Raw genomic sequence first — 144,179 nt, 5'->3', positions numbered from 1 at the left:
AATTTGACTGGTTCAATAAAGACTTACAATACCTTCTATCAGCTCAGTTCAGTTCAGTCACTCAACCATGTCCGATTCTTTGCGACCCCATGAACCACAGCACGCCAGGCCTCCCTGTCCATCACCAGCTCTCGGAGTCCACCCAAACCCATGTCCATTGAGTCGGTGATGCCATCGAACCATCTCATCCTCTGTCGTCCCCTTCTCCTCCTGCCCTCAATCTTTCCCAGCATCAGGGTCTTTTCCAATGAGTCAGCTCTTCGCATCAGGTGACCAAAGTATTGGAGTGTCAGCTTCAACATCAGTCCTTCCAGTGAACGCCTACGACTGATCTCCTTTAGGATAGACTGCATGGTGCTCCTCACAGTCCAAGAGACTCTCAAGAGTCTTCTCCAACACTACAGTTCAAAAGCTTTGGCACTCAGCTTTCTTTACAATCCAACTCTCACATCCATACATGACCACTGGAAAAACCGTAGCCTTGACTAGACGGACCTTTGTTGGGAAAGTAATGTCTCTGCATTTTAATATGCTGCCTAGGTTGGTCATAACTTTCCTTCCAAGGAGTAAACGTCTTTTAATTTCATGGCTGCAATCATCATCTGCAGTGGTTTTGGAGCCCAGAAACATAAAGTCAGCCACTGTTTCCACTGTTTCCCCATCTATTTGCCATAAAGAGATGGGACCAGAGGCCATGATCTTAGTTTTCTGAATGTTGAGCTTTAAGCCAACTTTTTCACTCTCCACTTTCACTTTCATCAAGAGGCTCTTTAGTTCTTCTTCACTTTCTGCCATAAGGGTGGTGTCATTTGCATATCTGAGGTTATTGATATTTCTCCTGGCAATCTTGATTCCAGCTTGTGCTTCTTCCAGTCCAACGTTTCTCATGATGTACTCTGCATAGAAGTTAAATAAGCAGGGTGACAATATACAGCCTTGACCTATTCCTGTTCCTGTTTGGAAGCAGTCTGTTGTTCCATGTCCAGTTCTAACTGTTGCTTCCTGACCTGTGTACAAATTTCTCAAGAGGCAGGTCAGGTGGTCTGATATAGATGACTATAGATGTCTTCAAAAGAATTGGAGATATCAAGAGAATATTTCATATAAGGATGGGCATGATAAAGAATAGAAATGGTGAAGACATAACAGAAACAGAAGAGGTTAAGAAGAAGTAGCAAGAATACACATAAGAACTACCAAAAAAAACAAAACGTGTCTTAATGACCCAGATAACCATGATGGTGTGGTCACTCATCTAGAGCCAGACATCCTGGAGTGTGAAGTCAAGTGGGCCTTATGAAGCATTACTAAGAACAAAGCTATTGGAGGTGATGGAATTGCAGCTGAGCTGTTTCAAATTCTAAAACATAATGCTGTTAAAGTGCTGCACTCAATATGCCAGCAAATTTGAGGAACTCAGCAGTGACCACACCACTGGGTAAGGTCAGTTTTCATTCCAATCCCAAATAAAGGAAATTCTAAAGAATGTTCAAATTACTACACAATTGCACTCATCTCACAGGCTAGCAAAGTAATGCTCAAAATTCTCCAAGCCAGGCTTCAACAGTACATGAACTGAGAACTTTCAGATGTTCAGGCTGGATTTCAAAAAGGCAGAGGAATCAGAAATCAAACTGTCAACCTCCACTGGATCATAGGCAAAGCAGTCTACTCTGCTTCATTGACTATGCTAAAGATTTTGACATTTTGTGTCACAACAAACTGGAAAATTCTTAAAGAGATGGGAATGCCAGACCACCTTACCTGCCTCCTGAGAAACCTGTTTGCAGGTCAGGAAGCAACAGGTAGAACCGTACATGGAACAACTAACTGGTTCCAAATTGGGAAAGGAGTACAACAAGCCTGTATGTTATCACCCTGCTTATTTAACTTATATGCAGAGTACATCATGCAAAATGCCAGGCTGGTTGAAGCACAAGATGGAATCAAGATTGCCAGGAGAAATATCAGCAAGCTGATATGCAAATGATACCACTCTAATGGCCGAAAGTGAAGAGGAACTAAAGGATCTATTGATGAGGGTGAAAGAGGAGAGTGAAAAGACTGGCTTGAAATTCAACACTCAAAAAAGTAAGATCTCGGCATCTGGTTCCATCAGTTCATGGCAACTAGAAGGGCAAAATCCGTGGAAGCAGTGACAAATTTTATTTTCTTTGGCTCCAAAATCATTGCAGACGTTGACCGCAGCCATGAAGTTAAAAAAACATTTGTTCCTTGGAAGGAAAGCTTTGTCACTACAATAAAAAAAAAAGAGAGACATCACTTTGCTGACAAAGGTCAGTATAGTCAAAACTATGATTTTTCCATTGTCATGTATAAATGTGACAGTTGGTCCATAAAGAAGTCTGAGTGCTGAAGAACTGATGCTTCTGATTCTGCTGAGAGGCCCTTGGACTGCAAGGAGATCAAAATGGTCAATCCTAAAGGAAATCAACTCTGACAGTTTATTGAATGGGTTGATACTGAAGCTGAAGCTCCATTATTTTGGCCACCTGATGAGAAGAGCTGATTCATTGGAAAGGCCCCGATACTAGAAAGATTGAAGGAAAAAGGAGAAGGAGGTAGCAGAGGATGAGATGGTTGGATAGCATCAAAGACTCAGTGGACATGAGTTTGAGCAAACTACAGGAGATAGTGAAGGACAGAAAAGCCTGGCATGCTACAGTTCATGGGGTCACAAAGAGACTGGCATAGTGACTAATAATAACAGCAATTGGACATTCCATCAAACCACCACAATATTGTAAAGTAATTAGCCTACAATTAAAACAAATAAATTAATTTTTAAAAATAAATAACAGTCTAAGTAAACAAGTAATAAATTTATATTATCTCAAATTTTACTTTACAATATTATATTGGTTTTGCTATACATCAACTGAATACACTTTATTCTAAGGTGCACATGGAATATTCTCCACTTATCAGGATAGATCACATCTTAGTCCACAAAGAAAGATTCAGTAAATGTAGGAAAATTGAAACCATATCAAGCATCTTTTCTGATGACAATGTTATAATGTTGAAAATCAATTACAGGGGGAAAAGTTTAAAAGCACAAGCATACAAATTGGGAAATTATTTGTTCTAGTTCTGTGAAAAATCCCATTGGTAATTTGATAGGGACTGCTTTGAATCTGTAGACTGCTTTGGGTAGTATAGTCATTTTCACAGTATTGATTTTCCAATTCAAAAACGTGATATATTTCTCCATCCGTTGGGGTTGCCTTTGCTTTGTTTCACGAAGGCCTTAACAATTTTTTACTTACAGGTCTTCTGTCCTCTTAGGTAGGTTTATTCCTAGGAATTTTATTCTTTTTCTTTCAATTGTGAATGGGATTGCTTTCTTAATTTCTCTAAAAGATTTTTTTGTTGTTAGTTTATAGGAATGCAAGGGATTTCTGTGTGTTAATTTTGTATCCCATGATTTTACTAAATTCATTGATTAGCTCTAGTAATTTTCTGGTGGCATTTTTAAGGTTTTCAACATGATACCTGCAAACAGTGAGAATCTTTACTTCTTTTCCAATCTGAATTCCTTTCGTTCTTTTCCTTCTCTGATTGTCATGGCAAAGAATTCCAAAACTATGTTGAATAATAGTGGAAAGAGAGGGCACCCTTGTCTTGATTCTGATTTTAGAGATAATACTTCCCATTTTTCACCAAGGAGAATAGTGTTTGCTGTGGGTTTGTTGTATATGAACTTTATTGTGTGAGGTAGGTTCCTTCTATGCCCATTTTTTACAGTTTTTATCATAAATAGATGTTGAACTTTGTCAAAAGTTTTTCTGCATCTTTTAAGATGATCACATGGTTTTTATCTTTCACTTTGTTGATATGGTGTATCACATTTATTGATTTGCATATATTGAAAAATCCATGATTTCCTGGGATAAATCCCACTTGATTAGAGTGTATGGGTCTTTTAATGTTGTGTTTGATTCTGTTTGCTAGTATTCTGTTTAAAATTTTTGTATCTATATTCATCAGTGATATTGGCATATAATTTTATTTTTTTGTGATATTGTCATCTGGTTGTGGTATCAGGGTGATGGTAGCCTGGTACAATGAGTTTGGAACTTCTTGGAAGAGTTTGAGAAAGACAGGTGTTAGCTCTTCTTTAAGTGTTTGATAGAATTCACCTGTGAAACCATCCGGCCCTGGGCTTCTGCTCGTTGGAATATTTTTTAATCTCAGTTTTGTTTTCTGTGCTTGTGATTGGTCTGCTCCAGCTTCCTATTTCTACATCACTCATTATTGGAATGTTGTACTTATCTAAGGATTTATCCATTTCTTCCAAGTTTTCCATTTTAGAGGCATATGGATTCTTGTAGTAGTCTCTTACGGTCTTTGTATTTTTCCATTATTCTATAATAACTTCTCCCTTTCCATTTCTAATTTTATTAATTTAAGTATTCTACCTTTTTTTTCTCATGAGTCTAGCTAATGGCTTTTGTTTATCTTCTGAAAGAACCAGCTTTTCCTTTTATTTACCTTTCCTACTACTTTCTTTTTTTTTTCATTTATTTATGCTCTGATGTTTATGATTTCCTTCCTTCTACTAAATGTATGGGGAGGGCTTTGTTCATCTTTTCCTAGTTGCTTGAGTTGTAAAGTTAGGTAGTTTATTTGATGTTTTTCTTATTTTGTGAGGTAGGATTGTATTGCTATAAACTTCCATTTTAGAATTGCTTTTGCTATATCCCATAGGTTTTAGGTCATCGTGTTTTCACAGAACTGGAATAAAAAATTTTACAATTTTTATGGAAACACAAAAGACCCCAGATAGCCAAAGCAATCATGAGAGAAAAAATAGAATCAACCTTCTTGGTGGCAGACTATACTAAAAGCCACAGTCATCAAGATAGTATGGTACTAGCACAAAAGCATAAATATAGATCAATGGAATGAGACAGAAAGCCCAGAGATATACCCACACACCTATGGGCACTTTGACAGAGGCAAGAATATACAATGGAGAAAAGAGAGCCTCAATAAGTGGTGCTAGGAAAACTGGACAACTACAGGTAAAGAAATGAAATGAGAACACTTCTGAACAAAACACACAAAAATAAGCTCAAAATGGATCAAAGACTTAAATGTAAGACAAGAAACTGTAAAACTCATAGAGATAAACATAGGCAGAATACTCTTTGACATGAACTGTAACAAGAGTCTCTTTGATCCACCTTATAGAGTCAGAGTAATAAAAGAAAATTTTTAAAATTAAAATTTTAAAACTTTTTTAAATAGCTAAACTTAAAAACCTTGAACAGGAAAGAAAAATATGGACAGGATGAAATGATAATCCTCAGAATGGAAGAAAATAATTGCAAATGGAGTGATTGACAAAGGATTAATCTCACGTAGTGCAACATCAGAAAAACAAACAACCCAATCAAAAAATTGGCCGAGGATCTAAACAGACATTTCTCCAAAGACATACAGATAGCCAATAAACACATGAAAAGATGCTCAACATCACTCATTATTGTGTTCTTCAGTTGCCCAGTTGTGTCCAACTCTTTGCCACCCCATGGACTGCAGCATGACAGGCCTCCCTGTCCCTCACTATCTCCCAAAGTTTGCCCAAGTTCATGCCCATTACATTAGTGATGCCATCCAGCCATCTCATTCTCTGACACTTTCTTCTCCTTCTGTCCTCAATCTTTCCCAGCATCAGGGACTTTTCCAATGAGTCATCTGTTCATGTCAGATGACCAAAATACTGGAGCTTCAGCTTCAGCATCAGCAACAGTCCTTCCAGGGAATATTCAGGGTTGATCTTCCTTAAGATTTGACTGGTTTGATCTCCTTGCTGTCCAAGGGACTCTCAGGTGTCTTCTCCAGCACCACAATTTGTAATAATCAATTCTTCAGTGTTCTGCCTTCTTTATGGTCTAGTTCACACAACCATACGTGACCACTGGGAAGACCATAACCTTGACTATACGGGCCTTTGTCAGCAGAGTAATGTTTCTGATTTTCAACACACTGTTTAGGTTTGTCATAGATTTCCTGCCAAGAAGCAATTGTATTCTGATTTCATGGTTGCACTCACCATCCACAGTGATTTTAGAGCCCAAGAGGAGGAAATTTGTCACTACTTTTCCCCTTCTATGTGCATGAGTAATGGGACTGGATGCCATTATCTTAGTTTTTTTTTTTTTAATATTTAGTTTTAAACTGGCTCTTTCACTCTCCTCCTTCACCCTCATCAAGAGGCTCTTTAGTTCCTCTTCACTTTCTGCCATTAGAGTAGTATCATCTGCATACCTGAGGTTGTTGATGTTCCTCCTGCCTATCTTGATTCCAGCTTGTAACTCATCCAACCCAGCATTTCTCATGATGTACTCAGCATATAGTTTAAACAAACAAGGTGACAGCAGACAGCCCTGTCGTACTCCTTTCTCAATCATGAACCAATCAGTTGTTTCTTACAAGGTTCTAACTGTTGCTTCTTGACCCGCATACAGGTTTCTCAGGAGACAGGTAAGATGACCTGGTATTCCCATCTCTTTAAGAGCTTTCCACAGTTTGTTATGATCCACACAGTCAAAGGCTTTAGTGTAGTCGATGAAACAGAAGTAGGTGTTTTTCTGGAATTCCCTAGCTTTCGCTATGATCCAGCAAATGTTGGCAATTTGATCTCTAGTTCCTCTTCCTTTTCTAAACCCATCTTGGACATCTGGACGTGCTTGGTTTGCATAATGCTGAAGCCTAGCATGCAAGATTGTAAGCATGTCTTTACTATCATGGGAGATGAGTGCAATTGTCTGATGGTTAGCACATTCTTTGGAAATTGGGATGAGGATTGACCTTTTCCAGTCCTGTGGCCACTGCTGGGTCTCCAGATTTGTTGACATATTGAATGCAGCACCTTGATGGCATCATCCTTTAGGGTTCTGAATAGTTATACTGGAATTCCATCACATCTACTAGCTTTATTAACAGCAGTGCTTCCTAAGGCCCACTTGACTTTGCTCTCCAGAATGTCTGGCTCTGGGTGACTGATCCACACCATCATAGTAATCTGGTTCATTAAGATCTTTTCTGTACCGTCCTTCCATGTATTCTTTCCATCCCTTCTTGATCTCTTTAGCGTCTACTAGGTCCCTACTGTTGCTGTACTTTATTATGTCCATCTTTGTGTGAAATGTTCCCTTGATATCTCCAATTTTTCTGAATAGATCTCTAGTCTTTCCCCTTCCATTGTTTTCTTCTAGTTTTATGCTCTATTCACTGAAGAAGGCCTTCTTGTCTCTCTTTGCTGTTTTTTGGAACTCTGCTTTTAGTTGGATGTAGCTTTCCCTTTCTCCCTTGCTTTTCATGTCTCTTCTTTCTTCAGCTATTTATGAAGTCTCCTCAGATAAACACTTTGCCTTCTTGCTTTTCTTTTTCATTGGGATGGTTTTGTTCACCATGTCCTGTACAGTATCATGGACCTCCATCCACAGTTTTTCAGGCACACTGTTAACTAGGTCTAATCCCTTGAATCTACTCATTATCTCCACTGCATATTTATAGGGGGTTTGATCTAAGTTGTACCTGGCTGGCTTAGTGGTTTTCCCAACTTTATTTAGTCTAAGCCTGAATTTTGCTATGAGACGCTGATGATCTGAGCCACAGTCAGCTCCAGGTCCTGTTCTGGCTGACTGTATACAGTTTCTCCATCTTCAGCTACAAAGAATGTAATCAATTTGATTTCGGTATTGACCACTTGGTGAAGTCCATGTGTAAAGTCATCTCTCGTGTTATTGAAAAAGGATATTTGCTAATACCAGTGCGTTCTCTTTGGAGAATTCAGTTAGCTTTTGCCATGCTTCATTTTGTTCTCCAAGGCCAATCTTGCCGATTACTCCAGGTATCTCTTGACTTCCTACTTTTGTATTCCAATCCCAAGTGATGAACATAACAGGTTTTTTTTGTTGTTTGTTTTTTGTTTTGGTGTTAGTTCTAGAAGGTCTTCTAGGACTTCATAGAACTGATCAACTTTAACTTCTTCAGCATCTGTGGTAGGGGCATAGACTGTGATGTTGAATGACTTGCCTTGGAAATGAACTGAGCTCATTCTGTATCTTTGAGGTTGCATCCAAGTGCTGCATTTCAGACTCTTTTGTTGATTATGAGGGCTACTACATTTCTTCCATGGAATTCTTGCCCACAATAGTAGATATAATGGTCATCTGAAATAAATTTGCCCATTCCCATCCATTTCAGTTCACTGATTCCTTAGATGTTGGTGTTTATTCTACCATTTCCTGCTTAACCAGTTCCGATTTACCTTGATACATGGACCTAACACTCCAGGTTCCTATGTAATACTGTTCTTTGAAGCCCTGGATTTTACTTTCATCACCAGACACATCTACAACTCAGTGTCATTTCTGCTTTAGCCCAGCTGCTTCATTCTTTCTGGGGCTATTAGTAGTTGTCCTCTGCTCTTCCCCAGTAGCATACTGGACAGCTTCAGATCTGGGGGACTCATTTTTCAGTGCCATATATTTTTCTCCTTGTATGCAGTTCATGAGGATCTCATGGCAAGTATACTAGGGTGGTTTCCCATTCCCTCCTGCAGTAGATCATGTTTTGTCAGAACTCTTTGCTATGACCCATCCATCTTGGGTGGCCCTACATGGCATGGCTCATAGCTTCATTGAGTTACACAAGCCCCTTCTCCCTGACAAGGCAGTGAACTGTGAAAGGGATCCTTGTAGCAAGATCCTCTTTGACCCACCTCATAGAGTAATGGTAATAAAAACAAAATTTAAAAAATGGGACCTAACTAAACTTAAAAGCTTAGAACAAGAAATAAAACTATGAACAAGATGAAAAGAAAATCCTCATAATGGAAGAAAATAATTACAAATGGAGCAATTGACAAAGGATTAATCTCCAAAATATACAAGCAGCTCATTCAGCACAATATCAGAAAAACAACCCAATCAAAAAATTGGGAGAGGATCTAAACAGACATTTCTCCAAAGAAGACATACAGATAGCAAATAAACACTTGAAAAGATGCTCAACACCATTCATTGTTAGAGAAATGCAAATTAAAACTATAATGAGGTATCACCTCACACAAGTCAGAATGGTCATCATCAAAAAACCTACAAACAATAAATTCTGGAGAGAATATGAAGAAAAGAGAATCCTCTTTCACTGTTTGGGATGTAAATTGATAAACCCATTATGGAAAACAGTATAAAGATTCCTTTAAAATCTAGAGATAAAACTACCACATAACCCAGAAATCCCACGACTGGGCATATGCCCTGAGAAAATCATAATTCAAAAAGACACATGTACCCCAATATCCATTGCTGCACAAACTACAATAGCCAGGACATGAAAGCAATCAAGAAGTCCACCAATACATGAATGGTTAAAGAAGTTGTGATACATGCATAGAATGGATATTCTGGCATGCTGCGATTCGTGGGGTTGCAAAGAGTTGAACACGACTGAATGGCTGATCTGATCTGATCTGATCTGATGGAAAGGAAAGAATTTGAATCAAGTTTAGAGAGGTGGATGAACCTAAAGCCTGTTATACAGAGTGAAGTAAGCCAGAAAGAGAAATCAAATATTATATATTAACACATATATATGGAATCTACAAAAATGTTACTGATGAACCTATTTGCAGAGGATAAACAGAGACACAGGTGTAGAAAACTGACTTGTGGACACAGTGGAAGAAGGAGAAGGTTGGACAAATTGAGAGAATAGCATTAACATATACACAATACCAAGTGTGAAACAGATTGCTAGTGGTAAGCGGCTGTATTACACAGGGAGATCATCCCAGTACTCTGTGTTGACCTAGAGAGGTGGGGGTGGGGGGGGGTGGGAGGGAGGTTCAAGAAGGAGAGCATATATATGTACTTATACTTAATTCACACAGTTCTACAGCAGAATCCAAAACAACATTGTAAAGCGATTATCTTCCAATTAAAAAAAAATTTAAGTGCACATACAAAAAGGCTAAACTATATGTAACAAAACATCCAATGAATCACTGAAGAAATCAAACAAGAATCAAAAAACACCTAGAGGAAAACAACAGTGAAAACACAACGATCCAAAACCTATCAAATAAAGCAAAAACAGTTCTAAGAGGAATCTTACGGCAATATAATCTTACATCAGGAAACAAGAAAAATCTCAAATAAACAAAGCTAATCTTATACCTAAAGCAACTAGACAAAGAAGCATAACTAAAACCCAAAGTTAGTAGAAGGAAAGCAATCATAAAGGTGAGAACAGAAATAAGTGAAATAGAGATAAGGAAAACAATAGCAAAGATCAATGAAACTAAAAGCTGGTCCTTTGAGAAGATAAGTAAAATTGACAAACCTTTAGTCAGACTCGTCAAGAGAACACATAGAGGGATAAATTCAATAAAATCAGAAAAGTAAAAGAAGTTACAGTGGACACCACAGGAATACAAAGGATGATAAAAGGCTACTAGAAGCAACTATATGCCAATAAAATGGACAGCATAGAAGAAATGGACAAATTCTTAGAAAGGCAAAACATTCTAAGACTGAAACAGGAATAAAGAGAAAACATGAACAGTTCAGTTCAGTTTAGCTGCCCAGTCATGTCCAACTCTTTGTGACCCCATGAACCGCAACACAACAGGCCTCCCTGTCCATCACCACTGCCAGAGTCTACCCAAACCCATGTCCATTGAGTCGGTGATGCCATCCAACCATCTTATCCTCTGTCATTCCCTTCTCCTGCCCTCAATCTTCCTAGCTTTCAGGGTCTTTTCAAATGAGTCAGCTTTTTGCTTCAGGTGGCCAAAGTATTGGAGTTTCAGCTTCAACATCAATCCTTCCAATGAACACCCAGGACTAATCTCCTTTAGGATGGACTGGTTGGATCTCCTTGCAGTCCAAGGGACTCTCAAGAGTCTTCTCCAACACCACAGTTCAAAAGCATCAATTAAATTCCTTTTAGAGTTTATAAAACCCCTTCTTTTTTTTTTTTTTACTTTTCCAATTTTATTGAGGTATAATTGACATATATCACTGTGTAGATTTAAGATGTACAGCAGAATGTTTTGACTCACATATATTGTGAAATGATTACCATAATAAGTTTAATCAGCATCCATTACCTCTGGGAGTGGAAATAAGGAGTAAGGAGATGCCTTAGGAAGAGAAAAGGCATGTGCCAGAATTCAGTTAAGCATGTTTGTTCAAGTAAAACGCGGGTATACCTGTGGCGGATTCATTTCAATATTTGGCAAAACTAATACAATATTGTAAAGTTTAAAAATAAAATAAAATTTTAAAAAAAGTAAAAAAAAAAACCGATACCATGTACAACATTTAATTACTTATGTACAAAGTTCCCCCAAATTAAATAAATCTAAGAAAACATCAAAAAAGAAAAAAAAAAGAAAATCCTGTTGCACACTACCTAAAATATCTCCAAATCAAATAAAGCCCATCATTGGAAATTTAAAAAAAAAAAAGCATCAATTATTCGGTGCTCAGCTTTCTTCACAGTCCAACTCTCACATCCATACATGACCACTGGAAAAACCATAGCCTTGACTAGACGGACTTTGTTGGCAAAATAATGTCTATGCTTTTCAATATGCTGTCTAGGTTGGTCATAACTTTCCTTCCAAGGAGTAAGCGTCTTTTAATTTCATGGCTGCAATCACCATCTGCAGTGATTTTAAACATAAAGTCAGCCACTGTTTCCACTGTTTCCCCATCTATTTCCCATGAAGTTATGGGACTGGATGCCATGATCTTAGTTTTCTGAATGTTGCGCTTTAAGCCAACCTTTCATTCCTCTCTTTCACTTTCATCAATAGGCTCTTTAGTTCCTCTTCACTTTCTGCCATAAGGGTGGTGACATCTGCATACCTGAGGTTATTGGTATTTCTCCTGGCAATCTTGATTTCAGCTTGTGCTTCCTCCATCCCAGCGTTTCTCATGATGTACTCTGCATAGAAGTTAAATAAGCAAGATGACAATATACAGCCTTGACGTACTCCTTTTCCTGTTTGGAACCAGTCTGTTGTTCCATGTCCAGTTCTAACTGTTGCTTCCTGACCTGCATATAGGTTTCTTAAGAGGCAGGTCAGGTGGTCTGGTATTCCCATCTCTTTCAGAATTTTCCATAGTTTATTGTGATCCATACAGTCAAAGGCTTTGGCGTAGTCAATAAAGCAGAAATAGATGTTTTTCTGGAACTCTCTTGCTTTTTAATGATCCAGCAGATGTTGGCAATTTGATCTTTGTTCCTCTGCCTTTTCTAAAACCAGCTTGAATATCTGGAAGTTCATGGTTCACGTATTGCTGAATCCTGGCTTGGAGAATTTTGAGCATTGCTTTGCTATTGTGTGAGATGAGTGCAATTGTGTGGTAGTCCAAGCATTCTTTGGCATTGCCTTTCTTTGAGATTGGAATGAAAATTGACCTTTTCCAGTCCTGTGGCCACTGCTGAGTTTTCCAAATTTGCTGACATATTGAGTGCATCCCTTTCACAGCATCATCTTTTAGGATTTGAAGTAGCTCAACTGGAATTCCATCACCTCCACTAGCTTTGATAGTAGTGATGCTTCCTAAGGACCACTTGATTTCACATTCCAGGATGTCTGGCTCTAGGTGAGTGTGAGTGATCACACCATCATGAATATCTGGGTCATGAAGATCTTTTTCGTATAGTTTTGTGTATTCTTGCCACCTCTTCTTAATATCTTCTGCTTTTGTTAGGTCCATAGCATTTATGTCCTTTATTTAGCCCATCTTTGCATGAAATGTTCCCTTGGTATCTCTTATTTTCTTGAAGAGATCTCTAGTCTTTCCCATTCTATTGTTTTCCTCTATTTCTTTGCATTGATCACTGAGTAAGGCTTTCTTATCTCTCCTTGCTATTCTTTGGGACTCTGTATTCAAATGGGTATATCTTTCCTTTTCCCCTTTGCTTTTCGCTTCTCTTCTTTTCTTGGCTATTTGTAAGGTCTCCTCAGACAGCCATTTTGCTTTTTTGCATTTCTTCTTCTTGGGGATGGTCTTCATTCCTTCTCCTGTACAATGTCACGAACCTCCATCCATAGTTAATCAAGCACTCTATCAGATCTCGTCCCTTAAATCTATTTGTCAATTCCACTGTATAGTCATAAAGAATTTGATTTAAGTCATACCTGAATGGTCTAGTGGTTTTCACCATTTTCTTCAATTTAAACATGTACAGACAAACAGCAAATACTGAAATTGAACCTGTAATTAATAAACTTCCAACAAACAAAAGTCCAGGACCTGATGGCTTCACAGCCAAATTCTATGAAACATTTAGAGAAGAGTTAACATCTATATATTTCTGAAATTTAAATTTCAGAGGAATAAACATCACAAGCTCATTCTCTGAGGCCACCATCACCCTGATACCAAAACCAGATGATGATATCACAGAAATTTATAAGCTAATATCGCTGATGAACATAGATGCAAAAATCCTCAACAAAATACTAGCAAACAGGATCCAACAACACATTAAAAGGATCATACACCGTGATCTAGTGGGATTTACCCCGGTGATGAAAGATTCTTCAGTATATGGAAATCAATTAATATGATATATTAAGAAATTGATGAGTAAAACCCATAGGATCATCTCAATAGATGCAGAGAAGGGTTTTTACAAAATTCAACACCCACCTATGATAAAAACTTTCTTGAAAGTGGCCATAAAGGGAACTCCAACATAATAAAGGCCATATGCAATAAACCCACAATAAAGATTATTCTCAGTGATGAAAACCTGAAAGCACTTCTTTAGTATCAAAAACAAGACAAGGATGTCCACTCTCATCACTATTATTCAACATAGTTTTGGAAGTCCTACTCATTCAATTAAAGAAGAAAAGAAACAAAAGGCATTCAAATTGGAAAAGAAGTACTACTCTCCCAGTTTGCAGATGACATGATACTATACATTGAAAATCCCAAAGATGCTACCAGAACACTACTAGATCATATCAAAAAATTTGGTAAAGGTGCACGATACAAAATTAATACACAGAAATCTAATCAATATAGGGGAAATGAGTATACTACCCAAAGAAATCTATAGATTCAATGCAATCCCTATCAAGCCACCAATGGTATTTTTCATAGGACTAGAACAAATAATTTCACAATATGCATGGAAATACAAAAAACTTCCAATAGGCAAAGCAATCTTGAGAAAGAAGAATGGAACTGGAGGAATCAACCTGCTTGACTTCAGGCTCTACTACAAAGACACAGTCATCAGGACAGTATGGTACTGGCACAAAGGCAGAAATATAGATCAATGGAACAAAATAGAAAGCCCAGAGATAAATCCACGCACCTATGGACACCTTATCTTTGAAAAAGGAGGCAAGAATATACAACACATGTATACCTGAGGCAGATTCATTTTGATATTTGGCAAGACTAATACAATTATGTAAAGTTTAAAAATAAAATAAAATTAGAAAAAAAAAAGAATTCTGGAAGAAAAAAAAAAGAATATACAATGGAGAAAAGACAATCTCATTAACAAGTGGTGCTAGGAATACTGGTCAACCACTTGTAAAAGAATGAAACTAGAACACTTTCTAACACCATACACAAAAGTAAGCTCAAAATGGATTAAAGATCTCAACGTAAGACCAGAAACTATAAAACTCCTCGAGGAGAACATAGGCAAAACACTCTCCGACATACATCACAGCAGGATCCTCTATGACCCACCTCCCAGAATATTGGAAATAAAAGCAAAATTAAACACATGAGACTTAATTAAAATTAAAAGCTTCTGTACAACAAAAGAAACTATAAGCAAGGTGAAAAGATAGCCTTCAGAATGGGAGAATATAATAGCAAACAAAGCAACTGACAAAGGATTAATCTCAAAAATATACAAGCAACTCCTGCAGCTTAATTCCAGAAAAATAAACGACCCAATCAAAAAATGGGCCAAAGAACTAGACAGACATTTCTCCAAAGAAGACATACAGATGGCTAACAAACACATGAAAAGATGCTCAACATCACTCATTATCACAGAAATGCAAATCAAAACCACAATGAGGTACCATTTCACGCCAGTCAGAATGGCTGCTATCCAAAAGTCTACAAGCAATAAATGCTGGAGAGGGTGTGGAGAAAAGGGAACCCTCTTATACCGTTGGTGGGAATGCAAAGCTAGTACAGCCAATGTGGAGAACAGTGTGGAGATTCCTTAAAAAAATGGAAATAGAACTGCCATACGACCCAACAATCCCACTGCTGGGCATACACACCGAGAAAAAAAACAGAATTGAAAGAGACACGTGTACCCCAATGTTCATCACAGCACTGTTTACAATAGCCAGGGCATGGAAGCAACCTAGATGTCCATCAGCAGATGAATGGATAAGAAAGCTGTGGTACATATACAGAATGGAATATTGCTCAGCTATTAAAAAGAATACGTTTTAATCAGTTCTAATGAGGTGGATAAAAGTGGAGCCTATTATACAGAATGAAGTAAACTAGAAAGAAAAACACCAATACAGTATACTAACACATATATATGGAATTTAGAAAGATGGTAACGATAACCCTGTATGTGAGACAGCAAAAGAGACATAGATGTATAGAACAGTCTTTTGGACTCTGTGGGAGAGGACGAGGGTGGGATGATATGGGAGAATGGCATTGACACATGTATAATATCATATATGAAATGAATTGCCAGTCCAGGTTTGATGCAGAATACAGGATGCTTGGGGCTGGTGCACCTGTGGCAGATTCATGTTGATGTATGGCAAAACCAATACAGTATTGTAAAGTAATTAGCCTCCAATTAAAATAAATAAATTTATATTTAAAAAAATTAATACACAGAAATCTATTGCATTCCTATACACTATCAATGAAAGAGGAGAGAGTAAGAAAATAATCCCATTCACCATTGCATCAAAAAAGCCAAATACCTAGGAATAAACCTCCCTAAGGAGACAAAATATCTGTGCTTCAAAAACTATAAGATGCTGGTGAAAGAAACTGAAGTAGACACAAATAGATGGAATGATATATCATGTTCATGAATTGGAAGAATCAATATTGTCAAAATGATCATACTATCCAAAGCAATTTACAGATTCAATGTCATCCCTATATGATTACCAATAGCATTTTTCACAGAACTGAAGCAAAAAAACCTGTACAGTTCGTATGAAAACACAAAAGATCCCAAATAGCCAAAGCATTATTAAGGAAAAAACCTGGAGTTGGATGTATTATGTGCTCTGGCTTCAGACTATATTAGAAAGCTACAGTTAGCAAAACAGAATGGTACTGGTACAAAAGAGAAATATAATTCAATGGAACAGATAGAATGTCCAGAGATAAACTGACAGACCTATGAACAACTCATCTATGACAAAGGAGGCAAGCATTAAAAATGGAGAAAATATAGTCTCTTCAATAAGTAGAGCTGGAAAAACTGGACAGCTACCTGCAAAATAATGAAATTAGAACACTCAAACTCAAAATAGATTAAAGACCTAAATATAAAGCCAGACACTATAAAACTCTTAGAGAAAAACATAGGCGGAACACTCTTTGACATAACTCTCAACATCTTTTCTGATCCACCTCCTTGAATAATGGAAATAATTTAAAAAATAAACAAATGAGATCTAATTACACTTAAAAGCTTTTGCACAGCAAATGAAACAATAAAAAAAGATAATAACCCTCAGAATGGAATAAAATATTTGCGAATGACAATGGATTAATCTCCAATATGCATAAACAGTTTGTGCAGCTCAATATCAAGAAAACAAACAACACAAATCAAAAACTGGACAGAAGATCTAAATGCACATTTCTCCAAAGAAGACATACAGATAGCCAAGAAGCACATGAAAAGATGCTCAACCTCACTAACTATTAGAGAAATACAAGTCAAAACTTCAGAGAAAATTCCAGGCCCAGATGGTTTCACTTGTGAATTCTACTGAACATCTAAGGAAGAAATAATACCAATTCTACACAAAACTTCCAGAAAATTTAAGAGAGGAAAGGACTCTTTCCAACTGATTTCATGAGTTTAGAATTACTCTAATAGGGAAACTAGACATAGATATTACAAAAAAGAAAACCATAGACCAGTATCTTTCATGAACATAGTCACAGAAACTTGTAATAAAATTTTAGCAAAGTGAATTTAGCAATATATAAAAATAATAATATATCATATATCATGTCTTATCAAGGCTTGTCATCTTGGGAATGTGAGACTTATTCAACATTTGAAAATCAATGTAATTCTCTATGCCAATAGACTAAAAAAGTTGTATTTATGATATTATCAAAGATGCATAAGAAGCATTTCACAAAATTCATCCACTCATAATTTTAAAATACCTCTTTCAAGAAAGCAGTTCAAGGAAACTTTCCTGTTCTGATAAAAGTGAAGTCATTCAGTCATGTCCAACTCTTTGTGACCCCATGGACTGTACACTACCAGGTTTCTCCAGCCATGGAATTTTCCATGCAAGAGTACTGGAGTGGGTTGCTATTTCCTTCTCCAGGGGATCACCATGAACCAGGGATCGATACCAGGTTTCCTGCATTACAAGCAAATGCTTTACCATCTGAGCCACCGGGGAAAGTATAAAGGACCTCTACAAAAAACATAAAGCCAGAATTACGTATTACTGTGGTAGACTTCTCCCTAAAACTGTAAACAAGGTAAAGATATCTGTTATTACCACTCCATTTAACATCTTACTGGAAGGCCTAGACAATACAATAAAGCAAAAGGAAATGAAATGATTTTCTATGAAGAAAATCTCAAGAAATCTACAGCTAAGTTGCTAGTGGAATTAATAACGCAGTTTAGCAAGATTTCAGGATGCAAGATCAATATACAAAAATCAATTGTATTTCCACACACTATCAATGAAAAGCATAATTTATTAAATTTTTATTGGAATATAGTTGATTTTCAGTGTTGTGTTAGTTTCTCCTGTATAGCAAAGTGAATCAGTTATACATTTACATATATTCACTATTTTTTAGTTTTTTCCAATACTGATCATTATAGAGTATTGAGAAGATATCCCTGTGCTATGCTTGTTCATGCATGCTTGACTCTCTGTGACCTCCATGAACTGTAGCCCACCAGGCTCCTCTGTCCATGGAATTTTTCAGGCAAGAATACTGAAGCAGGTTGCCATTTTCTACTGCAAGGGATCTTCCCAACCCAGGGATTGAACCCCTATTTCTTGCATCTCCTGTATTGGCAAGCAGATTCTTTACCAGTAGTGCCACAGGGAAACCCAGGTTCTAGCTTTGTACTACACACTAGGTACTTATTAATCACCTATTTCATACTATATAATGTGTACATGACAATCCTAATTGCCCAATTTATCCTTTACATTAAAAAAGTATAAATTTAAATGCTATCTATAACATGAAAATGTAGAATACTTAAGTGAAAATCTCACAGAATATATGCTGAATCTGTATGCTAAAAAAAGAAATACTTCTGACAGAGATAAGGCCAAATAAATGGAGGGGAAAGAAGTGTCAAAGGATTAGAAAACTACATTTTCAACACATCACATGTCCCCAAATCTGTCTATAATATTCAATATAAGATTAAATCAAAATCTCAGCAGGACTGTTTTGTTGTTGTTGTTGTTGTTGTTTTGGTAGCATTCAACAAACTGGTTTTAAAATTTATGTGTAATGGTGGTTTAGTCACTAAGTTATGTCTGACTTTTGCGAGCCCATGGAGTATAGCCTGCTAGGCTCCTCTGTCCATGAGATTTTCCAGGCAAGAATACTGGAGTGGATTGCCATTTCTTTCTCCAGGAATCTTCCCAATCTGGGAATCGAACCCAGGTCTCCTGTACTGCAGGCAGATTCTTTACCAACTGAGCTATGAGGGAAGCCAAAAAAATGTATGTGTAAAGGTAAAGAAATTAGAATACCAAATACAGTTTCAAAATAGAAAACAACAGCTGAGAGATTCACAATACTTGATTTCAAGATTTACAGTACAGCTATATTAATCATAACAGTGTTGTGTTAGATACAATTAGATCAGATTGTATTAGATACAATTAGATCAGATTGTATATTGATAAATAAAACAAAATAGAGTCCAGGAATACATCCACATATACAGTCACTTGAATTTTCGCAAAGGTTAAAGGCAATGAAATGGAGAAGGATAATCTTTCAATAATTGGTATTTGAATTATCAATGCATTCTTCACACCTTATTAAAAACTGAAAGTGGATTGTAGACCTAAATTTTAAACATAATCATCTAGAAGAAAACATAAGAGAAAATGTTATGACCTTTGTTAGGCAAAGATATTAGATGCAACACCAAAAGAATATTGTATTAAATTTTTTATATGTTGTTGCTATTGCTAAGTCACTTCAGTCATGTCCGACTCTGTGTGACCCCATAGACGGCAGCCCACCAGGCTCCCCCGTCCCTGGGATTCTCCAGGCAAGACCACTGGAGTAGACTGCCATTTCCTTCTCCAATGCATGAAAGTGAAAAGTGAAAGGGAAGTTGCTCAGTCGTGTCTGACTCTTCACAACCCCTTGGACTGCAGCCTACCAGGCTCCTCCATCCGTGGGATTTTCCAGGCAAGAGTACTGGAGTGGAGTGCCATCGCCTTCTCCGTTTTATATGTTGCTGCTGCTGCTAAGTCACTTCAGTCGTGTCCGACTCTGTGTGACCCCATAGACGGCAGCCCACCAGGCTCCCCCATCCCTAGGATTCTCCAGACAAGAACACTGTTTTATATGTTATATTTCATCAAATGTTAAAACTCCTGGTCTCTGAAAGTTACTACTTAGAAAATAAAAACACAATTTCTCAGAATAACATATTTACCAATTACTTATCTGACACCTTTCAGTATCATATCTTTTTGCTTTTTCATACTGTTCATGGGGTTCTCAAGGCAAGATTACTGAAGTAGTATGCCATTCCCTTCTCCAGTGTACCATGTTTTGTCAGAACTCTCTACCATAACCCATCCATCTTGGGTGGCCCTACAAGGCATGGCTCATAGTTTCATTGAGTTAGACAAGGCTGTGGTCCATGTGATCATTTTGATTAGTTTTCTGTGACTGTGGTTTTCATTCTGTCTGCCCTCTGACTGATAAGGATAACAGGCTTATGGAAGCTTCCTGTTGGGTGACACTGACTGTGGGGAGTGCATGTGCACTCATCTCACATGCTAGCAAAATAATGCACAACATTCTCCAAGCCAGGCTTCAACAGTACATGAACTGCAAACTTCCAGATGTTCAAGCTGGATTTAGAAAAGGCAGAGGAAACAGAGATCAAACTGCCAACATCTGTTGGATCATCAAAAAATCAAGAGAATACCAGAAAAACATCTGCTTCTGCTTTATTGATTATGTCAAAGACTTTGACTGTGTAGATCACAATAAACTGTGGAAAATTCTTCAAGAGAGTTGGGAATACCAGACCACCTTACCTGCTTCCTGAGAAATCTGTATGCAGGCAAAGAAGCAACAGTTAGAACCAGATATGGAAAAATAGACTGGTTCCAAATTGGGAAAGGAGTATGTATATTGTCACCCTGCTTATTTAACTTCTATGCAGAGTACATCATGCAAAAATGCCAGACTGGATGAAGCACAAGCTGGAATCAAGATTCCTGGGAGAAATATCAATAACCTCAGACATGCAGATGACACCATCCTTATAGCAGAAATCAAAGAAGAACTAAAGAGCCTCTTGATGAAAGTGAAAGAGGAGAGTGAAAAAGCTGGCTTAAAACTCAACATTCAAAAAAACAAAGATCATGCATCCAGTCCCATCACTTCATGGCAAATAGATGGGGAACAATGGAAACACAGTGAGAGACTTTATTTTCTTGGGCTCCAAAATCACTCCAGATGGTGACTGCAGCCATGAAACTACTTTGCTGACAAAGGTCCATCTAGTCAAAGCTATGATTTTTCCAGTAGTCATGTATGGATGTGAGAGTTGGACTATAAAGAAAGCTGAGCACCGAAGAATTGATGCTTTTGAACTGTGGTGTTGGAGAAAACTCTTGAGGGTCCCTTGGACTGCAAGGAGATCCAACCAGTCCATCCTAAAGGAAATCAGTCCTGAATATCCATTGGAAGGACTGGTGTTGAAGCTGAAACTCCAATACTTTGGTCACCTGATGCAAAGAATGGGCTCCTTGGAAAAGACTCTGATGCTGGGAAAGGTTGAAAGCAGGAGGAGAAGAGGACAACAGAGGATGAGATGGTTGCATGGCATCACCGACTCAATGGACATGAGTTTGAGCAAGCTGTGGGAAGTTGGTGATGGACAGGGAAGCCTGCCATGCTGCAGTCCAATGGGTAGCAAAGAGTCAGACACAACAGAGTGACTGAACTGAACTGAACTATCTGACACAGGACTTGTATCCTAGAAATAAAAGGAACTCTTAAAACTCAATAATGCTGACAAAGATACAGAGCTATAGGAAGTCTCATTCTTTTCTAGTAGGAATGCAAATGATACAACCACTTCAGAAGATAGTTTAGGAATCACTTACAAAATTATATGTACTCTTACCATACAATCCAACAATTATGCTCCTTGGTATTTATCCAAAGGAGTTGAAAACTTATGTCCATACAAAACCTCCACACCAATGTTTATAAGCAGCTTTACTCATCATTGCCCAAGCTTGTAAGCAACCAAGATGTCTTTCAAATAGGTAAATAAACTGATACATCCAGACAATGTACTATTATTCAGCACCAAAAAGAAATGAGCTTTGAAGAGCTATTAAAATGAGCATTAAAAGAAATGGAAGAACTGTAAATGAAAGAAGTGAAAAGACATGGAAAAACTTTAAGTGAAAAAAAAGCCAATCTGAAAAGTGTATAGACTGCATGATTTCAACTATAAGACATCTTAGAAAAGGCAAAACTATAGAAACAGTAAAAATATGAGTGGTTTCCAGCGATTAGGGAAGAGGAAGGGATGAATAGATGGAGTAGAGAGCATTTTTTTGAGCAGTGAAACTATTGTGTATGATACATAGTGGTATTCAAAAGTCATTATACTTTTCCCAAATCTATGGAATATACAAACCAAGAGTGAACTCTAAATGTAAACTATGGACTTTGCCTGATAATTACACACTAGTGTAAGTTTAAGAATTGCATTATTCTTGTGTAAAATGTTAATAATCAGAGATGTTATGCATATTTGCAGGCAAAGAGGTACATGGAAAATTTCTGTACCTCTTAATTTTTCTATGAACCTAAAACTGCTCTAAAAAAGTCTATTTTAAAAAACACATTAATATAAAAACAAACCAATTTGCATTGTCAGCAAAAAACTTGAACAGATACTTCATCAAAGACAACATATGGATGGCAAGTGAGATTATGAAAATATGCTCAAAATCATCAGTCACTGGGGAAATGCAGATTAAAATAATGAGATATACCACTACACATATTTTAGAATGGCCAAACTTGAAAAATCTGACAATACCAAATGATGGCAAAGACTGGAACAACTGAAATGATTATATATTGCTAATGAGAATGCAAAGTCTAGGGTCACTTTAGAAAACAGTTTAGCAGTTTCTTATAAAGCTAAACATACACAGACTCAATGACCTAGCCAACTTCCTCCTAGGTATTTACCCAAGAGAAATGAAAATACATATTTACACATAAAGTACATGAGCGTTAATAGTGGCTTTCTCCAAAGTCACACAAAAAAAGAAAACCGAAAAACTGGAAACCACTTAAATCTCTTTCACCTGATAAATGGGTGAACAAATGATAGCCACACAGTAAAATACTACAGGGATTTCCCTGATGGTTCAGTGGTAAAGAATCTGCCTGCAGTGCAGGAGACAGATGCATGTTCAGTTCCTGGCTGGGGAAGATTCCCTTGAGGAGGGCATGGCAACCCGCTCCAGTATTATTGCCTGGAGAATCCCAAGGACTGAGGAGCTTGGCAGGCTACAGTCCATAAAGTCGCAAAGGGTCGGACACGACTGAAGCAACTGAGCACGCATGCATACAAAATACTACAGAACAATAAAAAGTATGAACTATTGAACAACATGCAACAATATGGGTGAATCTCAAAATAGTTATGTAAGGTACAGCTGGAGAGGAGGCAATGAAGAAAGGAAGACGACCTCAACTGAGACAGGTTACCTTTATTCAGGCAAGGAGGGGCGACAGTCGGTCTAACCACCAGGCTGACCGCGAGCGGGATCAGGGAGGCTTCATATTTAAGGGGAGGTTTTTCAGAAGCTATATAGGAAGATTTAGTTAGGCGGGGCGTTCTGGGTAATCTTTAGCTGAGATGGCAGTTTGCGGATGAACGGAGACGGGTGGCGGGGTGAGGGAGGGGCGGGGAGTGGTCCCTAGCAGGGGATTGAAAGCTCGGGCTGATGCAATCTGCTCTGAGTATCCGGGTGGGACTTGAAGTTCAGTCTTGTTTTCCCCAAGTCAGGTGGTTCAACAAGGGCCTTTGAGGTGTTTATCTCCTTTATCTAGGCCTGAGGTCTTTGAGGGCATTACCTCCTTTTTCCAGGCCCGAGGACTCCTTCAAGTTATATTAAGTGAAAGAAGCCATGTTAAAAAGGGTATATACTCTATGTTTCTGTTTACATAACATTATGGAAAAGGAAATATTGACAATATTGACCAAAAAAATCAGTATTTGCCAGGAACTGCAAAGGAGGGCAGCACAAAGGAATTTGGGAAGGGAGTGTAGGATGGAACTGTTCTGAATCTCAAGTTTCATGTTTACATGATTGTATGACTTTTCAAAATGCACTCATAAAATTTTGCAGTATTTAATCTATGTAAATTATGCCTCAAATATTAAAAGTTTTAAATGTCAATTAGATTTTTTCAGTCTTAGGAAGTGCAGCCTAAATGCCAAAGTTAGATGTTTGGAATTTAAACATTACAAAAACAAAGGAATACAAAATCTAAGTTAAGGATCAGATCAGATCAGATCAGATCAGATCAGTCACTCAGTCGTGTCTGACTCTTTGCGACCCCATGAATCGCAGCACGCCAGGCCTCCCTGTCCATCACCAACTCCCGGAGTTCACTCAGACTCACGTCCATTGAGTTAGTGATGCCATCCAGCCATCTCATCCTCCGTCATCCCCTTCTCCTGCCCCCAGTCCCTCCCAGCATCAGAGTCTTTTCCAATGAGTCAACTCTTCACATGAGGTGGCCAAAGTACTGGAGTTTCAGCTTTAGTATCATTCCTTCCAAAGAAATCCCAGGGCTGATCTCCTTCAGAATGGACTGGTTGGATCTCCTTGCAGTCCAAGGGACTCTCAAGAGTCTTCTCCAACACCACAGTTCAAAAGCATCAATTCTTCGGCTCTCAGCCTTCTTCGCAGTCCAACTCTCACATCCATACATGACCACAGGAAAAACCATAGCTAAGGAGGTAAATCCTAAATAGAGAACTCCGTTTGATATCTATTTTCTTGTCCAAGTCCAGTCAATTCTCATACACAGGTATTTTTGCTTGTTTAGTTCCCCTTTATTCTCCCTTGATTCAAACTGAACTATCTCTGAATTCCTATAACCACCAAGGATACAGTGGATCTTTATCTTTTCCCTAAGTCAAACAGAGAGAAATAAATGCCTATATACGCAGACATAAGCACACACAAACGCTGAGCTTCAGACTCAGTATCTAGCATAGTATCTTGTTCCAGTAGATATTAATATTCTTGGTGATGTTTTGGGGCACCACCAGCTCTTCTATCCTTTCCTTACAAAAAAGTATGCTGTCTTCTGACTTTTCATTTTTGATCCTGTTTTAGCTAGTATATACACTCTACTTTCTCTCTGTCCAAACCTACTATGCTGCTGCTGCTGCTAAGTCACTTCAGTAGTGTCTGACCCTGTGCAACCCCATAAACAGCAGCCCACCAGGCTCCTCTGTCCCTGGGATTCTCCAGGCAAGATTACTGGAGTGGGTTGCCATTTCCTTCTCCAATGCATGAAAGTGAATAGTGAAAGTGAAGTCGCTCAGTCATATCCAACTCGTAGTGACCCCAAGGACTGCAGCATACCAGGCTCCTCTGTCAATGGGATTTTCCAGGCAAGAGTACTGGAGTGGAGTGCCATTGCCTTCTCCGAAACCTACTATACTTTGCTCTTAATATTTAAGACTAATCACGAACATGTGTAAACTCCAAAGCAGTATACTGCCAGCAAAGTTCACCAGAATACAACCTAGGAAAATATGAAAGAAAAAAGAAAGATTTTTTCCTGCTACAAAAAATGCGAGATTTAGTTGTCAGTGTTTGTTCACATTTTTGTTTTGTTTTCTTTTGCTTTGTTATATATACCTCTATGGCTTCCTGTGAACTAGATAGCAGCTGTGGGTACACATCAAAGATACCATCTGTCTTAATAAGGCAATTATCACTTGAATCACCCTGATGCCTTACTGCTAGTGAGCAATGCTGAAATGTCAAGAAAACTGAAAAACTGTCAAGCAAATGAGACATTTTTTACATGATATTTACATATCAGGAAGTGATAAGATCTCCCTTTTTAGCTACTATGACTTGCCAACAAACATGTTAAAGAGAATAAAGAAGATTTAGAAGAACGGCTTAATTTTTAAATTAAATTAGAATTTAAAATAATAGATTAACCTTGCATTTAAGCTACAATAACACATATTCTGATTTCAGTGCTCTCAGTGGAACAGGATCCAAAAATAATCAAATTAATCCAGAATATATATACCCCTCTGGAAAATCAAATTAAAAGAGGAGTAGCAACAAGGGCTAAGATAACGTCTTTTTATTTTTACTACTCTCTCCTGTACTGGAAGCATTTGTTTGCAAATCTGAGAAAAGAAAACAACAAAGAGAGAAATAACTGCAAAGAAGAGTTGTAAAACTATTTGTTAAAATGCAAATTGACAGAAAAAAGAAAATGAAGTTTAATCTTCACTCCATCCAAAATCTCTTGAGAGTGTTAGGTAATGAAAAACTGTAATACAAAACCAGCATAAGATAAAACAAAGAGGGAATAGAAATGCTGAAACTCAGCTTGCTTACTTGAACATGTGAGGGTCAGTACAGTCTACAGTAAAGACTGCATCTTGACAGTCAAGACAATGTGTGGTACTTATTAGTCCAAATTAAGAGTATTGTGAGCATCAAATGAGATACAAATATGAAAGAACTATAAACTTTAGAGTAGTATGTCAATAATATATCGAGGGTAATGATTATTATTAGTTTATACTGGAGTCCCAAAATTCTATTTCTCTAAAATTGCCAAACAAAATCAGAAATTATAATAAATACAAAAGAAAAAAAAAAAAAGAAACTAAGTACCCTTTAGAGTTACCTTTTTTTCTAGGTAACAGAGAATTCTTTATCTTATTTTCATTTCATTTTCATTTGTTCTATAAAATAGAGTAGGAGTTACCACTTATATTTTACTAGTACACTAGCATCTGTCATCTACTGGGTCAAGACCCTAGACTAATTTGTTATACTTTGTGATTCTAATACTCGGAATATTTTATCTCTGAGAACAATTTACAACTCTGTTTGAGGTGAGTAAATGTCTCTACCTTTTGATTAGTAGAGTGAGACCCAAGAGACCCAAGCAGTTCCCATACAGTGAATTCAGAGAAAAACTTAATGAAAAAATAACCCACAGTGGTAAAAGAAACTGAGACTCTTTGAGCCTTATCTATCTTTCATTAGTGGGTTTAGATTTCCATGAAGACCTGATAATGGCTCAGTTCAACACTTCAGACTCAATTGTCAAATTGGACATAGTCTAGAAAGGAGGCTGACCTGAAGAAAGTCCTAACCCTTACTCTACCCCTTACAAGCTGAGTTACTTTAGGGAAATCATATTTCCTTCTGGGTTTTTCTCCCTTTAATCTATAAACAAAGGGACACAAAGTCATTTTAAGCTCTAAAATTCTACCTTTTAACTGGATTGGTGAGTGTCCTTTTCCTTCTCCCACTCTGTGTGTCTTCTCCTGAAATAATGCTCTTAGCAAACATGTGTGACTTTTCCCTGACAGAGAAGGACTGCTTTTCTATTGTGAATATATAATTCCCATAAGAAAAGAGAAAGCCATGTAGAGAAAATGAAGTACCCTTGTGCATGTCTTAGATAAATAAACATTTGACTTACAAAAGAGTATTAGATACAAAACCTTGAAAAGCACACATAATATTTCTAGAAGACAGCAGTTCTTAGGAGAAAAAAAAAAAAACTAACAAACTTGCCTTCAGTTCAGTTCAGTCACTCAGTTGTGTCCGACTTTTTGTGACCCCATGGACTGCAGCACTGCCAGGCTTCCCTGTCCATCACCAACTCCCAGAGCTTGCTCAAACTCACGTCCATCAAGTTGGTGATGCCATCCAACCATCTCATCCTCTGTCGTCCCCTTCTCCTCCAGCCTTGAAACTTTCCCAGCATCAGGGTCTTTTCCAATGAGTCAGTTCTTCGCATCAGGTGGCCAAAGTATTGGAGTTTCAGCTTCAGCATCAGTCGTTCCAATGGATGTTCAGGACTGATTTCCTTTAGGATGGACTGGTTGGATCTCCTTGCAGTCCAAGGGACTCTCAAGAGTCTTTTCCAACACCACAATTCAAAAGCATCAATTCTTTGGTGCTCAGCTTTCTGTATGGTCCAGCTTTCACATCCATACATGGCTACGGTTTCCCAACTAACTGGTCTTGGGAAGCTGTAAAATTGATTTGGTTTTCTTGCATTGGTTTTTATATCACAAGAAGGTAACACAGTACTCCTGTAGCCAAAAAAGGATTACTGCAGTAGCAATAATGTCATTTTTCAATTTTTAAACTCAGTTACACCTCTTAAGAGAGCCAACCACCTACCTGATATATAGGTGACTATGTGCTGTGCGACTACAGTAACAATGGAAAGGGCACATACAAACTCTCATTCTCTCTCATCAAACTTCCTTATTGGTTTAATGCCCAAAAATGCCTGTATGCCGCAAGTGGTTCCAAAATTTTAACCTTCATTTGATCAGTAAAAGTTCCAGAGAAAAAATTTAGATGGAAGTAGGGTCTAATTATAGGCAGCCAGATTTTTATTTTACCAAGTAAACATAAAAATCAGCTGCCATTTACTGTTTGCCATCATTTCATTAAGATTAGCACCAAAAAGGTAAAGAGTACATTTTTATTTTATTTTTTTAGTTTACAATATTGTATTGGTTTTGCCATACATCAACATGCATCTGCCACAGGTGTACATGTGTTCCCCATCCTGAGCCCCCCTTCCACGACCCTCCCCATACCATCCCTCTGGGTCATCCCAGTGCACCAGCCCCAAGCTTCCTGTATCCCACATCGAACCTGGACTGGCGATTCATTTCTTATATGATATTATACATGTTTTAATGCCATTCTCCCAAATCATCCCCACCTCCCTCTCCCACAGAGTCCAAAAGACTGTTCTATACATCTATGTCTCTTTTGCTGTCTCGCGTACAGGGTTGTCATTACCATGTTTCTAAATTTCATATATTTTCTTTAGTAAACTGTATTGGTGATTTACTTTCTGGCTTACTTCACTCTGTATAATAGGCTCCAGTTTCATCTACCTCATTAGAACTGATTCAAATGTATTCTTTTCATCCACAACCACCTGTGGCAGCCCAAGCGGCCCTCGGCACCAAAGAAGACTCAGACTCGCAAATGACCCCGGCGTGGCAAAGTCTGCGGACGCGCTGGCTGGGTGGATATTTATTACTTTCTTCCTTTTGGGTACGAAGTATGCAGAATCACAGACCTTTTTCAAAGAGGCTTCTAGACAACAAGAGAAAACCCCTCCCTGAGCCCCCGGCACCAGGATGGGGGTGGAGCCGGGGCCCGATCGCTCCCAGCGGTCGCCCCGGCCCTGCTGCTCGGAGGCTCCCGGCCGGGGTGTGTCCCAGAACTGCCAGCAGTGGGGTCCTTTTACTTGAAGTTCTCCTTCAGTGTAAATTAAAGTGATCTCCTTTGCTTCCTTGCCTCCCACCTCACCCCTTTTTGCACATGACCTGACCCCCCGCTCTTGTGGCTGGCTGTGATCTCGGGGGATCACAGGACTGAGACTTGGTCTCGGGTCAGGGTGTTTGAATGTCTGTAGGAAAGGAGTTCATGGTGGGGAGTTGTTTTCATTTGAGAATTGTATAGTATTTATTGATTGTGTCTACTGCCAACGTTTATATCCAATTCTAAGATTTCTGGGAAAAAAAAAAAAAATTCTTGTTTCTTGCTGCTCAGAAAAAGTTTACTGAAAATAGCAGTTCCCTAAAAGCACTGAAATCTGCGGTCTGTCTTCTGCTGGAATAACGTTTACAAGTGCGGCGGGTTCCCCCGCCACGCAGTCACGAGGGAGGCACGGTACTCTGCTGGCGTCCGCCCGGCTGGAGGCAGGCGAGCCGTGCCAACACAGCCCTCGCCCGGTACGTTGGGGGTCACACGCCCATGATTGTTCACTTTAATAAAGACAGATTTTGGGGTAAAGTAGAAAAAAAAAAAATGTATTCTTTTTAACGGCTGAGTAATACTCCATTGTGTATATGTACCACAGCTTTCTTATCTACTCATCTGCTGATGGACATCTAGGTTGCTTCCATGTCCTGGCTATTATAAACAGTGCTGCGATGAACATTGGGGTACATGTGTCTCTTTCAATTCTGGTTTCCTCCGTGTGTATGCCCAGCAGCGCATTTTTAAATTAATTTCTTTAACTGGAGGTTAATTACTTTACAATATTGTGATGGTTTTGCCATACATCAACATGGGTATACATGTGTCTCCCCCCATCCTGAACCCCTCCTCCCACTTCCTTTCCCACCCTGAATTTTTAAAATAAATACATTTATCTGGGGACGCCCTCAGCCGCGCACCGCCACCGCCGGGCTCACGGAGCCGCCCCGGGAGGCTGGGTGGCGGGTTCGCGGCTGCCACCGGACTGAGGCCTACTCCGCCACCTCTCAGTGCCATTGTCCAGGGCCCGGCCCTGACCAGGCACACCGGAGAGGCGAGTGCACCAGCTCCACCGAAGATGCCAGACTAAGCCCTACAGCAGATGCTGGACAGAAGTTGCTGGGTGTGTTTTGCCACTGATGAAGATAATAAAACAGCTGAATGGGTGAGACCATGCAGATGCAAAGGATCTACAAAATGGGTTCACCAGGCTTGTCTACAGTGCTGGGTGGATGAAAAACAAAGAGGAAACAGTACAGCCAGAGTGGCATGTCCTCAGTGCAATGCTGAATACTTAATAGTTTTTCCAAAGTTGGGTCCAGTTGTTTACATCTTGGATCTTGCAGATAGACTGATCTCAAAAGCCTGTCCATTTGCTGCAGCAGGAATAATGGTTGGCTCCATCTATTGGACAGCTGTGACTTACGGACAGGTGACAGTGATGCAGTTTGTAGGCCATAAAGAAGGTCTGGATGTTATGGAGAGAGTTGATCCTTTATTCCTTTTAATTGGACTTCCTACTATTCCGGTCATGCTGATACTAGGCAAGATGATTCGCTGGGAGGACTATGTGCTTAGACTCTGGCGCAAATACTCAAATAAACCACAAATTTTGAACAGTATATTCCCAGGGATTGGTTGTCCTGTTCCTCGAATTCCAGCTGAGGCTAATCCTTTAGCAGATCATGTCTCTGCCACCCGAATTTTGTGTGGAGCCCTTGTTTTTCCTACTATTGTGACAATAGTTGGTAAACTAATGTTCAGTAGTGTTAACTCTAATTTACAAAGGACAATCTTGGGTGGAATTGCTTTTGTTGCCATTAAAGGAGCATTCAAGGTTTACTTCAAACAGCAGCAATATTTACGTCAGGCACATCGCAAAATCCTAAATTACCCAGAGCAAGAAGAAGCATAAAACTGCGACTTCTTGTTGTTCTGCAGTCCTCCCATTCTTAGGAGTCTGTTGTGTCGTTCTGATTCCATCATTGATGCACAGTAATGGAGACTTGTAATAAGCTGCTGCTCTCATATTTTTAAGAAATATAATAAAGCACTTAGGGCAGGGGAAACCCCCTCAGTAATCACGGAACCTAAGGATGTGATTTGTTTTCCTTGTTTTGTATGTACTTCTTTCATGGCGGTCATCTGAACCATTATCTTAGCATGGTGAACCTGAGTTTTGTTCATATTTTCCTCAAGACAGAAATGTAAAGATCAAACTGTGCAAATATTTAAAAATACACATGCTATTTTATTCAAATGCCTCTTTTGTACATGTTCATGTTCAGTGTTTTCTTAGAATTAGCAACTCAATGAAGGTACTGTGAGGATTTTTCTCACTGGCATAATTTGATTACAGGCTAAGCAGAAGTATATGTTAATATGAGGAAATGTAAATTAGTTATAAATAATTAACAAACCAAAAATGTATGTAAACATTCAAATGATTATCTGAACAAATGCAATTTTGTTGTGTTTTTCTTAACCCATGTGATGTCCTCCAAAATATGTAGGGTAAAAATTCACAGGGCTTCCAGATCACTTTTTCACTATTAAATTTTATTTATATAATGTTGACATCTCATAGTTCATGATGTAATTTTTTTAATTAATTTTATTTTATTTTTAAACCTTACATAATTGTATTAGTTTTGCCAAATAACAAAATGAATCCACCACAGGTATACATGTGTTCCCCATCCTGAACCCTCCTCCCTCCTCCCTCCCCATACCATCCCTCTGGGTTGTCCCAGTGCACTAGCCCCAAGCATCCAGCATCGTGCATTGAACCTGGACTGGCATCTCGTTTCATACATGACATTTCACATGTTTCAATGCCATTCTCCCAAATCTTCCCACCCTCTCCCTCTCCCACAGAGTCCATAAGACTGTTCTATACATCAGTGTCTCTTTTGCTGTCTCGTACACAGGGTTATCGTTACCATCTTTCTAAATTCCATATATATGCGTTAGTATACTGTAATGATGTTTTTCCTTCTGGCTTACTTCACTCTGTATAATAGGCTCCAGTTTCATCCACCTCATTAGAACTGATTCAAATGTATTCTTTTTAATGGCTGAGTAATACTCCATTGTGTATATGTACCACAGCTTTCTTATCCATTCATCTGCTGATGGACATCTAGGTTGCTTCCATGTCCTGGCATGATGTAATTGTGACTCATGCAGTCTTAATTACTGTGTGCGTGTGTGTGTATGTGTGTGTGAGAGAGAGAGATAGACAGACAAACTGACACAGAGACACAGACATCAGGTCCTTCCATCACTGGAGAAAGTTTTTTAATTCATATTTCTAGAAAATAGAACTGACAGTTTATAGTAGTTTGAGCACAGAGAACGATTTGCAGAAAATCAATAGTTATTTTACTCTCCTCTCTCATCGATTCAGTTATTCAGGTATTTGCTGGTCACCTCCTGCTTGCCCAGGCATTATGCAAAGTGCTGTGTGGGATACAGTGGTGAACACAACAGACTTGGTTCCTGCTTTTATGTAGTTTACAGTCTAATTTCAACAGACAGAAAACCAGCAGTGAGTAAACCAAGGTGAGGCCTTGAGCTCTTTGTTTTTATACCAGTCAGTGAGGAATAATTATGAAAATAAGAAGTCTTGAGCAAATATTAAGGTCATTGTTTTGTGAGATTATTATGAGGAAAAAAAAATACTAATGTTTTTAAGTTTAAATTGCTTGTCATATTGAGGAGGCTAGCACCTTAATAATCACTGTATAACTAGTTTTATATTCATTTTTCAAAAGCAGTTATTTAAGCTGTTCAGTAGTGGCCCTTTTAATGTTCAGCAATCTGAATGGTCTTGGAGTTATTTTCAGGAATTAATATTAAATTTTTTAAAGATAGTTCCAAAAACCCTATTTATTTTCTAATTCACAGTATCTAATGCATGACAATATGAATGTTCCCCCTTACTGATTAAGTGGCCACTTTTCTTTAGGATTGTAGCAAATATAGATTGAGCTTTGTTAGATTGCAATGATGTATGCTAATTTAGTAATTTAAGACTGGTACCTTTCTATAGTGTGAATGTCTTAATTTTGAGTAATAACATGAAATTTATGTGAATGACTATTGAACATTCAAAGTTGTATTTACTTAGTAAGGGGATATTTGAATGACAGCCTTTATTAAGAATCCTGCTATAGTTCTGAAGGGGAAATATAAAAATCTGTGATTATATATAAAAATAGCAGATTATTAGCTATAATTATAAAATATATTGGCTTTTCTTTAATTTTTGGTATGAAAAGACTGGATATTTCCTGCATAATTTTGTTATATAGAACAGCTTTTAGCAGACTTTACTAAAGTTATACAAGCACATAGTTCTCCATTTAATACTATATGCCCAAAATGGGGGAGTAACTGCTTGGGTTTGTTTGGCATCAGGGCTTGTGAGGCCAGAGGAGCAACTCTAATCCTTTGGGGGTAGGGAGAAGAAGTTTCTAGGGCTCTGGGGGGAATTGCAAGTGCCTGGGGACTGGAGGAGCCTCAGCCTCAGGATGGAAAATTTGGAAATCTAAAGAGCCTTAGCTCAAGAAGTACCATGTACCAGCCTCTTGAGAAAGTGGCCCACACCACCCTGAAGCAACAAAATCGTAGGCTAACTAAAGTTGGGTGGACCTGGGTGGAAATCCTAATTCTGCTTTTAATAATTATTGGTATGACTTTGATCAAGCAACTTACGTCTTAGCCACGGTGTTCTTCGTCTCTGAAATATGAGTAATACTTTATTTCAGAAGACTGTTTCTAGGATTAACTGAGAAATTAAAGGAACAGAGGCACTTTAAGCTCAGAATAGCCCCTGCAGAGTAGCAGTGTCTCAGTTGCTGAACTCTAGGAAGAGGGAATGAGGTGGTAAGAGAAACACCAGGGGACAGACTAAAGGAATGCTCTAGACTTTGGGGATGGGTGGGTATATTTGTGTTTTCCAATTTATTTTCACATTGCTTTACTGTGTTATTTCTATAAATGTTAATGTTTTAAACCTCTTTTATAAAATTCAGTGACAACTAGCAGAATTCTCTTGTTTGCAGAAATTAACTTATCTCAAAAGTGACAGAAAATATTGTTCATCATTACATGATTATCAAATGACTGTGAAGAATGTAAAATTAAACTGAGTGACTTAATTAGTCACTGCCTTGCTAAAATAAATAAATAAATAAATACATTTATCTGTATTGAAAAACTCAGAACAGTATCCTTAGTTTTCTCTATTAATGTATATTCATATTGAGGAATTTTTTTAGTAGGGAACAACATCTCTTATAACAAATATAGCATTCAGAATATGAATAGATACTTGGGAATAAACAAGATTAGGACTTCAGATCATACAGGGAGGTAAGGTTCTACCAGCAGAGCCTTTCTTGAAAGCAGATTTGGACAGGGAGGAAAACAAGCACCTGAAGGAAAAGGACAGAGGGACAAAGTGTCTCAGAGAGGTAGAGTTTCCATAAAATGAAAGCCACAGACCACAGAAGCAAACTTTAGCTTCTTCTCAGATTTGCAAAGTTGCAGAAAGTCTCTTTTACTTGGTCATAAGACACTCAGCAAGTGTAAGACACAGGAAGCTGACTCCAACAACGGGTTTCTAATGAAGCTATATTACAAAAAGAATAAGAAAAAGTTTTAAAAGATTATGAGTTCAAGATGCTCTAGTTTAATACTTTATATCAGGTATGGAAAGATGGGTAAGATATAAATGAAAAAAAAAAGTATATATATGGAATTTAGAAAGATGGTAATGATAACCCTATATGCAAGATGCAAAAGAGACACAGATGTAAAGAACAGACTTTTGGACTCTGTGGGAGAAGGCGAGGGTGGGGTGATTTGAGAGAATAACATTGAAACATGTATATTACCATATGTGAAATAGATTGCCAGTCCAGGTTCAATGCATGAGACAGGGTGCTCAGGGCCAGTGCACTGGGATGACCCTGAGGGATGGGATGGGGAGGGAGGTGGAAGGGGGGTTCAGGATTTGGAACACATATACACCCATGTCTGATTCATGTCAATGAATGGCAAAAATCACTACAATATTGTAAAGTAATTAGCCTCCAATTAAAATAAACTAAAAACAATCCTGAAGGCGTTAATAAAGACAACATAATCACTACTTCAACCTAAAAATAGCACTGTTTCTAATTAATTAAAATAGAGCATCCTGGGGGTCCAAAACGAAAAAGAAAAAAAGTACACACTGTGTCTGAAGTATGGTCTCATTTGTTAAAAACAGACACAGAGGTACACACGTGCTTACACGTGCTTCCATATGCATAGACTATTTCTGGAAGGACTCAAAAACTTAATAGCAGGGTTGAAGTGAGGAGAGATTTTGCTTTTCATTTAAGGCTCTTTTATGTAGTTTGAACTATTTGTCTAACATGTCCATCAACTACTTTTGTGACCATAGTGCCTAAGGAGTCTGCACTATGTATTATATATTAATTACACTATATATTAATTACACAAAAGTAGTTGCATTTCAATACCAGTAATTTATAACTAACACAAAACCATTTTGTTTGGCCTAACAAAAAAAACCATATGATTCTATATAGGTATGCATAGCATATTTGTTGCAAGCTCTGAAGACATACAGCCTGGCTTCAAATCCTGGCTACATCACTCACTCACTGTGTAAGCTTAATTAAGTTACTCAATTTCTCCATACTTCAGTTTCCTCAACTGTAAAATAAGGGTAATGATTGTACTTTAGATTGTTGTGAATATTGAATGAGTTAATACATGTAAACTACTTAGCATTCAGTTCAGTTCAGTTCAGTCGCTCAGTCGTGTCCAACTCTTTGCGACCCCATGAATCACAGCACGCCGGGCCTCCCTGTCCATCACCAACTCCCAGAGTTCACTCAAGTGCTAAGTATATATTAATTACTTACTAAGCATTAAGCTAGTGTAACAAGATGCTAAATATGATTTTGCTGTTGTTCCAGTTTAAGAAAAAGCCTCAACACCAAAAACAATGCAATAAGATCATCTAGAAAGTCTTGCATGTGGAGTGAGTGACCAAAGCTCAATTTTGCCAGTATTAGTCCTTCAGCAATGCCCAGGTTACATAAGAGAAGTCTAAGAATTCATTAAGAGTATAATAGCATAGCAGTCTAAAATTTTTATTGTTTGCCTTTTTCAAGATTTATTGAGGTATAACTGATATTTAGTACTATATAAGTTTAAGATGTACAGCATAATGATTTGACTTACATATACTGTGAAATTATTACCACAATAAGTTTAGTTAACGTTCATTATCTTATATGGATACAACAAAAAGAGAAAAAGTTTATTCTTTGTAATGAGAACTCTATTTTTAACTTTTTATTTTATATTGGAGTATAGCCGGTTAACAATGTTGTGATAGTTTCAGGGAGACAGCAGAAGGACTCAGAAATACATATACATGTATCCATTCTCCCCCAGAACTCTTTTAAGATTTACTCCTTTAACAACTTTCATATTATATAGCACTTTTAACTATGGTCCTCATATTTTACATTACATCACCCAGTACTTATCTTTTAACTGGAAATTTGTACCCTTTGATCACCTTCATCCAATTCCTTTACCACCACCTCCCCAACTCCCACCTCTGGTAATCCCAAATTTGATCTGTTTTTCTATAAGTTTGTTTTGTCTTATTTCAGATTCTGCATATGTTAGATCATACAGTATTTGTCTTTCTTACATATTTCCCTTGGGATAAGGCCCTCAAGATCCATCCAGATTGTCACAAATGGCAGAATTTCCTACATTTTTACAGTTAAATAGTATTCCTCTGTGTGTGTGTGCGTGTGTGTATCACAACTTCATTATTCATTCATCCATCAGTAGACACTTAGATTGTTTCCATGCCTTAACTATTGTAAATAATGCCACTGTGAACTCTTCAATGTAATGGTTTTGTTCTTTCAGATATACACTCCCAGAAGTAGAATTGTTAGATCATTTGAGAAACCACCATACTATTTTCCATAGCGGTTGTAACACCAACAATGCACAAGGGTTCCCTATTCTCCACATCCTCACTCAGTTCAGTTCAGTTCAGTTCAGTTGCTCAGTCATGTCCGACTCTTTGCGACCCCATGAATCGCAGCACGCCAGGCCTCCCTGTCCATCACCAACTCCCGGAGTTCACCCAGACTCATGTCCATCGAGTCAGTGATGCCATCCAGCCATCTCATCCTCCATCGTCCCCTTCTCCTGCCCCCAATCCCTCCCAGCATCAGAGTCTTTTCTAATGAGTCAACTCTTCACATGAGGTGGCCAAAGTACTGGAGTTTCAGCTTCAGCATCATTCCTTCCAAAGAAATCCCAGGGCTGATCTCCTTCAGAATGGACTGGTTGGATCTCCTTGCAGTCCAAGGGACTCTCAAGAGTCTTCTCCAACACCACAGTTCAAAAGCATCAATTCTTCGGCTCTCAGCCTTCTTCACAATCCAACTCTCACATGCATACATGACCACAGGAACAACCATATCCTTGACTAGACCGTCCTCACTAGCATTTGTTAAATCTTATTTTTTTGATGATAGTGATTCTAATAAGAGTGAGGTTTTGACTTGCATTTCCCCAATGATTAGTGGTTTTGATTTGCATTTCCCTAAAGGATTAGCTATGTTGAGCACTTTTTCATAGACCTGTTGGCCATTCATATATCTTCTTTGGAAAAATGTCTATTCAGGTTCTTTGCCCATTTTTAAAACTGGGTTATTTCAGGATTTTTGCAATTAAGCTCCATGAGTTCCCTGTGTATTTTTTATATTAACCTCCTATCAGATGTATCGCTTGCATTACATTCTTCCTATTTCATGGAATGTCTTTTCTCTTCGTTGATCATTTCTTTTGCTGTGCAGAAGCATTTTAGTTTGATGTAGTCCCACTCATTTCTTTTATTCTGTTACTTGTGCTTCAGCTGTCATATCCAAAAAGTCATTGCCAAGACCCATGTCAAAAAAGTCTATCCTAGTTATCTTCTAGGAGTTCCATGGTTTCTGGCCGTATATTTAAGTGTTTATTCCATTTTGAGTTAATTTTTGTGAAAGATATATGATAGGGGTCTAGTTTTATTCTTTCACATGTGAATATCCAATTATTCCAGCACTACTTATTGAAGAGACTTTATTTTCTCCATTGAGTATTTTTGGCTCATTTGTCAAATATCACCAACTCAATGGACATGAGTTTGAGTAAACTCTGGGAGTTGGCAATGGACAGGGAGGCCTGGCATGCTGCAGTCCATGAGGTCACAAGGAGTTGGACACTTGAGAGTCCCTTGGACTGCAAGGAGATCCAACCAGTCCATTCTTAAGATCAGCCCTGGGATTTCTTTGGAAGGAATGATGCTAAAGCTGAAACTCCAGTACTTTGGCCACCTCATGCGAAGAGTTGACTCATTAGAAAAGACTCTGATGCTGGGAGGGATTGGGGGCAAGAGGAGAAGGGGACGACAGAGAATAAGATGGCTGGATGGCATCACTGACTCGATGGACGTGAGTCTGAGTGAACTCCAGGAGTTGGTGATGGACAGGGAGGCCTGGCGTGCTGCAATTCATGGGGTCGCAGAGTCAGACACGACTGAGCGACTGATCTGATCTGATCTGAGTGACTGAACTGAACTGAACTATCAAATATTAGTTGACTGTATATGCATAGGTTTAACTTGAGGCTTTTGAGTCTATTCCATTGTGTCAATTTTTATACCAAGACTGTACTGTTCAGATTACAATACCTTTTTAGAAGTGTGGTGCCTCCTGCTTTGCTCTTTCTGCAGATTGCTTTCTGCAGATCTTTTGTTGCTTCACATAAATTTTAGGGCTGTTTTTTTTTACTTTTGAAAAAGATGTCATTATAATCTTGATAGGGATTTGATTGAATTCATAGATATCTTTGGGTAGTAAGGAAATGCTAACAATATTAAATCTTCCAATTCATGAACATGGGATATCTCTCCATTAATCCTTCCTTAAATATTTTATAAAATTCACCAATGAAGCTCTCTAGTCCTGAGCTTTTCTTCATTGAGATTGTATTTATTACTTATTCAATTTTCTTGCTAATAATTGGTCTGTTCATATTTCCTACTTCTTCCTTGATTCATTCCTGGTAGATTGTATGTTTCTATGAATTTTTCCAATTCTTCTAGGTTGTCCAGTTTGTTGGCATATGATTCTTAGTAGCTTCTCTCTCTCTCTCTCTCTCTTTTTTTTTTTTTCTTTTTTTTAGCTTCTCATGTGGTGCTAGAGGTAAAGAATCCACCTGTCCAATACAGGAGATTCTAGACACGTGGGTTCAATCTCTGGGTCAGGAAGATTCCCTGGAGTAGGAAATGACAACCCACTCCAATATTCCTAAATGGAAAAATTCCATGGACAGAGGAGCCTGGCGTGCTATAGTCCATGGGGTCACACAGAATCTAACATGACTGAGCACAACAAAGTAGTTTTTTATGATTCTATTTCTGTGGTACCAGTTGTAATATCTCCTCTTACATTTCTAATTTTGTTCATTTCAGCCCTCTCTTTTTTCCTTGCTTAGTTTGAAGTGTTAGTTGCTCAGTCGTGCCCGCTCTTGGTGACCCCATGGACTGCAGTCCACCAGGCTCCTCTGTCCATGGGATTTTCCAGGCAAGAATACTGAAGTGGGTTGCCATTTCCTTCTCCAGGGGATCTTCCCAACCCAGGAATCAAACTCGGGTCTCCTGCACTGCAGGCAAATTCTTTACTGACTAAGCTATGAAATGTCAGTTTTCTTTATCTTTTCAAGAAACAACACTGTTTTGTTTTCTTGCTATTTTATTTGTTTTTGCTCTAATATTTATTATTCCTTCTTTCTGAAAACTTTGGAATCAATTTTTATTCTTTTTCTAGTTATTTGAGGCACTGGGTTAGGTTGTTTATTTGAAATATTTTCTGTTTCATAATGTCGGTGTTATTGTTATGAACTTACCTCTTGGAACTGCTTTTTCTGCATCCCTAAATCTTGATATGTTGTGTTTCCATTTTCATTTGACTCAAGATACTTTTTTATTTTCCCTTTAATTTCTTCTCTCATCTGTGTTTCCATTTTCATTTGACCCAAAATACTTTTTTTATTCCCCCTTAATTTCTCCTCTCATAAATTTGTTGCTGAAGAGAGTGTTGATTTCCATGCATTCATGAGTTTTCCAATTTTCCTCCTGTTATTGATTTCTACTTTTATACTATTGTAGTCAGAGAAGATACTGGATATGATTTCAACTTCTTGGATTTGCTAAGTCTTGGTTTATGGTCCAACATATGATCTATCCCAGAAAATGTTCCATGTGTGCTTGAGAAAAAATGTGCATTCAATTGTTGTCAGATAAAATGTATATGTCTAATTAGAACTATTTGATCTATGTGTGTGCGTGCTATGTGGCTTCAGTCATGTCTGACTCTCTGTGACTCTATGGACTGTAGCCCACCAGCCTCCTCTAGTGTTGTTCAAATCCAATGTCTCCCTACTCATTCTCTGTCCGGATGACCTATCTATAATTGACAATGGGGTACTAAAGTCCTCAACTATTATTGCATTGCTGTTTATTTCTCAATTTAGCTCTGTTTATGTTTGCTTTACATAATTATGTGTTCTAATATTGGGTGTATAAATATTTTAAATTGTGTTATTTTCTTGATGTATAGACAACCTTACATTGTACAATGATACATTATTTGTCTCTTTTAACCATTTTTAGTTTAATCTATTTTAATCTACTAGTTTAATATATTTTCTCTGATATAAGTGAAGTTTACCCCTGCCCTTTTGTTTGTTTCTATGTTTATTATTTGGTTGAAACATATTTTTCCATCCCTTATTCTCAGACTGTGCCTTTAAGACTAAGGTGAGTCTCTCAGAGGCAGCATACTGTTTTTGTTTTGTTTTGTTTTTTCTACATTCAGCCATTCTATATCTTTTGATTGGAGAATTTAGTCTATTTATGTTTGAATTATTGGTAGGAAAGGACTAATTATTGTCACTTTATTGTTTTCTCGGAGATTTGTAGATCTATATTTCCTTGTTTCTTATCTTGCATTTTTTAGTGGTTTTGATATCTTTTTGTATTAGCAAGCTTTGACTTTTTCATTGTTTCCTTTTGTGTACTTGCTACAGCATTTTCCACTGTGATTAATATGAGGTTTACATAAAATATCTAAAATTATGATACTTATTTTATTTTTTAATATAAATTTATTTATTTTAATTGGAGGCTAATTACTTTACAATATTGTATTGGTTTTGCCATACATCAACATGAATCCTCCACGGGTGTACATGTGTTTCCCATCCGGAACCTCCCTCCCACCTCCCTCCCCATACCATCCCTCTGGGTCATCCTAGTGCACCAGCCCTGAGCAGTCTGTATCATGCATCAAACCTAGACTGGCAATTTGTTTCAGATATGATACTATACATGTTTCAATGCCATTCTACCAAATCATCCCACCCTCGCCCTGTCCCACAGAGTCCAAAAGACTGTTCTATACATTTATGTCTCTTTTGCTGTCTCGTATACAGGGTTATCATTACCATCATTCTAAATTTCATATATATGCATTAGTATACTGTATTGCTGTTTTTCTTTCTGGTTTACTTCACTCTGTATAATACTCTCGAGTTTCATTCACCTCATTAGAACTGATTCTAATGTATTCTTTTTGGGAGATGGGTCATAGAGGATCCTGCTGTGATGTATGTCGGAGAGTGTTTTGCCTATGTTCTCCTCTAGGAGTTTTATAGTTTCTGGTCTTATGTTGAGATCTTTAATCCATTTTGAGTTTATTTTTGTGTATGGTGTTAGAAAGTGTTCTTGTTTCATTCTTTTACAAGTGGTTGACCAGTTTTCCCAGCACCACTCGTTAAAGAGATTGTCTTTAATCCATTGTATATTCTTGCCTCCTTTGTCAAAGATAAGGTGTCCATAGGTGCGTGGATTTATCTCTGGGCTTTCTATTTTGTTCCATTGATCTATATTTCTGTCTTTGTGCCAGTACCATACTGTCCTGATGACTGTGGCTTTGTAGTAGAGCCTGAAGTCAGGAAGGTTGATTCCTCCAGTTCCATTTTTCTTTCTCAAGATTGCTTTGGCTATTCGAGATTTTTTGTATTTCCATACAAATTGTGAAATTATTTGTTCTAACTCTGTGAAGAATATCGTTGGTAGCTTGATAGGGGTTGCATTGAATCTATAAATTGCTTTGGGTAGTATACTCATTTTCACTATATTGATTCTTCCAATCCATAAACATGGTATATTTCTCCATCTATTAGTGTCCTTTTTAATTTCTTTCACCAGTGTTTTATAGTTTTCTATATATAGGTCTTTAGTTTCTTTAGGTATATATATTCCTAAGTATTTTATTCTTTCCATTGCAATGGTGAATGGAACTCTTCCTTAATTTCTCTTTCTATTTTCTCATTATTAGTGTATGGGAATGCAAGGGATTTCTGTGTGTTGATTTTATAGCCTGCCACTTTACTATAATCATTGATTAGCTCTAGTAATTTTCTTGTGGAGTCTTTAGGGTTTTCTATGTAGAGGATCATGTCATCTGCAAATAGTGAGAGATTTATTTCTTCTTTTCCAATCTGGATTCCTTTTATTTCCTTTTCTGCTCTGATTGCTGTGGCCAAAACTATGTTGAATAGTAGTGGTGAAAGTGGGCAGCCTTGTCCTGTTCCTGACTTTAGGGGAAATGCTTTCAATTTTTCACATTGAGGATAATGTTTGCTATGGGTTTGTCATATATAGCTTTTATTATGTGGAGGTATGTTCCTTCTATTCCTGCTTTCTAGAGGGTTTTTATCATAAATGGATGTTGAATTTTATCAAAGGCTTTCTCCTCATCTACTGAGATGATCATATCCCTTTGATTTTTCAATTTGTTAATGTGGTGTATTACATTGATTGATTTGCAGATATTGAAGAATCCTTGCATCCCTGGGATAAAGCCCACTTGGTCATGGTGTATGATCTTTTTAATGTGCTGTTGGATTCTGATGGCTAGAATTTTCGTAACAATTTTTTATCTATGTTCATCAATGATATTGGCCTGTAGTTTTCTTTTTTGTGGCATCTTTGTCGGGTTTTGGTATTAGGGTGATGGTGGCCTCATAGAATGAGTTTGGAAGTTTACCTTCCTCTGCAATTTCCTGGAAGAGTTTGAGTAGGATAGGTGTTAGCTCTTCTCTAAATTTTTGGTTGAATTCAGCTGTGAAGCCGTCTGGACCTGGGCGTTTATTTGCTGGAAGATTTCTGATTACAGTTTCGATTTCCTTGCTTGTGATGGGTCTGTTAAGATTTTCTATTTCTTCCTGGTTCAGTTTTGGAAAGTTGTGCTTTTCTAAGAATTTGTCCATTTCTTCCCCGTTGTCCATTTTATTGGCATATAATTGCTGATAGTAATCTCTTAAGATCCTTTGTATTTCTGTATTGTCTGTTGTGATCTCTCCATTTTCAATTCTAATTTTATTGATTTGATTTTTCTCCCTTTGATTCTTGATGAGTCTGGCTAATGGTTTGTCAATTTTTTTTATCCTCTCAAAAGAACCAGCTTTTGGCTTTGTTGATTTTTGATATGGTCTCTTTTGTTTCTTTTGCATTTATTTCTGCCCTAATTTTTATGATTTCTTCCCTTCTACTAACCCTGGGATTCTTCATTTCTTCCTTTTCTAGTTGCTTTGGGTGTAGAGTTAGGTTATTTATTTGACTTTTTTCTTGTTTCTTAAGATATGCCTGTATTGCTATGAACCTTCCCCTTAGCACTGCTTTTACAGTGTCCCACAGGTTTTGGGTTGTTGTGTTTTCACTTTCATTCCTTTCTATGCATATTTTGATTTCTTTTTTGATTTCTTCTGTGATTTGTTGGTTATTCAGCAGCGTGTTGTTCAGCCTCCATATGTTGGAATTTTTAATAGTTTTTCTCCCATAATTGAGATCTAATCCTACTTCATTGTGGTCAGAAAAGATGCTTGGAATGATTTCAATTTTTTTGAATTTACCAAGGCTGGATTTATGGCCCAGGATGTGATCTATCCTGGATAAGGTTCCATGTGCAGTTGAGAAAAAAGTGAAATTCATTGTTTGAGGGTGAAATGTCCTATAGATAACAATTAGGTCTAACTGGTCTATTGTATCATTTAAAGTTTGTGTTTCCTTGTTAATTTTCTGTTTAGTTGATCTATCCATAGGTGTGAGTGGGGTATTAAAGTCTCCCACTATTATTGTGTTAATGTTAATTTCCCTTTTCATTCTTGTTAGCATTTGTCTTCCATATTGCAGTGCTCCTATGTTGGGTGCATATATATTTATAATTGTTTTATCTTCTTCTTGGATTGATCATTTGATCATTATGTAGTGTCCTTCTTTGTCTCTTTTCACAGCCTTTGTTTTAAAACTTATTTTCTCTGATATGAGTATTGCTACTCCTGCTTTCTTTTGGTCTCTATTTGGGTGGAATATCTTTCGCCAGCCCTTCATTTTCAGACTGCATATGTCCCTTGTTTTGAGGTCAGTCTCTTGTAGACAACATGTATAGGGGTCTTGTTTTTGTATCCATTCAGCCAGTCTTTGTCTTTTGGTTGGGGTACTCAACAAATTTACATTTAAGGTAATTATTGATAAGTATGATCCCGTTGCCATTTACTTTATTGTTCTGGGTTCAAGTTTATACACCCTTTTTGTGTTTCCTGTCTAGAGAAGATCCTTTAGCATTTGTTGGCGAGCTGGTTTGGTGGTGCTGAATTCTCTTAGCTTTTTCTCATCTGTAAAGCTTTTTTTTTTTTTTAATTTAAATTTACTTATTTTAATTGGAGGCTAATTAACTTACAATATTTTATTGGTTTTGCCATACATCAATAGGAATCTGCCATGGGTGTACACGTGTTCCTCATCCTGAACCCCCTCCCACCTCCCTACTTGTACCATCCCTCTGGGTCATCCCAGTGCACCAGCCCCAAGCATCCTGTATCCTGCCTCGAACCTGGACTGGTGATTCGTTTCTTATATGATATTATACATGTTTCAATGCCATTCTCCCAAATCATCCCACCCTCTCCTTCTCCCATTCTCCTTCATATTTGAATGAGATCCTTGTGGTACAGTAATATGGGCTGTAAGTTATATTCTTCCATCATTTAAAGAATGCCCTGCCATTCCCTCCTGGCCTGAAGAGTTTCTATTGAAAGATCAGCTGTTATCCTTATGGGAATCCCCTTGTATGTTATTTGTTGTTTTTCCCTTGCTGATTTTAATATTTGTTCTTTGTGTTTGGTCTTCATTAATTTGATTAATATGTGTCTTGGGGTGTTTTGCCTTGGATTTATCCTGTTTGGGATTCTCTGGGTTTCTTGGACTTAAGTGATTATTTCCTTCCCCATTTCAGGGAAATTTTCAACTATTATCTCCTCAAGTATTTTCTCGTGGTCTTTCTTTTTGTCTTCTTCTTCTGGGACTCCAATGATTCAAATGTTGGGGCTTTTAACATTGTCCTGGAGGTCTCTGAGATTGTCTTCATTTCTTTTAATTCGTTTTTTCTTTTTCCTCTCTATTCATTTATTTCTACCATTCTATCTTCTACCTCACTAATCCTATCTTCTGCCTCTGTTATTCTACTATTTGGTCACTCCAGAGTGTTTTTGATCTCATTTATTACATTATTCGTTATATATTGACTCTTTTTTATTTCTTCTAGGTCCTTGCTAAACCTTTATTGTATCTTCTCATCCTTGTCTCCAGGCTATTTATCTGTGGTTCCATTTTGTTTTCAAGATTTTGTAGCATTTTCACTATCGTTAGTTGGAATTCTTTACCAGGTAGATTTCCTATCTTTTCCTCTTTTGTTTGGTTTAGTGGGCAATTATCCTGTTCCTTTACCTGCTAGTTATTCCTCAGTCTCTTCATCTTGTTTATATTGGTGTGTTTGGGGTGGCCTTTCTGTATTCTGGCAGTTTGTGGAGTTCTCTTTATTGTGGAGTTTCCTCAATGTGGGTGGGATTGGATTGGTGGCTTGTCAAGGTTTCCTGGTAAGGGAAGCTTGTGTAGGTGTTCTGGTGGGTGGAGCTGGATTTCTTCTCTCTGGAGTGCAATGAAGTGTCCAGTAATGAGTTATGAGATGTCAATGGGTTTGGAGTGACTTTGGGCAGCCTGTATTTTGAAGCTCAGGGCTGTGTTCCTGGAGAATTTGTGTGATATGTCTTGCTCTGGAACTTGTTGGCCCTTGGGTAATGCTTGGTTTCAGTGTAGGTATGGAGGCATTTGATGAGCTCCTGTTGATTAATGTTCCCTGGAGTCAGGAGTTCTCTGGTGTTCTCAGGATTTGGACTTAAGCCTCCTGCTTCTGGTTTTCAGTCTTATTTTTATGATAACCTCAAGACTTCTCCATCTATACACCACCATTGATAAAACATCTAGGTTGAAGATGAAAAGTTTCTCCACAGTGAGGGACACCCAGAGAGGTTCATAGAGTTACATGTAGGAGAGAAGAGGGAGGAGGGAGATAGAGATGATCCAAATGAGATGAGGTGGAATCAAAAGAGGAGAGAGCAAGCTAGCCAGTAATCACTTCCTTATGTGCACTCCACAGTGTGGACCACTCAGAGATGTTTACGGAGTTACACAGAGAAGAGAAGAGGGAGGAAGGAGACAGAGGTGGCCAGTAGAATAAAGGGGGTATCAAAAGGAGAGAGACAGATCCTGCCAGTAATCAGTTCCCTAAGTGTTCTCCACCATCCAGAACACACAAAGAGAGTCACAAAGTTGGGTAGAGAAGAGAAGGGGAAGGGAGGAGATAGAGGTGACCTGGTGGAGAAAAAAGAGAGTCCAAAGGGGGAGAGAGCACTCGAGCCAGTAATCTCGCTCCCAAGTAAAAATGGATACTGTAGATTGGGTTCTTAAAGTTACAAAATTTATAACAAATAGCAAAAAGCAAAGATTAAAAATCTGGAGGTTGGATTTTCAAAAATACAGTATTAAAGAAAAAAAGTCATAAAAATTATTATATATATATATATATATATATATGAAGTTTGCTTTAAAAAATAGGGTCTCTTTTTTTTTGCAAAGTAATCATAGGTTATAAAAATGAAAATTAAAGGAGTAATAGAATACTTAAAATTTTTAAAAATTTTTAAAAATTAAAGAATGATACTAAAAATATATCTAGGACTTTCTCTGGTGTTGTTGTGGGCAGTGTCGGGTCAGTTCATTTTCAGATACTTCCTTGATCCGGCTTATATTTCTCAATATCTATATGCTCCTTCCTATGTAGTCAGTACTAACTACAGGGTTTTAATCTATTGCACCTGTCACTTCCAAGGCGGTTCCCTCTGTTTTAGCTTCTTCTGTTTGCTGGTCTCTTCAGTGTCTAATTTCTGCCCTGACACAAGGGGGCCGTGGTGGACACTCTTTTAGGCTCACTTGTTCAGTTGTGCTGTGGGGAGGGAGGGACGCTGCAAACAAATAACACTGGCGTGTGCTCACAGTGTCTCAGCCACACTGGCTTTGCCCCTGCTCATGGCGTGTGCGCTTTCCCTGTCCACACTGCTTAGGCTCCAGGTTGCTCTACCGGGAACTGTCTGAGGCCAGCCCTGTGTTGTATGCACTTCCCAGGTCTAAGCTGCTCAGGTTCAGGTACTCAGGTAGTCCTCAGAGGCACAGATTCTGTTGGGCCTGTGTTTTATGCCCTTCCCAGGTCCGAGCAGCTCAGGTAGGTGATCAGATGTTTGGTGAGGGAGGTTGCTGTGACTTATTGCCTCCCCCATCCCTGCCGCTCGGTTTTCTGGGTGTACAACTGGTGCACCTTCTCAGGCGGATGTTGACCGTCCAGAATCCCAAGAAGTCTTAGCAACGAAGCCTGCTTGCAGTTTGGTAGATAATGCCTCTCTGAGGCCACGATTGCCCCCTTCCGGCTCTGTCTGCCTGTCACAGGAGGGGCATGGTCTGCAGCCAACAAGCTCTGTTCAGTCCTCTGTTCTGTGAGCAGGCCTGGCGGTGTCTTAGGTTAGGGTTTTTCGCATGGTAGCTATCCCACAGTCTGGTTTGCTAGCCCAAATTAGTTCCCTCAGATTGCCCTTGGGGCCTTCAGCCCCGGTCCTTACTCTAAGCAATGCAGCCCTCGCCTCCCTGCCCAACCCCTGCTTGCTAGTGGCAGATGCAGGCATCTGCACTGCTTCTCCACTGGGGGAGTTACCATTGGGCACATAATCTGTGGTGCTTAATTATTTATTTATTTTTCTTCCTGGTTATGTTGCCCTCTGTGGTTCCAAGGCTTGCCACAGACTCGGCAGTGAGAGTGTTTCCTGGTGTTTGGAAAGTTCTCTTTAAGACTCCCTTCCCAGGATGGAGCTCCGTCCCTACCTCTTTTGTTTCTCTTTTTGTCTTTTATACTTTTTCCTACCTCCTTTTGAAGACAATGGGCTGCTTTTCTGGGTGTCTGATGTCCTCTGATGGTATTCAGAAGTTGTTTTGTGGGATTTACTCAGCATTTAAATGTTCTTTTGATGAATTTGTGGGGGAGAAAGTGGTCTCCCCAACCTATTCCTCTGCCATCTTAAGACTGCCTCCTAAAATTTTGATATTTTATTTTAAACTGATACCAACTGAACTTTGATAGCATACCTAAATCTTACTTTTACTTCTTCTTCCCCTCACTTTTTAGGTTATTGATGTTACAGTTTGCACATTTCTTTTACTGTGTAACCAATAACAAATAATTGTGGCTATGGTTGTGTTTAATAAATTTGTTCTTTGATTTTTAAAATAGAATTGTTAGTAAATTACACATCACCATTACTATATTATAGAATCTAACTTTGATTATATATTTTCATTACCAGTGAGTTTTATGCAACTTTTTTTTTGCTGTTCATTAGTATCCTTTTATTTCAACTCAAAAAACTCCCTATATTTCTTGTTATAAGACAGATCTAATGGCATGAACACCCTAAGCTTATGTTTTAAGAAAGTTTTTATCCCTGCTTCATTTCTGAAGAATAGTTTTGCCATGTATAGAATTCTTAGTTGACAGGGATTTTTTTCTTTAAACGCTTTGAATATTTTATCCCACTCTCTCCTGAAAAGTTTTTATTAAGAAATACATCTCTAGTCTTTTGGGAGTTCCACTGAATGTAACGTCTCTCTTTTCTCTTACTGCTTTCAAAATTCTCTTTTTCTTTGATTTTTTTAATAAATTATAATATGAAGTTGTGTAGTCCAATTCAAGTTCAACTTATTTGGAGTCCTTTGGGCCTCAAGGATCTGGATCTCCTCTTCTTTCCCCAGGTTTGGGAAATTTTCATACATTACTGGTTTAAATATACTTTCTATCCCTTTCTCTTTCTGTCCTCCTTCTAGACTATCCATAAAAAAGGTATTTCTTTTGATTGTGTTCCATAGGTTCTATAGGTTGTCTTTTTTTCTCTAGGCTGTCTTCATTCTTTTTTTTTTTTTTTTTTTTTCATTTTGTTCCTCTGACTGGATGATTTCAAATGTCCTGTGTTCTAGGTCACTGATTGTTCTGCATAATTGAGTCTACTGTTGAAGCTTTCTGTTGAATTACTTAGCTAAGTCATTCTGTTTTTTAGCTCTAGGATTTTTTAACTTCTATTTCTTTGTTAAAGTTCTTGGTTTGTTCTTGCATTGTTTTCTTAATTTTATGTGTCTATCTGTGTGTTCTTGTAGTTCACTAAACATGTTTAAGGGGACTATTTTGATTACTTTGTCTGATAGTTCAAAGATCTGCATGTCTTTAGGGTCAGTTTTTGGAACTGTTTCCTTTGGTGGTGCCATGTTAACCTGATGTTTTATGATCTTTGATTCCTTATATTGGTATCTGCACATATGAGTAAGTGTTATTCTTTTTCAGACTTTCCAGGTTTGCTTTGGCAGAAACAGCTCTTCACCAGTCATCTCAATTTGGGCTCCTGTATGCATCTGCTTGTAACATCCTTGGGTAGGAGGGGCTTGCTATCAGGGTCTGCTTTGGGATGAGACCACTGCCTGAGCTCTGAAGTTAGGGAGAGGCCATTGGCTTAGAACAGTTAGATAGGACTGTTGGCTTGGTTCTCTGCCCAAGTGAAGCTGTAGTTTGGTTCCATAGTTGTCTGTATTTTCTGATCAGGTTTCTTAGGTGATTGTGGCTGGGTACTATACTCAGCAGTAGGTGAGGTTATGAATTATTTGCCTTGCCCAAGTAGAGCAGGTGGGCTAGCTCCTAGCAAGATGCCAGAAGTTCCAGGGTGCAGCCCCAGGAGCTACACTCAGCAGTGGGTGGGCTATAAATTTTTGCACTGCCTGGGCAGAACTGGCTCCCTCCTCCCCGCCTGCCACAATACTGTTTGTGATCCTGACTCAAGCCTATCTATACCCTAAGTTCCTTGACTGAACAGAGTCACTGGCTTTGCTCTGTGGACAGTTTGCTCTATCTGCTATATTCTCCATCCTGAGCATGTTGCAGCTTCCAGATGTCCCAGGCAGGCTTTCTGGTTGGGTGGGGCTTGGAGCTACACTCAGCAATCGGCAGGGCTATGGTTCAGCTGTCCTGCTGGATGAGTGGGGAGGTGGACCAATCTACAGGACTAGCAAGGCTCTTCATTTCAGGACTCAAATCAAGCAGAACTATGCCTTACCAACTTTCCTGACCAGACTGTGCCACTGCCATGGCTATGCAGATAAACAAAGCCACTGGTTTGGACTCTTACTTGGGAGCTGAAAGCAGGAATTCAGTAATGCTAGGATCCCAGTGCTGGTTGTTGCAAGCTCCTCTCCCTTTCATCATAATCATATTTCCAGTGGGCAAACCTTGTAGATTTTCCCACAATCTCCATTTGGCAAAACTGGAGTGGGGACTCCCAAGAAGCTACACACAGTTCTGGGAGAGCTCTTTGTCCACCCTGGACTCTCTTTCCACTGGAGGAGCTATGGACTCAAAGCAGACTGGTATGGTGCTGTGCTGATCTTGGGGAGGACAAGGCTGTCAATGTGTAGCTGTTCCTCCTACTCCTCTAATGTATTCTGTCTTGGTCTCTGTGATACAGAAGAATGATTCACCCTCACCCCCATATTATAGGATTTTCTCAGTAGTGTCTTATCAATAAATAGCTGTTAATTGTTTTTCTTGTGAAGGGAAGTAAAGCTGGGAACAATCTATGTTTCTATCTTGGTGACATCATTCTCCAGTAAAAATCTAGCTAGAGAAAGTTTTCAATGTACCTTGCATATTCCCCCTAAACCCAAAGAGAAGTGGGGAGTTTGTTTCCCCTTATTTCAAACTATGTTAGGGAAGCTTCAGTGGAATAATTTGGAAATTGTATATGTATCCCATTGAATGAGGTGGGGGGTGGTGGTAAAGATAGGCATCTGTCCCTTGCCTAGGAAACGTAAAGATAGGAATTTGTGGGGACTTGAGTTTCATCCCTTAGATAGCAGAAATGCTTTGCAGAATGGCTTAAACTTGTAGAATTTAGCAGATAAAGGTTCATGCTTGTTTCCTGAAGACCAGAACTGATATCAGGGAATGGATTTGGACTTGAGTTTTCTTTAATCAAAGAAAGGTCTACTTAGAATAGCAAGGTTACCTGAGTAGAGAAAAGAACTGCTAGTAACCATAGGACTAAAAGCAACATTATAAGTGGTCAAACAAAGGAAGAACTGCATGTATCAAGAGAACAGTAGATGAGACAGGCAGTGATGAATAACTTCTCAAGAATATTCAACATTTGAAATCTGCTCCAACACAAGCATAACATAATATCTACAACTGTATCAGTCAAGTAAGGCCCTCTTCTCTTTATCTCTTCCCTCTATTTCATACACACATTCCACCACAAACTTCAACCCTGAAGAAGGTAGATGCAGCTTAGAGATTATAGAAGAAGGAATAGTAGTACAGAAAACAGTAGTACAGAAAAATAAAGAAGCTGGCTGTGCCTTTCCAAGTACCATTTGGAATAGATCCATACTGGAGACAGGGAGAAGCTTTAAATTTTGTGAGAGTTTAGAGCTGAGTGGTTATTATATTAAATTTAACATTTAGGGACTGAACAACAACAATACACATGTAAGAGTATATCACATCCATTCAAGATTTCATCAAGGAGCAAAAGCTATTCCACAAAGAGAGTTTAATGAATAGTGAGAATGAATAAAATTGATTTCTCCTTAAGCCACAATTAACGCAGCTTTTAATTATATTGATTATACCATTATTTTTATAATAATTTTTATTATTAAGTAAAACAAAACTAGAAAGCTATATACCAAATTGTTAATCACAATTATTTTTGTGTGATAATTCTACAAGTGATTTTTGTGTTCTTCTTTTCACTTGTTGGTACATGTAAATTTTTCTATGTTATTTTTTATGTAACAAAAAAACAATGTTACTTTAAAGTCATTAAAAATGTCATAGAATAACTTTTTATGCCTTATAGTATCTATTTTATCCTTTGTTGCCTTTTTTGTCTCCAGCTTTCTTTTAAGTCTGTTTAGACTCCTAATTTATCTCCAGACTATGTTCATGAACATTTTTGTTCTCAAAGATCTAAAAGTTATTTAGAAGTTTAAATTTTACACATTTACTTAAGTACATGTATTTCATAATCATAAATAGTTATAAAATTCTTAACCGTTGTGAATGATTCAGGAAAACAACTCATAGTTACATAAAATTTTGGACAAACTCACTGTTATAATGTGACCAAAAGAAACTTTCTTCTGCATCTAACCTGGTTTTTAAAACAAAATTGAGCCATTCTTTATCCTTCTTATAGGCCTTTTTTCAGGCATATTATGCTGGGCAAATGACCTTTGATTAAGTATTAAACTATATTGTCTAGAGCATTCTATACTCACTATATATTAAACATTTTGGTAGCTTTGTTCACTTAAGCTACACATTGAGAACCCACTCTCTACCAAACACTGAATGCGGCAATGAGGATACAAAAATGAAGCCATAGCTCTTGCCCTGAAATTCACAACTACTTAGGAAGAAAGACAAAAATATTAGTAGTTTAAAACCCATGTAATAAATGTTGTAATGAATAATGCAAAGATTTCTTTGCCATGTCATGTGATTTTACTACATTTTAGTTGGAAGGGTAGACGTGTGGATATAAATTGTAAATGAACACAGATAGGACAACCAAAATGGAGAGGAGGCATTGAGAACCATTAAGGAGGTGAGCTCTTCCCAGATGAGCTAATTATTGAATATAAGCCCACCAGAACAATCCCACAGACTGAAATAGGCAAAGAACCACTGGCCTGATGAAAGGATACTATCTTAGGAGTCAACCTCCCCAGAGTTAAAATCAACTGTTCTCAAACCAGATAGTGTAGCAATCATCAAAAATCATAAATGGGTAAACAGTAAACATTGAGAAGATTAGAAGAGAAATGGGAGAGACACAGTATGTAGCTGAGATGAGTGTAATTGGATTCCACTGGTATAAAAAAACAAAAATGACTTCAGACTCTCAAAAATAAATACTTTTCTCTACACTTATCTCATCAGTCAGCAACACTTACAAGTGCTAAAACTTCCTCATCATTTTTCTAGGAAAGTAGCAGGGTTGTCTTCAGCCTTTTCATGGGACTGCTAGCTCAGGAGATGTATAATATGTGAAAGTGCTGGTACTCAGATCACCCTCTTGAGCCTACGTTCATGATTGTTAAAGAAATAAGTTTTTTTTTCATTTCTAGTGATCTAATAATGTTATCCTTTTACTGTACATCTAGTATGCATTAGAGTGTGGCTTTTCTCAGAATATTCAACAGTTGGGTTATACAATAATAACACTGGTAGAATATTAAATATTCCAATGGTGTGTGTTAAGTAGCTTCAGTCATGTATGACTCTTTGCAACCCCATAGCCCTCCAAGGCACCTCTGTCCATGGGATTCTCCAGGCAAGAATACTTGAATGGATTGCCGTGCCCTCCTCCAGGATCTTCCTGACCCTGGGATCGAACCCATATCTCTTACATCTCCTGCATTGGCGGATGGGTTCTTTACCATTAGCAGCACCACCTGGGAAGTGGAAGAATCCTACTTCATGCCTGACAGATATGTCGCTGAAACCTGTAATGGGAAATTCAATTCAGTAATCTTAAGGCAGCCAACTCCACTACTGGACATTTGTTGTTGTTCTTTTTCAGTCACTCAATCATGTCTGACTCTTTGCGACCCCATGGACTGCAGCAGCTCAGGCTTCCCTGTCCTTCACTGTCTCCCAGAGTTTGCTCAAACTCATGTCCATTGAGTCAGTGATGCCATCTAATCATTTCATCCTCTGTTTCCCCATTCTCCCCATTCTTCCCATGCTCTCAGTCGTTCCCAGCATCAAGGTATTTTCCAAAGACTCAACCGTTTGCATTAGGTGGCCAAAGTATTGGAGCTTTGGCTTCAGCGTCAGTCCTTCCAATGAATATTCAGGGTTGATTTCCTTTACGATTGACTGGTTTGATGTCCTTGCTGTCCAAGGGACTCTCAAGAGTCACCCCCAGCAAGACAGTTTGAAAACATCAATTCTTTGGTGCTCGTCTTTCTTTATGGTCCAACTATCATATCCATACATACTGGAAAAAACACAGCTTTGGCTATATGGGCCTTTGTCGGCAAAGTGATATCTCTGCATTTTAATATGCTGTCCTGGTTTGTGATAGCCTTTCTTCCATGGAGCAAGTATCTTTTAATTTCATGGTTGTGGTCACCATCTGTAGTGATTTGGGAGCCAAAGAAAATAAAGTCTGTCACCATATCCACTTTATCCCCATCTATTTGCCATGAAGTGATGGCACCAGATGACATAAGCTTCATTTTATGAATGTTGAATTTTAAGCCAGCTTTTTCACTCCTGTCTTTCACCTTCATCAAGAAGCACTTTTGATACATACAGGTGGCTAGGAAACACATGAAAAAACTCTCAACATCGTTCATTATTAGAGAAATGCAAATCAAAACTACAGTGTGATACCACCTCACAACAGTCAGAATGTCCATCATTAAAATGTCTACAAACAGGGATGGTGCGGGGAGGGGAGAGGGAGGAGGGTTCAGGATGGGGAACACGTGTGTACCTGTGGTGGATTCATGTTGATGTATGGCAAAACCAATTAAATATTTTTAAAAAAAGAAAAAAAAATGTCTACAAACAATAAATGATGGAGAGGATGTGGAGAAAAGGGGAACCCTCTTGCATTACTGGTGAGAATGTAAATTTATACACTTACTATGGAAAATAGTATTTCTTTTTAAAAAATGGGAATAAAACCACCATATGACCCAGCAATCCCACTCTTAGGCATACACCCTAGGGAAACCAAAATTGAAAAAAGATGCATGTACCCCAATATTAACAGATTAGCTCTGAGAGGCAGAGTGCCTGAAAAATTATGGGCAGAGGTGACATTGTACAGGAAGTGGTGATCAAAATGATCCCAAGAAGAAGAAATGCAAAAAGCCAAAATGGCTGCCTAAGGAGGCCTTACAAATAGCTGAGAAAAGAAGAGAAGCATAAGGCAAAGGAGAAAAGGAAAGAAATCCCTGTATGAATGCAGAGTCCCAAAGAATAGCAAGGAAATATAAGAAAGGCTTCCTAAGTGAACAATGCGAAGAGATAGATAAAAACAGTAGAATAGGAAAGACTAGAGATCTCTTCAAGAAAATTAGAGATACCAAGGGAACATTTCATGCAAAAATAGGCACAATAAATGACAGAAATGGGATGAACCTAACAGAAGCAGAAGATATTAAGAAGAGGTGGCAAGAATACACAGAAGAACTATACAAAAAAGATCTTAACGACCCAGATAATCATGATGGTGTGATCATTCACCTAGAGCCAGACATTCTGGAGTGTGAAGTCAAGTGGTCCTGAGGAAGCATAGCTACAAACAAAGCTAGTGGAAGTGATGGTATTGCAGCTGAGCTCTTTCAAATCCTGAAAGATGATGTTGTGAAAGTGCTGCACTCAATATGCAAGCAAATTTGGAAAACTCAGCAGTGGCCACAGGACTGGGAAAGATCAGTTTTCATTCCAGTGTCAAAGAAGAGAAATGCCAAAGAATGTTCAAACTATTGCACAATTGCACTCATTTCACATGCTCACAAAGTAATGCTCAAAATTCTCTAAGCCAGGCTTCAACAGTATGTGAACCAAGAACCTCCAGGTGTACAGGCTGCATTTAGAAAAGGCAGAGGAAACAGATCAAATTTCCAGCATCGTGTGGATCATAGAAAAAGAAAGAGAATTACAGAAAAACATCTACTTCTGCTTCATTGACTATGCTAAAACCTTTGATTGTGTGGATCACAACAAACTGTGGGAAATTCTTCAAGTGATGGGAATACCAGAATACCTTACCTGCCTCCTGAGAAATCTATATGCATATCAAGAAGCAATAGTTAAAACCAGACAGGAATATTGGACTGGTTCAAAATTGGGACAGGAGTACATCAATGCTGTATATTGTCACCCTGCTTATTTAACTTATATGCAGAGTACATCATGAGAAATGCCGAGCTGGATGAAGCACAAGCTGGCATCAAGATTGCTGGGGAAAATATCAATAACCTCAGATATGCAGATGACACCACCCTTATGACAGAAAGCTAAGAGGAGCTAAAGAGCCTCTTAATGAAAGTGAAAGAAGAGAGTGAAAACGCTGGCTTAAAACTCAACATTCAAAAAACAAGAATCACTCCCAGAATATTGGAAATAAAAGCAAAAATAAACAAATGGGACCTAATTAACCTTAAAAGCTTCTGCACATCAAAGGAAACTATTAGCAAGGTGAAAAGACAGCCTTCAGAATGGGAGAAAATAATAGCAAATGAAGCAACTGACAAACAACTAATCTCAAAAATATACAAGCAACTCCTACAGCTCAACTCCAGAAAAATAAATGACCCAATCAAAAAATGGGCCAAAGAACTAAATAGACATTTCTCCAAAGAAGACATACAGATGGCTAACAAACACATGAAAAGATGCTCAACATCACTCATTATCAGAGAAATGCAAATCAAAACCACTATGAGGTACCATTTCACACCAGTCAGAATGGCTGCGATCCAAAAGTCTACAAGTAATAAATGCTGCAGAGGGTGTGGAGAAAAGGGAACCCTCTTACACTGTTGGTGGGAATGCAAACTAGTACAGCCACTATGGAGAACAGTGTGGAGATTCCTTAAAAAACTGGAAATAGAACTGCCTTATGATCCAGCAATCCCACTGCTGGGCATACACACTGAGGAAACCAGAAGGGAAAGACACACGTGTACCCCAATGTTCATCGCAGCACTGTTTACAATAGCCAGGACATGGAAGCAACCTAGATGTCCATCAGCAGATGAATGGATAAGAAAGCTGTGGTACATATACACAATGGAGTATTACTCAGCCATTAAAAAGAATACATTTGAATCAGTTCTAATGAGGTGGATGAAACTGGAGCCTATTATACAGAGTGAAGTAAGCCAGAAGGAAAAACACCATTACAGTATACTAACCCATATATATGGAATTTAGAAAGATGGTAACAATAACCCTGTGTACGAGACAGCAAAAGAGACACTGATGTATAAAACAGTCTTATGGATTCTGTGGGAGAGGGAGAGGGTGGGAAGATTTGGGAGAATGGCATTGAAACATGTAAAATATCATGTATGAAATGAGATGCCAGTCCAGGTTCGATGCACAATACTGGGTGCTTGGGGCTAGAGCACTGGGACGACCCAGAGGGATGGTATGGGGAGGGAGGAGGGAGGAGGGTTCAGGATGGGGAGCACATGTATACCTGTGGCAGATTCATTTTGATATTTGGCAAAACTAATACAATTATGTAAAGTTTAAAAATAAAATAAAATTAAAAAAATAAATTAAAAAAAAAAAAAAAAACAAGGATCATGGCATCCAGTCCCACCACCTCATGACAAATAGATGGGGAAACAATGGAAATAGTGGTGGACTTTATTTTTGTGGGTTCCAAAATCACTGCAGATGGTGACTGCAGCCATGAAATTAAAAGACCCTTGCTCCTTGAAAGAAAAGTCATGACCAACCTAGACAGCATATTCAAAAGCAGAGACATTGTGGACAAAGGTCTGTCTAGTCAAACCTATGGTTTTTCCAGGAGTCATGTATGGATGTGAGAGTTTGACCATAGAGAATGCTGATGCTTTTGAACTGTGGTGTTGGAGAAGACTCTTGAGAGTCGCTTGGACTGCAAGGAGATCCAACCAGTCAATCCTAAAGGAAATAAGTTCTGAATATTCATTGGAAGGACTGATGTTGAAGCTGAAACTCCAGTACTTTGGCCACCTGATGCAAAGACCTGACTCAGTGGAAAAGATCCTGATGCTTGAAAAGATTGAAGGTGGGAGGAGAAGGGGTCAACAGAGGATAAGATGGTTGGATTGCATCACCAACTCGATGGACATGAGTTTGAGCAAGCTCCAAGAGTTGGTGTTTGACTGGGAAGCCTGGCATGCTGCAGTCCATGGGGTCATAAAGAGTCAGACACAACTGAATGACTGAACTGAACTGAAGTCTTATTCTATTATTTATATGGAGAGGCATGGGACCTGGAATAGTTAAGACAGTATGTAAAAAGAAGAATAGAAATGGAGTAATTACTCTATTCAATGTTAAGAATTACTATAGAGGGTGGCTGGGACAAGATGGCAGATTAGAAGGACCTTGAGTTGGTCTCCTGTCAATATCGCACCCAAATCACAACTAACTGCTGAACAAACATCAATAGAAACAATTTCAACATACCAAAAAACATTTATTCTACATCCAATGATATAAATAAGAAACCACAATGATATGGTAGAAGGGGCACACTCACAATATAATCAAATCTCATACTACCCACATGGGTGACCAACAAACTGCAGATTATCAAAGAAGTTCTTCAAATTTTAAGATCTTTTTCCTTCTACTAACCCTGGGGTTCTTCATTTCTTCCTTTTCTAGTTGCTTTAGGTGTAGAGTTAGATTATTTATTTGACTTTTTTCTTGTAAAACAAATAAATAAATTTTAAAAAAAGAAAAGAAAACAAACTTATGGTTACCAAAGGAGAAAAAAGAGGGAGGGATAAATTGGGAATTTAGGATTAACTGATACAGAACCTACTGAACCTACAGAACCAACAAGAACCTACTGTATAGCACAGGGAACTATACTCAATATTTTGTAATAAATCATAATGGAGAAGAATATGTGTGTGTGTATGTACAATTGTATCACTCTGCTGTACACCAGAAACTAACACTAAATTGTAAATCCACTATATTTCAATAAAGTTGTTTTGAATTTTTTATTAAAAAAAAGAATTTCTTTAGAAATAATGACTATGGAATTGGCATAGAAATAGAAACATAAATTAATGGAACAGAATAAATAACCTAGAAATAGACTAATATAAATATTCCCAACTATATTTGACAAAGATGCAAAAGCAATTCAGTGGAGGAAACCTCTTCAACAAATGGTGCTAGAACAATTGGATATCAATAGATTAAAAAATTAATCTCCACCAAAGTCTCACACTTTGCACAGAACTTAACTTTCAATGGATTACAGACTTAAATGTAAAACATACCTATGGCTGATTCGTGTTGCTGCTTGGCTGAAACCAATACAATACTATGAAGCAATTATCCTTCAATTAAAAATAAATAATTTTTTAAAAAACTGTAAAACTTTCAGAAAAATTAATAGGAAATTATCTTCAGAATCTTGGGAAAAGCAAAGAGTTTTGACATCAATAGCATGATCCATAAAGAGAAAAACTGACAAATTTGACCTCATTAAATTAAGAACTTTTGCTTTACAAAAAAGAAAAAAAAAAAACCTATTAAGAGGTTGAAAATGCAAGCTATAGATTCAGACAAAATTCTTTCAAAAGACATATCTGACAATGGAATAGTGTAAAGAATATGTAAATGAGTCTCCAAAAGCAAAAAAAAAAATTTTTTAATAATTAGAAAATGAGCATGAAAATTAGAAAAGGCATGAACAGACACTTCACTGAAGAATATGTACAAATGGTAAATAAATACTTTTAAGATATTCAATTTATTAGTTCTTAGAGAAATACAGATTTAAATAATGAAATATCTCTATGCACTATTAGAATGGATTTTTTTAAGTGACACCAATCCTGTGAGGTTGTAAGAAACATCATTCATGCATTGGTTTTGGAAAGTAAAATTGTTCAGCCACTCTGGAAAGCAATTTGTCACTTTCTTACTAAGCTAAACATGCAACTGCCATTCAGTCAAACAATTGGACTCTTAGGCATTTTCACCAGAAGTAAAAAATTTTGTACACACAGAAGCCTGTCCAGAAGTGTTCATAGAAGTTTTGTTCATAAGAACAAATAACTGGACACAACCAAAATGTCCCCCAATAAGCATGCAATTAAACAAACTGTGGCATATGCATACCATGGAATACTACACAGCAATAAAATATGATCAACCTATTGATACACACAAAAACTTAGGATGAAGTTCCAGAGAACTATGCTGAGTGCTAAAAAGCCAATCCTATAAAAGGGTGACATGAATCTTTGTTGTGATAGAAATGTTCTGTATTTGATTATATCAGTGTCAGCCTCCTGATTGTGATATTGTGCTATAGATTTTTTTTAAGAAGCTACCATTGGGGGAAATGGGTCCAAAAGTGCACAACGTCTCTCTGTTATTTCTTAGAACTGCATGTGAATATCCAGTTATCATAGCATAATATTTTAATTTAAAAAATTTAGCACCAGGTTCCCCACCAACTTGTGTTGCATGACTGGCAAGTGAATAGGCTTTCTTTCCAGGACATCACCATCTGTGACAGGTCTGGGTGCCAGACCCTGTCTTGGTACACAGTGGGAACATGTTGAGTGACATAAGGGGTAAGAGGATAGGCTATCTGATGCCAATCTAAGCTCTGTAGCACTGACACGTCATTCCTCCTGAGTAGGATTCTGACTCAGAAGCATTTAACTATAATTCCACAAATAGTAGCTTTACCCCCATTGGCTCCTCAGCCAATTACATGCACCGTTTTTTAAGTTGGTTTTTTTTTTTTTTAATTTCTTTTATGAGTGTGTGTTTCTACCTCATCTTTTTTTACAAACCCTGTGTTGAGGGCTGACTTTGTTTAAATAACAACAAAGAAACTGCTTTGTAAATGATCTATAAGCAGATTGCCTGTGAAGAGAGAGAATATGTTTAATATTATAGAAATAAATTCATAATATAATGCTAAGTAAAAATCACAAGTTGATAAGCAATATGTATAGTGTAAGGCTGCACTCGCCCTCTGTGATGGCCCATACTCTGTCTGTGGAGTGTGCTTCTCTCTGAATCTGAATAAATCCATTTCTTAGCTATCACTTTGTCTCTCACTGAATTCCTTCTGTGATGAGACATCTAGAACCTAACTTCATTAGGTCCTGAAATCAGGTAAAAAGGGTTTTAACTAGGTTTGAGTCCCAGCCATGTGGGTGCAAGTCCCAAGCAGAGTTTTGGCTGGGTTTGAGTCCCAAGCAAGCTTTTGGCTGGGTTTGAGTCCCAGCTAATTTGGAACCAGTCTGTTGTTCCATGTCTGGTTCTAGCTGTTGCTTCTTGACCTGCATACAGATTTCTCAGGAGGCAGGTAAGATGGTCTGGTATTCCCATCTCCTGAAGAATTTTCCACAGTTTATTGTGATCTACACAGTCAAAGGCTTTGGTGTAATCAATAAAGCAGGAGTAGGTGTTTTTCTGGAGAAGGCAATGGCAACCCACTCCAGTACTCTTGCCTGGAAAATCCCATGGACAGAGGAGCCTGGGAGGCTGCAGTCCATGGGGTCGCTGAGTTGGACATGACTGAGCAACTTCACTTTCACTTTTCACTTTCATGCACTGGAGAAGGAAATGGCAACCCACTCCAGTGTTCTTGCCTGGAGACTCCCAGGGACGGCGGAGCCTGGTAGGCTGCCTTCTATGGGGTCGCACAGAGTCGGACATGACTGATGCAACTTAGCAGCAGCAACATGTATAGTGTAATCCCATTTTGATGAATATATTTATATATATATATAGATAGATAGATAAATAAAAAGCAAAAAAGGCTATACATATAAATATTAAGAGTGGGTTACTTTAACATGATGGGATCATGTATGATTTTTTAATTGATTTTATTTCTGCTTAGTGATATTTTACACTTTTATATAACTAAAATAAAATGAAATCATTTCAGAAAAAAGAACAACTTAAATTTATTTACACTGAAATGTTAGAGATTTCACAGATCTACTTTCCTTCAAGCAGTTGGAACTCAGTCAGCATAAGAAGATATCTGGACCACACAAGAGATAAAAAAGAGAAAAGAGAGCTCCAGGAAGGGCTGAGTCCTAATTTATTCCCTAATTTATTTATTCCCTAATTTTTCTCAGGGCTGATCCAGCAAGACTGAGAAGTTTTGAGTTAATTTCATGTGTTTCACATGGTAGATAAGCCATGCCCCCAAGAAGACACATACACAGCGTGTAAGAGAGATTTCAAGATTTCTAGCTTCTTTTCTTCTGTGTTTAAAATGTTCATATGACTGGTTCTCTTAAGTATATACTAAGTACAACATGACTTTCTGACACTCTTAAAGCCTTAAAGGAGGCAACAGTTGTGCAACATGGGTGCTTATTTATATATAATACTATCAGCACTTCCTCCTTAAAACAGGAAGGAAGAGAAGGACTGACAGTTGTAAACCCAAAATTAGTGAAATGAGGAGGCCTCTTTATCTCAGGAACAAAAGACAGACCATTACACTTACCATTTTGAGTGCTTCTGATAATTGCTTGTTTGTTCATTTGTTTAAATGATATTGGACTCAAGACAGCCTGGAGATGGAATAGTCATGAGATTCAAGAATATATCTTATTTAGAAATCAAGTGGACATTAGAACTATTTCAGTGGAGTGAGGGTACCAATAATATTTTAATGCAAAAAAGAAAGTTCAACATTACCTAACAAATGCATTTCACAAGCAACACTAAGTTAATAACAAAAAATAATCTCAGAATTTTATAATGCATTCCAATTTTCAAAGTGCTTTAACAGACTTCATTTTATCAACAGTGAGAAACTGAAAAACGGTAGCTCTGGCTCTATCTTAAGAGATGTGACAAAAGCTACTGGTTTGAGTGCCTGAACACCAGATAAACCTTTACTCTTCATCCTAAAAGTGTATTTTCCTGCTATACAGAAAGTGTTCAACCAACCAGTAACCTCACATATGTCCCTTTCCCACAACTTTGTCCACTAATTTTCTCTATGTGTGAGAAATAAATGCAACTCTAAAATGCCAAGGGCAATCTATAAACTGACAAGTAAAATCGAGGTCGATCCATAAAAGTATGTTCCAAATTAAAAATCATGAAATTAAACTAAGCACTTTGTTCCATAGTCATATATATTACACTTTAAGGATTCAACTTAGCCCTGTGACACAGGAAAAAATCTTCTATTTTGTTATTTTTTTAGCCAAGGTCAAAACCTCAGCAAGCTAATCTAAGCACCAACTATCCAGTGGTGAGAGGCCTTTGGATAGAACAGGAAAGAACATAGTTAATAGGAGACAAATCAATGTCAAGTAAAGAACTTCTGATCATATGAAAGCAAAAGTAAAAAGAAAAGTCATCTAAAATGCAAATTGGAAAGTCTGTGAAAATGTTATTTTTTTTAAAAAACCAAGATTCTATTTTATATTCTGATTTGTGCCCCATATTGCCTGAGAATTCACTTATACAAACCACAAAACCAGCAAAGCTAAGATATGGGAAAGTTTTTAATGCTCCAAACCAGAAATCATTCTTTGAAACAGTGTTACATTCCTGGCTGGTAACTTTAAATAACTCTGAGTGAGTAAAACCATAATGTTAATAAAAATAAATCTATATGTATTAGAAGCATAATTTGTGCCAGACACTATGCACTTAAGTCCCATAATAACTGCATAAGGTAGTGTAATTATTGGCCCCATATTACAGACCAGGAATCTAAGGATACAAGAGTTTGGATAACTTGCCTAAGATCACAATTAGTAAATGGTGGAACCAAAATTCATCCCAGATCTGTCCACCTCCAGAGTTTATATTATTAAACCCTAGTGCTACAACCTCTCAGAATGTAGTTTCTTCCACTACCTTCTACTCCCTCGGGGGCGGGGGGGAGGGGTACTGAAAGGAAAAATGAAAAAAGAAAGTAATTGAAAACGTGCTTTATTTGCTTCAAAATGTTTGTTCAAGTCTAGTCTTGCTTGTATTTTTTGAAAGGGAAGTTATCTTGGTAAGAGAGGCGAAGCTAGTTAAGAGCTAGGCCCCAAAATCAAATATTTAAGTCAATTTCCCTTCTTGGCTTAGACAGTTGTTTGGTCCCTGGTGAGATAAAGGAAACATGCCAAACATAGCTTCTGAGCACATCCCTGGGGAACTTCCCCCAATACTAGGAAATAACTAAGAGGTTGTTTATATAGCTATTTACAGTTCACAAGCACTTTCACATGTGTTACCTCACTCTGATTCCCAGTAAAGTGACAGAGTGGTGGTTATTAACCCTTTACCATTATTAATTACAAGTGGGAAAAACTGAAGCTCAGAAAATTCAAGTGACTTGCTCCCTCTCAGGTCACACCAAAAGTGATGAAGCCCCAATAAACCCAGGCCATGGAATTCCATTTTCAAGTTAAACTAATGTTTTCCCTTCAGGGGCTAAGGCAGTTTTACAAATAGTACTTTATTAACCCATACACACAGTAAAACACATACAAATACTCCTGAGAGATGAAGCGATTTAGCAGCAGCAGCAGCTCCAAATATAAAAATAAACCTTTGCCCTTTCATGGCTCTCCTTTTCTGTGAAATAAATGCTGTGAAACAAGCAGAGCTGATATTATCATCACTTTTCTAATAAGAACACTTAGACTCCCCATTTATAATGGGTGACCTCTCCTATAAAAGTCAGTTCTTGAGCGACTTCTTAATTTAGAGAAATCTAATAGACGATATTCACTCAACTATACTTAAAGGTATTTCCGGCTAGGCTAGCAAGTTTGGAGTAGCAGGAGCTTTGAGGATCTTCGGACTTCTTGCTGCTGCTGCTGCTGCTGCTGCTGCTAAGTCGCTTCAGTCGTGTCCGACTCTGTGCGACCCCATAGACGGCAGCCCACCAGGCTCCTCTGTCCCTGGGATTCTCCAGGCAAGAACACTGGAGTGGGTTGCCACTTCCTTCTCCAATGCATGAAAGTGAAAAGTGAAAGTGAAGTCGCTCAGTCGCGTCCAACTCTTAGCGACCCCATGGACTGCAGGCTACCAGACTCCTCCATCCATGTGATTTTCCAGGCAAGAGTACTGGAGTGGGGTGCCATTGCCTTCTCCTTGTGGACTTCTTAGACACTCCTAAAATAATTCTTAGTACACTAGTCTCTACACTGATGCTGAAGTTGAAACTCAGGTATTTTGGTCATCTGATGTGAACAGCTGACTCATTAGAAAAGTCCCTGATGCTGGGAAAGATTGAGGGCAGAAGGAGAAGAGGGCATCAGAGAATGACATGGTTTGATGGCATCACCAAAGCAATGGACATGAAATTGAGCAAACTTCAGGAGATGATGAGAGACAGGGAGGCCTGGCTTGCTACAGTTCATGGGATCACAAAGAATCGGACACCACTGGGCAACTGAACAACAACAGCACTAGTCTCTAGATACAGCAACACTTTCACCAGGAATTTACAGTACAATGATTACTCAGAAAGTTTTCTTTCATTTTCTTAGAAAAAACTAAACTTGACACACTTTTCAGTAGTTGCACAATCCCTTCAATTAACAGAAGGTCTAGTTCTCACTGAAAGTTTTTGTCTAATTCTCCCATTACTGATCTTCTTTAGAAGTAAAGTCTGAGGTAGGGGCAAATCCAACCAGCCCCAGTTCCTAGGTTTGCAGGCTATATACCAGGTTCCCTGATCACATGCACACAGCAGACTGTCTCTCACATCAGTTGCCAAAATGACTCACCAATACAGCCCATTTTCCTACTCACACCCATCTACAGCTGGACTCAGGGGCACATACTAAGTAGGAAAAAATAAAGTTGGAGTTTATCATCATTACTACAACTTCCATTTGTATAACTTTTTTTTTTTTTTCCTTTTCATAGCACCTTTCTATATATTCTCTTTTTTGGTCCTGTCAGGGAGAAAGGCAGGAACTCTACAAATCCATGCAAATGAACTTTCTCATCCATGCTAACCAGATGGCATCCTCCTCAAACTTGAAAGCCCATACATGAAATTACACACACTAGTGTGCCTCAACTATGCCCATAGACCCACACTGAGATATAAATAAATACAAAGGAGTGGAAATAAATCTACTTACTCTTAATTAGGAATCCAGAAACTTGGCTTCTTTCCCAACTTTGGCACTTAATTATATGACCTTGTACTGATGATATGCTTTACTCCAAACTAAGTATTAATTTTAAAATCTATTCTAAATCTGTGCAGTTCAAAGCAGTAGCCACTGTCTATATGTTGGCTATCGAGCATCTGAAATGTGACTAGTGTAATTGAAGGACAGAATTTTCTATTTAATTTAATATAATTTAATGTATTTACATTTAAGTTTAAATAAGCACATAGTACTAGTGACTATGGCATTGGGCAGCACAGAATAATGTAGGGATTTGGGGCTTAAATAATCTGTACCAGCTCTCCTTAAGTGGTCTATACCATTCTGTCCTACAGGGTTTATTCAAACTTATTCAAATTTTTCATTTATTGTGTCATGGCCTCACCAGAAATGACAACTCAAAATTGATTTATATCATGAGGTAAGCCCTGGGGCAGAAATAGGGAGAGTGATGAGAGTCATATTTCCACAACTAGATTGATACTTTTCATTGTCTCTGATTTTCTTTAAGCTGGAACTAAAGCATGAATCATGGTATCCAAGGTTCTTTGAGTGAATGTATGTCTGTATAGAACTGGGCTGTAAGTATAGTAACACTCTTTATCTACCTTTTCAAAGTGTTGTGAGTATTAATTGTGGAACAGTTTCAGTTCTGAAAGAAAATAAGTGATGTTTCTTGATTTTTGTGGTAAAATAAACATCTTTAGAAAATCTCTTTCTCTTATGGCCTCAGTTACCTTATCTATAATATAAGAGAGTTGAACTAGATTTATTTAACAAACCAAACTAGGCAATCAGCTAACATCTAGGAACACAATGATTAACCAGATGTGTCATACCCTCAGGAACTCAATTTTTTAAAAAGTCTAAACAAAATGATTTTTCAAGGCCTTTTCAGCTCTATGAGTAAGCTATGAATCCTGCAGCACAAAGTTAATATATGAATGCTGTCTTACTGAAAATCTTATAACCTTCTACCCAAGTTTTACTCCATTAAGACAGAGTCCCCATCCAACTACACATTATTCACCTTCTTCCTCACCATTCCCTTCTTGGTCCTCTCCACCTCAATAAAAAATTAAGAACTGAAAGAGTCTGGGGAAAATGAGAAAGAATAGAGAGATGACAGCAAAGAGATAACAGTGTGATACTTCATCATTTCCTAAAATAATAGAAAATGTAAGGACAAGTAGGTAATGAAGACAGAATTGAAAAGAAAGGATAGAGAGATGAGGAAAGGAGATTAGGAATCTGCTGTCAGTTATAACAAACATGGCATAAATTGATATAGCTAAAGAAGGCAAAAACACAATTGGGGATGAGTGGAGCACTGCTTTTTTCCATCCCAGAGGCAGAGAAACAGCTAAGGACAGACAACTGGGGGAGTACACAGAGGCACCACAGGACATCCTGTCTCTGCCACAGTTATTGTGATGTCCTCTTGAAAGATTTTGCCTCTTTCTTTTTCCTTCCTTTCCTGAGTATGTACTACGCTTCCACCATAGTTGAAAATGGCTGTAACAGTCCAGATCAGAGGCAAAGTGGTAATTTATCCTCTGTCTCTCCTACAAACTTTCCCCTAGATCTCTGAGGATCCAAATTCAGTTGAAGAAATTCTATTTCTAATATCACTTCAGTTAGTAAAACTTTCCAGGAAAGGATTAGAGTATGATCTTGAATCCAAATGTTATCTCCTTCTTTAATTTGGTTGAATGACTTTTCCCCCCAACTAATAGCACAACCAAGAATACTATGAAAGGAGATGAATATTTAAGAAACCTTAGAGCCCTGACCCCAGGTTGGCTATGAGATAATTCTGTTACCTACAGATGCAAAGTTCAAGCCTTTGTTTCTGCAGCAGGTAGCATGCCAGAGGGCTGTTGCTAGTTTCCTGATTTACTGAGTACACAAATTCATTATTAGTTATAGGGCTATGTTTTAAAAGTGTTAATATGAACATATTTATGCCATCCCAAGATGAAATATCTTAATATATAACTCAGTATAATTGCAGTAACCAATTCACATTTGGGTATTATTATCCATTTGGTTTATAACATCAAGGTGCTGCCCCAAGTTCCAGTCAACACATAACAGACTGTTATATCCCTTTATCCAGAAACAGACAGAGCATCCCAAAGCTCCAATATCCCAGAGCCTAGCCAAAGACAAATTCCTAGCCAAAGACAAATTCTTTCTAAATTCCCATAACAGGCCCACAGACAGAAAACCCAGTCATTCCAGACCACTCTTAGTGTGAGAGAAAGAAAAAAAATCATTTTTAATTCAACGGAGATAATGTATTGCTGTGGGGATTTTGAGAAACCAAATTCAACCTAAGACATTTATTTTTCAGGGCATAAGTCACCAGAAAGGAGGAGTCTTAGAATGCAGATAGAGCCATAATTGTCAGTGAGAGAGAGATGTAAAATTTATCTTGCCTAAGATCAGGTTTCACATGTTGACAGTTATATTAGCATATACTGGTATATATTTCTCCACCTACAAATAGTCTAACCACTCCCCCAAATCATAAAAATCAGAGAGAACTAAACTGGACAGAGTATACTCCTTCCTGCTTCCAATCTCAAAACAGTTGTGTGATTTCCTGAGGATTCCGTTACTGGAGCTAGGGATAAAAGTTCATTTATACACACAACAACCTGTAAGTCCAGTTTCTGTTCTTCTCTCCTTCTGCCTTCCCCTTCCCCCACTTTGAACCAGGGTAGCCAAATTGAGGCGTGCTTTAAACAGCTTGAGGACTGATCTGAAAGAGGAAGAAGAATTTGTATACATTGGCTAGCATATTTCCCCTGCCCTCCTCTCCTCTTGAAAATAGCAACAACTCATCTTTTCAAAGAAGTTTGCCTAAAAGAGCAGGCATAGTGTGAATGGTGTTTACTTTCAGGACCTCCGGGGTATTCAAATTTACTGTACAGCTGACCAGCAATGATTAGCTTTCCAAGGGACTGATAGATTGGATTTACTGAAGACCTGGAGCTTACTTCTGAGAGTGAATGCAAAAGACCCTAAATTGTCAACCTTGAAGTTAACAGGTAAGCAGATTCAATGTTTTTTTCAGTGCTAGAACCAGGCATTCTGCTGATGGTAGATTTTAGCAAATTCCCAGGAGTTTGAGGATAAATAATTTGCCTTGTCTGCTTTAAATCGGGCTGCTGGTATGATTCTTTCTGCTTTATTTATTAGACAGAGATTAAATAATCTAATCGGTCAGTCAACAAGTATTGCTCAGTGCTTCTGTTAGGGGTTCAACATGGCAAAATGCCGAGGGGACACTCCCCAAGCCTCCAGCACCTTTGCAATCAAGTGAAAAAAGTAAGGGATATTTTTAAATTCTTTATTAACGGCTCAGTGGAGTTTCTCTAAACTGTAATAGCAGTTTCCTTTAACATACAAATAAAATATACAGTGATGGCTGAAGGTAAACCCACTAGTGAAGACTGATTTGGTATCTTCACAAGGTAGTTTCATATTCATTATCCTACTTGAATCTATCAATATTCTGCAGTTTAAACAGGTAAGTGTTCTTATTTCTGTTTTGCAAAAAAAATAAATTCAAAGGGGTTAAGAAATTTTCTGGAAACTTGCCACACAACTAGAATTGACAAGTTCTGACTAGAAACTGAAAATAGAAAGCTCTCACAATTATAAATGAATATAAGGAAATTAGATGATTTAGTAGCTTGGACATATCTGACTTATACCAGGTTTAAACAGGCCTACCGCTTCATATATTTTAATCAAAATCTTTGGCCAGGAGCATCCTTCTACTTAGAAGCAAAGAGTTGTTTTCAAAAGTAAACAAATGGGTTGGTGGATTCCATCTATAGCTAAAAAACAAAAACAAAAAAATAACCTGAATTCAGTGGTTCTGCCTTCCAATCCTCTGATTATTTTGAAATCTAGAAAAAGGATTTTTAAGGCTATTATTAAAAAAAAATGTAACTAAACTTAGAGTTGAGATTACATTGCATTTCAAATATGTTGGTGAAATTTGTTTCCAGATAATTTTAAATTTATAATCTCTACTACAACAAGATCAAGTTTACGGTATCTATTTAAATTATTCAGAAAACTTTCTGTTGCTGTTTTATTATTAATTGTTCAATCAGAACTAAAAGCAGTCTGTGTTTACACTGTAAGTAAACAACCTGAGGTACGATATTTATATCTATCCCTTTAATAAAAACTGTTCCCCAGGTCCCCATGATATTTAAATGATTATACTAGCGAATCCCTTCCTGCAAATGAAATAAATCAGCCCATGAACCCAAATAGAATGGTGAAGTGAAGAGAAGTGAGTTGTATCCAACTCTTTGCGACCCCATGGACTATAGAGTCCATGGAGTTCTCTAGGCCAGAATACTAGAATGGATAGCCTTTCCCTTCTCCAGGGGATCTTTCCAACCCAGGGATCAAACCCAGGTCTCCCACATTGGTAAAGAAACCCAGGCAGATTCTTTACCAGCTGAGCCACGAGGGAAGCAATAGAATGGTAGGTTAAAGAAAGTTTGCAGGTTGAGTCCAGTGCGAAGTCAGCATTTAGGTGAATTTGCCATACATCAACATGAATCAGCCATAGGTATACATGTGACCCCCACATCCTGAACCCCCCTCCCACCTCCTCCCTCATTCAGCCCTCTGGGTTGTCCCAGAGCACCGGCTTTGAGTGCCCTGCTTCATGCACTGAATTTGCACTGGTCATCTATTTTACATGTGGCAATGTACATGTTTCAGTGCTCTTCTCTCAAACCATCCCACCCTCACCTTCTGCCACTGAGTCCAAAAGTCTCTTCTTTACATCTGTGTCTCCTTCGCTGCCCTGCATGTAGGATTGTTGGTGCCGTCTTTCTAAATTCCATATATCTCCCCACCAACATGGTAATTCCCCAAAAGGCAGGGACTACATCTAACTTTACTTTGTGGTACATGTTATATTGAGCTTAATTGAAGATTGTTTAACTGAATTATAAGAGATTTGAGCTATTTTAATAAGAACATAAAAATAATGAAATAGATCAGAATAGCAGTCCATGCAGAGGTATTTAATAGAATGATAGGTTAAAGAAAGTTTGCAGGTTGAGTCCAGTGCGAATCCAGCATTTATGTTTCTTCCTAGCCCAGAATCATCAGTTTCATTTTCTACTATCTTTTCTCTCCTATCCTTAGTCAAGCTTTTGATTTTTTAGGAACTATTTGTCTGGGATAAAAGCAAAATTCTCCCATAGTGCTGAAAATTATAAATTTTCTTTTTCAGTACTACTTATTAATAATAAGAGATTAAAGGAACAGCACTGATCCTTAAGATATGTATTAAACCTTGTGGATTTGATGCCATGGAGCGTATCTATCATAATCTCCCCAGTAACACAGATAGCTCTGCATGGACCACTATATATAGCAGTCCGGTTTTCCCAGCAGCATTTGTTAAAGAGACTATCTTTCCAACATTTTATAGTCTTGCCTTCTCTGTCATAGATTAATTGGCCATAGTGTGTGGGCTTATTCATGGGTTTTCTGTCCTGATTCATTGATCTATATTTCTATTTTTGCATCAGTACCATACTGTTCTGATGCAGAAGTAATTGTGATTTTGGATAGGGAATTTTAAATCATTATAACTAGGCTCAAACACATCTTTATTAATCAATTACAATCAACACATTTTTGACAACAAGAAGTGTTTGTTTATCCCTGTAGTATAAAAATCTGTGCTTCAGGATTTGACAAACTCTTGGAAAGCATTTTCTGTCTCCTGCTAGTTCTGAAGGTGTACTCCATGAAAAAAGTTGTCAAAATGGTTGAAGAAGTGGTAGTGGTTTGGCAAGAGGTCAGATGAATATGGTCGATGAGGCAAAACTTTGTAGCCCAATTCATTCAACTTTTGAAGTGTTGGTTGTGCAAAGTGTGGTTGAGCATTGTCATGGAGGAGAATTGGGCCCTTTCTGTTAACCAATGCCAACTGAAGACACTGCAGTTTTTGCTGTATCTCATCAATTTGCTGAGCATACTTCTCAGGTGTAATGGTTTTTCTGGGATTCAGAAAGCTGTAGTGGGTCAGACTGGCAGCATACCACCAAACAGTGACCATGACCTTTTTTGGTGCAAGTTTGACTTTGGAAGGGGCTTCCCTGGTGGCTCAGATGATACAGAATCTGCCTGCAATGCAGGATACCTGGATTCTATCCCTGGGTTGGGAAGACCCCTGGAGAAGGAAATGGCTACCTACTCCAGTATTCTTCGCTGGGGAATTCCATGGACAGAGGAGCCTAAAAACTAACACTTTCACTACTTTTCATTTGGCTTTGGGAAGTGCTTTGGAGCTTCTTCTCGATCCAACCACTGAGCTGGTTGTCACCAGTTGTATAAAATCCACTTTTCATCACATGTCACAATCTGATCAAGAAATGGCTCCTTGTTGCATAAGAGAAGATGAAACTTAATAACGAAGATTTTTTTATTTTCAGTCAGTTCATGAGGCATCCACTTACTGAGCTTTTTCACCTTTCCAATTTGCTTCAAATGCTGAGTAACCATAGAATGGTCAATGTTGAGTTCTTCAGCAACATAGGGTATAGTTGTAAGAGGATCAGCTTCAGTGACTGCTTTAAGTTGGTCATTTTCAACTTCTAATGGCCGGCCACTAAGCTCCTCATCTTCAAGGATCTCATCTCCTTTCCAAAGCTTCTTTAACAACCACTGAACTATATGTTCATTAGCAGTTCCTGGGCCAAATGCATTGTTGATGTTCCAAGTTGTTTCCACTGCTTACAACCCATTTTGAACTGGAATAAGAGAATCACTCAAATTTGATTTTTCTCTAACTTCATTTCCATAGTCTAAAATAAAGATAAAATAAGCAGAAGGTAATGTCATTAGCAAAAAAAAAAAAAAAAAACGTAAATTGAGAAGTGCACATTAAAAATGATGTATAACGTAGCCACATTTATTTAAGAATGTATTCCAATATCAAACAGCAAACTTCAACAATACAAAAACTGCAATTACTTTTTCACCAACGTATATAGTGTAGTCTGAAGTCAAGGAGCCTGATTTCTCCAGCTCTGTTTTTCTTTCTCAAAATTGCTTCGACTATTCGTGATCTTTTGTGTCTCCATGCAATTTTAGATTTTTTGTTCTAGTTCTGTGATAAATTCCATTGGTATTTTGATAGGGATTGCATTGAATCTGTAGATTGCCTTGGGTAGTGTAGTCATTTTGATAGTATTGATTCTTCTAATCCACAAACATGGTATATCTTCCCACTGGTTTATGTCTTCTTCAATTTCTTTCATTAGCATCTTATAGTTTTAAGAGTACAGGTCTTTTGTATCTTTAGTTATGTTTATTCCTAGATATCTTATTGGTTTTGATGTGATGGTAAATGGAATTGTTTCTTGAATTTCTCTTTCTGATTTTCATTGTTAGTGCATAGAGATGCAATAGATTTCTGTGTATTAATTTTGTAACCTGCAGCTTAACCAAGTTCATTGATGAGTTCTAGTAATTTTCTGGTAGCATCTTTAGGATCTTTCACCTAAAGTATCATGTCATCTGCAAACAGTGACGGTTTTATTTCTTCTTTTCCAATATGGATTCCCTTTACTTTTTTTTCTTCTCTGATTGCTATAACCTATGACTTTCAAAACTATGTTAAACAAAAGTGGCAAGAGTGGACATCTTGTCTTGTTCCTGATCTTAGAGGGAATGTTTTCAGATTTTCACCATTGAGTATGATGCTAGCTGCAAGTTTATCTTATATGGCCTTTATTATTTTGAGGTGTTTTCGCTCTTTGCCCACTTTCTGGAGAGTTTTTTTTTTTTTTTTAATCATAAATAGGTGCTGAATTTTGTCAAAAGATTTTTCTGCATCTGCATAAAAATCGGCATAAAAATCATCATATGATTTTTATTCTTCAGTTTGTTGATGTGGTGTATCACATTGATTGATGTTTGGATACTGAAAAATCCTTCCATCCCTAGGATGAATCCCACTTGATCATTGTGTATGATCTTTTTAATGTATTGTTGTATATGGATTGCTAAGTATTTTGTTGAGGATTTTTGCCTCTCTATGTTCATCAGTGATATTGGACTGTAATTTTCTTCATTTGTCATATCTTTGTCTGGTTTTGGTATCAGGGTGATGGTGGCCTCATAAAATGAGTTAAGAAGTTTTTTTTCCTCTGCAATTTTTGGAACAGATTCAACAGAATAGATGTTAACTCTTCTCTAAATGTATCATAAAATTTGCCTGTGACACTGTCAGGTCCTGGACTTTCATTTGTTGGGAGGTTTTCAATCACACTTTCAATTTCAGTGCTTATGATTTATCTGTTAATATTTTCTATTTCTTCTTGGTTCAGTCTTGTACCTTTCTAAGCATTTGTCCACTTCTTCCAGGTTGTCCTTTTTTTTTGGTCTACATTTGCTCATAGTATTGGTACTGTGATCTTGGTATTTCTGTAGTGTCAGTTGCAACTTCTTTTTCATTTCTGATTTTATTGATTTGGGTCCTCTCCCTTTTTCTCTTGATGAGTCTGGCTAAAGGTTTACGTATTTTGTTTATCTTTTCAAAGAACCAGCTTTTATTTTCATTGATCTTTGCAGTTTTTTGCTTTGCCTCTATTTCATTTGTTTCTGCTGGATCTTTATGACTTCACTCCTGTTAACTTTGGGTTTTGTTCTTTTTTCTCTAGTTCTTTTAGGTATAAGGTTAGGTTGTTTATTTGAGTTTTTCTTTTTTTGTTACTTGAGGAAAGATTGTAGTGTTATAAACTTCCCTCTTAGAACTGCTTTTGCTGCACCCCATATGTTTTGGACTTGTGCTTTCATGTTCATTTGTCAGTAGGTTTTTTGTTTGTTTTTTGTTTTGTTTTGTTTTGTTTTGTTTTGTTTAACTTCCTCTTTGATTTCTTCAGTGATCCATTGGTTGTTTAGTAGTTTAGTGTTTAGCCACCACATGTTTGTGTTTTTATGGGTTTCTTTTTCTTGTAGTTCATTTCTAAACTCATAGTGTTGTGATCAGAGAAGATGCTTGATATGATTTCAATTTTATTAAATTTATCAAGGCTAGTTTTGTGGCCCAGCATGTAGGCAATCCTAGATAATGTTTTGTGGGCACTTGAAAGGAGTGTGTAGTCTGCTGCTTTTGGATGGAATGCTCTATAAATATCAGTTAAGTCCAAGTCATCTGAAGTGTCATTTAAGGCCAATGTTTCCTTATTAATTTTCTGTTGAAAGGATTAAAATATTTAAGAGTAATATTTAAGAAGTATTTCTGTGAAAATGCTATTTACCTTTTCTCTACATATTACTTCCATTAAGTCCATTGATTCCTAGGATCAAATGCTGAGAATCAAAATAATTTTTTACACTGATTTCTGAATGTAACACAATATTCTACTACTCTGTTATCAAGCCATTTGTCCAAACACAGATTTAGTTATAATACAAATGATGTTCCAGAAAATATAAGTAGGTATAGTGCATGTATCTCTCCCTAAAATACAAAGACCTAAAGTCATTTTTATCCCTCATACCAATGATATTTATGTTTCAGGCTACATGGTTACCAAGCATGGTATGATTTGAGAGCCAGTAAGAAACAGCTTCCCCTGTTCAATCAGGTGTGAGAAAATTCCTGGAAGTTAGATTCCTATTAATCAATCCTATAAAAGAGATTCTTGAATCAGATTGTTAATTTGTTTATTTGTATTGAAGAAATACAACTGTCAATAAGTATGGTAGACTCATAGCTGGTAGTGGCATGTCTTCATTCTTATAGAAAAAGCAACAAAGGAAGCCAATTAACCTGATTAGATAAATCCAGACATCTTAGGTCAATTAATTCATGTTACAATACTGGTGCTAAAACACTGTCAACTGACAATTACTTTTGCCTTTGACTGAGAATTCTTCATGGGCTGGTAGGGAAGACCACCGTTTATACATAAGTTGTAAACCACAAAACTCTTCTATCCTACTTCTTCTTTCCAGCCCATCCCACTTCATCCCATCATGATCCCTCTTTTCTTTGTGCCTTCCAAGCTTTTCTTCTTTATTTAGGGGGTAGTACATATGAGACAGGAGCTTCCTAGGTGGTAAAGAACCCACCTGTCAATGCAGGTTAGATGTAAGAGATGCAGATTTGATCCCTGGATAGGGAAAATCCCCTGGAGGGGGGAACAGCTACCCATCCCAATATTCTTGCCTGGAGTATCCCATAGACAGAGGAGTTCAGCAGGCTGCAGTCCATGGTGTCGCACAGAGTCAGACATGACTGAAGCGACTTAGCACACACATGCACACATTTGAGAGAAAAGAGAAAGAAAAATCTTTACATGTTTGGAAAATATAGGTTAAGGAGGGGCCTTGGCAGAAATAGGGGAAACAAGGCAAAATAGAAGAGTAAACATAAACCCTTTAGCACTTAAATACAGAGTTGGTTTTCTTTTTGAAGAATAAAATGCCATTATCTTATTTAGAGTGTTTGTGGAATCATATCACAGACATTTGAGCTCCTACTTAAGTGTCACTAATGAAAGAGGAAAGGGGACTGAGATCTAGACTTAGAGTTCTCTGGCACATCAGGCTTTGATTTACTTTTCATCAATCTCTTTACTCTAAAAAGGAACGGAAAATCCAGTTTGGAATGACATTTTGAGATGACTGACATATCTATTTCAGATTAATAGCCTTTATTTTTACATAGGGCTGTCTGTGTTGTCATGGGTTCTACATGGTAAGTGGAATTAAGTTAGCAGTAACAATACTCAAACACCTCTGACACATCTTGTTTACTTATTCCAAAGTTTCTAAGAAGTTCAGGCCTTACAAAATATTAAAAGCTTCTTTTCATTCTGAATCGGTTTACCCAGTTCGGGTAAACATTTGGTTTATGAAATTGAATTCTTGTTTGTGACAAAGTCCTTCCATAAAAAACAATCTCTTAAAGAACAATTATCTTGCTTCCAAAATCCAGGCATCTAAAATACCAAGAAGTTAGAGGCAGGCCTTGGAGCCAGATCTGAGGAATGACCTCAGAACTTAGGAGGATTTCAGATTGCTAGTAATTAGATAGGGACTCATACAGGTATCCCTGAAAGGTCAGCCCTCTAGTTAGTGCTTTACAAAAAGTTCAAAAGTATGTAAGCTGTCTGTAACATATTTTGACCATCTAGACTAAGAGTAGAAATATCCTCCCACTGTCCTCTCTCACACACACTCATGCACTCCTCAAGATTTCTATTGCCATTTTGTGACTCATATTTCCCCTGAGGTCTGCTCTTATGCATTGCTTCATTCTGGTCATACAAGATAAAATATTTGTATCATGGTACTATGCCTCCCTGGTGGCTCAGTTGGTAAAGCATCTGCCTGCAATGCAGGAGACCTGGGTTCGATCCCTGGGTTGGGAAGATCCCCTGGAGAAGGAAATGATGACCCACTCCAGTACTCTTGCCTGGAAAATTCCATGGACAGAGGAGCCTGGTAGGCTACAGTCCATGGGGTTGCAAAGAGTTGGACACAACTGAGTGACTTCACTATGCAGAGGACACATAGTGACATTAACTTTGAATGTCATAGTCTGACTTCCATTTGGACTTGACAGTGTCCTGTATTTGGAACCCAACTGTTTGACAATAGAGTGACCTGATTTGATGAACGTGATGATCTCTTCTTAAGAATGAATTTACTGGAGAAGAGAGGTCATAGAACTGTCAGCAATGTAGTATCAATTCCTCCTGTAATTTTTAATACTAGTGAGAATGCTACTAAGCATATCCCTGGAAATGCCAAGGAAAATACTACTTATTGTAATAATAAAGTGACAGTAATGATGGGGGAGGGGGTCTTTCTACTTTCCTCCTCAAGATCTTTTACTCTCATGGAGGAAAGCCACTGGGATCATTAGTACAATCCTGGTCATTTATAGATTAAAACTCCATGGGGGATGTGTAGCTTTGCTCCAGTTAATCAATAACCAATCATTTAATAAACATTTTTCTATGTGCAAAATGTTGTAGCAGGTTAGGCTTTGGGTTCACAGAGCTTAGGGGATAAAAAGGCTGGACTTTCTCCTGCTCTAGGGGAGTTCACAATCTACCTAGGGAGACAAGTTTCCTACACACTAAAAGATACAATACAAAGCAATAGAATACTGGTTGTCATGCTATTGGTACAGACAATAAACATAATACAAGTTCAAAAAGGAGAAACTTTGAGTGTAGGATGCAACAGTCAAAGTAGGTGTCAGGAAGTGAAACCTGAGCTAAGTCTGATGTGAGTAGGAAAGAAAATCATCAAAATTTACATTCATATAGTGTTTTACAGTTTACAAAACACTCTTATTTATTGATCCTATTATTCATTCATGTATTTATTCAACAAACACCTTCTATATCAAAAGGTGAATAAAACATTGTCCTGATAATTAACTTGTTGGGGGGAATCCCTTCACAATGTAAACATATATCAGATCATCACATTGTACACTTTAAATATGTAATTTTATTTGTCAAATATACCTCAATAAAGTTGAAGGGGAAGCATTGTCCTTCACCTTCCTGAGCTCAGCTTTAAAATGATGAATAGCACAACTAAAGTTTTTCATTTGTCAATAATAGGATACATGGAGAATAGGAAAGACGGTATTGGGGAGCTGGCCAAATAAAAGCATGGACCATTGAGCTGTACCTTCATGCAAACTAAGTTTCCTGCATGTTTTCACTACTCAGCAGAAGTCGAGGAAGTATCTGTCTTAGAAGCCGAGCCCTGAGTCTCCCCACTTCCCCTTCTGCTTTCGCCTCATCACCCCACCCCTGCTGGCAGTCCTCCAACATATTCAGACAATCTGGTGCATGCTTTTGCTAGAAAGGTAAAGAAAGTCTTGGGGAGGCAGTCGACTAAATAGAATCATAAAACTACGTCCAAATGCTGATTTAATCTTTCAGTCTCTCTTGTTGACTGAATTATGTGTTACCCAGAACTTATGGTCAGACACAGCTTTGGATCTTTGGATTCTCAACAATCTCTGTCCTCAGCCACTTTGAACTCTCCTACAGCCCCATCACACCACTTTAGCTGTGTTTTTTTTTTTTGTTTGTTTGTTTGTTTTTAAGCTCTGCCTTCTATTTCTTCCCAAATGTGTGGATACAACTGTGCTACCACTTTTCCTTTCTTCTCTACTAATTCATACATGTGGACATGGATGTGGGTTGGGGAGAGGGAGGGTGGGTGAGTCGTGATACCCTACACTCTGATTTTTCAAATTTCTTTTTAAAAGACTCTATCATTCTAAAAGAGTATACATTTCACTTCCACTTTACACCATTATCTAGATTCCTGCACAATAGCACCTATGTTTCCACACTAAAAATATGCTCCCCCCAGGACACTCACCCTGGAGAGTCAAATTACTCAAAATCTCCTGTACCACACAGTTACTCTTTGAAAGTTGCTCAACTAGGAGAGGAAGAGAGAAAAAATGGATAAAACAGACTCATGGCCATTAATGGGCTTACTGTCTAGGTGGGTATGACAGACATGTAAGCAAAAAGAGTAATTAAATCACTGTAATAAATGGAATAATAAAGCCATGAGAAAAGGAGTATTTGTAGAGAATGACCGCTTATTTTACTCTTGAACTATAAGTAGAAATTTGCCAAGTTCACCTCTTTGACTATGTAAAGGGTAAAAGACGCATAGTTCAGGTATCTTCAAGTAGCCCAGACATGATACTATCAGGATTCTGAACTACATTGGTGGAAGAAAGAGGGTCAGGGGATACTGCAGAATAAGAATTAACAAAACTCAGAGTTTACATATGAGGGGAGAAGTCAGGGTTGGTTGGGGTCAAATATGACTACCAGATTCTGTGCTTGAGTGACTGAAAGACTATTAGGTCAATGGGACAAAAACAGAAAAGTTAGTTGGAGAATTTGACTTGGGAAGGAAGATGATATTTGTCTTTAAACATGTCAAAACTGAGGTAAACATATGAAGTCCAAGAAGAATAACATAATAGGTAGACGAAAATGAGAGACTAAAGTTCAGGTTTGTGGCTGAGACAGAAATTTGAATCATCTATTAATACATAAGTGATCTTTTTGAGCCATGTAAATTGGTAGATTCTCCAAGGGAAAGAGAGAAGCACAGAACAAAGCACCAAAATTTGTGTTTCACAGATCTTGGCTACACCGATTGCCACAATTGGCTATCTGAAAACTCTGTCACTGATGAAGTGAGACAAAAATAAAATAAAATAATAAAAAAAAAGAATTTCCAGAGGAAAAAAAATAATAATAAAAAAAAAGAAAGAAAGAGTGGCTATTGGGGCAGCACTGAGGTAGCAGAACTAGGCTGGTGGTTGCAATACCTGGGTTCTAGTCCCAGCCCTGTCCCTAGCTATGTGCTGTTGAGCAAGTCATCAGTCCATTGAAACAGGATATCTCATTGTTCCTATACCAGTTCTCCTTGTTGTTGTTTAGTCACTAAGTCTGATTCTTTGTGATCCCATGGACTGTAGCCCACCATGTTCCTCTGTCCATGGAATTTTCCAGGCAAGAATACTGGAGTGGGTTGCTATTTCCTACTGTAAGGGATCTTCCCCACCCAGAGGTCAAACCTGCATCTCAAACCCACATCTCCTGCATTGGCAGGCAGATTCTTTACCACTGAGCCACCAAGGAAGCCCTATACCAGTCCTTAAATCTCAGTTAAATCTTTGCACCCCTTGGTTCCTCCCTTTTTTCCTAATCTGTTAAACTTCTTCATTGTTTCACTTTTTACTACTCTTTTTGTAGCATTTTCAACTTTCTTATCCCATTGTCCTTCCACAGCACTTGCTCTATGATCCCAACCTTATATCAATTTAAGCATTTGCATTTTTTTTCTCTTACACACAGATTTTTCAACACTCCTAAAACAAATGGCACAATTTTGCAGCTGGGTCCACTAAAAATTCATACTCTCCAACCTCAACTGGGCCTTCAATTTCTTCTTGATCATATTTCCCTCCCAATCCCCAGAGTCACCATTCAAACCTTCACCAATTTTCAAAAGACCTGAACCCAAGTTTAGTCCTCTTTTTCTCAACAGACAACATTGTTTCTTATTTCACCAAGAAAGTTAAGCCTCTCAGGGATAAGCAATCTCTATCTTTGTTTCTCCACTTCCACTTTCCCTTGCTGTTGCTATTTTAGTTGCTAGGCTGTGTTCAACTCTTTGTAACCCCATATACTGTAGCCCACCAGGCTCCTCTGTCCATGGAATTCTCCAGGCAAGAGCACTGGAGTGGGTCCACATCCAGGGGATCTTCCAACCCAGGGATTGAACCCACATCTCCTGCTTGGCAGATGGATTCTTTACCACCGAGCCACCTGAGATTCCCTCCACTTTCCATTACCTGTTAGTATTTTTTTCTTCCCCTGCACATTCTAATAGTTTTCCATTCCCTAAAGGATAAACTTTAATTCTCTAAAACAGTATACTAGACCACTGTGATCTAGTTTCTGCATTTTTTGCCAACCTATTTTCTTATGTTTAAACTCAATAGTGCAAACATACACAGATACATACACCTAAATAGGCACATCTGCACACATATACAACCTTCATCTTATATTTCATCCCTGTCATACTGCTAGCTATTCCCTAAACATGCCATGCTATTTCACATCTCCAAATCTTTGCTCATTCTACCTTCTGTGCTCTACTGTGCTTAGTCACTCAATTATGTCCAACTTTTTGTGACCCCATGGACTGTAGCCCTCCAGCGTCCTCTGTCCATGGGGATTCTCCAGATAAGAATACTGGTCTGGGTTGCCATACCCTCCTCCAAGGGATCTTCCCTATGGATCGAACCTATGGATCAAACCCAGGTCTCCCTCACTGCAGGTGAATTCTTTACCATCTGAGCCACCAGGGAAGCCCAATAATACTGGAATGGGTAGCCTTTCCCTTCACTGGAGGATCTTCCTGACCCAGGAATCGAACCAGAGTCTCCTGAATTGCAGGCAGACCTTTACCAGCTAAGCTACCAGGGAAGCCCATTCTACCTTCTACCCTTGCCTAGAATGCTCTTCTCCACCTATCATACCCCTCTATCTTTTGTAAAGCTTTTACTAACATATGCAAACCATTCTTTGTGTTCTTTATATACTTCTATTGCAGCAACTGTAATTGTGCAGTAAATGAATTTTTTAACATATCTATGCCTTATTCTAGTAGAGTGTAAGCCTTCATGGGCAGGCAGGGTCTGTGTCTTATTTTCCAAAGGATTGACACATAGTAAGTAGCTAATTGCTGTTGCTGTTGCTAAGTCGCTTCAGTCGTGTTCGACTCTGTGTGACTCCATAGACGGCAGCCCACCAGGCTCCCCTGTCCCTGGGATTCTCCAGGCAAGAACACTGGAGTGGGTTGCCATTTCCTCTCCAATGCATGAAAGTGAAAAGTGAAAGTGATGTCGCTCAGTCATGTCTGACTCTTAGCGACCCCATGGACTGCAGCCTACCAGGCTCCTCCGTCCATGGGATTTTCCAGGCTAATACATCCCTTTTAATATAATAAACATATCACAGTAGTACCGAAGATTAGGAAATTTTTTATAGAGGGAGTGATGTAAGAGATGGTCTTAAAAGTGGTCAGAATTATATCAAATAACAATGAAGGAAAAGAACGTTTCAGATGGCAAAATGGCCTGAGCAAAAGACTAAGTAAAGGACGGAGCTATTCATAAGACCACAGTTCTATTATGTATATAGTAAACCATATAAAATGACTCTATAAAGTTAAGATAGAATATTATTGTAGTCTTGAATGGTGCTTCAAGCTTAATAAGTCATCAGAGAACTCTGAAACGGATGTTAAATGATTATAACTGTGCTTTAAGATGAATAATTTGTTATAAGTGATAAAGACCAACTAAACAGAAGAGAAATAAGAAAATTAAAAGGAAAGTTGTAATTTCTAGCATTCAGTAAACAGTTCTCCCATATTATAACCAAAGAGAGAGCAAAGTAATGGATCAGTCCTGGGCTTTTGTGCAGTCCTCTCCACAACAGTTTGTTAAATTGTCATGATTTATACCAGTATATGGGGCTTCCCTGGTGGCTCAGATGGTAAAGAATCTGCCTGGAATGCAGGAGAGCCGGGTTCAATCCCTGGGTCAGGAAGATCCCCTGGGGAAGGGAATGGCTACCGACCCCAGTGTTCTTGCCTCAAGAATTCCACGGACAGAGGAGCTTGGTGGACCCCAGTCCATGGGGTCATGAAGAGTCAGACACGACTTAGTGATTAGCACTCTCACTTTCATACCAATACACAAGTTTATCTTATGTCATTGTTTAGTAACAGGCCTTGTGGAATTTGAAACTTAATAGTGTGGTGTAACGAAAATAGCCTTGGACTGTGAGCCAGTGGTTCTGCCACTAATTTTGTGAGTTACTTTCAATAATCATTTTATCTTTCTGGGTCATGAAGTGGGATGGATTAGATGTTTTCTAAGTGCTCTTCTGTATCTAATATTCCATCAAAATAGGTCATTCAACAAAGAGAGACTGTATAGCCACTTCTGGAAGTTTCCTTCAGGAATAGCTTTGTATAAGAATTGTTTTCAGTATTCTGATACATACTTCCTTTTTATTTATCTGACACATACCTCCTTGTTCACAGTGACCTGATTCAGCTAACAGTTATATGGGAACATAGCCTTCATCCCTTCTCATAGAACTTGCTCTGTGATCATGTCTAGTCTTTAATCTTCATGAAAGCCTGACCACCAGGACACTACTAGGTTATTCTTTGTTCTGCCATTTCTTGCTGTAGAGTGCCAAAGTGTGCACTGGTAGAATTTTTCAAATAATTGAATATACCTTAAAGAAGTAAATTTGACATTAAGCTAGCAGATTTATAGTAAGAGAAAGAACTCTGAGAAGTAATTTAGTACAATTTAGTGGGATAAAATTTATGCTTTCTCCTGTAAGCAACCAGGAGATTCTAAGGAGATAGAAGGCATGATCAAGGTGGTGGTCACCCAGAATTACCTCTTCACTGCTGATTAATGAACAAGTTGAAGCTTGCTTTCCACACTTATGCCTAGTTCATTCTCTTTTTTTATCTTGCTTTCTTTTCTTTTTTCTATTTCTTTCTTCCCTCCCCTTCCTTCCTTATTTTCTTTCTTTCTAGCTTTACTTGCAACAATACAGTACATTTCCTAACTGGTATTTAACAAACTACTCAAACTTACAGAGTGTTAACCTTAGTTACATTTCCCAACTCATTTGATTTTTCAGAGTTATTAACAATTTTACCCCAACCCACTAGTTGAAAACATCTGCACAAAATAATGATGCTTTCTTTAACGGCATTATGTGCCTTTAACAGCTTCTTTCAACACTATAAAATCCTTACTTCATCTCAAAACTTTCATCTGAATTCCCAGATTTTGCTATAATTTATCCAGGAGACCTCATCTGGACTCATAGCAAAGATTTCTGACAATGCCATTCTGTTGGAGCACTTATATGCAGACTACAGTGATTCACTCCCACCTTACCAGAAAAAAAGATATGTTTTACATGAAATGAACATCCTTCTGAAGAACTTTAACCAATCTTCATCATGTTTCTGTATACAAATCTATACTTCCAATTGCTGTCACTCTTTTCAGATTTATCTAGCTTAGCTTTGAACCACATTTTTCTCCCTAGAAAATCTCCCCTAGACATTTTTTCTTTGGTAAGCAGAATTCAAAGATAGATCTCAGGATTCTTACCCATTGGTGTACAAACTTGATATAATCTCCTCCTCTTTAATATATGTAGGACCTGTGAATAGGATATTTTATTCCTGTATTAGAGTACAATCCATTGGTTTTCAGTTAACCAAACTGGAGATTATCCTGGGTTGGACTACTTAATTAGGTGAGCCCTATATCAAGTGAAAAGTTGGTAAGTTCGAGAAAGAAGTCAGAAGATTTAAAGAGATTTCTTTTCCGATGGCCTGGAAGAAAACAAACATCCATGTTGTGAGAGAAGTGGTTCAAGAGCCTAAGAATGCCCTTCAAGAACTGAGAGTGGTTCCTGGCCAATAAGAAAGACAGTGAGAAAACAGGACCTCAATAGCAAGGAATGAATTCTGCCAATAACCAGTGATCTTGGAAGAGAACGCTTAGCCTCAAATGAGATCTCAATTCTGGCTGAAAACTTGATTGCAGCCCTATGATACCCTAAGCAGAGGACCCAGCTAACTTGTATCTGAGCTCCTGATCCACAGAAACAATGAGGAAATAAGTTGGTGCTGTTTCAAGTTTGTGATAATTTGTTAAACCAATAGAAAAATAATATACTTTTATTCATTCTTTTTCTCTTTTTATTGATGATGACTACCAAAGTGGAGATCAAGAAGTCTGATTAAAACCTTTATTTTGGTTCTAAACTCAACACTGTATTGAAAATATTTTCTCCAAGGTCTGCAAGGCTTCCTAAGTACCAAATGCAATTGCTATTTTATGAACTTCATTCTCTTTGGTCTTTTGGAAATATTTTTAATAAATGACCATATTATTTCTTAAAATTGCCCTTTTGACTTGTTTTATTCTTTGGATCTCTCCCCTCCTTTACTATCTTCACTTTACAGATGAGAAAACTGAGTATTACTGAGGTTAAGTAAATTGCCAAAGTTCAAACAGTAAGTGGAGAAACTATGATTCAAACTCAGATCTATACTGGCTCAAAAGCCTTTATGTTTTCCCCATTGTATCCACATTGACCTTGTCTCAGTAGAAAATTAAGCTGAGTTTTTCTCCTTTTTTAAAAAAGATGTGTTTTTGCATAATGAAAAAATCTTTATTGATAAAACAGAGAACTTACTATAAGTAAAATATGACATAGAATAAAACCAAAATTAATCTCAAAGTGAAATACAGGGGTGATGGGTCCATCAGGGAGGGCAGAGTCATTTGGCTTCATCCATCACCAAGTCCTTCTACTCCATATAAGGTGATTTTTAAATTGTCTCTGTAACCACTCAGTATGTCTGAATTCAGGGAGCCTGACTCCTCCAGTGCCATTTCTCTTTCTCAAGACCCCTTTCCTATTGAGGGTCTTTTGTGTCTTCAGACAAATTTTAAGATTTTGTTCTAGTTCTCTGTAAAGTGCGATTGGTAATTTGACAGAGAGTGCATTGAATCTGTAGATTGCTTTGGGTACTATAGCAATTTTCACCATATTGACTCTTCCATTCTAAGAACATGGTATATCTATCCATCTTTTTGTAAAGTTGTCTTTTATTTCTTTCATCAGTACCTTATAGTTTTCTAGTATAGGTATTTTGGTTCCTTAAGTAGGTTGATTACTAGGTATTTTATTCTTTTTGTTGCAATGGTAAATGGGAGAGTTTCCTTAATTTCTCTTTCTGATATTTTGTTGTTAGTATATAGGAATTCAAGGGATTTCTGTGTATTAATTTTGTATCCAGAACTTTACCAAATTCACTGATTAGCTCTAGTAATTTACTGGTGGCCTCTTTAGTATTTTCTATGTATAATATCATGTAACCTGCAAACAGTGAGAGTTTCACTTCTTTTCCAATTTGGATTCCTTTTTTTCTTTTTCTTCAATCATTGTCATGCCTAGGACTTCCAAAACTATGTAGATAAAAGTGGCAAGAGTGGACATCCATATCTTGTTCCTGATCGTAGAGGAAATGCTTTAATTTTTTCACCATTGAGAATGATGCTTGCTGTTTTATGTTGAAGTATGTTCCCTCTATGCCCACTTGCTGAAGAGTTTTATCATACATCATTGTTGAATTTTGCCAAAAATTATTTTCTTACATCTGTTGAAAAGGTCATGTTTTTATTTATATATTTTATTGAAGAAACTGAGCTATGAGGGGATCCCCAAAGTATAGTTGGCTTACAATATTTCAGGTGCACTACAAGGTGATTCACTTATACATATACACATATATTATCTTTCAGATTATTTTCCATCATAGGTTATTGCAAGATATCGACTATAATTCCCTATACTATACAGAAAACCTTTGTTGTCTATTGCCTATCTATTTTTAAATTAATTATTTTAACTAGAGAATGATTACTTTACAACATTGTCATGGTTTTTGCCATACATCAATACAAATCTGCCATAGGTATACATGTGTTGCCCCCATCCTGAATCCCCCTCCTACCCCATTCCCCACCCTATCTCTCTATGTTGTCCCAGAGCACTGACTTTGGGTACCCTGCTTCATGCATCAAACTCACATTGGTCATCTATTTTACATATGGCAATGTATATGTTTCATGAGAAAACTAGCATTCTGTTTATATTAAGTCAAATACATGGAATCAAAATGTTATAAATTTTTTAGTTAGGCAAAAATTCATGTTTCTAAAATATGTATATTATTGCTGCTGTTCAGTCATCAAGTTGTGTCTGACTCTTAGCGACTCCATGCTTTTGGAGTTCTCACAGCAAATATACTGGGGTAACGGTTTGCCATTCCCTCCTCCAGTGGATCACATATTGTCAGAACTTTCCACTATGACCTGCACAGCTTGGATATCCCTGCATGGCATGGCTCATAGCTTCATTGAGTTATGCAAGCCCCTTCACCACAACAAGGCAGTGATCTATGAAGAGGGATCACATATATTATACACACACTATATATATATATATATATACACACACACACACACACACACAAAAGCTTTTCTACTACACTTGATGAAGACTTGAAAAAGAGCATCAAAAAAAAAAAGATGGAGAAATTAGAAAACATAAACAAGATAAAATGTGAGAGCTGAATATGAAATAGAAAAAATTAAGCAAACTTGATAAAAGTAAAAGATCATCATATAACCCAGTTGTTTTAAAACAAGGGATGACCCAGAGGGATGGTACGGGGAGGGAGATGGGAGGAGGGTTCAGGATGGGGAACACGTGTATACCTGTGGCGGATTCATGTTAATATATGGCAAAACCAATACAATATTGTAAAGTTAAAAAATAAAATAAAACAAGGCTGCTCATTAGAAAAACATATGGAGCTTTGAAGAAACAAAAATACCTAAGCATTTGTATTTTTAAAAAAAATTCCAAGATAATTCTATTATGCATCTAGATTTTTTTAAGTGATTACAGGTTTTTCTATTAAATGATAGTTTTGGTGATATTGTTGTTGTTGTTCAGTTGCTCAGTCATGTCCAATTCTTTGCAACCCCATGGACTGCAGCCCGCCAGTCTTTGGTGATATAAAATTCTATTATTTTCTGTTGACCAATCATGATACAACGGTATTAAAATGAATACTAGTTACATAATCACAATAGTAAAAGATGTTTATCAGTTTTCACAATCAATAGCCAGACAAAAAATAAAAGATAATTACAATTGCAAGCTATAATGAAAACATGATTAACCTAACAATATAAAATAATTGCATACAATTTGGGTGGTTAAATAGAGTGATGAGGTAAGTGGAAGTGTACATGCACATGTTTTCATATACCTAGCTGGTCTATGTCTTTTGGTTGGTGCATTTAATCCATTTACAGTTAAGGTAATTATTGATATGTATGATCCTATTACCATTTCCCTAATTGTTTTGGGTTTATTTTCTGTAAGTCTTTTCCTTCTCTTGTTTCCTGCCTAGAGAAGTTCCTTTAGCATTTGTTGTAAAGCTAATCTGATGGTGCTAAATTCTCCTTTGCTGGTCTGGAAAGCTTTGATTTCTCCATCAAATCTGAATGAGAGTCTTGCAGGGTAGAGTATTCTTGGTTGCAGGCACCTCTGGCTTGTAGAGTTTCTGTTGAAAAATCAGCAGACAGCCTTATGGGCATTCCCTTGTATTTTATTTCTCATTTTTTCCTTGTTGCTTTTAATATTTTATCTTTGTCTTTAATTTTTTCAGTTTGATTATTATTTGTCTTGGTGTGTTCCTCCTTGGGTTTAACCTGCCTGAGACTCTCTGTGCTTCCTGGACTTGGTTGACTATGTCTTTTCCCATGTCAAGGAAGTTTTCAGCTATTATCTCTTCAAGTATTTTCTCAAGTCCTTTCTCTCAATCTTCTACTTAGGGGACCCCTATAATGCAAATATTGGTGTGTTTAATATTGTCCCAGAGGACTCTTGGGCTATATTCATCTTTTTTCATCCTTTTTTCTATATTCTGTTCTGAAGCAGTGTTTTCCACCATTCTTTCCCCCAGGTCACTTGTCTATTCTGCCTCAGTTATTCTGCTACTGATTCCTTCTAGTGTATTGTTTGTTCTATTTTTTCTTTAGTTCTTCTAGGCCTTTAGTAAACATTTCTTGCATCTTCTCCATTGTTTCCCAAGATTCTGGATCATTTTCACTATCATTATTCTGAATTCTTTAGGTGGGAGGTTGTCTATCTCCACTTCTTTTAGTTGTTTCTGGGTTTTATCTTGTCCCTTCATCCGGGACATAACTCTCTGCTTTTTCATCCTAATTAACTTTCTGTAATGTGGTTTTTGTTCTAGCCAGGCTGTGGGATTATAGTTCTTCTTGCTTCTATCTGTCCTCTGGTGAATGAGGCTAAGAGGCTTGTATAAGCTTCCTGATGAGAGGGACTGATGGTGGGGGAAACTGGGTCTTTCTCTGGTAGGCAGGGCCTTGTTCAGTAAATCTTTAATCCGATTAGCTGTTGATAGGTGGGACTGTGCTCCCTCTGTATTAGTTGTTTGGCCTGAGATGGCCCAGCCATGGGGTCTACAGACTCTATGGTAGGGTTAATGGCAACCTCCAAGAGAACTAAGGGGCATCTTCTAGGACTGCTGCTGCCAGTGCCCCTGTCCCTGTGACAATCCCCTGCTGACTCATGCTTCCACAGGTGACCCTCCAACACTAGTAGTTAGGTCTGTCTTGGTCTCCTGTGGGATCACTGCTCCTTTCCCCTGGGTCTTGGCATGCACAAGACTTTGTTTGTGCCCTCAAAGAGTGGAGTCTTTGTTTCCCCCAGTCCTGTGGAAGTCCTGTAAGTAAATCCTGCTGGCCTTCAACGTCAGATTCCCTGGGAATTCCCAGTCCCTTTGTCAGATTCCCAGGCTGGGAAGCCTGATGTAGGGCTCAGAACCTTCACAACAGTGAGAGAACTTCCTGGTATTATTGTTCTCCACTTTATGTGTCACCCACCTAGCAGGTATAGGATTTGATTTTATTATGATTGTGCTCTTCCTACCATCTTGCTGTGGTTGGATGTGGAGCATCTTTTTTTTGTGTGTGTGGGTTCTAGCATCCTCTTGTCGATGGTTGTTCAACAGCTAGTTGTGGTTTTCATGCTCTTAAAGGAGGAGATGAGCACATGCTCTTCTGCTTCACCATCTTGAACCAGAAGACCAAATTATTTTCATTCTTCAACTTGTTGATGTGGTGTATCACACTGATTGATTCACAAATCCTCAAGTTCCTTTTGATCATGGTGTGTGATCCTTTTAAAATATCTTTGTATTTGATTTGCTTGTATTTTGTTGAGGAAGTTTGCTTCTATGTTCATCAGTGATATTGGCCTGAAATTTTCTCTTTTTTGTGGTATCTTTACTAGTTTTGGTATCAGGGTGATGGTCATCTCATAGAATGAGTTTGGGAATATTCTTTTCTCTGCAATTTTTTGAAAGAGTTTCAGAAGGATAGGTGTTAACTCTAAAAATTAGGTAAAATTCACATGTGGAGTCATCTGGTCCTGGACGTTTATTTGTTGGGAGATCTTTAATCACATTTTCAATTTTAGGCCTTGTGATTGATCTATTTATAATGTCTATTTCTTCCTTGTCCATTCTTTGGAGATTGTCGCTTGCTAAGAATTTATCCCTTTCTTCCAGGTTGTCCATTTTATTGGCATATAGTTGCTTGTAGTAGTCTCTTGTGATCTACTGTATTTTTGTGGCATTTTATGTTGTAACTTATCCTTTTTCATTTCTAATTTTATTGATTTGAGCCTTATCCTCTTTTACTTTTTGAGGCTGGATAATGGTTTACCAATTTTGTTTATCTTTTCAAAGAACCAGCTTTTACTTTCACTGATCTCTTTCATCGTGTACTTCATTTCTATCTCATTTATTTCTGCTCTTATCTTTATGATTTCTTTCCTTCTATTGACTTTGAGTTTGTTTGTTCTTCTTTCTTTTTTTTTTTAGGTGTAAGATTGAGTTGTTTATGAGATATTTCCCTTGTTTCCTGTGGAAGGTTGCTTGCTATAAACTTTCCTCATAGAAGTGCTTTTGCTGCATCCCACAGGTTTTGGAACACCATGTTTTAGTTTTCATTTTCTGTATTTTTTATCTCCTGTTTGATTTCTTCAGTGATCTATTCATTGTTTTTTAACCTATTGTTTAGCCTCTAAGTATTTTTAACAGTTCTTTTCTTGTAGTTTATTTCTAATCTCATAGCATTATTGTCAGAAAAGATCCTTGATACAATTTCAATTTTCTTGCATTTTCCAAGGCTCACCTTGTGGCCCAGCATGTGAATCCTGGAGAATGTTCCAAGTCCACTTGGGAAGACTGTGTATTCTGTTGCTTTCAGAAGGAATGCTCTATAAATATCAGTTAAGTCTATCTGGTCTAATATGTCATTTAAGGCCTGTTTTTTATTGATCTTCTGTCTGGATGATATGTCCATTGATAAAATTGGAGTATTACAGTTACCCAGTATTATTGAGTCACTGTATATTTCTCCTTTCATGGCTGTTAATATTTGCCTTATATATTGGGGTGATGCTATATTGAGTTCATACATATTTACAATTGTTATACCTTCCTCTTGGATCAATCCCCTTCATGTTTATATAGTGTCCTTCCTTCTCTCTTTTAACAGTCTTTATTTTAAAGTTTATTTTGTCTGATATGAGTATTGCTACTGCAGTGCTCTTTTGATATCCATTTGATTGAAATACCTAATTGCATCTCCTCACTTTCAGTCTGTATGTTCCCCAAGATCTGAATTGGATCTACATTAGACAGGATATATATGAGTCTTATTTTTTTTAATTTTATTTTATTTTTAAACTTTACAATATTGTACTAGTTTTGCCAAATATCGAAATGAATCCGCCACAGGTATACCCGCGTTCCCCATCCTGAACCCACCTCAGTCCATGTCTTTTGGTTGCAGCATTTAATCCATTTACATTTAAGGAAATTCTCAATATGTATGTTCCTATTGCCATTTTCTTAAATTTTGGGGGGGATTTTTTTTTGTAGGTCCTTTTTCTTCCCTTCCTCTTTTGTTCTCTTGCGATTTAAAGACTAACTTTTTTTTATGTCACCACATTTTTATTAATTTATTTTAATTGGAAGATAATTACTTTACAATATTGTGATGTCTTGTTATACATCAACATGAATCGGCCATAGGGATACATGTGTTCCCCCATCTTGAACCTCCCTCCCTGCTCCCTCCCCACCCTATCCCTCTGGGTTGCCCCAGAGTATGGGCTTTGGGTGCTTACTCCATGCATGGAACTTGTACTGAGCATCTATTTTACATATGGTAATATACATGTTTCTTTTTGTTTTGTTTTGTTTACTTTACAATATTGTATTGGTTTTGCCATACATCAACATGAATCCACCATTGGTGTACACGTGTTCCCCATTCTGAACGCCCCTCCCACTTCCCTCCCCATACCATCCCTCTGGATCATCCCAGTGCACCAGCCCCGAGCAGCCTGTATCATGCAGAGAACCTGGACAGGCGATTCATTTCACATATGATATTATACATGTTTCAATGCCATTCTCCCAAAGCATCTCACCCTCCTCCTCTCACACAGAGTCCAAAATACTGTTCTATAGATCTATGTCTTTTTGCTGTCTCGCATACAGGGTGATCATTACCATCTTTGTAAATTCCATATATATGTGTTAGTATACTGTATTAGAAAGCATCACTATGAACAAAGCTACTGGAGGTGATGGAATTCCAGTTGAGCTATTTCAAATCCTGAAAGATGATGCTGTGAAAATGCTGCACTCAATATGCAGGCAAATTTGGAAAATTCAACAGTGGCCACAGGACTGGAAAAGGTCAGTTTTCATTCCAATCCCAAAAAAGGTACTGCCAAAGACTGCTCAAACTACCACACAATTGCACTCATCTCACAAGGTAGTAAAGTAATGCTCAAAATTCTCCAAGCCAGGTTTCAGCAATACGTGAACTGTGAACTTCCAGATGTTCAAGCTGGTTTTAGAAAAGGCAGAGGAACCAGAGATCAAATTGCCAACATCTGCTGGATCATCGAAAAAGCAAGAGAGTTCCAGAAAAACATATATTTCTGCTTTACTGACTATGCCAAAGCCTTTGACTGTGTGGATCACAATAAACTGTGGAAAATTCTGAAAGAGATGGGAATACCAGACCACCTGATCTGCCTATTGAGAAATTTGTATGCAGGTCAGGAAGCAACAGTGAGAACTGGACATGGAACAACAGACTGGTTCCAAACAGGAAAAGGAGTACGTCAAGGCTGTATATTGTCACCCTGCTTATTTAACTTCTATGCAGAGTACATCATGAGAAACGCTGGGCTGGAAGAAGCACAAGCTGGAATCAAGATTGACAGGAGAAATATCAATAGCCTCAGATATGCAGATGGCACGACCCTTATGGCAGAAAGTGAAGAGGAACTAAAAAGCCTCTTGATGAAAGTGAAAGAGGAGAGTGAAAACTTTGGCTTAAAGTCAACATTCAGAAAATGAAGATCATGGCATCCGGTCCCACCACTTCATGGGAAATAGATGGGGAAACAGTGAAAACAGTGTCAGACTTTATTTTGGGGGGGGGCTCAAAAATCACTGCAGATGGTGATTGCAGCCATGAAATTAAAAGATGCTTACTCCTTGGAAGAAAAGTTATGACCAACCTAGATAGCATATTGAAAAGCAGAGACATTACTTTGCCAACAAAGGTCTGTCTAGTCAAGGCTATGGTTTTTCCAGTGGTCGTGTATGGATGTGAGAGTTGGGCTGTGAAGAAAGCTGAGGGCCAAAGAATTGATGCTTTTGAACTGTGGTGTTGGAATAGACTCTTGAGAGTCTCTTGGACTGCAAGGAGATCCAACCAGTCCATTCTAAAGATCAGTCCTGGGTGTTCTTTGGAAGGAATGATGCTAAAACTGAAAGTCCAGTACTTTGGCCACCTCATGTGAAGAGTTGACTCATTGGAAAAGACTCTGATGCTGGGAGGAATTGGGGGCAGGAGGAGAAGGGGACAACAGAGGATGAGATGGCTGGATGGCATCACCAACTCGATGGACATGAATTTAAGTGAACTCCAGGAATTGGTGATGGACAGGGAGGCCTGGCATGCTGCAATTCATGGGGTCGCAAAGAGTCGGACACGACTGAGCAACTGAACTGAACTAAACTGATTCTGTATTGGTGTTCTTCTTTCTGGCTTACTTCATTCTGTATAATAGGCTCCAGTTTCATCCAGTCAAGATTCAAAGGTATTCTTTTTAATGGCTGAGTAATACTCCATTGTGTGTATGTACCACAGCTTTCTTATCCATTCATCTGCTGATGGACATCTAGGTTGCTTCCATGTCCTGGCTATTATAAACAGTGCTGCGATGAACATTGGGGTACACGTGTCTCTTTCAATTCTGGTTTCCTCGGTGTGTATGCCTAGCAGTGGGATTGCTGGGTCATAAGGCAGTTCTATTTCCAGTTTTTTAAGGAATCTCCACACTGTTCTCCATAGTGGCTGTACTAGTTTGCATTCCCACCAACAGTGTAAGAGGGTTCCCTTTTCTCCGCACCCTCTCCAGCATTTATTGCTTGTAGACTTTAGTATAGCAGCCATTCTGAGTGGCGTGAGACGATACCTCACTGTGGTTTTGATTTGCGTTTCTCTGATAATGAGTGATGTTGAGCATCTTTTCATGTGTTTGTTAGGCATCTGTATGTCTTCTTTGGAGAAATGTCTGCTTAGTTCTTTGACCCATTTTTTGATTGGGTCATTTAGTTTCTGGAATTGAGCTACAGGGTTTGCTTATATATTTTTGAGATTAATTCTTTGTCAGTTGCTTCATTTGCTATTATTTTCTCTCATTCTGAAGGCTGTCTTTTCACCTTGCTTATAGTTTCCTTTGTTGTGCAGAAGCTTTTAATTGTAATTAGGCCCCATTTGTTTATATTTGCTTTTATTTCCAATATTCTGTGAGGTAGGTCATAAGGGTCCTTCTATGGTTTATGTCGGTGAGTGTTTTGCTTATGTTCTCCTCTAGCAGTTTTATAGTTTCTTGTCTTAAGTTTAGATCTTTAATTCATTTTGAGTTTATTTTTGTATATGGTGTTAGAAAGTGTTCTAGTTTCATTCTTTACAAGTGGTTGACCAGTTTTCCCAGAACCACTTGTTAAAGAGATTGTCCTTTCTCCATTGTATATTCTTGCCTCCTTTGTCAAAGATAAGGTGTCAATAGGTGCATGGGTTTATTTCTGGGCTTTTTATTTTGTTCCATTTATCTATATTTCTGTCTTTGTGCCAGTACCATACTGTCTTGATGACTGTGGCTTTGTAGTAGAGCCTGAAGTCAGGCAGGCTGATTCCTCCAGTTCCATTCTCCTTTCTCAAGATTGCTTTGGCTATTCAAAGTTTTTTGTATTTCCATACAAATTGTGAAATTATTTGTTCTAGTTCTCTGAAAAGTACCGTTGATAGCTTGATAGGGTTGCATTGAATCTATAGATTGCTTTGGGTAGTATACTCATTTTCAATATATTGATGCTTCCAATCCATGAACACAGTATACTTCTCCATCTATTAATGTCCTCTTTGATTTCTTTCATCAGTGTTTTATAGTTTTCTATATATAGGTCTTTAGTTTCTTTAGGTAGATATATTCCTAAGTATTTTATTCTTTTCATTGCAATGGTGAATGGAATTGTTTCCTTAATTTCTCTTTCTATTTTCTTATTATTAGTGTATAGGAATGCAAGGGATTTCTGTGTGTTAATTTTATATCCTGCAACTTTACTATATTCATTGATTAGCTCTAGTAATTTTCTTGTGGAGTCTTTAGGGTTTTCTATGTAGAGGATCATGTCATCTGCAAACAGTGAGAGTTTTACTTCTTCTTTTCCAATTTGGATTCCTTTTATTTCTTTTTATGCTCTGATTGCTGTGGCCCAAACTTCCAAAACTATGTTGAATAGCAAAGTGGACACCCTTGTCTTTTTCCTGACTTTAGGGGAAATGCTTTCAATTTTTCACCATTGAGGATAATGTTTGCTGTGGGTTTGTCATATATACCTTTATTATCTTGAGGTATGTTCCATCTATTCCTTCTTTCTGGAGGGTTTTTTTTCATAAATGGGTGTTGAAATTTGTCAAAGGCTTTCTCTGCATCTATTGAGATAATCATATGGCTTTTAGTTTTCAATTTTTTAATGTGGTGAATTACACTGATTGATTTGCAGATATTGAAGAATCCTTGCATCCCTGGCATAAAGCCCACTTGGTCATGATGTATGATCTTTTTAACGTGTTGTTAGATTCTGATTGCTAGAATTTTGTTAATGATATTTGCATCTATGTTCATCAGTGATATTGGCCTGTAGTTTTCTTTTTTGTGTTATCTTTGTCAGGTTTTGGTATTAGGGCGATGGTAGCCTCATAGAATGAGTTTGGAAGTTTACCTTCCTCTGCCATTTTCTGGAAGAGTTTGAGTAGGATAGGTGTTAGCTCTTCTCTAAATTTTTGGTAGAATTCAGCTGTGAAGCCATCTGGACCTGGGCTTTTGTTTGAAGATTTTTAATTATAGTTTCAATTTCCATGCTTGTGATGGGTCTGTTTAGATTTTCTATTTCTTCCTGCTTCCGTTTTGGAAAGTTGTACTTTTCAAAGAATTTGTCCATTTCTTCCCAGTTGCCCATTTTGTTGACATATAGTTACTAATAGTAGTCTCTTATGATCCTTTGAATTTCTGTGTTGTCTGTTGTGATCTCTCCACTTTCATTTACAATTTTATTGATTTGATTTTTCTCCCTTTGATTCTTGATGAGTCTGGCTAATGGTTTGTCAATTTTTTTTTATCCTCTCAAAGAACCAGCTTTTGGCTTTGTTGATTTTTGCTGGTCTCTTTTGTTTCTTTTGCATTTATTTCTGCCCTAATTTTTAAGAGTTCTTTCCTTCTACTAACCCTGGGGTCCTTCATTTCTTCCTTTTCTAGTTGCTTTAGGTGTAGAGTTAGGTTATTTTTTTGACTTTTTTCTTGTTTCTTGAGGTATGCCTGTATTGCTATGAACCTTCCCCTTTGCACTGCTTTTACAGTGTCCCACAGGTTTTGGGTTGTTGTGTTTTCATTTTCATTCACTTCTATGCATATTTTGATTTCTTTTTTTATTTCTTCTGTCATTTTTTGGTTATTCAGCAGCGTGTTGTTCAGCCTCCATATGTTGGAATTTTTAGTGTTTTTTTTTTTCTCCTGTAATTAAGATCTAATCTTACTGCATTGCGGTCAGAAAAGATGCTTGGAATGATTTCAATTTTTTTGAATTTACCAAGGCTAGATTTATGGCCCAGGATGTGATATATCCTGGAGATGGCTCCGTGTGTGCTTGAGAAAAAGATGAAATTCATTGTTTTGGGATGAAATGTCCTATAGATATCATTACATCTTACTGGTCTATTGTATCATTTAAAGTTTGTGTTTCCTTGTTAATTTTCTGTTTAGTTGATCTATCCATATGTGTGAGTGGAGTATTAAAGTCTCCCACTATTATTGTGTTATTGTTAGTTTCCCCTTTCAAACATGTTACCATTTGTCTTACATATTGCGGTGCTCCTATTTTGTGTGGATATATGTTTATAATTGTTAAATATCTTCTTCTTGTATTGATCCTTTGATCATTATGTAGTGTCCTTCTTTGTCTCTTTTCACAGCCTTTGTTTTAAAGTCTATTTTATCTGATATGAGTATTGCTACTCCTGCTTTCTTTTGGTCTCTATTTGCATGGAATATCTTTTTCCATCCCTTCAGTTTCAGTCTGTATGTGTCCCTTGCACTGAGGTGGGTCTCTTATAGACAACATATATAGGGGGTCTTGTTTTTTGTCCATTCAGCCAGTCTTTGTCTTTTGGTTGGGGCATTCAACACATTTATATTTAAGGTAATTATTGATAAGTATGATTCCATTGCAATTTACTTTATTGTTTTGGGTTCGAGTTTATACACCCTTTCTGTGTTTCCTGTCTAGAGAAGATCCTTTAGCATTTGTTGGAGAGCTGGTTTGGTGGTGCTTAATTCTCTCAGCTTTTGCTTATCTGTAAAGCTTTTGATGTCTCCTTCATATTTGAATGAGATCCTTGCTGGGTACAGTAATCTGGGCTGTAGGTTATTTTCTTTTGTCACTTTAAGTATGTCCTGCCATTCCCTCCTGGCCTGAAGAGTTTCTATTGAAAGATCAGCTGTTATCCTTATGGGAATCCCCTTGTTTGTTATTTGTTGTTTTTCCCTTGCTGTTTTTAATATTTGTTCTTTGTGTTTGATCTTTGTTAATTTCATTAGTATGTGTCTTGGGGTGTTTCGCCTTGGGCTTTTCCTGTTTGGGACTCTCTGGGTTTCTTGGACTTGGGTGATTATTTCCTTCCTCATTTTAGGCAAGTTTTCAACTATTATCTCCTCAAGTATTTTCTCATGGTCTTTCTTTCTGTCTTCTTCTGGGACTCCTATGATTCGAATGTTGGGACATTTAACATTGTCCTGGAGGTCTCTGAGATTGTCCCTCATTTCTTTTAATTCATTTTTTCTTTTTTCCTCTCTGATTCATTTATTTCTACCATTCTATCTTCTACCTCACTAATCCTATCTTCTGCCTCTGTTATTCTACTGTTGGTTCCCTCCAGAGTGTTTTTGATATCATTTATTTCATTATTCATTATATATTGACTCTTTTTTATTTCATCTAGGTCCTTGTTAAAACCTTTCTTCTCAATCCTTGTCTCCAGGCTATTTATCTCTGATTCCATTTTGTTTTCAAGATTTTGGATAATTTTCAATATCATTGTTCAGAATTCTTTATCAGGTAGATTCCCTGTCTCTTCCTCTTTTGTTTGGTTTGGTGGGCATTTATCCTGTTCCTTTACCTGCTGGGTATTCCTCTGTCTCTTCGTCTTGTTTATATTGGTGTGTTTGGGGTGGCCTTTCTGTATTCTGGCAGTTTGTGGAGTTCTCTTTATTGTGGACTTTCCTCACTGTGGGTGGGGTCCTACGTGTAGCTTGACAAGGTTTCCTGGTTAGGGAAGCTTGTGTCGGTGTTCTGGTGGGTGGAGCTGGATTTCTTCTCTCTGGAGTGCAATGAAGTGTCCAGTAATGAGTTGTGAGATGCCAATGTGTTTTGAGTGACTTTGGGAAGCCTGCATATTGAAGCTCAGGGCTATGTTCCTGTGTTGCTGGAGAATTTGTGTGGTATGTCTTGCTCTGGAACTTGTTGGCCCTTGGGTGGTGCTTGGTTTCAGTGTAGGTATGGAGGCAATTGATGACCTCCTGTCGATTAATGTTCCCTGGAGTCAGAAGTTCTCTGGTGTTCTCAGGATTTGGACTTAAGCCTCCTGCTTCTGGTTTTCAGTCTTATTTTTACCATAGTCTCAAGATTTCTCCATCTATACAGCACCTTTGATAAAACATCTAGGTTAAAAATGAAAAGTTTCTCCACAGTGAGGAACACCCAGAGAGGTTCACAGAGTTAGAGAAGAGAAGAGGGAGTAGGGAGATAGAGGTGACCAGGATGAGATGAGTTGGAATCAAAAGAGGAGAGAGCAAGCTAGCCAGTAATCAATTCCCTATGTACTCTCCACAGTCGGGAACACTCAGAGAGGTTTACTGAGTTACATACAGAAGAGAAGAGGAAGGAAGGAGACATTGGTGGCTGGGAGGATAAAGGGGGGAATCAAAAGGAGAGAGACAGATCCAGCCAGTAATCAGTTTCCTAAGTGTTCTCCACCATCTGGAACACATAAGGAGATTCACAGAGTTGGGTAGAGAAGAGAAGGGGGAGGAAGTAGATAGAGGCGACCTGATGGAGAAAAAGGAGAGTGTAAAGGGGGAGAGAGCAGTCAAGCCAGTAATCTTGCTTCCAAGTTAAAATGGGTACTTAAGACTGGGTTCTTAAAGGTACAAAATTCATAACAAATACCAAAAAGAAGACAGGGAGGCCTGACGTGCTGTGATTCATGGGGTCACAAAGAGTCGGGCACTACTGAGAGACTGAACTGAACTGCACCAAAAAGCAAAGATTAAATATCCAGAGTAGAGGTTGGATTTTCAAAAATGCAGTATTAAAGAAAAAAAAATAACAAAGTCACAAAAATTATGAAATATATATTTATGAAGTTTGCTTTAAAAATAGGGTCTTTTTTGCAAAAAAAAAAATTTTGTAGGTTCTAAAAATGAAAATTAAAGGAGTAATAGAAGACTTAAAATTGAAAAAAATGTTTTTTTTTTTTTTAATTAAAGAATGATAGTAAAAATATATCTAGGACTTTCTCTGGTGTTGTGGGCAGTGTGGGGTCAATTCATTTTTGGATAGTTCCTTGATCTGGCTTATATTTCTCATATCTATAGGCCCCTTTATATGTAGTCAGTACTAACTGCAGGGTTTTTATCTGTTGCTCCTGTCACTTCTACGGAGGTTCAGTCTGGTTTATCTTCTTCTGTTTGCTGGTCTCTTCAGTGTCTAATTTCCGCCCTGACACAAAGGGGGGAGGTGGTGGACAATTTTTTTAGGCTCGCTTGTTCAGTCGTGCTGTCGGGACGGAGGGACGCTGCAAACAAATAACACTGGCATGTGCTCGCAGTGTCTTGGCCGCACTGGGTTTGCCCCCGACTCACGGTGTGTGTGCTTTTCCTGTCTACACTGCTTAGGCTCTAGGTTGCTCTGCCAGGAACTGTCTGAGGCCAGCCCTGGGTTGTATGCACTTCCCAGGTCTAAGCCACTCGGGTTCAGGTACTCGGGTAGTCCTCAGTGATGCAGACTCAGTTGGGCCTGCGTTTTATGCCCTTCCCAGGTCCAAGCAGCTCAGGTGACCAGGTGTTTGGTGAGCACAGTTGCTGCGACTTATTGCCTCCCCAGTCCCTGCCACTTGGTTTTCTGGGTGTACAACTGGCACACCTTCTCAGGCGGATGTTGACCATTCAGAATGCCAAGAAGTCTTGGTTAGCAATGAAGCCTGCTTGCAATTTGATAGATAATGCCTCTGTGGGGCCGCAATTGCCCCCTTCCGGCTCTGGCTGCCCTCACCTGCCTGTCACGGGGGAGGGGAGGTAGGGGGTGGGCCTGTCTGCACCCAGCTAGCTCTGCTTAGTCCTTTGTTCTGTGAGCAGTCTTGACAGTGTCTTAGGTTAGGGCTTTTCGCATAGCTCTAGTCAGTCCTTTGTTCTGTGAGTGGGCCTGGCGGTGTCTTAAGTTAGTGCTTTTCACGTGGTAGCTATCCCACAATCTAGTTTGCTATCCCAAGTTAGTTCCCTCAGATTGCCCTCGGGGCATTCAGGCCCAGTCCTTACTCGAAGCAATGCAGCCCGCGCCTCCCTGCTCAACCCCCACTTGCTAGTGGGGGATGCGGGTGTCTGTGCTGCTTCTCCGCTGGGGGAGTTACCATTGGGCTTGTAATCTGTGGGGTTTAATTATTTATTTATTTTTCCTCCCAGCTTTGTTGCCCTCTGTGGTTCCAAGGCTCGCCCAGACTGGTCAGTGAGAGTGTTTCCTGGTGTTTGGAAACGTCTCTCTCTTTTAATAATCCCTTCCCAGGACAGAGCTCCGTCCCTACCTCTTTTGTCTCTCTTTTTGTCTTTTATATTTTTTCCTACCTCCTTTCGAAGACAATGGGCTGCTTTTCTTGGTGCCTGATGACCTCTGCCAGCATTCAGAAGTTGTTTTGTGGAATTTACTCAGCATTCAAATGTTCTCTTGACGAATTTGTGGGAGAGAAAGTGGTCTCCCTGTCCTATTCCTCCACCCTCTTAGGACCGCCTCTAAAGACTAACGTTAGTGTAGCATTTGCTTTCCTTTTTCTTTTTTGTTTGTGTATCAATTGTAGATTTTTGGTTTATGATTACCATGAGAATTTTATATAGCAGTCTATATATAAACAAAACTATTTTAAGTTACTGGTATTTTAATTTCAATTCAATTTCAATTCAATTCAATTTCTTTAAATTCAATGCAATTCTTATTTCCTGCATTTGTGTTCTCCTCTTCTCATGGTTTTTGATTTTGATATCATACTTGTGTGTGGATGATTTCTTAATCTTACTATATGTTTACCTTTATCTGTGAGCTCTTCAATTTGTTATGTTCTTGTTTCTAATAATGGCCTTTTCTTTGTTGCTTAGAGAAATTCCTTTAGCATTTGTTGCAAAACAGGTCTAGTGATTAGCTTTTGCTTGTTCATAACATTTTTATTTCTCCATTACATCTGAAGGAGAGCCTTACTAGATGAAGCATTCCTGGTTATAGGTTCTTTCCTGTCATCATTTTAAATATATTTTGCACTGCCTCCTGATAAGAAATGAGCTGATAAACTTATGGTACTTCCCTTGTATGTTATTTGTTGCTTTCCCCTTGTTCTCTCTAATATTGTTTCTTTGTCTTTAATTTTTATCAATTCAATCACTATGTGTCTCATAGTGTTTCTCCTTGGGTTTATCCTGCCTGGGACTCTCTACATTTTCTAGACTTAGGTGATTGTTTTCTTTCCCATGTTAGGGAAGTTTTCAACTATTATCTCTTTCACTGTTTTCTCAGGTCTTTTCTATATATATTCTCCTCTGCTGCTGCTGCTAAGTCACATCAGTCGTGTCTGACTCTGTGTGACCCCAGAGATGGCAGCCCACCAGGCTCCCCCGTCCCCAGGATTCTCCAGGCAAGAACACTGGAGTGGGTTGCCATTTCCTTCTGTAATGCATTTAGGTGAAAAGTGAAAGTGAAGTCACTCAGTCGTGTCCGACTCTAGCGACCCCATGGACTGCAGCCTACCAGGCTCCTCCGTCCATGGGATTTTCTAGGCAAAAGTACTGGAGTGGGATGCCATTGCCTTCTCCGATTCTCCTCTGGGACCTCTATAATGTAAATGTTGGTGCATTTGACATTGTACCAGAGATCTCTCTTTCTTTCCTCATATCTTTTCCTTCTTTTTTCTTTATTCTATTCCATGGCAGTGATTTCCACCAGTCTGTCTTCCAATTCACTTCTCTATTCTTATGCTTCAGCTCTTCTGCTATTGATTCCTTCTAGTATATTTCTCATTTCAGTTATTATATTATTCATTTCTGTTTGTTTGTTCTTTAGCACTTCTGGAAAAGTGAAAGTGTTAGTTGCTCAGTCGTGTCTGACTCTCTGTGATCCCATAGACTGTAGCCTGCCAGGCTCCTATGTCCATTGAATTACCCAGGCAAGAATACTGGAGTGGGTAGCCATTCCCTTCTCCAGGGTATGTTCCCGATCCAGAGATTGAACCTGGATCTCCCACATTTGCAGGTTGATTCTTTGCTGTCTGAGCCACCAGGGAAGCCCTTAGTTCTTACAAGTCTTTGTTAAACATGTCTTGTATCTTCTCAGTCTGTGCCTCCATTATTTTTTTGAGAACTTGGATCGTCTTCACTACCATTACTCTGAATTTCTTTTCCAGTAGATTGCCTATCTTTGCTTCATTTAGTTTTTCTTCTGAGGTTTATTCTTGATCTTCTCTCTAGGACATACTCCTCTGCCATCTCATCTAACTTTCTGTGATAGCAGTTTCTTTTCTGCAGGATGCAGGGTTATATTTCTTCTTGCTTTTTCTGTCTGTCCTCTGCTGGATGAAGCTGGTAAGAGGCTTGTGTAGGCTTCCTGTGGGAGGACGTGGTTTCTGCCCAGTGATGAGTGCAGCTGGGTTTTGTCCCTCTGTTGAGCAGAGCTGTGCTCAGGAAGACTTTATTTAAGTGGCCTGTCAAAGACTTTATTTAAGTGGCCTGTCTGCTGATGGATGGGGCTGTGTACCTGTTCTGTTGGTTGTTTGGCCTGAAACATCCCAGCACTAAAGCCTACTGGCTATTGGGTAGGACTAGTTCTTGTGGGAGAATGGAGGCCTCCAGGAGGGCTCATGCCAATGAGTGATCACCAGAGCTGCTGCTGCCAGTGTCATTTTCCCTGCAGTGAGCCACATCCACTCCTTACCTCCAAAGAAGACCCTCTAGTACTAGCAGGTAGGTCTTTCCCAATCTCTTATGAGGTCACTGCTTTTTTCTTGGTGCACGCTAGACCTTGTGGATGCCCTCCAAGAATGGAGTTTCTGTTTCTCCAGTCCTGTGGAATTCCTGCACTCAAACCCTGCTGTCCTTCAAAATCAGAATCTCTGGGGGATCCTCCTCCCATTGATAGGCCCCAAGTCTGTGAAGCCTGACATGGAGATCAGGACTTTCACTCCTATGGGAGAACTTCTATGGTATCAATATTTTCCAGTTTGTGAGTCACCCACCTAACAGGTGTGGGATTTTATTTTATCATGATCACACCTCTCCTACTGTCTTATTGTGGCTTCTTCTTTGTCTTGGATAAAGGAAATCTTTTATTTTTTTTCAGGTACCAACAGTTTTTTGTCAATGGTTGTTCAGCAGTTAGTTGTCATTTTGGTGTTTTTATGAGAAAGGGCGAGCTCCCATCCTACTCTGTCATCTTGCTGGCAAGTCCTAACTTCTATGTTTTGGAAAACAAAATAGACTCATTATACATTTCCACCTATATCCTTAGTCCTTATAGAAAGCATATCTATCCCCTAATTCAGACTATTTTGATTTCTTGGATCCTTAACAACCCAAATAAGTGAGTTCTTCTTCACAATTAAAATGATTTGCAATTTGTTTACTCCAACAAAATGCTATCAGTAATGTGAAGTCCCCAAATTTAGATTAACATAGATGCTCTTCTTTGTATATCTTCAAAAATGTTCTCACACTATTCTGGGAAACAAATTCCAGAATTAAGTTCATCTCCTAAGATGATTTTAGTTCCAAATGCCATAAAGTAAACAAACTCTAACTTCTCACCCGGCTGATCAAAGTTGGCCCTAGCATCTCCTTTGATTAGAATTGTTAGAAATATTAAGTATACCTGACTACCCCCCAAGATATTACTTATAAAAATGTTTGTGATTTGTTCAGATAGGACAAATAACAAAGTAAAAATAAATGTTTCATTTCTCAAGAGATTATCCAAGTGGTGTACAGCTGGAGGTGGGCCCAACAAGGAAAAGGTTGGGTGGAAACCACGGATACTTGTAAATGATGACTGGATAACCTAAAAATAAGCTAAACTTAAGCAAGTTATTGACCTATTTTGGTGATTCACTATAATATACAAAATTGATATGCCTGTCAAGATCAGAATTTTAAACTGGCATATCAAGGTAACCTTGTCCTTAAACCTAATTTTCCCAAGAGTCACTGTTTCAATAATTAAGCTGTCATTTTAATTCTACAGAATATCTTAGCTTGAGATAACTGCATATCCAAAAATATGCCACAGATTGTTTCAAGGCTCTCTTTCTAAGAGCCCTAAGCTCTCCTTAGTACTTACTGGTGGCTTTATTCTTTCTCCAGATTCTTTCTTTGGCCTCTGCCATTATTACCTTTCTCTGTGAAAGAGAAGATTCACTGGATAGGAGGCTAGTGCTAGATTGTGGATGGAACTGCCTGGAATTTAGGGTGGGGTCTTGATTATAGTTACTTACAGACTCTTGAGAAATCAAACAACAAGGTCTAAAATGAGTAGTTCAATACAGATCACCAACAGGCACATGAAAAGGTACTCAACATCATTCATTATTACAGAAATTAAAATCAAAACTACAAGGAGGTATCACCTTGCACCAGTCAGAATGGCCATCATCAAAAAATCTACAAACAATAAATGCTGGAGAGGATGTAGAGAAAAGGGAACACTCCTACACTGTTGATGGAAATTTAAATTGATACAGCCACTATGGAGAACAGTATGAAGGTTCCTTTAAAAACTAAAAATAGAGTTACCATATGTATGGTATGTAATCCATACCAATCCTCAGCATACATCCAGAGTTACCATATGTATGGTGTGTAATCCATCCCAATCCTCAGCATACATCCAGAAAAAACACTAATTTGAAAAACATATATGCACCCCAATGTCATAGCAGCACTATTTACAATAACCAAGAAGCACAGAAGCAGCCTAAATGTCCATCAACAGATGATGGATAAAGAAAATCTGGGGTATGCATGTACACACACACATAGAAACACAATGGAATGTTACTCAGTCATAAAAATCTTGAAATAATGTCATTTTCAGCAACATGGATGGACATAGAGATTATCATACTAAGTAAAGTCAGACAGAGAAAGACAAATATCATATGTTATCACTTATATGTGGGATCTTTAAAAAATGATACAAATGAACTTATTTACAAAACAGAAATAGACTCACAGATGTAGAAAACAAACCTATGGTTATCAAATAGGAAAGGAGGGGAGGAATAAATTATGAGTTTGGGATTAACAGATACCCACTACTATATACAAATAGATAAACAATAAGACCTACTGTATAGCACAGGGAATTATATTCTCTACCTATAATAACTAAAATGGAAAATAATCTGAAAATAAATATATATTATATCCATATATATACATATGTATATGTATATATAAAACAATCACTGTGCTATACATCTGAAATTAACATAACATTGTAAGTCAACTGTATTTCAATTTTAAAAATGACTGGTTGGGCAGTGGTGTGTAAGATGATGTTGAAAAGAAAGAGCCTGAAATTAAGGACGCATGAAAGACATCTCCAGGAATTACAAACAGTTCAGCATGGTTGAAATACAAAGTACATGTGAAAGGTAGGAGATTATTGTTAAGTCATCTACATCTGAGGTAATTAGAGTCAGGATAGAAGAAGCAGCAGTAGGAAAGAAAAGGAATTGAGTGGAAAAAGACCAAGACTTGGTGTCAGATTGTATAAATGTTAGCTGGAACTGGAGCAAAATTGCAAAGCCACATCCTTTCTGTCTTCACCCCCAGCTTCCCACATTTGTGCTGTTTTCCCTATATTTAATTTTAACTTCAGTGTCATCAGATCTCAGATTTCTATTACCTTCCTCTCTTTTTCTCTTTCCCCATGAGTTTTAGCAAAACCCTCCCAGACTCCTACCATCTAACTAGATGACACGGTCTGATAAATTTGTCATTTTAACAGAAATCAAAGCCTCTTAAAAATTCTGAAGAGTAGATTCTGGCCCTCAGCTAAGATATGGACAGATGAATTGTTGGTCCTGGAACTCTAAAGCCATATGATCGAGCTGGATGAGCATCACATATGAGACGATTTTTTTTAAAGGGACCAACAGGAGGAGGTCCTAAGATGGCAGAGGAATAGGATGGGGAGACCACTTTCTCCCCCACAAATTAATCAAAAGAACATTTGAAAGCTGAGTAAATTCCACAAAACAACTTCTGAATGCTGGCAGAGGACATCAGGCACCCAGAAAAGCAGTCCATTATCTTCATACTGCTACTGCTAAGTCACTTCAGTCATGTCCGACTCTGTGCGACCCCATAGACGGCAGCCCACCAGGTTCCCCCGTCCCTGGGATTCTCCAGACAATAACACTGGAGTGGGTTGCCATTTCCTTCTCTAATGCATGAAAGTGAAAAATGAAAGTGAAGTTGCTCAGTTGTGTCCGACCCTCAGTGACCCCATGGACTGCAGCCTTCCAGGCTCCTCCATCCATGGGATTTTCCAGGCAAGAGTACTGGAGTGGGGTGCCATTGCTTTCTCCGTTGTCTTCAAAAGGAGGTAGGAAAAATATAAAAGATAAAAAGAGACAAAAGAGGTAGAGATGGGGCTCCACCCTGGGAAAGGAGTTTTTAAAAAGAAGTTTCCAAACACCAGGAAACACTCTCACTGCTGAGTCTGTGGCGAGCCTTGGAACCACAGAGGGCAACGTAGCCGAGAGGAAAAATAAATAATTAAAATGCACAGATTACGTGCCCAACGGTAATTCCCCCAGCAGAGAAGCAGCGCAGACACATGCATCCGCCACTAGCAAGCGGGGGTTGGGCAGGGAGGCCTGGGCTGCATTGCTTAGAGTGAGGACCAAGCCTGAATGCCCCAAGGGCAATCTGAGGGAACTACCTTGGATAGCAAACCAGACTGTAGGATAGCCACCATGCAAAAAGCCCTAACGTAAGACACTGTCAGGACTGCTCACAGAACAAAGGACTGAGCAGAGCTAGCCCAGCCCAGCCCCCTTCCTGTTGACATGCAGGCAAGGGCAGCCACAGCCAGAAGGGGGCAATCACGGCCCCAGAGAGGGATTATCTATGAAACTGCAAGTAGGCTTCGTTGCTAACCAAGACTTCTTGGGATTCTAGACAGTCAATATCTGCCTGAGAAGGTGTGCTGGTTGTACACCCAGAAAACCAAGCAGCAGGGACAGGGGAGGCGATAAGTCACAGCAATTGCGCTCGCTAAACACCTGGTCACCTCAGCTGCTCAGACCTGGGAAGGGCATAAAACACAGGCCCAATCAAGTCTGTGCCTCTGAGGACTACCCGAGTACCTGAATTGAGCGGCTTAGACCTGGGAAGTGCATACAACCTAGGGCTGGGCTCAGTTCCCAGCAGAGCAGTCTAGAGCCTAAGCAGTATAGACAGGGAAAGCACACACGCTGTGAGCAGGGGGCAAACTTAGTGTGGCTGAGACACTGCGAGCACCTGCCAGTGTTATTCGTTTGCAGTGTCCCTCCCTCCCCACAGAATGACTGAACAAGTGAGCCTAAAAAAGTGTCCACCACCGCCCCCTTGTGTCAGGGCGGAAATTAGACACTGAAGAGACCAGCAAACAGAAGAAGCTAAAACAGAGGGAACCTCCCTGGAAGTGACAGGTGCAATAGATTAAAACCCTGTAGTTAGTACTGACTACATAGGAAGGGGCATATAGATATTGAGAAATATAAGCCAGATCAAGGAACTATCCAAAAATAAACCAACCCCACACTGCCCACAACAACACCAGAGAAAGTCCTAGATATATTTTTACTATTTTTACTATCATTCTTTAATTTTTTTAATTTTTTTTTATTTTTAAGTCCTCTACTACTCCTTTACTTTTCATTTTTATAACCTACTATGACTTTGCAAAAAAAAAAAAGACCCTATTTTTTAAAGCAAACTTCATATATATATATATATATATATATATATATATTATAATTCTTGTGACTTTGTTGTTTTTTGTTTGTTTGTTTAATATTGTATTTTTGAAAATCCAACCTCTACTCTAGATTTTTAATCTTTGCTTTTTGGTATTTGTTATCAATTTTGTACTTTTAAGAACCCATTCTTCATTACTCATTTTTGCTTGGGAGTGAGATCACTGGCCTGATTGCTCACTCCCCCTTTGGATTCTTTTTTTTCTCCACCAGGTAGCCTCTATCTCCTCCCTCCCTCTTCTCTTCTCTACCCAACTCTATGAATCACTTTGTGTGTTCCAGACTGTGGAGAACACTTAAGGAACTGATTACTGACTCTATCCTTTTGATTCCCCCATTTTATCCTCCTGGCCATCTCTATCTCCTTCCTCCCTCTTCTCTTCTCTTCTCTGTATAATTGCGTGAACATCTCTGAGTAGTCCAGACTGTGGAGGGCACATAGGGAAGTGATTACTGGCTAGCTTGCTCTCTCCTCTTTTGGTTCCAACTCATCTCATCCTGGTCACCTTTATCTCCCTACTCCCTCTTCTCTTCTCCATGTAACTCTGTGTACCTCTCCGGGTGTCCCTTACTGTGGAGAAAATTTCATCTTTAACCTAGATGTTTTATCAAAGGTGCTGTATAGATGGAGAAATCTTGAGACTATGGTAAAAATAAGACTGAAAACCAGAAGCAGGAGGCTTAAGTCCAAATCCTGAGAACACCAGAGAACTCCTGACTCCAGGGAACATTAATCGACAGGAGGTCATCAATCGCCTCCATACCTACACTGAAACCAAGCGCCACCCAAGGGCCAACAAGTTCCAGAGCAAGACATACCACACAAATTCTCCAGCAACACAGGAACATAGCCCTGAACTTCAATATGCAGATTGCCCAAAGTCACTCAAAACCCGTTGACGTCTCACAACTCATTACTGGACACTTCATTGTACTCCAGAGAGAAGAAATCCAGCCCCACTCACCAGAACACCGACACAAGCTTCCCTAACCAGGAAACCTTGTCAAGCCACCCATAGGATCCCACCCACAGTAAGGAAACTCCACAATAAAAAGAACTCAACAAACTGCCAGAATACAGAAAGGACACCCCAAGCACACCAATATAAACAAGACGAAGAGACAGACGAATACCCAGCAGGTAAAAGAACAGGATAAATGCCCACCAAACCAAACAAAAGAGGAAGAGACAGGGAATCTACCTGATAAAGAATTCTGAACAATGATAGTGAAAATTATCCAAAATCTTGAACAAAATGGAGTCACAGATAAATAGCCTGGAGACAAGGATTGAGAAGAAAAGTCTAACAAGGACCTAGATGAAATAAAAAAGAGTAAATATATAATGAATAATGAAATAAATGATATCAAAAACACTCTGGAGGGAACCAACAGTAGAATAACAGAGGCAGAAGATAGGATTAGTGAGGTAGAAGATAGAATGGTAAGAAATAAATGAATCAGAGAGGAAAAAAGAAAAACGAATTAAAAGAAATGAGGACAATCTCAGAGACCTCTGGAACAATGTTAAATGCCCCAACATTCGAATCATAGGAGTCCCAGAAGAAGACAGAAAGAAAGACCATGAGAAAATACTTGAGGAGATAATAGTTGAAAACTTGCCTAAAATGGGGAAGGAAATAATCACCCAAATCCAAGAAACCCGGAGAGTCCCAAACAGGAAAACCCAAGGCGAAACACCCCAAGACACATACTAATGAAATTAACAAAGATCAAACACAAAGAACAAATATTAAAAGCAGCAAGGGAAAAACAACAAATAACACACAAGAGGATTCCCGTAAAGATAACAGCTGGTCTTTCAGTAGAAACTCTTCAGGCCAGGAGGGAATGGCAGGACATACTTAAAGTGACAAAAGAAAATAGCCTACAGCCCAGATTACTGTACCCAGCAAGGATCTCCTTCAAATATGAAGGAGACATCAAAAGCTTTACAGATTAGCAAAAGCTGAGAGAATTCAGCACCACCAAACCAGTTCTCCAACATATGCTAAAGGATCTTCTCTAGACAGGAAACACAAAAAGGGTGTATAAACACGAATCCAAAACAATAAAGTAAATGGCAATGGGGTCATACTTATCAATAATTACCTTAAACGTAAATGTGTTGAATGCCCTAAGCAAAAGACAAAGACTGGCTGAATGGATAAAAAAAACAAGACCCATAAATATGTTGTCTACAAGAGACCCACCTCAAAACAAGGGACACATACAGACTGAAAGTGAAGGGTTGGAAAAAGATATTCCAAGCAAATAGAGACTAAAAGAAAGCAGGAGTAGCAATATTCATATCAGATAAAATAGACTTTAAAACAAAGGCTGTGAAAAGAGACAAAGAAGGACACTACATAATGATCAAAGGATCAATCCAAGAAGAAGATATAACAATTATAAATATATATGCACCCAACATAGGAGCACCACAATATGTAAGACAAATGTTAACATGTATAAAAGGGGAAATTAACAATAACACAATAATAGTGGGAGACTTCTCCAGGATAGATCACATCCTGGGCCATAAATCTAGCCTTAGTAAATTCAAAAAAAATGACATCATTTCAAGCATCTTTTCTGACCACAATGCAGTAAGCTTAAATCTCAATTACAGGAGAAAAACTACTAAAAATTCCAACATACGGAGGCTGAACAACACACTGCTGAATAACGAACAAATCACAGAAGAAACCAAAAAAGAAATCAAAATTTTCATAGAAACTAATGAAAATGAAAACACAACAACCCAAAACCTATGGGACACTGTAAAAGCAGTGCAAAGGGGAAGGTTCATAGCAATACAGGCATACTAAAGAAACGAGAAAAAAGTCAAAGAAATAACCTAACTCTACATCTAAAGCAACTAGAAAAGGAAGAAATGAAGAACCCCAGGGTTAGTAGAAGGAAAGAAATCGTAAAAATTAGGGCAGAAATAAATGCAAAAGAAACAAAAGAGACCAGCAAAAATCAACAAAGCCAAAATCTGGTTCTTTGAGAGGATAAATAAAATTGACAAACCATTAGCCAGACTCATCAATAAACAAAGGGAGAAGAATCAAATCAATAAAATTGGAAACGAAAATGGAAAGATCACAACAGACAACACAGAAATTCAAAGGATCATAAGAGACTACTATCAACAATTATATGCCAATAAAATGGACAACGTGGAAGAAATGGACAAATTCTTCAAAAAGTACAACTTTCCAAAATTGAACCAGGAAGAAATAGAAATCTTAACAGACCCATCAGAAGCATGGAAATTGAAACTAAAATCAGAAATCTTCCAGCAAACAAAAGCCCAGGTCCAGATGGCTTCACAGCTGAATTCTACCAAAAATTTAGAGAAGAGCTAAAACCTATCCCACTCAAACTCTTCCAGAAAATGGCAAAGGAAGGTAAACTTCCAAACTCATTCTATGAGGCCACCATCACCCTAATAACAAGACCTGACAAACATGCCACAAAAAAAGAAAACTACAGGCCAATATCACTGATGAATATAGATGCAAATATCATTAACAAAATTCAGAATCCAACAACACATTAAAAAGATCATACATCATGACCACGTGGGCTTTATGCCAGGGATGCAAGGATTCTTCAATATCTGCAAATCAATCAGTGTAATACACCACATTAAAAAATTGAAAACTAAAAGCCATATGATTATCTCAATAGATTCAGAGAAAGCCTTTGACAAAGTTCAACATCCATTTTTTATTAAAAAAAAAAAACTCCAGAAAGCAGGAATAGATGGAACATACCTCAAGATAATAAAAGCTATATATGACAAACCCACAGCAAACATTATCTTCAATGGTGAAAAATTGAAAGCATTTCCCCTAAAGTCAGGAACAAGACAAGGGTGCCCACTTTCACCACTACTATTCAACATAGTTTTGGAAGTTTGGGCCACAACAATCAGAGCGTAAAAAGAAATAAAAGGAATACAGATTGGAAAAGAAGAAGCAAAACTCTCACTGTTTGCAGATGACATGATCCTCTACATAGAAAACCCTAAAGACTCCACAAGAAAATTACTAGAGCTAATCAATGAATATAGTAAAGTTGCAGGATATAAAATCAACACAGAGAAATCCCTTGCATTCCTATACACTAATAATGAGAAAATAGAAAGAGAAATTAAGGAAACAATTCCATTCACCAATGCAATGAAAAGAATAAAATACTTAAGAATATATCTACCTAAAGAAACTAAAGACCTATATATAGAAAACTATAAAACACTGGTGAAAGAAATCAAAGAGGACGCTAATAGATGGAGAAATATACCATGTTCATGGATCAGAAAAATCAATATAGTGAAAATGAGTATACTATCCAAAGCAATCTATAGATTCAATGCAATCCCTATCAAGCTACCAACAGTATTTGTCACAGAGCTAGAACAAATAATTTCACAATTTGTATGGAAATACAAAAAACCTCGAATAGCCAAAGCAATCTTGAGAAAGAAGAATGGACCTGGAGGAATCAACCTTGCTGACATCAGGCTCTACTACAAAGCCACAGTCATCAGGACAGTATGGTACTGGCACAAAGACAGAAATATAGATCAATGGAACAAAATAGAAAGCCCAGAGATAAATCCACGCACCTATGGACACCTTATCTTTGACAAAGGAGGCAAGAATATACAATGGATTAAAGACAATCTCTTTAACAAGTGGTGCTGGGAAAACTGGTCAACCACTTGTAAAAGAATGAAACAAGAACACTTTCTAACACCATACACAAAAATAAACTCAAAATGGATTAAAGATCTCAAAGTAAGACCAGAAACTATAAAACTCCTAGAGGAGAACATAGGCAAAACACTCTCCGACATACATCACAGCAGGATCCTCTATGACCCACCTCCCAGAATATTGGAAATAAAAGCAAAAATAAACAAATGGGACCTAATTAAACTTAAAAGCTTCTGCACAACAAAGGAAACTCTAAGCTAGGTGAAAAGACAGCCTTCAGAATGGGAGAAAATAATACCAAATGAAGCAACTGACAAACAACTAATCTCAAAAATATACAAGCAACTCCTACAGCTCAACTCCAGAAAAATAAATGACCCAATCAAAAAATGGGCCAAAGAACTAAATAGACATTTCTCCAAAGAAGACATACAGATGGCTAACAAGCACATGAAAAGATGCTCAATATCACTCATTATCAGAGAAATGCAAATCAAAACCACAATGAGGTACCATTTCACGCCAGTCAGAATGGCTGCTATCCAAAAGTCTACACGCTGGAGAGGGGGTGGAGAAAAGGGAACCCTCTTACACTGTTGGTGGGGATGCAAACTAGTACAGCCACTATGGAGAACAGTGTGGAGATTCCTTAAAAAACTGGAAATAGAATTGCCTTATGATCCAGCAATCCCACTGCTGGGCATACACACTGAGGAAATCAGAATTGAAAGACACACGTGTACCCCAATGTTCATCGCAGCACTGTTTATAATAGCCAGGACATGGAAGCAACCTAGATGTCCATCAGCAGATGAATGGATAAGAAAGCTGTAGTACATATACACAATAGAGTATTATTCAGCCATTAAAAAGAATACATTTGAATCAGCTTTAATGAGGTGGATGAAACTGGAGCCTATTATACAGAGTGAAGTAAGCCAGAAAGAAAAACACCAATACAGTATGCTGCTGCTGCTGCTGCTAAGTCGCTTCAGTCGTGTCCGACTCTGTGCAACCCCATAGATGGCAGCCCAACAGGCTCCACCACCCCTTGGATTCTCCAGTCAAGAACACTGGAGTGGGTTGCCATTTCCTTCTCCAATGCATGGAAGTGAAAAGTGAAAGTGAAGTCGTTCAGTCGTGTCCCACTCTTCGTGACCCCACGGACTGCAGCCCACCAGGCTCCTCCATCCATGGGATTCTCCAGGCAAGAGTACTGGAGTTGGGTGCCATTGCCTTCTCCGCCAATACAGTATTCTAATGCATATATATGGAATTTAGAAAGATGGTAACGATAACCTTGTATGCGAGACAGCAAGTGACACAGATGTATAGAACAGTCTTTTGGACTCTGTGAGAGAGGGCGAAGGTGGGATGATTTGGGAGAATGGCACTGAAATATGTATAATATCGTATGTGAAACGAATCGCCAGTCCAGGTTTGATGTATGATACAGAATGCTCAGGGCTGGTGCACTGGGATGTCCCAGAGGGATGGTATGAGGAGGGAGGTGGGAGGGGGGTTCAGGATGGGGAACATATGTCCACCAGTGGAGGATTCATGTTAGTGTGTGGCAAAACCAATACAATATTGTAAAGTAATTAGCCTCCAATTAAAATGAATACATTTGTATTTTTAAAAAAATTAAAATAAAAGGGACCAACAAAGAAGACTTAAGCAGTTTCTCCCTTGCAGGCTATGAAGAATGGTGACCATACTGCCAGAATATGTTGTTATTTGTTAGAAAACAAAGCGGGTAAGGTCAAGGAAAAAAAAAAAAAAAAAGACCTTTGAGCCCTAGAAAGTCCAGTAACTTTACATTGCAAAATTAGCACTTAGTTTAGAAACCACTATCAAAGTTAAAACTGTTGTGCTACCTTTAGAGGGCCTGAAGAAACCTGTATCCTGAGCACAGCTGATATATTCAAAGAGGAATGAAGTGATACTTTCTCTCAGATGTTCACCTGAGAGAAACTCAGGGAACACCTAGAAGTCTTAAATCAAGTTCACAAACAACTTATGTCTGGTTCCTCTTTATTGAAGCTGTAAATCTCTTAACTTATGTGCTCTTTTTTTCTAAGATGAAAAATAAAGAATACTTGGTTTTTGCCCTTTAAGGCTAGTGGGACTGCCCAGTAGAAAGAACAGTGAAGTTTAAATTGAATAACCACAGAGATGAGTATGACATGAAACAATCAGTAAAAATTATCAAGGAAAGTACAAACAAAATAATGTAGGACTTCAAAGGAAAGAAATATTAAATTGGATCAGGAATGGCTTTTTTTTTTAATATAAGCAAAAAAGAGGCACAGTTACTATTTTCATTTAATAGAAGATACTAGTCTGGGGACTATCTGAGGATGCTACAGATCACTAGCTCTACCTGGGCCACACTTAGAAGGCACAACAGTATATAAGTCATCCTCATTCATAAATAGTTTTATTGCAGCAAAAATAAAGGGTATGGTATATGAATCGGGACCTTATATTCTCAGGTTTTTCCAGTGGTTATATATGGATGTGAGAGTTGGACTGTGAAGAAAGCTGAGCGCCGAAGAATTGATGCTTTTGAACTGTGGTGTTGGAGAAGGCTCTTGACAGTCCCTTGGACTGCAAAGAGATCCAACCAGTCCATTCTGAAGGAGATCAGTCCTGGGTGTTCTTTGGAAGGAATGGTGCTAAAGCTGAAACTCCAGTACTTTGGCCACCTCATGTGAAGAGTTGACTCACTGGAAAAGACTCTGATGCTGGGAGGGATTGGGGGCAGGAGGAGAAGGGGATGACAGAGGATGAGATGGCTGGATGGCATCACTGACTCGATGGACATGAGTCTGTGTGAACTCCAGGAGTTGGTGATGGACAGGGAGGCCTGGAGTGCTGCGATTCATGGGGTCGCAAAGAATCGGACACGACTGAGCGACTGAACTGAACTGAACTGATTCTCGGGTTATCTTTGGGAACTCCTACTTACTTGTTCACTGAAGCTTGACCAGGTTACAGATCAATGGAGGCTAAGGGCTGATGCAAGGAGAGTAGATAGATGATGATGATAATGAAGATAGATAGATAAACTGATAGACAGATAGATAGATAGATATACATGTACTAGAGGAGCCAAATAAAAATTTGAGTACCTCCTGAAATAAATAATTGAACCCAAAAGTTATATATCCACACATTTACTTTATTGCCTCATTTTCCCTCACCCAATCACCCAGACAAGAATGGTAGAATCCAATTTTGGCAGAAGCTGATGTCAGAGACAAGAGTTCTCAAGTAAACAAAAAGAAAAGAGGGGCAAAGCATAAGAGTATTGAATGTCTACTATATGCAAACTCAGAATTTCTAAAGGAAATTTCTAAAGGAACCATGGAAGACACTTCAAAATCCCAAACTTCAGGAAACATTACATTGTTGCCCAGGCAATGTGACCTTTACTCACTTGTCCATGTACAGAGAGAAGGCTAAATTGTAGTTGTACAGCTACCATAAACTTGGACAATTAGTACATTAGCCTAGTAAAAGTACACTTCTCATAGATGGGTCTTAGAAATTCAAAAACTTTCTCTTTCCACACTGGGGAGAAATATAAGCTTTGTCTAAACACAAAACTGTGACAGAGCCAAAGTTAATTTTCACCTAAAGAAAATGACTGAAATCATATAATTCCTGGATTAGAAAGGTTATTTTTATTAAATAGTCAGTCAGTATCTTTATTGATTAAAGAGCCCCAGGATAAGCTAAATCCCCAAAGAAGTTCTAATGCCTGAATAACAAAATATAAAAGCCAACTCTGTTTGAGTAATTTCCCACCTGCAATGCTTACTTCCTCCAGACTGCTAGTAGAAGCTTACTTATGTCAACTCCTTGCCTGGGGATGAAAGGAAAATTCTGCGAGAGAGAAGAAATTGGAGAATATTTGAAAAATGATTATCTGAATATGCGGTGGACTCAAACATCAATATCATAGCTGTGGGTTCAGATTCCTACTTTTTAAACTGTTTCATATTTTGCATTTTCTTTATTTTCATTTTGATTTTCCTTTTTTTCAGTAGAGTTCCTTTGGAAAGTTCCAACCTATTTTAAACTTGCTAAGGTCCATCTAGTCAAAGCTGTGGTTTTTCCAGTAGTCACGTATGAATGTGAGGGTTGGACTATAAAGAAAGCTGAGAGCCAAAGAATTTATGCTTTTGAACTGTGGTGTTGGCAAAGACTCTTGAGAGTCCCTTGGACTGTAAGGAGATCCAACCAGTGAATTCTAAAGGAAATCAGTCTTGAATATTCATTGGAAGGACTGATGCTGTAGCCAATAGTTTAGCCACCTGATAAGAAGAACTGACTCACTGGAAAAGACCCTGATGCTGGTAAAGATTGAAGGTGGGAGGAGAAGGAGATGACAGAGAATGAGATAGTTGGATGGCATCACCAACGTGATAGACATGAGTTTGAGTAGGCTCCGGGAGTTGGTGATGGACAGGGAGGCCTGGCATGCTGCAGTCCATGGGGTCACAGAGAGTCGGACATGACTGAGCAACTGAACTGAACTGAAGGATTAATTGGAGAAATATGTTTATTTTGTTGACAGGCCACAAATAAAAGAAAAATGGCCAGCCTCTGGGGTCCTTGCATATAGGGATGAAAGTTGCCATAGGGCAACACAAATTTAGGAAACAAGTATTCAGGCTGCTACGGTTTTAAGAAAGCCCTTCTTTGTTCATTTCTTGGAGATTTTCTATACTTTCTTAGATTTTCTGATAGTTTAGTTGAAGATACATACACTCATGAAAAGTTAACTATACAAACTATAAAACAGTTGATATCCAAAGGTATATAATATATGCCAAATTGATGATTAAGTCCATAACTATTATTATGAATTTTTAGGGAAAAGAGCCCAAAGTCTTATAAATCATCATTCCTCCCAGGAAAACTGTCCCTAAGCCATCACAGGCAGACATACTTGATATTTTTCAAGTCCTAATTCCTCTTCCTAGCAGACTAGATGCTTGGATATGAAGTTCAAAGTTATTTCTCCTTGGAACTTTATAAAGAGCTATTTAGAAGAGAAAATAGGGAAAATACCATGGTTTCATAGAAGAGAATTTTTATAATACTGTGTTCATCTCTAGATACAGAAACTATTAATAGAGCAGCAGACATATGTAATCAGCCCTGGTCTTTATTTTAAATTTTCCCCTAAGGATGTAAAAATGAGTGGAGTGGAAACGAGGATACATGGAATCCAATAACTAGCTCTAAATCTGTCAGTAAAGCTATGATGTCCCATCACACACCCTGTGGTTAAGGCTGCTAAGCTCCCATGACCCTCTGGACTGCTTCTAAAGTCATTAACTTCCTTTTCAATCTTATGATTTCAGCTTAGGCTTCATCTGATATTATATCATAAGAAGTGCTGACCACTAGCCAAGAACATTCGTGAAGGGTACTGCAGTGCCAGAAAGAGGTATGGCTCTATTTTCTAAATAAATCTTGTTTTTCAATTCACTACTTATCTTAACAAAGTAACTTCCTTCATCATCTGCACTAAATATTAATTTCATTTATGTTTATTGCCTGTATATGTTTGCATACGTGCTCAGTCATGTCTGACTCTTTGCAACCCCATGAACTGTAGCCTACCAGGCTCCTCTGTCCATGGATTTTCCATGCAAGAATACTGGAGTGGGTTACTATTTCTTACTCCAGGAGATCATCCCAGCTCAGGGATCAAACCTGCATCTCTGGTATTGGCAGGCAGATTCTTTACCACTAAGCACTTGGGAAGTCCCTATTGTTTGTATATATGAATCAACTAATAGCCCATTCGTTTTGTGCTAAGACAGTTCTTACCATACTGTACTATAACTTGTTCATACTTCTGAGCTATCACTCCTCTCCCCCAGCATTCTATGAGCTGCTCAAATGCAGAGATGCATCCTTAAGCATCCCTGTTTCCATATAGTGTGGATATCATTATTAGGAGATCACAGTAAATTCTATAAAAATGAATCAAATGTTGTTTAAGATAAGTAAAACCATCATCTGCAAAATGAGTAGCTTGAACTAAATTATCTCTAACCTTCTAGGATTCATTACTTGTTTGAAAGTTTTAAAATTTTCTTTTTTTGATCTAATATAAGTCAATAGCTTGACTTAGTTATAAATAAGCAGTCAAATCTAAATATCAAAAGTACAAGGAAAGCTTTTTTAGTAATGACCAATAAATTTATTAATGGTACTAGAGTGACCTATTTCTTTTTTTTATTAATTTATCCATTTTATTTGGCATTTTTCATTCAAACACCTGAGAATTTCAAAATTATTTATAATGTTTAACAGACAAGTAAAACAAATGATTAATCTCTGTAAAGATAATATTTAACAGACAAGTAAAACAAATAATTAATCTCTGTAAAGATATGTGTGTTTTAATATTATAGTTAACCTTATGATTTAGTGCCTTTCTTAGTACTTTAGGAAGCAACTTAACAGATTCACTCTGAGGTTGGGAAAGTTTTAAGTAATATTGGAGTGAAAAGATAACTTCCAGTGATTTAGAATGATAAACAATACTTTCAAATGATAAACTTGCTCTGTCACTCATTTACTCATTCATTTTATTAATATTTATGAGCAAAGTACATATGTTTTGGCCCTGTGTGAGCCCTTTATATATCAATCAGAAAGTCTATGAGGGAAGATAACAAACACATACGCACTACTGATCTGAAAGACAGATTTTAAGTTCCCTAGAAGAGGAAAGATAGAAATTACCTTGGAAGGAGGCTAAAGGAAGGCTTTGTCATGAAGGTCAAGAAGAGCTGAAAGATGGGTAGCTTTTGCACACACATAGATGGAGAAAAGGTCATTTCATGAAAAAGAAATACCATGAAAAAAGACAGATAGGCGGGAAAACATATAGCTCATGTCCCTGATATAGTAAAGTAGTTGTTTATTGAAATATAGGGTGAACAAAAAGGGAGAAGTAGAAAGAAGCTAGGAAAGTTCAATTGCAACCAGACTCTGTGTGTGTGTGTGCACGCACGCACGCACACGCGCGCACTAAGTCATTTCAGTCGTATCTGACTCTGTGACCATATGGACTGTAGCCCGCCAGGCTCCTCTCTCTATCAGATTCTACAGGCAAGAATACTGGCGTGGGCTGCCATGCCCTCCTCCAGGGGTTCTTCCAAGAGGCTTAAATATCAGGCCAAGAAGTCTGGATTTTAATTTGAAGACACTGAAAGACCACTGAAGATTTTTAGAGAAGTAATATGAAATAATTGAAAGCTATAATGTATAGAGAATTATTTTGGAAAGAGTTTGTAGTAGAATATAGTGAGTGTTAGTGGTGGTAGAAAGGACAGATGGTAATTATTTGATACCTTTCAAATGTGGTTATTTTTTAAAAAGGCAGATGACACCACCCTTATGGCAGAAAGTGAAGAGGAACTAAAAAGCCTCTTGATGAAGGTGAAAGAGGAGAGTGAAAAAGTTGGCTTAAAGCTCAACATTCAGAAAACAAAGATCATGGCATCTGGTCCCATCACTTCATGGGAAATAGATGGGGAAACAGTGGAAACAGTGTCAGACTTTATTTTGGGGGGTCCAAAATCACTGCAGATGGTGACTGCAGCCATGTAATTAAAAGACGCTTACTCCTTGGAAGGAAAGTTATGACCAACCTAGATAGCATGTTGAAAAGCAGAGACATTACTTTGCCAACAAAGGTCCATCTAGTCAAGGCTATGGTTTTTCCAGTGTCATGTATGGATGTGAGAGTTGGACTGTGAAGAAAGCTGAGCGCTGAAGAATTGATGCTTTTGAACTGTGGTGTTGGAGAAGACTCTTGAGAGTTCCTTGGACTGCAAGGAGATCCAACCAGTCCATTCTGAAGGAGATCAGCCCTGGGATTTCTTTGGAAGGAATGATGCTAAAGCTGAAACTCCAGTACTTTGGCCACCTCATGCGAAGGGTTGACTCATTGGAAAAGACTCTGATGCTGGGAGGGATTGGGGGCAGGAGGAGAAGGGGACAACAGAGGATGAGATGGCTGGATGGCATTACTGACTCAATGGACATGAGTCTGTGTGAACTCCAGGAGTTGGTGATGGACAGGGAGGCCTGGAGTGCTGAGATTCATGGGGTCACAAAGAGTAGGACACGACTGAGTGACTGAACTGAACTGAATTGATATCAAAAATCTCAACAGCACCATCTAGTGCCTCACAGGCTAACACTGCCTGATTTGGAGAAAACCCAATACAGGGCTAGCTAGAATAAGTTTACAGAGATTCTCTTTCTTCCACAATTGCACCTGAATTCAGAAAATTGATGGTGAAAGAGGCAGGTTAAGTGGAAAGCAAACTGAGAAATAATGCATAGGTTGAGAATAATGAACTAATTTTTCTCTGTGATCTTAGTTATATACCCTCAGAATGATTCACCTTCAATTTTTTTTACTGTATATCAACATTGCTTGGTGGAAAATAATGACTTTTTTTGGCCACACTGCAAAGCTTGTGGGATCTCAGTTTTCCAACCAGGGATTGCACCCAGGCCACCTCAGTGAAAGCCTGGAATACTAACCACTAGGAAACCAGGGAACTCCCAAAAATGACATTTTTAATGAAAGGAAAAAATAGATGGACAAATGAATAGATGACATACCCTCACAGCAAGTATAATTGTTAGCAGTAGTAAACCTGGAAAGTTATATCCCACCTACAACCACAACCATAGCTCCCTGTATACGTATCCTTGACACAGAGACTAATTCAGTCTCTTTCATTGCCAGCAGTTCTTGCATGCTGAAGCAATCTTCCCACTTTACAAACCCTAACCCTTCTCTTACCAGAGAGAAAGAGCTGTGTAACAGGCCAACAAATCATATTTCAACCAAAGATTATCTACCATATTATAAATTGATGAGTTGTTCCCATCTCCTTAAAGAATAAAAGAGAAGACTATGGAGGAACATAGGAAATCACTACTTCTGCACTATCTCATCCCTATATCTTTCTGATTAGAGCTTATTTATTGCCCTGATAAAGCTGAACTAGGCCAGACCAAGCAACAATCTCTTGCTATAAGAGAAATGACCATGTGTTGTTGAACAGTACGACTTTGAATGTGATTCTGAGAAGAGAACAAGGATGAGCGAGTACAACAATTTCCTCACCCAGAAAGGGAAAGGGAAGTCGCTCAGTCGTGTCTGACTCTTTGCAGCCCCATGGACTGTAGCCCACCAAGCTCCTCCATCCATGGGATTTTCCAGGTGAGTGTACTGGAGTAGGTTGCCATTTCCTTCTCCAGGGGATCTTCCCCACCCAGGAATCAAACCGGGTCTCCTGCATCATAGGCAGACGCTTTACCGTCTGAGCCACCAGGGAAGTATATGCTGCAGTTCTCCTCAGAGCCTTAACTTAGGTGCGGATTTTGGAAATGTATTTCACCTTTTTTCCTCATTAAAATAACTAGATAGCTTATAAAGTTTCCCCAGCCTTGGTGTTCTGTGGTTCTAAATAGAGTCCACCATGTTCTAGACTAAGATTCTCCCCCAAGGAGTGAGTTCCACTGATAACAAATTTAATTATTTTCCTTAGGTACAAGCATCACCCAGAAGCTGTTACTTAGGAAGACTTCTTTGTGGGGAAACTAAGCATTTTCATCCAGATTTTATTCTCAGAAAGAATCTAGAGCTCTTCTAATAAAGAAAGAGATGATAGATAGATAGAAGATAGATACTCATACTTATGAAACTACTGTCTTTAAAACTTTTCTCTAAAAAACAAACCCTTTTAAAAGGAAGATTTATAGGAAAGCACTGGAGTAATAAGGCTTAAAATAAGGCATAGCTCTTTTAGCTAGGTCTTAAAGATTAAGAAGTTCATCAGGCAAACATGGATAGGAAATGGGGGAAAGGAGATTTCTGGGTGCCCGTACTCTTGCCTGGAAAATCCCATGGATGGAGGAGCCTGGAAGGCTGCAGTCCATGGGGTCGCTGAGGGTCAGACACGACTGAGCGACTTCCCTTTCATTTTTCACTTTCATGCATTGGAGAAGGAAATGGCAACCCACTCCAGTGTTATTGCCTGGAGAATCCCAGGGACAGGAGAGCCTGGTGGGCTGCCGTCTATGGGGTCGCACAGAGTCAGACACGACTGAAGTGACTTAGCAGCATAAGACCCAAACCCTTCTCCTGGGGGCAAAGTCCAGAAGAATATCTTTTTATTCACCCACCACTCTTGCTTCCTGCTGTTTTCAAAAAATATATACATAGCAACACTATAAAATGAAACATTAGTACGTCCTATAATTTATGGAAGAGCAAAAATTGACAAGATCTTTTATATACATTGCAGGCACCAAGAAGACTCTCCTAGAGAAACATGGATGGAGTTGGAAATCTGACAGTATCTTCTTCCAGTAGTAATGCATGCAATGACACTATTGATGATTTCCGAAATCAAGTGTATTCCACCTTGTACTCTATGATCTCCATCGTGGGCTTCTTTGGCAATGGCTTTGTGCTCTATATCCTCATAAAAACATATCATGAGAAGTCAGCCTACCAAGTATACATGATTAATTTAGCAGTAGCTGATCTACTGTGTGTGTGCACACTACCTCTCCGTGTGGTCTATTATGTTCACAAAGGCATTTGGCTCTTTGGTGACTTTTTGTGTCGCCTCAGCACCTATGCCTTGTATGTCAACCTCTATTGTAGCATCTTCTTTATGACAGCCATGAGCTTTTTCCGGTGCATTGCAATTGTTTTCCCAGTCCAAAATATTAATTTGGTTACACAGAAAAAAGCCAGGTTTGTGTGTGTTGGTATTTGGATTTTTGTGATTTTGACTAGTTCTCCATTTTTAATGTCCAAATCTTACAAAGATGCGAAAAATAATACCAAGTGCTTTGAGCCTCCACAGGACAACCAAGCTAAATATTATGTCTTGGTCTTGCATTATGTGTCATTATTTTTTGGATTTATCATTCCTTTCATTATTATAATTGTCTGTTACACGATGATCATTTTGACCTTACTAAAAAAATCAATGAAGAAAAATCTGTCAAGTCGTAAAAAAGCGATAGGAATGATCATAGTTGTGACAGCTGCCTTTTTGATCAGCTTCATGCCGTATCATATTCAACGTACCATTCACCTTCATTTTTTACACAATGAAACAAAACCCTGTGATTCTGTCCTTAGAATGCAAAAGTCAGTGGTCATAACCTTGTCTCTGGCTGCATCAAATTGTTGCTTTGACCCTCTACTATATTTCTTTTCAGGGGGGAACTTTAGGAGAAGGCTGTCTACATTTAGAAAGCATTCGTTGTCCAGCATGACTTATGTACCCAAGAAGAAGACCTCCTTGCCAGAAAAAGGAGAAGAAATATATAAAGAATAGTTTAAGCCCATTTTTGATGATTTCCAAATCACTATTTTCTCAAATCATTCACAATAAAAATAAGGACTTCCATTAATAATTTACACTTATTTGACTTAATGTGTACCTATAAATTTATCTCATTTATGAATTCACATTATTAGAAGTCCTAAAGATATTTTTAGTGTTAAAATTCAATTCAAGTCTATAAACTAAATTATAAATGATTTTCTGAGCTTTCACCTAAAGATGGACAAAATTTGTATCTTGGTACTGTAAAAAATAGATCTGAGATTAAAGTTTTCCCTCTCAAATAAAAGTTTTACCAAGGGTAAGAACTGGCTTTTTAAGATACAAATTTAGCGAATAGTTCTCAGTGATCCTAACATATTTCTTTGCATGCATGCTAACAGATGAGAACTGGAGTGAGCCAGGAGCTACATAAAATGTACTATCACCCTCTTTCTTTGTAGCACTGATTGGCTAGGAAAGTATGGCCATTTCTTTCCCTCAAGAAGATGATCACATGTTAGAACAGCCTAGTCTTCAGCCAAATGACCCTAAAGTCTCCATTCAATGTACAATCTGGAAACTGAGGAAGGTAAACCTGATCAAAAGCTAGTTTGTCTCCAGTTTTCTTCTGCTTCTGCCTTAGGCTTCCAAAAGTGAATAGTGGGGTTTTTGTTGCTCATTGAGATTCTTTTAGGGTACTCTCTCCCTAAACAAGATGCCATCCTTCCTTAATAAAGCAGATGACTGGCACTACCATATAATAACAGAAATAATTTAAAATTTATCTAAAAAAGAGGAAAGGGAATCTATTTTCTACACACATTATTGGAACCACAATGAACTGCAATAAGTCTCTGAATAAAAATTTGAATGTTGATATTGCAAATTTTAAGAAGTACTTACATTTATGCATATTGTATAAACTATATGTAAGAAATTTTGTTGTATGCATTTACGAGTGGAAGTTTGTTATAAGCTTTGTTATATTTGATGCTTTTTACTTTTATTAGCATGTTGACAGGAATACCAAAGATATACTTACAGTGGTTTTTATGTTATAGTGGAAGCTTTCTTCTTAAAATAGCAACAGCTTGATTATGGCTGAAATATAATACTTATGAGCAAGTTTTTGTTGAAGTGTAGTCTGTTCCTTAATTCTGTGTTTCAAAAAGTGCATTATCTCAGAGGAAATGATAATGTTGAAAAAAAGAAAAGCTAGGATACAAGTTCTATCTGAATCTGCCACATGTATGTAATTTCTATTTCACTTCTAATGTTGCAATCCCTTCAAAAACCTGAAAGATTTCTGCATGCATAAGTCTCTTCAGTCATGTCCAACTCTTTACAACCCTATGGACTGTATCTGTCCATGGGATTCTCCAGGCAAGAATATTGGAGTGGATTGCAATGCCCTCCTCCAGGGGATCTTCCCAATCCATGAATTGAACCTGCATCTCATATGTCTCCTGCATTGGCAGGCAGGTTCTTTCGCACTAGCACCACGTGGGAAGCCCATAGGATCTCAAAGGTATAGTAATAACTGATGCCCATTTATTTTTAACATACCTGAGGTTTGTACAAGTAAAAGTACCTGCACTTTTACCCTATATTTTTTTCTTACTTGACAAAGATCAAATGTAACATGTGTCATAAAATCAGTCCTTATTTCTCATTTACTAAGCTTTCTGTTATTCAATGAGTATATTGTAGTAGAACAACATTACACTGAAAGCCAGAAGACCTGGATGCTAATCTGATCTCTATTACTTACTAGCAGTGAAACTTGAAGCAAGTAATACAAACTCTGATTCTCAGCTTCCTCACTTGTAAAGTGGGAATAATAATACGTGTCCTGCTTTTCTTACAAGGCACATTTGAAACTCAAATGTAATCATAGTATACATACATATTTTGACACACATATGTTAAAATTTTACCTTAAAACATACAGTGTGGTACAATTTATCACACTAAATATAAGGTATTTAGAGATGGTTTTGTTACTTAAACATACCGAATCATATTTACTATTGGGTTGGCCAAAAAGTTCATTCAGGTTTCCTGCAACCACATATGCAAAATCCGAATGAACTTTTTGGCCAACCCAATACAGAGATTCTCAACTCTGAAAGAATTAGAACAAAATATGGCCATAGTTAAAATGTATTGCACATAAAATAATCTTGTTTATTTTTTCCTACTTTCAGGTTTTTGCTTGTGTTCTCATTTCCAACCACAGTCCAACTTCCTCCCACTCAGAAGCACACCATGCTTCAATCACCTACAAACTCACCATGGATTTATTCTTCATACATGTGCTGTATGTATTATAACCTGCACCACACTGTTTTGCACTCAAATTTTTTGCTAATTTTTCCAAATATATTAGTATTTTCTCCCAAAGTGAAATAATTGCTTTGTGTAATTATCAATTCCTTGAAAATTATCCCTTTAAATCATGGTGCCTAACATTTAATGAGCATTTGCTCTGTTTTAATTACTTTATCTGTATCAGTTAATTTAATGTTTATAACTGCCCTGTGAGGTGGGTACCATTATTATCCTTGTTTTACTAATGTAAAAACAGAGGCACAAAGAGGTTAAGTAATTTATCTAATGTCAGATAGCTGGTAAGCATCAGAATCAGAGTTCAAATCTAGCCTGGTGCCCTGTGATGACCTAGAGGGGTGGGATGGGAGGATGGGAGGAAGGCTAAAGAGGGAAGATATGTATATATATGGTTGATTCATATGTGTGGCAGAAAGCCACACAACATTGTAAAGTAATTATTCTCCAATTTAAAAAATTAATTCCTGACTCACAAAATAATTAAATAAACAAATAAAGACCTTCTGAGAGAATTAAATATATCTCTCAGTAGCTACCTCCTATTAACACTTTAGTGATTCCAACCATGGGAAATTCAGAAGCTTGAAAGTTGAGATTAGATCTCAGAGCAATGTAAATTTGTAGACCCTTTCCAGTAGCAACATTACACTGGAGGTGAAAAAAAAAAAACTCACTTTTTCTATTCTACTTATGTGCACAAGCTAGGTAAGATTGTATTTCCTTAACTCTAAAATAGCACAATATTTCTGAGAGGCCAAATCCAGAACATTTTCTTTGACCTATCCTAGATCTCTGTTATCCCAGATAAAACACAAGACAAATTCTAACTCCTCATTCATTTGTTCATTGCTTCATTTTTCTCTGATCTATATAGAATCCCTTTATATAATTCCCTCTGTAATAATTCTACAAAAATCACAAGAATATATTTCTATTCTAAATTACAAAAACATAACTTAAATTTTATCAAACAGTTTTTTATAGGACACCTGCTCAATTGGCATTTAAATTTGTATCCTCAAGCACCTGAGCTTTACAGTTTCTCTTGATAGCTAGTCATTTGATTTAGGAAACATTTTCTATGTCACAAGAACTATCTTGGAAATTAAGCACAACTAAATAAGCCTTATAGGAAAATTACCTTTTTGGCAAAGAAAGTTATATTATTCAAAGTGAAAAATAAAAGTTTCTGTGACCAAAAATAAAAGTTTTCACTTCAGTCTAAGTAGACAAAAATGACCATTTTCATTCTTCCTAAACACTCATAACTACTTTATTTTGGTGTGGTGGTTTTCTATGACTTTGCTAACTTAAAAGATTAATGGTCACTTGAAGACACAGAGACACATGAAAATTAAAATTTTAAAAATAATGTCTACCTGCTTATAAAAATCAGGTTCTTCTTTCCATACCTTTAGCAAAGAGTAATTCAAATCACTACCTATTATTAGTCTCCTTTAAAAAAAAATAATCAAAAACTGACAAAGAAAACCAAGAAAGTTTATTCCCTTTCACTCTTCCACATGGTTTTCATTTTTACTAGATAATGGATACCATAAGATTTGGTTCTTTTATCCATCCATAAGAAAAAATTAATTACTTAAAATAACACCATAACAACTTTTCGTGTATACCATTTTTATTTCAGTTCAGTTCAGTCGCTCAGACTTGTCCGACTATTTGCGACCTTATGAATCACAGTATGCCAGGCCTCCCTGTCCATCACCAACTCCCGGAGTTCACTCACACTCACATCCATCGAGTCACTGATGCCATCCTGCCATCTCATCCTCTGTCATCCCCTTCTCCTCCTGCCCCCAATCCCTCCCAGCATCAGAGTCTTTTTCCAATGAGTCAACTCTTCGCATGAGGGGGCCAAAGTACTGAAGTTTCAGCTTTAGCATCATTCCTTCCAAAGAAAACCGAGGAAAGCATAATTATTAAATATAATATATTTAAATCTAATTATAAGAGCATTCCAAAGCAGATCCTATAGCTCTGTGGGATTTAATTTTTGTCTCTATTCCCACTATGCCACAATAAGTACTCACATAACTAAGATCTTGACCATCTAAGCTTTCTTCCTCTGGCTTAGAAGAATCCTATCAACAATATATATTCAAATTTTGTCATAATACTGGAAGAAGCCTGAAACTCCTTGATTCAACAAAATTAGAAACTAGCTTATCAACAGAAAAAAATGGGCTTTCCTCGGGGTGAAATAATTTGGGACATTTAAAGTGAGTATTCATATCATTAGAAAACCTCAAGAAGCAACTTGGAATGCTTGAGAAAAGCACCTGGAGGTGATACTGGGACAGCATGTACCCAGGAACACTAAAGGAGGCTTCAGATGTATGACAGGAGATTCTGGATAGCTTGTGCAGTCTCCTCTTTAGTCAACTGTATTCTTCATCAATCCACCTTAAGGTATCCATATGGTTTCCTGGCTTACTCATCAAATAAAAAGGTATTGACTGGCCAATAAGAATATCCATCTGTTTGGCTATTCTAGTTACACTGTAAAGTAGTCAATTGACTTTCTAGCAAAAATTCTTTTCTGGTGAGTTTTGGCAATATGAGCCAGCTTTCCTGGGGTCTTATCTCCATACCCTCTCCTCTCAGCCTGAACTCAGCTTTGAACAAAATAAGTTGAACAATTATGGAGGTTTCTAGATCTAAAGCTTTGGAAGTCCCAACTCTGGAAAAGGGAAAAACTATAACCACAAAGTCTTGCTTATCAAACTATTCCTCAATGCTACAAGGGGCACTTTGGAAGCAGAAACCTATTATAATCACCTTGACTGTGTCTACAAATAATTTTTTCAATATTTGAAATAACAGCCTTAAAATCTGTGATTCTCTGTGTTCATTTGTCTCTCAAATTTTGGGCATAGGAGCTTGCCCTGTGACCTCTATTCTCTAAGGGATCTAAGAAGCATTGTTGATTTTCAGTTTGTTCAGTTTTTTTTTTTTTTTTTCAAGTGTGGTGATGGGCTTGTCAACTTTCAAGTTCTTTAACACCAGAAAGGCAAACTCTCGGAGTCAGTGAAGTACAGGCAAACCTGGCATGCTGCAGCAGTGGCTGAACAACAAGAGACTTCAGGGACAATGTCAATTGCAACAACATCCTAGGGGTCTGAGAAGGAGAAGAGAGAAAGTACCTGAGAAAATGTTGGAATAGATAATTAGATGAAGACTTCCTTAACATGGGAAAGTAGACAGTCACCCAAGTCCAGAAAGTGCAGAGAGTCCCAGGCAGGATAAACCCAAGGAGGAACATGCCAAGACACATAGTAATCAAAATGACATAAGATAGAGACAAAGAAACAGTATATGTAACAGCAAAGGAAAAGAGACAAAAAACAAACAAACGAAAGCCCATAAGTTTATCAGATCTCTCAGCAGAAACTCTGCAGGTCAGAAGAGAGTGGCATGACATATTTAGAGCAATGAAAGAGAAGAACCGAAAACCAAGAATATTCTACCCAGCAAGACTGTCTTTCAGATTCACTGGAGAAATCAAAAGTTTGACAAAAAAAAAAAAAAAGACCTGAGAGAATTACCATCAATAGACTAGTTTTGTAACAAATGCTAAAGGAACTTTTCTAGACAGGAAAGAAAAGACCAAAACTAGAAACAAGAAAATTTCTATTGGAAAAACTCACCAGTAAAGACAAACACACAGTAAAGGTAGAAAATCATCTGCACACATTTATAATATCAAAAACAGAAATTATAAGGAGAGTACAAATGCAGGATATTGGAAAAGCATTTAAAATGAAAAACCAGCAACTTGAAATAATCTTGTTTATGTATAAACTGTTATATTAAATCTTCATGGTAACTACAATCCGAAAATCTACAATAGATACAGACACAAAAAATGAAATCAAACACAACATTAAAGTTAGTAATCAAATCACAAGAGAAAAGAACAAGAGACCCAAAAAACAAATTCAACACAAATTTAAAAAATGACAATAAGAACATACATATCAATAATTACCTTAAATGTAAATGGATTAAATGTTCAAACCAAAAGACAGACTGGCTGAATAGATTTTTTAAAACTCCAGATCTATGGACACATACAAACTGAAAGTGAGGGGAATGAAAAAAGGTAATCCATGCAAATAGATCAATATTCAAGAAATCTGGAAAACACAGCAGTGGCCACAGGACTGGAAAAGGTCAGTTTTCACTCCAATCCCAAAGAAGGACAATGTAGAGAATGTTCAAACTACCACACAATTTCACTCGTTTCACATGTTAGCAAGGTAATTCTCAAAATCCTTCAAGCTAAGCTTCAATAGTACATGAACCTTGGACTTTCAGATGTACAGGCTGGATTTAGAAAAAGCAGAGGAAACAGATCAAATTGCCAATACCTGCTGGACCATAGAAAAAGCAAGAGAATTCCAGAAAAACATCTGCTTCTGCTTCATTGACTATGCTAAAGTCTTTGACTGTGTGAATCATAACAAACTATGGAAAATTCTGAAAGAGATTGGAATACCAGACCACCTTACCTGCCTCCTGTGAAACCTGTATGCAGGTCAAGAAGCAACAGTTAGAACCAGGCATGAAACAATGGACTGCTTCCAAATTGGGAAAGGAGTACGTCAAGGCTGTATATTGTCACCCTGTTTATTTAAATTATATGCAGATTACATCATGCAAAATACTGGGCTGGATGAAGCACAAGCTGGAATCAAGATTGCAGGCAGAATATCAATAACCCCAGAAATGCCAATGACACCACTCGTATGGCAGAAAGCAAAGAGGAACTAAAGAGCCTCTTGATGAAGGTGAAAGAAGAGAGTGAAAAAGCTGGCTTAAAACTCAACATTCTTACTCAGCCTAAAAAGAATACATTTGAATCAGTTCTAATGAGGTGGATGAAACTGGAGCCTATTATACAAAGTGAAGTAAGCCAGAAAGAAAAACACCAATACAGTATACTAACGCATATATATGGAATTTAGAAAGATGGTAATGATAACCCTGTATGCGAGACAGCAAAAGAGACACAGATGTATAGAACAGTCTTTTGAACTCTGTGGGAGAAGGGGGGGGGGTGATTTGGGAGAATGGCATTAAAACATGTATAATATCATATAAGAAATGAATCGCCAGTCCAGGTTTGATGCAGGATACAGGAAGCTTGGGGCTGGTGCACTGGGATGACACAGAGGGATGGTATAAGGAGGGAGGTGGGAGGGGGGTTCAGGATGGGGAACACGTGTACACCCGTGGCGGATGCATGTTGATGTATGGCAAAACCAATACAATATTGTACAGTAAAAAAATAATAATAATAATAAAATTTAAAAAAAGAAACTCAACATTCAACAAATGAAAATCATGGCACTCAGTCCCATTACTTCATGGCAAACAGAGAGAGAAAATATGGAAACAGTAACAGACTTTGTTTTCTTGGACTCCAAAATCACTGCAGATGGTGGCTGCAGCCATCAAATTAAAAGATGCTTGCCCCTTGGAAGAAAAGCGGTGACAAACCTAGACAGCATATTAAAAAGCAGAGACATTTCTTTGCCTACAAATGTCTGTATAGTCAAAGCTATGGCTTTTCCATTAGTCACATATGGATGTGAGAGCTGGAAGTAAAGAAGGTTGAGCATCAAAGAATGGATGCTTTTGAACTGTGGTGTTGGAGAAGACTCTTGAGAGTCCCTTGGACTGCAAGGAGATCCAACCAGTCAATCCTAAAGGAAATCAGTCCTGAATAATCATTGGAAGGACTGATGCTCCAATTCTTTGGCCACCAGATACTAAGAGCCAACTCATTGGAAAAGATCCTGATACTGGGAAAGATTGAAGGCAGAAAACAAAGGAGACAACAGAGGACGAGATAGTTGGATGGCATCACCAACTCAATGGTTGTGAGTTTGAGCAAACTCTGGGAGATGGTGAAGGACAGAGAAGCCTGGTGTACTGCAGTCCATGGGATTGCAAAGAGTTGGACATGACTGAGCAACTAAACAAGAACATGCAAATAGAAATCAAAAGAAAACTGGAATAGCAATACTCATATCTGAAGAAAACAGACTTTATACTAAAGACTGTTACAAGAGACAAGGAAGGAAACTAGATAATGATCAATGGATCAATTCAAGAAGAAGATATAACAATTATAAATATATACACACCCAACATAAGAGCACCAAAATATTTAAGACAAATACTAACAGCTGTAAACAAAAAAATTGACAGTAACACAGTAATAGTGGGGGATTTTAACACCTCAACTTCATATGTGAATAGATCATGCAGACAGAATATCAGTAAGAAAACACAAGCTTTAAATGACACATTAGACCAGATAGCCTTAATCAATATTTATACAGCATTCTATCCAGAAGCAGCAAAATACACATTCTTCTCAAGTGCACGTGGAATATCCTCCAGGATTGATCACATGCTGGGCCTCAAGGCAACCCTAGGTAAACTTAAGAAAATTAAACTCATATGAAGCATCTTTTCTCACCACAATGCTGTGAGATTAGAAATCAACCAGAAGGAAAAAAGACTGTAAAACAAACAAACAAACAAACAAACAAACAAACCCTTGGAGGCTAAGCAACATGCCACTAAGCAACCAGTGTATTACTGAAGAAGCCAAAGAGGAAGTTAAAAAATACTTACAGACAAATGAAAATGAAAGCATGACAATCCAAAATCAATGGGACACAGAAAAAGTAGTTCTAAAGGGGAAGTTTAAGTAATATAGGCCAGCTTCCCTGATGGCTCAGTGCTAAAGAATCTGTCTGCAATGCAGGAGACACAAGAGATGCTGGTTTGATCCCTGGGTGGAAGATGCTCTGGAGGAGGGCATGGCAACCCAATTGCAGATTGACAACTCAGTCTGCAGTGTTCTTGCCTGAAGAATCCCATAGGCAGAGAAGCCTGGCAGGGTACAGTCCATAGGGTCACAAAGAGTCAGACATGACTGAAGTGACTGAGCACATACATATCAATATAATCTTACCTCAGGAAACAAGACAAAACACAAATAAACAACCTGACCTTACACCTATAGAGCAACTAGAGAAAGAACAAACAAAACCTAAAGTTAGTTCAGTTCAGTTCAGTTGCTCAGTCATGTCCGACTCTTTGCAACCCCAATGGACTGCAGCACTCCAGGCCTCCCTGTCCTTCATCATCTCCCTGAGTTTGCTCAAACTCATGTCCATTGAGTCAGTGATGCCATCCAACCATCTCAACCTCTATCGTCCCCTTCTCCTCCTGCCTTCAATCTTTCCCATTATCAGGGTCTTTTTCAATGAGTCAGTTCTTCACATCAGTTGGCCAAAGTATTGGAGTTTCACCTTCAGCATCAGTCCTTCCAATGAATATTCAGGACTGATTTCCTTTAGGATTTACTGGTTGGATCTCCTTGCAGTCCAAGGGACTCTCAAGAGTGTTCTTCAACACCACAGTTTGAAGGCATCAGTTCTTCGGCGCTCAGCCTTTTTTTACTGTCCAGCTCTCACATCCGTACATGACTACTGGAAAAACCATAGCTTTTACTATACTAATCTTTGTAGGCAAAGTAGTGTCTCTGCTTTTTAATATGTTGCATAGGTTGTCATTGCTTTTCTTTCGAGGTTGGAGTGTCTTTTCATTTCATGGCTGCAATCACCATCCACAGTGATTTTGGAGCCCAAGAAAATAAAGTCTGTCACTGTTTCTGTTGTTTCCCCATCTATTTGCCATGAAGGGCTGTACATAATAATAAAGAAGATAATCCTAGAATAAGATATAACATTCATAAACATATATTCACCTAACAAGGAAGCTGATAAATATATAAGCAAATATTTAAAGACATAAAGGAAGAAATTGACAATAAACATAATATTTAGAGACTTTAATATCTCACTTACATAAAAGGAGAGATCATTAAGACAGAAAATTAATAAGGAAAAGTGACCTTAAATGACACATTAGACCAGATGGACTTAACAGATATCTATACAGTGTTTCGACACGACTGAGCGACTTCACTTTCACTTTTCACTTTCATGCATCGGAGAAGGAAATGGCAACCCACTCCAGTGTTCTTGCCTGGAGAATTCCAGGGACGGGGAAGCCTGGTGGGCTGCCATCTGTGGGGTCGCACAGAGTCGGACACGACTGAAGCGACTTAGCAGGAGCAGCAGCATATAGTGTTTCATATAAAAACAGTAGAATATATTCTTTTCAAATGAACATAGAAAGTCTCCAGGATAAATCACATGATATACAAACACATAGAGAGTAAAAAACATGATACTAAAAAACAATAGATGAGTGAAGAAATGAAAAAGTACATCAAAAATACTTGAGACAAATGAAAATAGAAGCACAACTATCCAAAATCTATGAGATGAAGCAAAAGCTGTTCTAAGTAGAAAGTTTATAGCAATATAGGCTTACATTAAAAAGAAGAAAAAGAAAAATCTCAAATAAGCAACCTAACTTTACAACTAAGGGAATTAGAAAAAAAAGGACAAGCAAGGACTAGTTAGAAGAAGAAAAAATAATAAAAATCAGAATGGAAATAAATATAATGCAGACTAAAACAAACAATAGAAAAGATCAATGAAACCAACAGATGGTCTTGAAAAGTTAAAATTAATAAACCTTTATCCAGATTCATCAAAAGATAAAACAGTGAGTGTGTTCTTTTTTCTTCTAACTTTAGGCCTTGGTTGTCCTTTTCTTCCTAATTCCTTAATTGTAAAGTTAGGTTGTTTATTTGAGATTTTTCCTTAGAAATAAGAGAGATGATCCAAATAAAATTGGAAATGAAAGAGGAAAAATTACACTTGATTATCACAGAAATACAGATAATACTAAGATAATTCTATGGACAGTTATATGCCAACAAAGAGAACAATCTGAAAGAAATGGATAAATTCTTAAAAATAGACAATCTTCCAGGACTTAATCAGAAAGAAAAAATCTGTACAAAATGATTACTAATAATGAAATTGAATCAATAATCCAAAAACTCCCCAAAAATAAAAGATAGATTCACAGGGGAATTCTACCAAACTTTAAAGAATGATTAATACCAACACGGACCTACTGTATAGTGCATGGAACTCTGCTCTATGTTATGTAGCAGCCTGGATGGGACAGGAGTTTGGGGGAGAATGGATACTTGTTTATATATGGCTGAGTCCCTTCACTGTTCACCTGCAACTGTCACAGCATTGTTAATCAGCTATATCCAATACAAAATAAAAATGTTTTTAAAAATAAAGGAAAAAACAGTATACTGTGGTTAAAATTTTTAAAAAATAAAAAAAAAGTTAATACCTATGCTTCTCAAACTGTTTCAAAACATTGAAAAGGGCAACACTTCCAAACTTATTCCATGAGGGCAGCATTACCCTGATACCAAAACTACACAAAAAGACTAAAAAAAAATTACAGTCCAATACCCCTGGTAAATATATATACAAAAATGCTCAAAAAATATTAACAACCTAAATTCAACAATACATTTAAAGGATCATACATCATGATCAAATAGGATTTACTCCAGGGATGCAAGGATGGTTCAACATCTGCAAATTAATCAGTGTGATATACCACATTTACAAAACAAAGAATAAAAATCAGAAGATCATCACAATCAATACAGAAAAAGCATTTGACAAAATTCAATATCCATTCAACATCCAGAAGAGTGAGCCCCAAAATAAACCCATGCACATATGGTCAATTAATTTAAAACAAAAATGACAAGAATATACATTGAGGAAAAGACAGTGTCTTTATAAGTGATGTTGGGGGAATTGGACACCTTCATGTAAAAGAATAAAGCCAGACCATTTTCTCACACCATGTACAAAAAAAAAAAAAAAAATCTCAAAGTGTATTAAACTTAAATGTAAGACCTGAAACTATGAAAGCCCTAGAAGAAAATATCAGCAGTACACTCTTTGGGATTGGTCTTAGCAATATTTTTTTGATCTGCATCCTCAGATAAGGGCAATAAAAGCAAAAATAAACAAATGGGACCATATCATACTAAAGGCTTTGGCACAGAAAAACAAATCATCAAAATGAAAATGCAACCAACTGAAAGAGAAATGATTGTCGTAAATGATTAGTCTGATAAGGGGTTATATCCAAAATATATAAAGATCTCATACAACTCAATATCAAAAAATAAAACAAACAATTCAATTTTAAAATGGTCAGAGGAAATGTCCATTGACAGAGGAATGGATAAAAAGAAATGTAATTCATATATACAATGGATTATTGTTGTTGTTCAGCCACTCAAACGTGTCCAACTCTTGTTACACCATGGACTGCAAGTATGCTAGGTTTCCTGTTGTTCACCATTTCACAGAGTTGCCTCAAATTCATGTCCATTGAGTTGGCCATGCCATCCAGTTATCTGGTCCTCTGTCGTCCCCTTCTCCTCCTGCCTTCATCTTTCCCAGCATCAGGGTCTTTTCCAATGAGTCAGTCTTTTGTATCAGGTAGCCAAAGTATTGGAGCTTCAGCTTCAACATCAGTACTTTCAATGAATATTCAGGACTGATTTCCTTTAGGATTCACTGGTTTGATCTCTTTGCTGTCCAAGGGACTCTCAAAAGTCTTCTACAACAGTTTCAAAGCACCAATTCTTTGGGGCTCAGCCATCTTTATGGTCCAATTCTCACATATGACTACTGGAAAAAACATAGCTTTGACAATATGGACCTTTGTAGGTAAAGAAATGTCTCTGCTTTTTAATCCACTGTCTAGGTTTGCCATACTTTTTCTTCCAAGGAGCAAGTGTCTTAATTTCGTGACTGCAATAATGGTCCACAGTGATTTTGGAGCCCAAGAAAATAAAGTCTGTCTGTGTTTCCAGTTTTTCTCCATCTACTTGCCTTGAAGTGATGGGACTGGATGGCATAATCTTCGTTTTTTGAATGCTGAGTCTTAAGCCAGCTTTTTCACTCTAGTCTTTTATGTTCATCTTTAGTTTCTCTTCACTTTCTACCATAACGGTTGTGTCATCTGCATATCTGTGGTTATTGATATTTCTTCCAACAATCTTGATCCCAGCTTGTGCTTCACCCATACTTGCATTTTGCATGATGTACTCTGCAATAAGCAGCCTTGATGTATTTCTTTCCCAATTTTGAACCAGGCCATTGTTTCATGTCCAGTTCTAACTGTTGCTTCTTGACCTGCATACAGGTTTCACAGGAGGCAGGTAAGGTGGTATGGTATTCCTATCTCTTTAAAAATTCTCCACAGTTTGTTGATACCCACAGAGTCAAATGTTTTAGAGTAAGCAATGAAGCAGAAGTAGATGTTTTTTCTGGAATTTTCTTGATTTTTCTATGATCCAAAGGATGTTGGCATTCTGATCTCTGATTCCTCTGCCTTGTCTAAATCCAGTTTTTACATCTGGAAGTTCTAAGTTCACGTAATGTTGAAGCCTAACTTGACAGATTTTGAGTATTACCTTGCTACCATGTGAAATGAGTGCAATTGTGTGGTAGTTTGAACATTCTTTGGCATTGCCTTTCTTTGGGATTGGAATGAAAACTGACCTTTTCCAGTCCTGTGGTTACTGCTGAGTTTTCAAATTTGCTCGCATATTGAGTGCAACACTTTCACAGCATCATCTTTTAGGATTTGAAATAGCTGAGCTGCAATTCCATCAACTCCACTAGCTTTGTAGTGCTGTTTCCTAAAGCCCACTTGACTACACACTCCAGAATTTCTGGCTCTAGGTAAGTGATCACACTATTGTGGTTATCCAGGTCATTAAGATCTTTTTTGTACAGTTCTTCTGTATATTCTTGCCACCTCTTAATATCTTCTGCTTCTGTTAGGTCCATACCATTTCTGTCCTTTATTGTGCCCATCTTTGCATGAAGTATTCCCTTGTTATCACTAGTTTTCTTGAAGAGATCTCTAGGCTTTCCCATTTTATTGTCCTCTATTTGCACTGATCACTGAGGAAGGCTGTCTTATCTTTCCTTGCTATTCTTTGGAACTCTGCATTCAAATGGGTATATCTTTCCTTTTCTCCTTCGCCTTTCCCTTCTCTTCCTTTCTCAGGTATTTGTAAGGCCTCCTCAGGCCTCCTCCTCCGTTGCTTTTTTGCATTTCTTTTCTTGGGGATGATCTTGATCACCGTCTCCTGTACAATGTTAAGAACCTCCATCCATAGCTCTTCAAGCACTCTATCAGACCTAATCCCTTGAGTCTATTTGTCACTTCCACTGTATAATCATAAAGTGAAAGTAAAGTCGCTCAGTCGTGTCCGACTCTTTGCGACCCCATGAATCGCAGCACGCAAGGCCTCCCTGTCCATCACCAACTCCCGGAGTTCACTCAGACTCATGTCCATCGAGTCGGTGATGCCACCCAGCCATCTCATCCTCTGTCGTCCCCTTTTCCTCCTTCCCCCAATCCCTCCCAGCATCAGAGTCCTTTCCAATGAATCAATCTTCACATGAGGTGGCCAAAGTACTGGAGTTTCAGCTTCAGCATCAGTCCTTCCAATGAACACCCAGGGCTATCTCCTTTAGAATGCACTGGTTGAATCTCCGTGCAGTCCAAGGGACTCTCAGCAGTCTTCTCCGACACCACAGTTCAAAAGCATCAATTCTTCAGCACTCAGCTTTCTTCACAGTCCAACTCTCACATCCATACATGACTACTGGAAAAACCATAGCCTTGACTAGATGGACCTTTGTTGACAAAGTAACGTCTCTGCTTTTCAATATGCTATCTAGGTGGGTCATAACTTTTCTTCCAAGGAGTAAGCGTTTTTTAATTTCATAGCTGCAGTCACCATCTGCAGTGATTTTGGAGCCCAAAAATGTAAAGTCTGACACTGTTTCCATTGTTTCCCCATCTATTTCCCATGAAGTGATGGGACCAAATGCCATGATCTTAGTTTTCTGAATGTTGAGCTTTAAGCCAACTTTTTCACTCTCCTCTTTCACTTTCATCAAGAGGCTTTTTAGTTCCTCTTCACTTTCTGCCATAAGGGTGGTGTCATCTGCATATCTGAGGTTATTGATATTTCTCCCAGCAATCTTGATTCCAGCTTGTGCTTCTTCCAGCCCAGCGTTTCTCATGATGTACTCTGCATAGAAGTTAAATAAGCAGGATGACAATATGCAGCCTTGACGTACTTCTTTTCCTATTTGGAACCAGTCTGTTGTTCCATGTCCAGTTCTAACTGTTGCTTCCTGACCTGCATACAGGTTTCTCAAGAGGCTGGTCAGGTGGTCTGGTATTCCCATCTCTTTCAGAATTTTCCACAGTTTATTGTGATCCACACAGTCAAAGGCTTTGGCATAGTCAATAAAGCAGAAGTAGATGTTTTTCTGAAACTCTCTTGCTTTTTCGATGATCCAGCGGACGTTGGCAATTTGATCTCTGGTTCCTCTGTCTTTTCTAAAACCAGCTTGACCACTCAGGTATGACCTAAATCAATTCCCTTACGACTATACAGTGCAAGTGAGAAATAGATTTAAGCGACTAGATCTGATAGACAGAGTGCCTGATGAACTATGGACGGAGGATCATGACATTGTACAAGAGACAGGAATCAAGACCACCTCCAAAAAAGAAATGCAAAAAATCAAAATGGCTGTCTGAGGAGGCCTTACAAATAGTTGCAAAAAGAAGGAAAGTGAAAAGCAAAGGAGAAAAGGAAAGCTATACCCATTTGAGTGCAAAGTTTGAAAGAATAGCAAGAAGAGATAAGAAAGCCTTCCTCAGTGATCAATGCAAAGAAATAGAGGGAAACAATAGAATGGGAAAGACTAGAAATCTCTTCAAGAAAATTAGAGATACCAAGGCAACATTTTATGCAAAGATGGGCTCAATAAAGGACAGAAATGGTAGGGACCTGACAGAAGCAGAAGATATTAAGAAGTGGAAGGAATAAACAGAAGAACTGTACAAGAAAGTTCTTCACTACCTAGATAATCACAATGGGTGATCACTCACCTAGAGCCAGATATTCTGGAATGTGAAGTCAAGTGGGCCTCAGGAAGCATCACTACAAACAAAGCTAGTGGAGGTGATGGAATGCCACTTGAGCTATTGCAAATCCTGAAAGATGACGCCATGAAAGTGCTGCACTCAATATGCCAGCAAATTTGGAAAACTCAGCAGTGGCCACAGGACTGGAAAAGGTCAGTTTTCATCCCAATCCCAAAGAAAGGCAATGCCAAAGAATGCTCAAACTACTGCACAATTACACTCATCTCACACGCTAGTAAAGTAATGCTCAAAATTCTCCAAGCCAGGATTCAGCAATACATGAACCATGAACTTCCAGATGTTCAAGCTGGTTTTAGAAAAGGCAGAGGAACCAGAGATCAAGTTACCAGCATCTGCTGGATCATGGAAAAAGCAAGAGAGTTCCAGAGAAACGTCTATTTCTGCTTTATTGACTATGCCAAACTCTTTGACTGTTTGAATCACAACAAACTGTGGAAAATTCTGAAAGAGATGGGAATACCAGACCACATGACCTGCCTCATGAGAAACATATATGAAGGTCAGGAAGCAACAGTTAGAACTGGACATGGAACAACAGACTGGTTCCAAATAGGAAAAGAAGTACGTCAAGGCTGCATATTGTCACCCTGCTTATTTAACTTCTATGCAGAGTACATCATGTGAAATGCTGGGCTGCATGAAGCACAAGCTGGAATCAAGACTGTGGGGAGAAATACTGATAACTTCAGATATGCAGATGACACCACCCTTATGGCAGAAAGTGAAGAAGAACTAAAGAGCCTTTGAAGAAAGTGAAAGAGGAGAGTGAAAAAGTTCACTTTAAGCTCAGTATTCAGAAAACTAAGATCATGGCATCCGGTCCAATCACTTCATGGTAAATAGATGGGTAACAGTGGAAACAGTGGCTGACTCTATTTTAGGAGGACTCCAAAATCACTGAAGATAGTGAAGGCATCCATGAAATTAAAAGTAGCTTACTCCTCGGAAGGAAAGTTATGACCAACCTAGATAGCATATTCAAAACCAGAGACATTACTTTGCCAACAAAGGTCCGTCTAGTCAAGGCTATGGTTTTTCCAGTGGTCGTGTATGGATGTGAGAGTTGGACTGTGAAGAAAGCTGAGCACCAAAGAATTGATGCTTTTCAACTTTGGTGTTGGAGAAGACTCTTGAGAGTCTCTTGGACTGCGAGGAGATCCAACCAGTCCATCCTAAAGGAGATCAGTCCTGGGTGTTCATTGAAAGGACTGATGTTGAAGCTGAAACTCCAATATTTTGGCCACCTGATGCAAAGAGCTGACTCATTGGGAAAGACCCTGATGCTGGGAAAGATTGAGGATGGGAGGAGAAGGGGACGACCGAGCATGAGATGGTTGGATGGCATCACCGACTCAATGGACATGGGTTTGGGTGGACTCCGGGAGTTGGTGATGGACAGGGAGGCCTGGCATGCTGCAGTTCACAAGGTCGCAAAGTGTCGGACATGACTGAGTGACTGAACTGAACTGAACTTGCACTATTGGTGGGGATGTAAATTGATACAGCCACTATGGAAGATGGTATGGAAGTTCCTTAAAATAACTGGGAATAAAACTGCCTTATGACCCAGAAATCCCACTCCTAGGCATATATCCTGAGGAAACCAAAATTGAAAGAGACACATGTATCCCATTGATCATTGCAGCCCTGTTTACAATAGATAGAGAACGTGAAAACAACCTAAATGTCCATCGACAGATGAATGGATAAAGAAGTTGTGATACATGTG

At 38.1% G+C, this 144,179-nt stretch overlaps 1 protein-coding gene and 1 pseudogene across 2 annotated transcripts; both read left to right on the top strand.

The window, feature by feature from the left end:
- Positions 1-29,983: 29,983 nt before the first annotated feature.
- LOC113887628 lies at positions 29,984-31,542 on the top strand (annotated as a pseudogene). Its single transcript, XR_003509775.1, has one exon. The product of XR_003509775.1 is annotated as an E3 ubiquitin-protein ligase MARCH5 pseudogene (transcript).
- A 37,653-nt stretch (positions 31,543-69,195) lies between these two features.
- Positions 69,196-127,171, top strand: CYSLTR1 (cysteinyl leukotriene receptor 1). Its single transcript, XM_027534782.1, has 4 exons — positions 69,196-69,282; positions 69,526-69,673; positions 120,020-120,105; positions 125,006-127,171. Exon 4 carries the CDS (start codon positions 125,033-125,035, stop codon positions 126,053-126,055), a length of 1,023 nt encoding a protein of 340 aa, XP_027390583.1. The 5' UTR covers positions 69,196-69,282; positions 69,526-69,673; positions 120,020-120,105; positions 125,006-125,032; the 3' UTR covers positions 126,056-127,171.
- Positions 127,172-144,179: the final 17,008 nt, after the last annotated feature.

Source organism: Bos indicus x Bos taurus, chromosome X (assembly GCF_003369695.1).
Source record: "Bos indicus x Bos taurus breed Angus x Brahman F1 hybrid chromosome X, Bos_hybrid_MaternalHap_v2.0, whole genome shotgun sequence".
NCBI classification, from domain to species: domain Eukaryota; kingdom Metazoa; phylum Chordata; class Mammalia; order Artiodactyla; family Bovidae; genus Bos; species Bos indicus x Bos taurus.
This window is presented reverse-complemented; position numbering and strand designations above follow the sequence as displayed.

Coding starts and splice junctions, on each gene's coding strand:
- CYSLTR1 (XM_027534782.1), top strand. CDS start 125,033: ATGGATGGAGTTGGAAATCTGACAGTATCTTCTTCCAGTAGTAATGCA.